The sequence below is a fragment of the Trachemys scripta genome, chromosome 7 (genome assembly GCF_013100865.1).
Source record: "Trachemys scripta elegans isolate TJP31775 chromosome 7, CAS_Tse_1.0, whole genome shotgun sequence".
Lineage (NCBI taxonomy): Eukaryota > Metazoa > Chordata > Testudines > Emydidae > Trachemys > Trachemys scripta.
In genome coordinates this window covers 28,093,397-28,195,985 of record NC_048304.1, presented here as the reverse complement: position 1 = coordinate 28,195,985, position 102,589 = coordinate 28,093,397, and the positions used below count along the sequence as shown (strand labels likewise).

Here is a 102,589-nt window from a genome sequence, read left to right as displayed (position 1 = left end):
CCGGCTCCCGGCCCCACGGCCCAGCGCACCCCCTCGGCGGCCCGACCCCGCGGCCCCGGCCCGGCTCCCGGCCCGGCACTGCGCCCCTGGACCCCGGCCCGGCACCGCGCGCCCGGCCCCGCGACCCTGGCCCAGCCCTCCCTCCCGATTTTCCCGGACATGCCCGGCTTTTGGGGATTTCCCCCCGGACGGGGATTTGAGCCCCCAAAAGCCGGACATGTCCGGGAAAATCCGGACGTATGGTAACCCTAGGCACCAGTTTAATAATCCCGCCTAGGGCACCATAAATCCTAAGGACGGCCCTGGCTGTTGTCTGTGGAACCCCTGCTTCGTTTGGTGCAGATATTGGAAAGTGTGTGCTGCCTACAGCATCCACGATTCCCAGGTGGTCTCCTTTCTAAGTACACCTCTACCCCGATATAACGCTGTCCTCGGGAGCCAAAAAAACTTACCGCGTTATATCGAACTTGTTTTAATCCACCGGAGTGCGCAGCCCCGCCCCCCCAGAGCGCTGCTTTACCACATTATATCCGAATTCGTGTTATATCGGGTCGCGTTATATTGGGGTAGAGGTGTACTCAACAGGCTGGGACTTTTTAGCTTCTGATATCAGGTTTATTCAGTCCGGTATGGCTGTAAGTTTGGAAGTTGTGTGTTATGAGACTGGGACATGCATGTCTAGACCTGCCCAAAACTAAAGGCCCACTCCCTCAACTAAGGGCAGGAACCACTAAGCGCAGGTTGCAATTGAGTAAGTCATTGGAAGTGTGTGAATGAGGCAGAAGATTTCAGGGAAAGAAAGGATGTTCTTATGGGTAGATTGAATGCTGCCCTGGAGAACTAGACTCTATCCCTTCCTCTGTGATACTAGCCCAGAAATGTAAATCTAATTTTTCACAGGTGGCCACTAACTGTGTAATCCTGATTTTCTGGGTGTGTGCCTTGAGACCCCGGGGTCTGTTTTGCAGAAATGCTAAGCACTCACTACTGCAATTGAAGTCAATGGAAGCTGTGCTATGAATATATAAAGTGCCACATAATGGTAAATACTCTGAAAAATCAGGTCCTAGGTGTCTCAAATTGGACACTTAAAATTAGTGGATACTTTTGACTTTAATCTTTCCGTGCCTCATTAAGTGAGCTCCATCCATCCTGTACAATGAATGAGGAAAGGGACATGTGGAAAAATTAGTATGATCATGTCATTAAAGACTATCATAATGCATACGCACAAGAGGGCCAAATTAAGATTGCATGGGCAACCTAACTATGGCATTTCCTAACTTTTGAGTGCTTGACTGTGCGATCTTAATATTTTTAATGTATATTTGTATCATAATATATAATTTCTGTGATTTGCATTTTCACTTGCTAAATATATTATGACATGCTATTTCCTGCCCTTTGCGCCTATAGATGTTTCCCTTCATTCACTAGGGGTTTCAGAAAAAATTCTGATCCAGACGTTCTTTTGTTTGCAGTCTCTATCTGAGGATGGCCGAGATCCACAAAGTCTCAATGTCAAATACTCTCAAACATTCAACAAACCAGGGCTGGCACCCAAAGGGAGCCTTCAAAGAGACATTTTGAAAGCTGGTACCTTCTCAGTATTACCATGGATTCCTAGGGAGTTTTTTAAGAGGAACTGGAGTGCTCACACAAATCAGGGCTCTGTCATTTTAAAAATGGTTACTGCACTGTCCTCAGCTGTATGGAATTTCATTTTACATATTTATACTATACTCTTATTTCCAGTAATTGGGATGTAATTGATAGATTATAATCTGCTGTGCCTCTTGGGAAATAAGCCCTGTTTGCAGAATCAGATGGTTTATAATAGAGCTAACAGGGGATAAGACATAAAAGCTGTAGTTATAACAAGTGTAGCCATTATAGGGTTAATTAAGCAGTAACAACTGAGGTGCAATACACTTCTGGGGATTAATGACCATCTGGGAGGAATCAATGGCCCAAGAAAGCCTGCTGGGCATTAATCTATAGGAGGTGCCCTGTACCAAGGTCATTACTGCTGTTATAACCTACAGATGAACCAGAATAAAACCCCAATGCAAACATGCACCCACCCACCCCCAAATTCTGAGGAAGTTCACATCTTGCTCTGAAGTTTGTGGTTCCAGCCACTGTTATAAACTGATACTGATCAGAAGAGACACAGAGAGGCCCATCAATTTTAAATGACTGATTCAATCTCCCTTGGTGTTTACAGAGATTTTGCCTTTTACTTAAGCAATTGGATAGATCTGAATAATATCTCAACAGTCTGTTCCATTTATAATTGTCAATGTTAATTATTATAATAAATACAAGTTCTCTGTTAAGCCCATAGCTAGGGCATCTGTAGGTTTCATTTCCCATAAAATACCATCAGGCCATTGTGGTCTACCTAATCCAGTATTCGGTCTCCTGTAATAGACAATATAATTCACTTTCCTCTGAAGTATAACAACTATGGAAGAACCTACCCAGAGCAAAAGATTTTCTTTGACCCCCTCACTCGGAGGCATATGACCTGAAGCATGAAGGTTTGTATCTCTGATATAGTTTTAGCAAAGTTAATACAATTGTGGATAAATTCTCATTATTCACATAACTGTCTAATCATTTTGAATCCTGCAAAGCTCTTAGGGTATGTCTACATTGTGATAAAAAAGACCCGCTGCATGGCTGTGGCTGACCCAGGTCAGCTGACTCGGGGTCACGGGGCTTGGGCTGTGGGGCTATAAAACTCCAGTGTAGATGTTCGAGCTCAAACAGGAGCTCAGCCTCGGAGACCCCAGGAGCAGGGAGGGGCTCAGAGCTCCGCCTCCAGCCTGTGCTCTAATGTCTACACTGCAATTTTTAGCCCCGCATCCCAAGCCCCGCAAGCCTGAGTCAGCTGACCCAGGCTCTGAGACTTGGCACTGTGGGGTTTTTTAATCACGGTGTAGAGATACACTTAGAGTCTGATCTCTCACAGCAATGAGTGCCATAGGTTGATAATGTGAGATGTAAAATCAATAAGTTCCTACTGTGAGTTTTAAATTTAGCTTTCAATTTCTTTGACTGTTCCCTTGTTCTTGTTTTCTGAGTAAAGGTAAAGAAAAGCATCTGACAAATTTTATGGTATGCTAGTCAATATTTTATACATTTCTATCATGCTCCCCCTTCTTCATCTCTCCACTAAAGTTAAACTAATTGTGACAATCAGCATCTAGATATCCCAAGGTTTAAATCCCCTAAATGAGCAGTTGAACCAACTCTTTGCATACTGTACTATTGTACTGTAAAAGTATGCTGAGTAAGGTCTTTTATGAAAGCTTGTAATGTTCTGAACTTGATGGACATTATGAGATATGTATACAGATTGTGGTTATGAATCTATGTATATAGAAAACTTCGCTCATAACCTGTACTACAATTTCTACTATACCTCACAGTACAGAGGGATACCTTCCAAGCCAGGTGTTTATACGAAAACCAGCTCTAAGTAATGACCCATTGTCCAGCCAGGAAGAGACAATGGTGGACCATTAGAGTTAATGGAACGATATTGAGACATCCTAGTTCTCAATTTATGAGGGGACTTCCACGTGAGTCACCATGGAGTGAGAGGGAAAAGCCTTTTAAAAGCACATTGGTGTCTGAGGGTTTTTTATCCAGAAATGGAGCCTCTAAGTGAGAGGCTGTCTGTGAAACGCTAGATCCCCACTAAGCTAGGGGATATGCTGGGAAACTGTTCAAAGACAGTAGGTAACCTGTATTAGAAAAGGGATTTTACCTAATATGGAAGTGTAAAGCCCAAGGATACCTCTTTATGTTTATTTTTTATATAACTTGCTCTTCCTTACTATTTTATCTTTGAATCTGGGGCTTTTTTATTAAACAAGCTTTTTATCTATTTTCATTCCAAGCAGATCTCTGTGGTGCAAACTCTGTGGAGTGTGTGTGCCATAGTAAACTGGTGTCTGGGGGGGCAGGTTTCATGCTTTCAGGGGTGATGAACCAGAGGAGAACAGTCAGAGTGTCTGATAGTTCAGGGAGGACTGATTTGGGGAGACTCTGGATTGGAAGAGCTGTTGGTGTCACCCTGGAACGAGTAACTAGGATGGTACAAGCCTGGGTGAGGCATTGTGCTTGTGGTCTAGCTACTGGTGTCAGTGGTCTGAACCAACATTGCACAACATAAAGGCACCCAAGATTACAGGGCATGCAGTGCCAGACCCCTTACTGGTCTGGGTGATCGCCAAAACGTCACACTAATCTTTTCACGTGGAAGTCTTTCTACACCTAAAGTCATTTTCCTCATCTGTGTTTGGATCTCTTCTATTTTTGCTATATTTTTCTTTTGGGGGGATGGGGAGCGGTGACTGGAACAGAGTATTCCAGGCAAGAGCATATTGTCCATTTATATAATTGCATTACAATCTGTTCAGTATTATTTTCTATTCCATTTTTATACATCCCAAAGTCTTGTTTGCTTTTTTGACTGCTGCTGAACATTGAGCAAAGGTTTTCGTTGAGCTGTAAACAATGAATCCCAGGTCTTTTCCTGAGTGGTTAATGCTAATTTATAACTTAGCAACATGTGCAAGTAGTTCATACTATTCCTTCCAATAAGAATTACTGTACTAAATAGTGAAATTCATCAGCCATCATTTCATATATCTTTGGTAAGCCTCTCTAAAGTGCCTCCCTGTCTTCTCTAATTTTGAGTCACCTAAATTTTGGGTCATCTTCAAATTTTGCCAATTCACTGTTTGCTCTCTTTTTCAGTTTATGTCTGGGTATATTATACATTACCTGCTCTAGTATGGAACCGTGGGGCACCCAACTGTTAACCTGTAGCCAGGCTGAAAATAGACCATTTATTTCCACTCTTGGATTTTTTGTATTTTAGACAGACTTTAATCCATGTCAGAACTTTGCCTTTCTCCCCTTGACTCCCTAGTTTTTTCAGTAGCCTCTTGTGAAAGACTTTTGACAAAGGCTTTTTAAAAATCCAAATATGCTCTGCCTATACAGTCTCCTTTATCCACTGTTTTTTCCCCTAGAAGTTTTTCCAAAAGTCCTCCCTGCTGGTTACCTATCATTCAGCAGCCTACTCGGGATTCAAGGCATGTGCTCCGCAGTTCTCCCAGGAAACCCTGTCAGCTGTCAACACTCTAATTCGCACTTGTGTCAGAGGGTGAAATCTAAATGCTTTCTAAATATTCCAGCAACCTTCTGACTTGACTTCCTGTTTCTTTACCTTGGTGAGAGAGACAAGCTCTTGAGCGACACAGAAGCTGTTCCAATAAAAGATATTACCTTAACCACCTTATCTCTCTAATGTCCTGGGACCAACATGGCTACAACAACACTGAATGCAAGTGCTAATGTCAATCACAGGTATGGAAAATTCATGATTTTGACAAGCTTAGAAATTTAACTTACTCATTTCCACCAGAGTTATGAACAGCTGAGAAGCCTCAAATACATTTTTAAAGTCAGTTTGTAGACCGCTGGCAATAGGAGTTTGATATTGTTAATGATCAGACCATGAGAATTTTTTATTTACTACCGAGGAAAAGTGACTGGTTCCTTGAAACTGCCCATAATGACAGATCATAAAACAAGAAATCATCTTCTAAGCAGAGCTGTCCTAAACCAAAAGCACAGTTCCAAAACAGCCCCAAACTTAGAGGAAGTTTGTATCTGTTCATGATCTGATTCATTCCTTGGCTTCCAGGCAAGGCTGGGCTTAAGCCACTGCAACCTATGTAGCCATACAAGGCCTTGTACTACACGCACACCCCAATTCCCTGTCTGTCTTCAGTGCCAACCTGTTATGGCACAGAATGGATTCCTCACTGTGTCCATGATGCTGAGTACATGCTGTACAAAGGTTAGGAAATTGGGATCAGTAACTGTATCCTGTCTACTAACACAGAGTGGGACAATTTCTACTCTTACGCTGGGGTAAATCCAGACTCATTCCATTGTGTGAAGGCATGATGCACCAGAGCAGAATTTGACCCACAGTCTGATGAGCCTACAATACGGTGGGTGGGCTGATTCCTTCCATGACAGCAACTTAAAGGCAGCTAGATTCCGATGATCGGGGAACAGCAAATTTCACTACTCCAGACTGCCCTGCCTGTAAGCCGGCCCTGGCAGCTGGGAGTTCCCTATGCTTCCCTCAGCAAAACGACACTTCATCCTTTTTCTAAACTCCTTCCTTCTGTTCAGATCCTTTCTGCCTCTAATCCACCTCCTGTTCAGCCTCTGCCCGCACCTCCCTTCCTTCATTGTGTGCAGTGCCCTTTCCTGCACACTGAGAATTGACAGTCACTCAAGATGGTAGATGGGAAAAGAAAGCCACCTCTACAGCCAATGCGGCACCCCTGCCATCTCCCAGTGCATTCCCAGGCAGGGCTGTCCGGGGGGGGGCAAGGTCCCCATGAGTTTTTCAGGGGCCCTGGAGCGGGGTCCTTCACTCGCTCCGGGGGCCCCGGAAAACTCTTGTGGGGCCCAGGCCCCTGGAGCTTCTTCCGCTCCGGGTCTTCGGCGGCAATTCGGTGGCAGGGGCCCCAGCTGCCAAAGACCCCAGGCCTCCTGAATCCTCTGGGCGGCCCTGTTCCCAGGAGGGAAATGCTTCTGTGTCCTCATTCCTACGCAGACTCTCTCCCAGCAGGCCTCAGGTACCCCAGCAATGCCCAGTCTTCCTCCACACACATCAGTCCACTGACTTGACTCCTGCCTCCTCCTCCACACTGTCACCATTCTATTAGTCTGAGGAGAACTCGCTCTGTAGCAGGAAGTTGCCAGGTGAGTTCCCTCCCTCATCCTGGTCCCACTTGATAGTGGGGAGCTAGAGCTGTCAGTCACTGCTGCGCGCGCGCACACACACACACACACACACACACACACACGTAGGAGCAGCAAATATTGAGGCTTTGTCTGCACTGCAAAAATGGGACTAGTAACTCAGCACTGATGCAAGTCCACTATGGGTAGCTATGGTGGAAGGTGTAGTGTAGACAGGGTTCAGATGTGTTTATTGCCCTATTGCCTAACTCCACTGGGAGTAAAAACAACTGAGCCCATGTGAACCCTGCTTCCACAGGTGGAACTGCACCCCTGGTGAATTACAGGTCTCATATTTGCCAGTACAGATGCAGCCTAATTCTCAGAGAAAAGAAATGTACAAGTAAGGAAAAACTTTGCTCTTTCAGACTGCCCAGGCTAAAATAAGAAATATTTGTGCTTTTCTATTGTCAGCTCCCCTGCATAAAAGTCAGGCTTATTTTCGTATTTAAAATAGACATTTTAAATCAGTGCTAAGAATTCCCCTCCCCCAGTTGCTCTACTTTCCAAGGAAATCCCAGGGGCCATGCTCTTAGAGAGTTTTTGTTGATGGATAATCCGGGTGTTTGGCATATGTCCATAGGGCCATTTAAGTATTGTCTTCTTGGACACACAATGTATGTCCTAAAACCCTTAAGGGCTTACACAAACCCCTTTGTACTTATGCTTTGTCTCCCTGAGAGGTCATTGAACACAATAGTGTCTATGTCCATTGTCATCACGTATCGTGAATCTGCAATCATAGCAAATTTCTTGTTAATATTCCAAAACCGTCTCCCCCTGCCGCCAATTGTATATTGTCAATTGTGTCAAATTTGGTAAATTCTGCATCAGGTTCATGAAAATCTTTGCAATCTTTTAAATCCTGTGTTTACTTCAAGCCTAATATAGGGAATATATTACAAAGGCAGGAAAGATATTAAAAGAGAATATATAAATGCAGACAATAAATAAGATAAAATTGGAGAAAAATGGAAGCAGGGGAGGAATTGTGGGGGAGATTTCCAAAAGCACCTCAGTGACTTAGGAGCACAAGTCTCCCTGACTTCCAGTAGGACTCATGCTCCTAAGTCACTTAGGTACCTCTGAAAATCCCATCCTGTCTCTCAGTCTTATTGGCTCCTTCTTATGGCCTGCAATATCCATCTTAGCCAGGGCATATTTTCACAAGTATAGCTTTCTGTTACTTTTTTTTTTTGGTTAAATATCTTTGGGGTGGAGGGGGGGAGAAATGCAAGAATGAAATAAAAGAGCAATATAGTGCATATGGAGTGAAATCCTGGCCCCACGTCATTGACTTCAATGGCCGCTATTTCACCCACAGTTTATAAGGGATGAGTCAAACCCTAAAGCTGAAGATAAAGGTAGTTAAAGTAACTGATTAAACATAGGAGACTATAGCAAAGTTGAATGGTGTCTTAAATGATTGATGTGTAGGCTCACACTGGCCCCATCTAGACTAAGGAAATAGGTCTTGTTTAAAAACATGTTAGCTAACCCTGTGGTTCTCAACTAGGGATCTGGGATCCCCTAGGGGGCCTCGAGAAGGTTTCAGGGGGGCCTCTAAGCAGGGCCAGCATTAGACTCGCTGGGGCACAGGTCAGAAAGCCGAAGCCCCACCGCACGGGGCTGAAGCCCAGGTCCCTGAGTCCCGCCACCCGGGGCTGAAGCTGAAGCCTGAGCAATGTAGCTTTTTTGCGGGGGAGGAGCCTGTGGCATGGGGCCCCAGGCAATTGCCCTCCTTATTACCCTCTAATGCCAGCCCCGGCTTTTATATACAGAAAACCAGTTATTGTGTCACACATGGGCCGTGGAGTTTTTATAGCATGTTGGGGTGCCCCAGAAAGAAAAAGGCTGAGAACCTCTGAGCTAACCCATTCTAGCTCAATTTAAATGTTAGTGTAGACATGGTTTAACACCTTTGAGATCATTTCAGCAGGTCACGGTCAATCGGAGGGTCAACCACATCCAGCCAACATGTTTTTCAACATGATTGTATTTGTCTACCCAAGGTACTAAATTGTGCCATTTGTGACAAATGTGGATGCTGCCTGCGAAAGGGATTTGAGCTGCAAAAGCCGTTTCAAACCCTCCCTTTCTCTTTTGTACATTGGTGATACTCAGTAAATAGTAAACGCCTAGGCACTACTGTAACATAAATATTAGTAAATAATCTTTTCCGGCCTTCTGACTCCTTTGTCCCTTGTTCTGTAACCTTGTGTGCTACATCCATCTGAGGGAATAGACATCTAGTATGTATAACACGTTGGACCTGATCCTGCTGTCACTAATCAATAGGCATTTTGCCATTGACTGCAATGGGAGAAGAACTGGGCCGATCATTATAGTGCTATATATAGATCAGGCACATTATTATGTAAGTGCAAGTCAGCTGGTACCATGTAACAAACTATTATTTGGCTTTGTCTATTGGGTTATTTAGTCTGAAAATGTAGGTAAAATGAATAATAAAAGGTCCCTTCAGAACACAACTATGTGGGTGTGGAGGAAGCTTGGATTCCCACTGCTCATGTAGTACCTGTTCTGTTGATTAATAGGACCTTAGTCTCCAGCGCTGTCAGGCCAGCACCTTTCACAACTCTTATATTTATTTCTATTCTAGTAGATCAGGAGTGAGCAAACTACAGCCCACGGGCCGCATCTGGCCCTTCAGAGGTTTTAATCCTGCCCTCGAGCTACCACCGGGGAGCAGGGTCTGGGACTTGCCCTGCTCCAGCACTCCAGCCAGGAAGCAGGGTCAGGGGTTGGCCCCACTTCGCATGGCTCCCGGAAGCAGCAGCATGTCCCGCCTCCAGCTCCTATGCGAAGGGGCAGCCAGGGGTCTCTGCATGCTACTCCCACCCCAAGCACGGCCCCTGCAGCTCCTATTGGCCGGGAACCATGGCCAATGGGAGCTGCAGGGGCGGCGCCTGCGGACGGGAAAATGTGCAGAGCCACCTGGCCATGCCTCTGTGTAGGAGCCAGAGGAGGGACATGCTGCTGCTTCCAGGAGCTGCTTGACATAAGCACTGCCCAGAACCTGCACCCCTGTCCCCCTCCAGGGCCACAACCACCTGCCCCAGCGCTGATCCCTCTCCTGCCGTCCAAACCCCTCGGCCCCAGCCTTGAGCACCTTCCTGCACCCCCAACCTCTCAGCCCCACCCCAGAGCCCACACCCCCAGCTGGAGCCCTCAGCCCCTCCCACACTCCAACCCCCAGTTTCATGAGCATTCATAGCCCACCATACAATTTCCATACCCAGATGTGGCCCTTGGGCCAAAAAGTTTGCCCACCCCTGTAATAGATGGTGGTGGGGACGGGGATGGGGTGTCTTATGAGTAAGGAGTACCTGACCACAAAGGAGCCAAAGAGATCTGCTTTCAGTCTCAGGATGTCAGAGAAGTTACTCTGGATTTACACCAATGCCAGGGAGTCAGAATCTGGCCCAAGCCCTGTAGGTGTGTCACTTTATCTTAGGGCGTAGACTGAAGGTAGGGTTACTTGCATACAAGGTAGAGAAAATGGAATCAGTGCTCTGAAATACTGTATTCAAGTGCATCATTTAATTATGTAACAGCTTGGAACTACACACTTTTCAGCTCAGCTCTTTTCAAGGCCAGACTTCTGTTGGCTCATCAGCTGAAATCTGATCAAGTGATCATTGACCTTTTTCAGCCTTTAAAATGCATTAGTGCACAAAAACATAACGTAAAACCACATAGGCTTAGAAAATACAACAAGGCAATGGATTGTTGGAACACGCAGAACTTCCACATGGAATTTGTGGCAACTTCCAGTCCCACTGTTGTTCAGATCTTCATTGTATTAATTAAAGAAATAAAATGGAAGCCCGTGTCGAAGCAAAGATAGCTTTCCAGAACACCTGCTTGACTTATCATTTTAATAAATAATCTCTGGCTGCTGCATAAAAATCGATAGCTGTGTTCAGTGCTTTGACAGACCAGTGATCCTGAGCTCTGTTCTGAGAGAGTTACTTTAGGTCTCTGGTAACTAGCTGAATCACAAACAGTGGTTTGATTTTACGGTACAGTGCCCACTCATATGATGGCTGCTACACTGGCTGACACCAGTGATCTCTAGTTCTGAAAGCATGAGTCTACACAGCTTGAAAGAGAGAGACAGTAGGGTAGGACGGGAGGTGGGGAAACACTAGAAGTTGTAACCATCTTACAATCTCTGTGCTTGTTTACACTTAAAATGCCACAGCGGCACAGCTGCGCCTGCTTCAGTGCAGACACTACCTACACCGACGGGTTCTCCCATCGGTGTAGGTAATCCCACTCCCCGAGAGGTGGTACCTAGGTCAATGGTACCATTGATCTTGAGCTGTCTACACAGGGACTTAGGGCAGTTTAACAGTGCCACTTAGGGGGGTTGATTTTTCACACCCCTGACCAACACAGTTAAACTGACCCAATTTCTTAGTGTAGAGTAGATCATGCTTTTGTGAACTGGGGACACATAACACACACTGATATGTGGGTTACATCATAACTACACTCGTGCCTTTTGCTTTGTGGATATTAAAGCATCTTGTTCACTAGTTCTTAAAACACACCTGTTAGAAAAGTAAGTACTACTAGACCTATTTTACAAATGAGTAAACAGAGGCATGAAGGATGACACAGCAAGTCAGTGGCAGACAAGCTTTAAAACCCTGAGTTCTGATGGCCGCTCTCCTGCTCTAATGCATTGGATCACACTACCCCTCTCTCATGTATGGAAAAACATATGGCATAGATTAACCACTGCATGCAAGTAAGGGTTGTTTGTTCTCAATGCAAGGTCTCAACAGGAATTCCAGAGGATTCTCACCAAACCTGGTTAAACCGAGATACTTCACACAGAAAATTGATCATGACACAACATTGCCAGGGAAAAAAAATAAAACAACTGATAACATCAGCTGCTCTTGTTTGGTTTCCACAGAATAGGTAATTAGGGCGGGTGCTTGCTGTGATTTAACCTAGCACAGACTAATCAAAGTGACTGGACCTTCAAGATGGTTTGATGAATGGTCGTAAACACACAACACTTTGCAGGTTATTCTGGCAGATTAAATATAATCTGCTGATTCTTCTGCTGCATGTTGATTTCTGTCAGCCCAGAGAGCTGCTTGCAGCAAGACACTACCAAGAGGACCAAAAAAATAAAAAAAGATAATTGATGAGACAAAACTGTGAAAAATGAGCTGTGATGTATACATGGTGAAACCACAGACAACCGGATGAAAATAAGGATCCTATTACCTTGTTCTTTTACTTCAGTGCACTGGGGAACCCATACAATTAGAACCTGGCTCAGGGAAAACTTGGCAAATTACAATCTTTAAATCATGTTAACTTGTCTTCTATGATACATATAGAGCAGGAATGCAGCAGAGAGACCTCCTGTAACAGGCTGTATCAAAGGTTTGCATATCTTGCTAATGAATTCCTGTAAGGGAGGAAATTGCCCAGGAAAAGGATGCTTTATCAAGACTTCTTTGCAGCAAACTTCACCTCTACACAGAAATTAGATTTAAAATCTCAGGATGGTGCAGTGTATCCTATTTCCTACTCAAGGATACCTCCTCATTTCTATGGCAGAAAGATTTGAGATTTGTTGTTACTTGCAATCAGTGATACAAATTTATCATGTATCTGTTTCAAAAGGTAAGGAAATTAAGAAAAATAACTAACAACTTGCTGGAACATCTAACAATGGAAATGGAGGTTCTTGGAGCATCACATTGATTATGAAGACTCTGAGAAGCCTGGCTCACTGAACTGAAGAAAGGACCCTGCACATTTCATGCCAAATACTTAATGCCTTTGCCCTTTTTCCAATTTAGTATGTATTTATATGGCTAAGTTATCTAGAAATAGCTTAAATTAAAATAAACCATAAAGCAGTGGTTTTTCAAACTTTTTGTATTTGTGTCCCCTTTCACACAGCAAGCCTCTGAGTGTGACCTCCCTTATAAATTAAAAATGGAAGAGATTTAGTTTAATGGGGGCTCGGGACAATCAGCCTCACAGAGCTGATAGCTCACAACCCCCAAGTAACTACTTTGCAACCCTCTGAGGGGTCACAACCCCCAATTTGAGAATCCCTACCATAAAGCAATCTTCCTGCTGTGCTATAGATTCAATCTACAGGGACATGTTTGATTCATTATTATTTTTATTTCTACTGAAACGTCTCAAGGGGTAATTAACACATGTGCAACCTGTTGAAAGTGCTGTTGAAATGACTGAACATCAGAACATAAGAACCGCCATACTGGGTTGGACGAAAGATCCATCTAGCTCAGTATTCTGTCTTCCGACAGCGGCCAATGCCAGGTGCCCCAGAGGGAATGAAGAGAACAGGTAATCCTCAAGTGATCCATTCCCTGTTGCCCATTCCCAGCTTCTGGCAAACAGAAGCTAGGGACACCATCCCTGCCCATTCTGGCTAATAGCCATTGGTGGACCTGTCCTCCGTGAATTTATCTATTTCTTTTTGGAACCCTATTATAGTCTTGGCCTTCACAACATCCTCTGGCAAAGAGTTCCACAGCTTAACTGTGCGTTGTGTGAAGAAGTACTTCCTTTGGTTTGTTTTAAACCTGCTGCCTACTAATTTCATTTGGGTGACCCCAAGTTCTTGTGTAATAAGAAGGAGTAAATAACACTTCTTTATTTACTTTCTCCACACCAGTCATGATTTTATAGACCTCAATCATATCCCCCCTTAGTTGTCTCTTTTGTCAAGAAGAAAAGTCCAAGGATTAATAATCTCTCCTCATACGGAAGCCGTTCCATACCCCTAATCATTTTCATAGCCGTGTTCTGAACCTTTTCTAATTGCAATTTTTTTTTGAGATGGGGCGACCACATCTGCATGCAGTATTCAAGATGTGGGTGCACCATGGATTTATATACAGGCAATATGATATTTTCTGTCTTATTATCTATCCCTTTCTTAAGGATTCCCAACATTCTGTTTGCTTTTTGACTGCTGCTGCACATTGAGTGGATGTTTTCAGAGAACTATCCACAATGACTGCAAGATCTCTTTCTTGAGTGGTAACAGCAAATTTAGACCCCATCATTTTATATGTATAGTTGGGATTATGTTTTCCAATGTGCATTACTTTGCATTTATCAACATTGAATTTCATCTGCCATTTTGTTGCCCAATCTCCTAGTTTTGAGAGATCCTTTTGTAGCTCTTCGCAGTCTGCTTGGGACTTAACTATCTTGAGTAGTTTTGACTGAAATAATGTGTGTGTCCAGTCTGAGAATGGTGAGAGACAGAAGTTGTTCAGAAGCCATTTTACAAAGCTTTAAAAATTCTACACTGGCTGCACATGCCTGACTCCCCCTGACTTCAATGAGAGCCATGCATAGGCAGCTAATAACAGAACTGGGCCTTCATTTCTTGGAAAAACAAACACTTTTGTGGATGGGTCTACCAACAACTGCGTCCCACTATTGCTGGTAATTCTCTAAACTGAAGGATTTTGCCCAACTGCCAAATCATAAACCTGCCAGCCAGTCCCATTCCTGACTGAACTAACATTTCAGGAAACAGCACTTGCTGGCCTTGTTTGTCTCTGCTGGGCTTTCCCCGAAAAGCCAACCCTAGTGCTGAAGAACCAGGATGGCTGCACTGGTGCTCAAATCCATGGGAGCTCTAGTGGAGACCAGCTGCTGGCGTTTTAACCAGTGTCGGCTAGCTCTCCTCTGAGCAGGGCTAGATGACGTGGGGATAAATATTCCAGCAGTCAATTACATTTGCTAGCTCTGGTGGAGTTCTCAGAGTACAACAATGCCGGAGAGAGATTTTTCAGAGAAAGCTCAGTGGAGATGTAGATCTTGCAAGAGGAAAAGGAGGTTTTTGCTTCAGGCTGCTCCAGTTCAGTTCTGTGAATGACAGGCTGTGGGGTTGGCAATGGACTAGGGAGCTTTGTAATGCTGAACCGGTGTTCTGAGTAGATGGCTTCATTTTCCAGTGCTGTCAATTCAGGATCTCTTACAAGCACTGCAATTACTTATAGCGTTTAGTGTCCATTTAAGGTACGTCCTACTTTGGGGCTTTTTCACTGCTGCTTTTTGATACATTTTGACACTTGCCTGTTCCAAGCAATAGAAAAAATGTGAAAAAGAAATTTAAGTGACCACAGGAAAGAACAATTTGGCTCAAAACGGGGTCACAGAACGGGCTCACGATTCTATTTATTTCTTATGAGTGTATATGTACGTACATATACACACACACAGACAATTGTGTCTCTCTCCAAGACAGTGATGTCAGATTAGTAGAATAGGGAACTAAGCAGACAAGGCTTTCAAGTTTCCTGTTTTAGATTTCCACTTGACTCAGTGTAAGCACAGCCATCACCAGGCCTTTCTTCATTTGTAAGATATGGACAACTAATACTGACCACCCACCTTACATAAAGTAGGCAATTAATGTGTGGAAAGTGCTTTGTGATCTTCTGTGCCCAGATCACACACACACAACAACCCCCACTGATTTAATTACAAGTCAGGCATGCGAGACAGAACTGAACTCTTACTAATATGCTGGCAAATCTCAGAGATTCTGACTGCCATAAATCTAGCCTTTGAAGTGTTTCCCACTTGAAAAGGCAAAAAGAATATCACCGAAACTAATGGCTTGTTAGTGTCAGGCCTAGAGATCAAGGCTCATCTGATATGACTGTAGCAACATTGTAATGCAGTAGGTCAGCTGCTCACTGCTTGGTAGCATGTGTCAGGTTTCCTTTTCTTCCCCTGTTGAGTTTATTAAAGCTCAACTTCAAAATCTATGACTAGGAATGAGAAAGAATATAAAAATCACAAAAGCATGCCAGATATTTTATAGCTGACCCAGAAAAGGAATGTAAGTACCAGGTCTGTATTTAACGATGACTACAGCAAACAGATCGCAATAACCCACTCATCCTCCTCTTCCCTTGCATACATTAGTGCAGGGGTTTCTCAAACTTAATTGCACCGCGACCCCATTCTGACAACAAAAATTACTACACGGGGGAGGGAGGGGACTGAAACCTGAGCCCGCCCGAGCCCTGTCACCTCGGGTGAGGGTCCAAAGACTGAGGGCAGGAGGACCCAAGGCAAAGCCCAAGGGCTTCAGCCCCAGGCAGGGGCCCTGTAACCTGAGCCCTACTGCCCGGGGCTGAAATCCTCTGGCTTTGGCCCCAGGCCTCAGCAAGTCCAAGCCAGCTCTGGCGACCTCATTAAAACAGTGTCACAACCCACTTTGGGTCCCGACCCACAGTTTGAGAACTGCTGCATTAGTGTAATCTGATCTTCAGTTCAGTCTTGAGAATACAAAATGCAGATCACCCCACCACACTGCCACTCAATAGACCACAGTTAACAATGAATCCATTGCATTTGGGTTTGGTTGGGGATTCCTGAACCTGCTTCAGAAGCATCTGGTCCTGGCCACTGTGATAGATTGGGCAATAGATTAGATCATTGGTTCCCAAACTTGGGGGCGTGCCTCCCTGGGGGGGCATGAAGAAATTCCAAGTGGGGTGCGAGGCTGCCCTTGAGCTCCCAGCTGGGGAGGTTAGCCCCCGGCCCCTCCCCTGCTGTCCTCTCCTTCCGCCTCTCCCCCCCCCCCGCAGCCACGCCACCACAAAGGCAGCGCAGCTTGCACCTGCCCACCTCCCAGGCTTTCCAATAAGCCAGTTCTGCCACTCTGAGCGGCCTGGTAAGGGGGCAGGGAGCAGGGGGAAGGGAAGGGTAGGGACGGTTTTGTGGCCTGCAGCATGCAGGGGGTCAGACCAGATGATCATAATGGTCCCTTCTGACCTTAAAGTCTATGAGTCTATGAGGGGGAGGGGAGGGGAGGTTGGATAAGGGTCAGGAGGTCCCGGGGGGCAGTCAGGGAACAGGGAGCAGTTGGATGGGGTGGAGGTTCTGAGGGGACGGTCAGGAGACAGGGAGCAGGGGGGCTTGGATAGGCGTGGGAGTCCGGGGGGGGCCTGTCAGGGGGCTGGGATGTGGATGGTGGGGGGAGGCAGTCAGGAGACAGGAAGCAGGGGGGATTGGATAGGGGGTGGGGTCCCGGGAGCGGCGGTCAGGAGAAAAGGAGCAGGGGGGGTTGGATAGGGAGTGGGGTCCCAGGGGGGGCGGTTAGGGGTGGGGGGTCCCAGGAGGGGGCAGTCAGGGGACAAGGATTGGGGGGGTTGGATGGGTCGGGGATTCTGAGGGGGGCAGTCAGGGGGCGAGAAGTGGGAGGGGGCGGATGGGGGCGGGGGCCAAGCTGTTTGGGGAGGCACAGCCTTCCCTATCTGGCCCTCCATACCATTTCACAACCCCGATGTGGCCCTCGGGCCAAAAAGTTTGCCCACCCCTGTAATTACCTGACCAGCAGATAATAAATTATACATATTCTGTATACATAATAACTATTCATAAAATTGTCCAATTACATGCCTATATTATTTAACTATCTTCTCATTTTTGATTCTGAATATAAGTAGACAAGAATAAAGGTATAACATAAAGTACAATAATAATAAAAATACAACTATAAAGAAAAGTATATAACTGCAATGTTTTCAAATTTCATACCAATGGATTAGGTGGTCATCCGGGGTCTGATCTGTTATGGCAATTTCTATATTCCTATATAACCAGGAGTAAGTATAGCCATAAAAAGAACAGGTGAGGAGAAGATACTAATCCAAACAACCAAGTCCATAAATGCACATCTCACTCATTAATATTTTTGGACTCGCCCACAATTTATATTAAATAGTTATATAGATGGGCTGAGACCATGAGGTTTTGATTTTGCAAATCCAGAATCAGGTTGGTTCAGCTTGGGTTGCCTCTCATCCAAACCAACAAAGTGCATATATGTGAAGGAAGGTTTGAATTTAAGATAAAATGTCATTTCTAGAATGGGTAGAGATGGGCCCAAATTAAAATCCCACAGTCTATCTCTCTAGGGCCACACTGTCTAGCCTGGCTGAACTGCATTTACCATTAGACTACAGCAGGGCGTGAGTGAGTACAAAGATGACGTCATATTCTCCTGCTTCTGGGGCAGGTAGAGATTGGCCTTCTGACTTTTCCAACTTAAAGCTAGGGCTGGTAGAAAATTCACAAACATTTTCAGGAAAAATGTTGATCTTCCAAGAGGTTTCTATTTTGTAGGGTTTGAAATGGGCCCTATTTGCTTTTTTCATTAACTGTTTTAATTGAAATATTTCATTTCCAGAAAACTGATGACTGAGGCTGTCATTTTACAATATGAAGCATAATATAAACACGCACTCTAAATACCACCACATGGTCTTAGGGATGGGCCAAAACCTGAATTCAATTCAGTCAGTTCATGCACTTTCAAGGACTCTAGTATCCTGAGAATTGCCGTGCTTCTGAAAGGGGATGGTGTGACATTATAGTTCCTGAATCTCCCCAAAACCATACAATAATATAGTGTAACAGGCACTGGAAATCTAGAGACAATCTTCCCTTCTCTCCACGTACTGTATTTAAAAGTTTGTCATCTATTTAGAAGTATTAATCTAGTACCAGAAGTTATCACATTTAATGATACTGTATCTACTATAAAACCAACTTGAATTAATCTGGACTCAATTTGGGGTGATGTGAGCAAAGCAGCTTTAAAATACTTAAGGTTTTCATTGACATCATGGTCTGCTCAGTAGTCATGAATACAGGGAGCACATAAAATACTAAGCCACAAGATGGCAGTAGTTCTTCATAAATTATGATGCTAGTCACTCACACAGCATAAATACGAATAAAGCACTGTCTGGGCACATCTTTCCAATTGCCTCACTTCACGCATCTAGAAGTGGCCCTATACGTTTCTACAGGAACATGAAACAACATTAAAATCCTTCTACTAAGGAGACTTGTATGTATGAGTCCCCTGGTATTTGCCTACCAGTACCAGAGATAATGAAGGACCTCTGACAAAGAAACGCATTGCCAAATTACTCTGCTCTGTAGGACTCCCTTCAGATACTCTTACTCATGGTGAGTATTACCTGACTTTGTGAGTAATCATTTTGCAATGAATGGAACTACTCGAGGATTAAGGTACTTCTAAGCATGAGTAAGCTGTGATGGCTCAAAGCAGCCAGAAACTGGTACTCCCTAGTGTAAGAAGAGTTGTCAGAAGATCAGTGATCCTGCCAGTGTATGGGGAGCATTGGGGGCATTGCTGATGGAAAGGGGTGTGGCCAGAGTGCCGTTGTGGTCTGGTGGTTCATGGTTGCTGGAATGCCCCTTTTGGGAGCTGCTGCAGCAGACACAACTTGCAGCAGTCTTAGCAGCCATCCTGATCCGCAGCTGCCCCAGGACTGTGGAGCTGCAAAAACGGCAAAAAAGTTACCTTGGCCTTCCTTCTTCCCTGAGCTGCATCAGGCACAGCTGAGGATCAGTCCTTATAGGTCTGTATGGTGCCTAGCACGACACTGGGGTGATGAATAAGTAATATAATAGGTATCACATCGTTTACTGACCACAGAATTAAAACACCCTGATGCTGCAAATTTTTCTGTGTGTTTTACTGAGCTCCATAGGCACGTGAGAACTATTTAGCATCACTGCGACACATGCCCAAAAGGATGGAAAATGCGAGACATGACAGCCAACACTGTAGCTGGTGATAACTACAGCAACAACAGTGCTATTGATAATGAAGAACAGAATGGGTAGAAGACAGTGGATATTTCGGGGTCTGTCCTTAGGACAAATCAAATAATTGCAACGGACACTTTAGGTTTTATAATCCCCAAGCAGAGAGTTTCCGATTATGCAACCTCAGAAATAATCTTAGATTTCAATCTTTCACCCAAGCAATAGCCTGTTTATAGCACTATTAGTTGATTTAAAAAACACATGATTACCAAATGGATATTGGAAACATTGCCATTCTTACTACAACGTCTGATCTGCTAGAGCTGGAGGGGATGGATGTCAATCATCAGTAACATGTCAGTAGAGTGCTGAGAGATAACAGACACATAGAGCCAAGCACACTTGAAGTATGTCTACACTGCAGTTAGAAACCCAAGGCTGGCCTGTACCAGTTGACTCAGGCTCACAGGGCTTGGGCTGCGGGGCAGTTTAATTGCAGTGTAAACGTCTGGACTCAGGCTGGGGCCTGGGCTGTAGGTCCCTGTTAGGTGGGATGTCCCAGAGCTCATGCTGCAGCCCGAGCCCCACCACAATTAAACACCCCTGGAAACCAGGGCACAGGAGCCTGAATCAGCGGGGTGTCTAATTGCAGTGTAGACATACCCAGAGAGGCAGACTGCATGGGAAGAAATTTCAGCAGAAATTAACAATGAATTTTGGAAGTGGCTACCCATAGAAGCTGAGTGTGGCTGAACAAAACGATTTTTGACGCCATACTGACAAATAGAACGGCAGCCCTTTCTCTAGGCCAAGCTCTTCCCACACATTCTGAGATCCAACCGATTATTTTTTTAACGTTTGTGAACCTTTTCCTGGAATTGGACTCTGCATGTTAGCGTGTTTATTTTTGCACACTCTGGATCTGAGTTAGTCACATGGTTGAAGCTGCATGATTCTATAGCTACACAGGAGACATACAGCTCTCTGCTGCTGGCTCTACTCAGGACTCGCAGCAATGCCAGATTGTTTGCTTCAGCATGTCTCCTCTGCCTCTTCAGGCAGGGGCGGCTCCAGGCACCAGTGCAGCAAGTGCGTGCCTGGGGCGGCAAGCCGTGGGGGGCGGCCTGCTGGTTGCTGGCAGGACGGCAGTCAGGCAGCCTTCGGCAGCATGCCTGCGGGAGGTCCGCCAGTCCCGCGGTTTCGGCGGCGGGTACACTGAAAGCGTGAAACCGGCGGACCTCCCACAGAAACGCTGCTGAATCCGCGTGACCGCGGACCACCCACAGGTGTGCCACTGAAGGCCGCCTGACTGCCTTCAGGTAGTATCAAGGGCATAGCCGTCCCTGTCTTCAGGTAGTATCAAGGGCATAGCCAAGTTTAGTGTCACCATGCTAGTTTTTGATACAATTCCTCCCAAGGATATTGAATTTAATTATATTATGGTCACTATTACTTAGGGTACTTCTACGCTGCAAAAAAACCCCACAGCAGTGTGTGGCAGATCCCAGGTCAACTGATTCGAGCTCCCGCTTCCAGGCTAAAAATAGCAGCATAGACATTCCCATTTGGGCTGGAGTCTGGGCTCTGAGACACCCCTCTCTCCCCCGCACTGGGTTTCAGAGCCCAGGCTCCAGCCCAAGGAGGAACATCTATACTGCTGTTTTCACAGTGAAAAGACTCACTGCTGCAAGGTTTTTCTGACCATGTAGACATACCTAAGTGACTCAGCTATAGTTACTTCTTGAACCAACCCATGTGTTCCTTAGGACTGAGACAAGAAGATGCTCTCCTCCTGTGTGCTCTAGAACTAGCTTTTACATAAAGCAGTTGTTTAAAGTGTCAAAAAATTGCGTCTCAAAACTTAGCTGGATATGGCGTTATTTTTGTATGACACATCGCTAGAAGAGGTCTTTCTCCAGCCTGAGCGCTCCTCAGCCCCTGCCAGCTTTCTGCCAGTTCCTAGTTTAATCAATCCCCTCCAACCTTATCAATTTTCTGGCCAGCAGCAGTTTGATTTCACTTTGGTTAAGAAGCCTATCCTCTCTGAAGAGCTTCTCTCAAAGGTTTCCTAGTGCCTAATAAGTGTAACCCCCTTCTCTTACACCATATTCACATCCACAGATCTAGAGCCAGATTCTCAGCTGGTGATATCGGTGCAGCTATGCTGATTTACAACAGATAAAGATCTGGCCCCAAGTCTCTGAAAATCCCCCATTTACCTGTGTGTAGAACAAGAAGAATTTCAAGACAAAGCAACCACAGCTACCCTGGACCCAATCATTTTTCCTAATAACTTACATTTATGTGACAATACCAAAATGTACCTCAACATTGCTCCTCTTTGGCACTAGAGTGGCCAGATGCCCAGTTTTTTACCTGAAAGTCTGGTCGAAAAGGGGACCTGACAACATCTGGTCAGATCTACTGACCAGACACATAAAGTCCGGTTACTGTGGACGGGGGAGGTGGGGAGGCACCATCCAGTTTAGGGATATTAAAGAAGGTACTAACAGTGATTCCCCCAAGTGACAGTGACCCCCTCATAATTTGTCCCCCACACTTTAAAATCCAACAGTTTCACCAAGTACAAAAATCTTTTGGGGCTTCTGTTAAAACTTGTAAGCTACTGTCTGTAGAAACCATTGATTGTATCTGTCCTGTGAAAGATACTTTACTACTACATAAAACTTACAAACAAGTTAACTGACTTTGTTCTTGAAGTAATTGATACAATGCAAACAAACACTATAAGCCGCTAAGTGACTTTCACTTCATTCAATGGCTCCTAAGACAGACCCCCACCCTCTGTGATTAAAGGGCCGGGAGTCTCAAATGAATTAGTACACACCCTGAAAGTGGTGGAGTCAGTAAATTAAAATATGGTTAAGATATGGAATGTATGCTGATGAATGCTTGATATATATGAATGGTTAGGGAGGTGCCAGCCTAGAAAAGGAGTATCCATCGGCCGAAGAATGTGTCGAGTAGGACCACCAGACAACCCTCTGAGGGTAAACTGGGACCCACCCCATCACCTGGAAGGATGAGAAACACAAACTTTGGACAGTGTGGAGCCACCAGGAATGTGCCACTTTGGATAGGAATGTGCCATCTGCTGATTGAGTCAGCAACAGCAGGATGAAACAGTTCCCATAGACTAACATAGGAATTAATTCCTATAAGAATGGACTCTAAAGACTGATGACTTTGAGTCTCTGGTTCTGCTGCCAGCCTCCAGGAGCATCAGGTGCACCTGACACAGACTCGGCTCCATCCTCATGACCAAGATACCTGGCCAGTAACTTGGCATGAGCAACTTCTAGGCTGGTAACTGTAACACCTATACAGAACTTGAATGAATGATTGTGTGAATGAATCTCTCTCTCTATATATATATATGTGTGTGTGTGTGTGTGTATAAGAAATAAGTAGTCAAACAACGTTGTTTACTTTTATCTTTTGCTTTATCAGTATATTTACAATAAATGTGGCATCTTTGCCTTATCCCTCTTAATAAGATCCTGCTGGTTTTTATTCTATTGGTATAACATTTTGGTGGAGAATTGCGAAAGGGGGAATATTGGTAAAATGCCTCAGTTATTGTAAACATTGGTGTACACACAGCCGGCTCTATAGAGAGCGGTCCTATTTTTGGTTAACCAAAGCCTACTGACCTCCGGAGCGTAGAGGCTTCATAAAAGAGCTCATAGAAACTTTAAGCTACAATTAATCTTATCCAAAGTGTTCACTGAGAAATCAGGGGTAACAAGAGCCTATAGGGCAAGGTAAAGCTGCTCGCCGAACGAGATCAGGGGTAGCAGGATAAGATAATTTAGGCTGTGTCACTCGCTGCAAGGGTTCAGGGGTGACAAAGGAAACTATACACGTGTTAAAAATGTTTAAGAAAAGACAAGGGAAACAGTCTCAGAGGGAGGAATGGAGTTTGAAGGAGCTCTAACCTCACCTTTTGTAAAAGAAATAACACCCTTTAAACAAATCCTTCAGAGATATGGGCACAGTCCTTGGACTGCACAAGCCCTTGCAGATGCTTGCTCTATTTCAGATCTAGAGGATAGATTGGCCCAATATATCCTCATATGTAAACCCCCAAATGCAGCAAAAAGAGACGCTGCAGGGATCTGGCTGCTGTGGGAGGATTGTAATGACAGCTACCTCCACTTAACAGCCTGTAAAGAGGAAAACTTAGTGTTTCTAGCTCTGATCCCAGGAAAGATTTTTATATTTGGTGGATGAACCCTCGGTGGTAAAAGCCCGAGCAATACAGAGGGAAGCTTAGCATCTCTCCCTCTGGCCCAGAGTGGGTTAAAATCATAAGATACAAATCTTGTTCTGTTAAACCAAACTCTGAAGAATATAGGTGTTTGGGCAGTGTAGTGTGGTTTATGTTTGTTTGTTTGTTTTGCTTTGTTTTGTTTTTTTGTGAGTGATATTGTGGTCATTTCACAATTTTGAAAGAAATGTTTAAGGAAAGGGACCAGGAAGGGTGGGGGCTGGTTGAGAAGCCCACCCGCCTTGCTAAATTGGTAGTGGAACAAAGCTTGTGCCCATGGAAAGGAAAGGTTCATTGGAAAAAGCAGGATCAAGCCCAAGCAAGCAACAGATAGAGAAATTGGAAAATTGGTTGGAAGCCTTAAGGGCATAGTGGCAGGAGTAAGAAAGCAATAAGTGCAGGCATGAATCCCTGGAACAATACTTAAAATGGTAAAATCTAGTTCATAAAGGTGTCATTTTGGGAGATAAACAGTAATTTAAGGAAAGACCCTGAAAAGTTAACTCTACAGAGGCTGGACAGAATTAAGCAGTTAAACTTTGTGAAAATGTTAAAACGTACCATGTTAAAGAGAAAAGGAATTCTTGGTTTCTTTGCAGCCATTCTGAAGGAAAAATGGGCCCTTTTCCAAAGGAATGTCTGTAGATAATCCAGGTATTTTAAATAATTTGGCTATGGACAATTTAGTCAAATTTGTTAAAAACATGAGGGGATTCTATTGGAACTTAACTGACCCAAATGTATGAAGGGAATATAATCTATGTACAGCTATGTAAAAACAGCAATATAGAAGAGATGTTAAGAAAAAGAAAATGTGTATGTATCTATTTGTCTGTGGAAATATGTAAGGGTCTAAGAACCTAAACCAACACATCTGGTTTGTAAAACTCCTGTTTTGTAGGTTTAAGATAAATTAGTTTTGTTTTGTTTTTAATGTGTAACAAAATAGCAGATGAGAGCTATAGTAAAAGAATAAGAAATTAACAGTGCTCTCTAAAGCAACAGCAGGGGTAAGGTGCACAAAACAAAAAGAAGCACTGCTAAAAACATTGAGCCTTAAGATGGCTCTTAATCAGACTGTCACTTTGACGAGGTTACATGAAAACTCTGTAAAAACAAAAGGAAGCAGCTGCAGTTTGGCTTCTATGGAAGACCTGTAACAAGGTATTCCTTCAATTGGCTAAATGCAAAAATTAAAAACTGCACCAAGATTTACAAGCCTCTGCTGCAAAAGCAGAGAAATAAAATGTATGTCCATTAGTACCCAAATCCAGTTAGATGTCCTTAAGGTTGGGTACAGAGAGTTAGAACAGCACTCTCAAATCTTACAGCAGCAGTAACATCAGAAGAAGGAACATTTAAGACCCCAGAAGGGGCAGATTTTTGGGACCCCCCTGGAAATTGGGAAGGGAGATATTTGGGTAAATTCCTCCTTCCAGGGCCAGAATGCCCTTGCAACAGTAACAACAGTGCCTGCTTCTGCCTCAGACCTCCAGGCCATGGCAAAGTGGCTGGGGATTTTAAAATGAAAAAAAAAAAATTTAACTCACAAAGAAATGCACCACTTAATTAGCATTTGTGCAGCCCCAAGTACCAAACACACTGTGGCAGAGACTAAGCAGGTTCTGCCATGGTGGGAGCACTGTGCTAATTTGTTTTCAAGCTTCTATCTTTCAGGCTCTGAACCAGAACATCAGGAGAGCTGGTACCAGCTGAAGAGTTATAAAATACTATGGTTATAATGTCGCGACAAAGTCTGTGTTCAGTGTTCTGTGTTGCATGTTCTGTGTCTGTCTCTAGTGGTGTCCTGTGCTAGCATTGGGTCCAGAGAAAAAGGGGATACTACACTAGACAGGACAAATGTCTTTTCTTCTCTCTACTTCCCCCATATCCATCCAACTTATCAATCACCACTTGTGTCCAAAAGACTTTGGTCCCCAGTGCATCAGGTTTATTTTTTGTTAGGTTCTCTAATAGTCATTTTGTTGTTAATTTTTGTTATTGATACATTTGTATTGTTAGTTACATTTGCTTGTACTGTTAATTCCACACTTTCCTCTATGCACTCTGTATTTTACTTCCCCAAGCCCAGAAGGGTTGTTCTTGGGCCCCCATAACCTGTAAAACCTTAGCCCATGATTGCAGGGCCCCATCTTTCAGGTCCCCAGAAACCTCTTAAGAACAACTGTTAGAAATAAGGGATTCTGAATTAAAAAGGTCCTAACCTCAGTAACTTTTATTGTTTGATGACTATTGCAGCATCAAACTTGGGCCTCATTTTATTTGTCAATGTACCTAATTATTGTAATGGTTTTAGGTTTTATTGTATTCCCAATTATTATAATTAATTGTTTGCATTTCTGTTTATATTATATCTGGTGTTTAGTCAATTGTAATGATTTTAGTTATACTCACCTGCTTATAATTGTTTGATTTGTTTACAACAGATCACCTGTGCTCTACAATGACAACAACTACTGTACTGTAATGATCATAGATCAAGGGGCGGAGTGTTGTAGGAGCAGCAGTGATCTGTATGCAAATGGCTATAGCTATAGGATGCACTGAAATGCAGATACTTGCCCTATCTACTTTGGAACACTAAATGTTTTGGGTAATTTGGGGTAATATATAGGTTTTAATGCATTTGTTAAAACAAAGGAAATGATCTCTGTTTAATACTTACCAATATGACTGGATGCAGTATGTTTCCAGAACTGTGAAATCAGACTTGTTAATTGGGAAAATAATTGTAAAAATAGCACACCAACAGTCTCTGGAGGCAAAGGTGTGGAAGGTTAGCCTACTCCCCATATTACACATGGGATCATTCTGGCTCCCTCGGACCTCAAGCCAGTGGGCTGGGGAGGGAGGAAAACTATTGGACACTAGAGGTTGTACCGAATGGACTCCTCAAAAGTGGCTATGCCTCACCTTATCTGTTGCCCCAGAGCCTTGTAGTAAAGATGTTTCATTGGGATCATGTATGTGGGATGAATTGGACAATGACACCAAAGTATTGTACAATGGACAATGTATATGTATCCACTCGTGGGAGGAAGTATTTTGGGAGGATGGGAGTGTTAGCAACCCCCCAGTAGCTGAATGTAAATGCAATGTCAGTACTGTTTTTTTTTTTTTTTTAATTAAAAATCACACTTACTATTTACTGCGGCCAAAAAGATCCCAGCTAACACTAACAGCTGAGCTGGCTGACTTCTCGCTTGACCTTGGAATTAGATGGCAAGATCTTACTGATAGTCTAATTAAAAGCAAAGAAGTGACCAAATTTTTAGAACAGACAAATGAACAAGTAGGAAATCGGACTATTCATATTATACATGCCAATGGGGACATGTTACGAATTGCCACTGCAGAGAAACAAATTACAATCTACCACTGGTATGATATATTCTCTGGATGGTCCCCGACTACCACTGGCATCCTATCAGTAATGCTACACCCCTTGATAGTAGTCTTGTTATTAAATTGTATTTGTATAATTGGTATGTGTGGCATGTGTTTTCAGATAAAAAGAATGTACGCTAAATTGGAATCACAAACACATGTTGCCTCACAGTACCTTCTCTTAAACAGGTTAAAAAGAAAGTGACACTAACAATTATATAAATATCGTAGTGTCAAAAGGGGGATTATGTAGGGATATTAAAGAAGGTACTAACAGTGATTCCCCCAAGTGACAGTGACCCCCTCATAATTTGTCCCCCACACTTTAAAATCCAACAGTTTCACCAAGTACAAAAATCTTTTGGGGCTTCTGTTAAAACTTGTAAGCTACTGTCTGTAGAAACCATTGATTGTATCTGTCCTGTGAAAGATACTTTACTACTATGTAAAACTTACAAACAAGTTAACTGACTTTGTTCTTGAAGTAATTGATACAATGCAAACAAACACTATAAGCCCCTAAGTGACTTTCACTTCATTCAATGGCTCCTAAGACAGACCCCCACCCTCTGTGATTAAAGGGCCGGGAGTCTCAAATGAATTAGTACACACCCTGAAAGTGGTGGAGACAGTAAATTAAAATATGGTTAAGATATGAAATGTATGCTGATGAATGCTTGATATACATGAATGGTTAGGGAGGTGCCAGCCTAGAAAAGGAGTATGCATCGGCCGAAGAATGTGTCGAGTAGGACCACCAGACAACCCTCTGAGGGTAAACTGGGACCCACCCCATCACCTGGAAGGATGAGAAACACAAACTTTGGACAGTGTGGAGCCACCAGGAATGTGCCACTTTGGACAGGAATGTGCCATCTACTGATTGAGTCAGCAACAGCAGGATGAAACAGTTCCCATAGACTAACATAGGAATTAATTCCTATAAGAATGGACTCTAAAGACTAATGACTTTGAGTCTCTGGTTCTGCTGCCAGCCTCCAGGAGCATCAGGTGCACCTGACACAGACTCGGCTCCATCCTCATGACCAAGATACCTGGCCAGTAACTTGGCATGAGCAACTGCTAGGCTAGTAACTATAACACCTATACAGAACTTGAATGAATGATTGCGTGAATGAATCTCTCTCTCTCTCTCTCTCTCTCTCTCATATATGTGTGTATGTGTGTGTATAAGAAATAAGTAGTCAAACAACGTTGTTTACTTTTATCTTTTGCTTTATCAGTATATTTACAATAAATGTGGCATCTTTGCCTTATCCCTCTTAATAAGATCCTGCTGGTTTTTATTCTATTGGTATAACACCAGCCCCTACTCAGTTAGGGCCACCTCCTACCTGCGTCAGGTGGCTGCAGTTCCCAGCTGCAGCTCTGCAGGAAAGTCCCTCCCTACCCTGGCAGGCAAGAGAGAGCAATAGCAGCGAGTGATGCAGGAAGAGGAGTGAACAGAGGATGGGGCCTTGGGGGGGGAAGAGGAGCAAATGTGGGGGTGGGCCTGGGAGAGAATGGGGAGGGCGAGGTCTCAGGGGTAGAGGGGGCTGGCAGAAGTTCTGGCACTCCTGTTGGAGTGTCCGGTTTTTAAATATTACAAAGTTGGCAACCCTACTTGGCATCACTAGAAGTTTTTCTAGATGCCTCAGGCAGTCTATCACCTCCATACTTATTAGGCAAATCACTGGACATGTGGTACCCAATTATCAGTATTTTAATGATAATTGAGATACCTTCATCCATACTCTATGTATCAGATCTCCTGAAGTGACCTCAGTGCATGAGGAATGATCAGCATCTTCTACCTCTCTCAGAAGGCAAGTCCCAGCTAAGGATATAATAAACACACATTTTAATTAATTATAATTAGTTAGTTAATGCTCACTCAGGGCTTTGAAGATGCAAAGTTCTATATACTGTAAGTGCTAAGTGTTATAACTAGCATTGGCAGAATTCAAATTTTGATTTTTTGATAATTTCGATGGATAATCTCAATGTTTATTTTTAAGCTTTTTTAGATTTTTATCAATTTACATTTTCACAGTTGTGCAAAATTATGGGTTTTAAATATTGTTTTCTATTTTTATCCATTTAAATTTGCAAAGTTATGGGAAATTCCGAGGCATTCAGACAATAATTCTTTAATGACAGTAGATGTTGAGATTTTAAAGGTTTAAGTTTTAGAATTGTTAAAACACAAATTGATAACATCATATGTCAAAATATACAAAGTAAATATCCCTAAATCAATGTCTAATAATTTCTCAAGCAGCATTTCTTTCTTACTATCTGTACATTTCAATTATCCTTGATGGAAACATTTTTGTTTGTGTGTGTACACTGAAATCGATGTTTATCAGCATTTACTGATAAAAATAGACTCCGTCTAAACCTAATTGGAACTAATTAAAATGTGTCCTGCTAGGTAAAATAAGGGATGGGGAATAGGAACAGAGTGGCTAATGCAGTCATCAGTTTAACCCAACCTCTCTGTACATGTAATGTACTCATGGAGAAGTAGGTTCCTTGTCTTCTAAATATAGATCTGGTACTACATGCTCCCCAAGGGCTCAATCCCTTGCATTCAAGTTAATGGGAAAACTCCTATTGACTTCAATGGATGTAGGATAGTGTCTTAAATATTAGTCTTACCTTCTACACAACATTTCTTGCTCACAATAGTGAGCCTCAGCCTAATTGTATCCTAATTGTATCCTGAATAGGGCTGGCTAGAAAAAAGCATTTCTGTTTCATGAGGTTTCATCAAATTTGTTTTCGTGCCACTTTGGAATGAAAATGAAACCTCTAGAATTTTTCCTGAAAAGCCAAAAGAGATCGAGAGAGAGCAATCCACCCCAGAATAGCCAACAGTCTGCTGGTTAGGCCATTTGTCAGGTTTGAGTCCCTGTTCTGGATCCTTCCCCGACCTTGGCCTGCAACCTTCCTGAGGAAATTTTCATCAAAACCAATTTGCTTCTGCAAAACATTAAAGTTTTAACAAGACAGCAATTTTTGATGGAAAGAAGTTTTTGATTAACTCTAATCCTGAACAAAATACTCCAAGCAAGTACACAAATATCTGGCTTGTGACTGGGTTGCTAGACAGAGGTTGATGTGCACACTCTCAGTGCATAGTAAAACCTTATTTCTGACTGGGTCTGAATTTCCATGGTTCAAAGGGGCAAAACACCAACAAGAATGCTTAGCCCTGCAGAGGACACACACAAGCTCACAGATGCCAGGGCTATCTCGTTAGCCTCTTGCCCTCAGTTGCTAATAGCTGGGCATGGAGAAGCAGCACCAACTTGCGTAAATACAAGCAGTCTGCAAGACCCAGAGTGCAGGCAGGAAATGGTTACTTTTCTTGCATAAATCAGAGACATGTTTCAAGATCTGAGTCAAATTTAAATGAGCATTAATGATTTGCATACAGTATTTGTAATCAGAGATTTATCTTAGTGATAAACTAGACCTGACAAAAGATGCTTTATAGCAGGAGGCAGCATCTGGCTAAACAAACTAGAAATTCTTGTTTCTGAGAATGTCTGCAAAACATTGTCTCCATTAAATTAAAATTCCCATATGATACATTTTCACCAAGACTTTAGGTGTACTGTAGATATGATTTTGATCAGATTTTGGTGTGTTACTCCAGAGTACTTATCTGAAAATTAAGTGCTGGTAGATACTTTGTTTAAGATTATACTTAATTAAAACTGTAAATGTTTGGAAACTGAACTTTTCTTCACAATTGCAGCCTTTGATTTCCTTTGTTAGATATTAGTTGTTTTTGTCTTTGGACTGTGTTTTATTGCGGATTCCTTGAAAGTCAGAAGAAATTTCAGTTTGAGAAGGTTTTCAATTTAGTTTACGCCACCTCCCAATTTTTTATTTTCAGCAAGCTGTAGAATTTTGTACTGACAACACAGAACTGCATTACAGAAATTGTCAGATGGAGAAATAATTGTTTGTCTGATTTCCCCACAGCCCCTGGTATTTCCACATGCCTCCTAGGGAACATTTAACCCTGGCAATTCCTCTTTAAGTCTACATGTTTCATTGTGCACAGGCAAATTGTCTTGCAAAGGGCTTCTGTGTTCTTTTTTGTAGTGATAGTATGGTCAAGATAACCCAGTTCTATAATGATTTTAGGAGACCAAGTTATACCCTAGGTCTTGTGCACAAAACAGCATATACTATTTCCTCAAGTATAGAAGTAATGGGTGCACGGGGCATTTAACACATATTGCTAACAGAATAAGAAAACAAGGCTGATGACTAGTCAGTTGACGTATCTCTGTCCAGGGGAGACCACAAGTTGCCAACTTGCATGTACTAAATAAGCACCCCGACTTTCACAATAAGCCCAAAATCAAGCTAATCCCATTTCAAAACAAGGCCAAAACAAGCCAGTCCCTAAGAACCCCAACACTCTATGTGACTAGATCCCCCAGGCCTGCAGTCTGGGGCTGTGGTGGGCCCGCTATGCATCTCTAACTCTCACCCCCACTTGCCCCTGCTTGCCGGGAGCTGATGAAAAAAAGAGAAGCAACAAGTCACAAGCAACAAGCCAAAAAACTAGCCAACAAGCAACTCATAAGCCAATTAAGCCAAAAACAAGCCCAATTTCTGCATTTTTTTCACGGGTTTGGCATGTCTGGCTGAGACACCTCAAAGGGGCCCAATTTTCAGCTATTGCTGAACACCTGTCCTGTAAACATCATGGCTAGGACCCTACCAAATTCACAGAAAAATGCGTCACAGACCATGAAATCTGGTCTCCACCTGTGAAATCTGGTCTTTTGTTTGCTTTTACCCGATACTATACAGATTTAATAGGGGAGACCAGTGTTTCTCAAATTTGGGGTCCTGACCCAAAAGGGAGTTGCAGAGGATCGCAAGGTTATTTTAGCAAAAACAACAAGGAGTCTGGTGGCACCTTAAAAACTAACAGATTTATTTTAGGTTATTTTAGGTGGGTCGCAGTATTTCCACCCTTACTTCTGTGCTGCCTTCAGAGCTGGGGGACTAGAGAGCGGCAGCTGTTGACCGGGCACCCAGCTGTGAAGGCAGCACCCTGCCAACAGCAGCGCAGAAGTAAGGGTAGCAGTACTGCAACCCCTCCCTACAATAACCTTGCGGCTCCCCCACAACTCCCTTTTGGGTCAGGACCCCATCAATTACAACACTGTGAAATTTTCGATTTAAATATCTGAAATAATGAAATTTACAGTTTTTAAAATCCTATGACTGTGCAATTGACCAATCATGGCCAATTAAGGTGTCTGAGGCACTTAAATTTAGGTCTCCTTTTATAGCTGGCTCACATACACATTCTATAACCAGCTCCTCAGCAGCGGCCCAGAACACAGTATGAAGACAACAGATGGAGAAAAGCATTTCTCTGTTCACTACCCAAGCTGCTGAAGCACATGCAGCTCCCCTTCTCTCCTCTGTCCCTGCCCCTTCTCTGTCCTTCCTAGGTATATTTGCCATCTCTCCTGGTGCCCTACCTGTTCTGAGGCAAGAAATGTACCTATTGAGGATCTGAGGAAGGGTGGGCACAAGCCCACCCACATCTAAAGGCTCCTCCCCCAGACTAAGGGGAGGAACCACTGGACCCAGGTCTCAACTGAATTCGGGGCATAATTAATGAAAAACAGGAATGGGAGTGAGAGTTACAGGGTCAAAATCAGGCCTGCGTGAGCAGCAACAGCAAAGGGTGTACCTGCACTGCACACCCTCTCCTCGGGCAGTTATGGTAGGAGATAAACTAACAAGTTCTAATTCTTAATGAATATCTAGGCACTGCCAGACTGCATATATTAGACTGATATACAGCATCTGTTCCATGCATCTCTACTTGATTCAGTTCAACGCACTGTTGTTTACGCAGGCCGAGCTGTACACCCCATGTACATCATAATGGCCAGCCCTCCCCCCCCAACCCTATTGATTTTAGGGAAAATCAGAAAAATGGAGTCTGACTAGAGTTGGCATAAGAGATCCCACTGGGGGGACCAGGCTGGAGTGTGGGGAGGACTGGCCAGACTAGGATGAGGGGCCCACTAACCCTAATCCTGAGATCACTGGCTCACCCCTCTTCTCCTCTCACACAGGCCTCTGTGGGTCACTCCCTCACCCCTATATCCTAAGTGACCAAATGGTGATTTTAATGGAAATCAGGCTTTTCTGGTTTTCTGATTTTCACCAAAATCAACCACAAATGTCTAAAATATTCCTTGGAATTTTGGAATTGATCAGATGAGGTTTTCAAGTGATCACATTAGACAGCCAAACAAAAAAATGCCATTTGAGTGGCATGTAGGGTACCTCACTGGGGTAGGCCAAAACAGGGATACGCATTTGGAAAGAGCAGACGCCCAAACCAGGCTCATAATGCGATTCCCACTGAAGCAGAGCTGTTAGACACAGTATCACACTTTAGTCCAGTAACTAAAGGGTTAATTACCTCAGCACAGGCCCATGAGTGAAGGTGGAGTTTGTGGGAGATGCTGTGCTTCTGTTGGCTAGAAGTGCCTGGATACAGACGAAGACCATACCCGGTTGGAATTAATGTTCCAACTTGCACCTGTGCTTAAATAATTATACTGGGGCCAGCTGTGGTGGGAAGTTCAGAGACAGAAGCTCCTAGAAACTGGTGGTCATACTTTCCATTGATCCCTAGAAAACTTTTCTTTATTTAATACAAGTTAAGCAATAGGGCAAATCTAGTCCCTGCCTCTGAGTTTGTAGAACCAGTCAGTGCAGGGGATGGTTGCCAAGGGGCTGGAGAAGAGCGGCAAACACCTGTGGTGCAGAGTGCAGCTCACTGGGTGCTTCCTGCATAGTAGTATGCAGGGAACAGGTGGAGGTGGGTCCTGACAAGCCAGGACAAGGATGGAAAGGGTGAGGGACATAAAAGGGCCTGCCAAAGCTATTTCAGCCCTGGGGTTAGAATAGCCTCCATGGAGCAGCTCTACAGCTACTCTACAGCCTGGCAAGGAGGCAGAAGTGAACAAGAAAGGATCAGAACAGATCACCTGTGATCCTACTGCAGATGTAGGAAAAACAAAGCTAAACAGAGGGACCATTAATTCAGTGCTATGCTCTTCAGAGAGGCAGTATGGGGTTCAAGGAGACAGTTTGTGTCCCTTGTCTCCTGCTAAAATAGAGAGGAGTAAAAACCCATATGTAGATAAATAAATCCTCACTAATAAACAAAAGCTGAGGAAATATCTCAAATTTCAAAGGATATCCAAGCAGGTAGGATGATAAAGAAAGTGAATTAATAACAGACAGAGAAGCATAGAAACTACAGGACAAGGGACGTATGGTGTCAGTCTCACCAACAGCAGGCTGGACAGCCAAATACAAGACCAGCTTCCTTAGCAGTCACTAACTTACAGCAGATAGCTGCTAGCAAACCAGTGCAGCGTGAGCATCTTCACTACTAACAAAAAAATGTGTTTTTTTTTTTACCTCAGGGTAACCAATGTGTCTGAGTTTTCCTGAGGTAAAAACACAGTGAAGAAAAAGAATGTTAGTTTTACTGTGAGGTAAACTCGAGGAGGTCAGCCCTATACCCCCTTTTGGAGTTGACCTCTGTAAGTTTACCTCATGGTAAAACTAAAGTGACTTGTCTTCACCTTGGAATACCTCATGTGTATTAGTTACCCTGAGGTAAAAAATGCATCCTCTTTAGTAGTAAAGACCAGGCCTAAGTGTGTGATGCCAAGGTGGGAGAACAGCAGACTTTCCTCCTAAAATGAGCCAGTGCTTAATTTGCAGTGAAAGAGATGCCAGGGCTCAAGCAATTAGGTGCTGGGGCTCAAGCCATTTTTTTACTTTCATACCTGATGCAGCAAGCCCAGAGGTGCCAGGGCTATGAACTGTCAAGCCCAGAGGTGCCAGGGCTATGAACTGCCAAGCCCAGAGATGCTGGGGCTATGAACTGCCAAGCTAAAAGTGCCGGGGCTCAGCCCTGGCACAAATTAAGCACTGTCTATACCAGGGGTGGCCAACCTGAGCCTGAGAAGGAGCCAGAATTTACCAGTGTACATTGCCAAAGAGCCACAGTAATATGTCAGCAGCCCCCGATCAGCCCCCCTGCTCCCAGTCCCTCCCACCCACCAGCAGCCCCACCAACCAGCACCTCCCCTTCCCTCCCCATCAGCTGTTTCATGGTGTGCAGGAGGCTCTGGGGGTGAGAGGGGAGGAGTGAGGGCACGGCAGGCTCAGGGGAGGGCTGAGAAGGGGTGGAGTGGGGGCAGGGCCTGTGGCAGAGCCAGGGGTTGAGCAGTGAGCACCCCCCAGCACATTGGAAAGTCGGTGCCTGTAACTCTTGCCCTGGAGTCAGTGCCTATACAAGGAGCCGCATATTAACTTCTGAAGAGCCGCATGTGGCTCTGGAGCCACAGGTTGGCCCCCACTGGTCTATAGCTAAGGACGGGATGACTTAACTTGGTCAGTTAGTGAGACACAGAGAGCATCCTACTAGATGAGTATCTGAGGGACTGTTTTTTGAATTCAGGGACTACAAGGACCTTTTAATTTCTGGAGAGTCCATCTTTAATCCTGATGTTTCTGATGACCAGAACTTGAGGAAGAAGGGGAAATGATGCCAGTTACTAGGCTTATTGAAAAAGGACTGAACTGAAGTGAGGAACAGAGAAACGGAGCCTTCAAGCTTCTTCCATGCCATCCTAATAGCTTAACAAGAGACTACAGGCCAGATTCACTGTTCTGCTCTGACTGCCTTGTCCTGCTCCAGTAATACAAAGCAGCAGGAGTGTGTCAGCAAATTGGACACTTAACCTTAACACACGCTGAGGATTTGCACCCACACACTTAAATTATATGCCTAGCTGGGAAAACTCACCTAATGTAATAAAATCTAACTCCCAGCTAAGAAACCCAGAAAGCATCTACCATGAGTGAAAGTACAGTTTAAAATTTGAGGTACAGTGCAGAGAGAGAGGTGATGTAACCATTTATAGTTGCTAAAATGGCTGCTAGGCTGTTTGGGTAAAAGTGAATTTATAGTAAAATGTTTTTGTTTTTGTCTAAACTGAGTCTGATGCCCTATTTCTTTGCTGCTACTGAGATCCTCTTGGCAGAGCAGAGATGGGGGCTGTCAGGGAGTGAATATGATTCCCATATTCTCTACCTGGCCCCAGGACAGGTTAGATCAGCCTGGGGGCAGTTAGCAATAGCCCTAAGGGACTGTCTGCTACCAGTGAATAACCAGTGTCCTCAGCACAACCTTCCCACCCCTTGTACCAGGGCTGTGTCGGTAGGGTGGCTAAGTTGACTGTATTCCTGCTTGGGACTCTCCTACATTGGGGAAATCCACAGCAGGGAAGATCAGGCGAGAGAATCTGGCCCTGAATATCTCTTTGACTAATGCAGTGGTTCTTCACATGCATCCGACGAAGTGGGCATTAACCCACGAAAGCTTATGCTCCAATACATCTGTTAGTCTTAAAGGTACCACAGGACTCTCTGTTGCTTCTTAACCTTTACTGCAACCTGCATCCCTTTGGTTCTCAAAATCTGTTCTCGCACCCCTTATCAAAAATAATTGAAATAGGTCAGTTCTTTAAACCTAGATATATTTTTGTTTGTATATTACAGTAATTGTTTAAAAATGTATAATGTTAATAAATACGTAGGTTTGATGAAACAAAGTTGTGGTACTTACGTGTCTGTGCTTAATTTGTGTTTTCAATGCTTTACCTTCTAAAAATATCTGGCATGTCTCACACCCCCAGAAAGGGCATCTCGCACCCCTAGGGGGTGCATGCGCCCAAGGTTAAGAACCACTGGACTAATGGATAGGTCTGCTATTATACAATCTAATGCATCACACTGTACTAACAGATCGCTGTTTTCTTGCTTTCTAATCAGAAAAACCTGATATGCTAAGCTTCTATCTGGAAAGAGCACAAATTCTTGAGGGCATCTAGGGCCAGACTGTGTAACTTACAAGCTGTCCCACATAGGATGTTGGGGGTGTGGCGCTGTCTTGCACCAGTGGCAGCTCTGGGAGTGATTTCACCTCCTGATTGTGAGAAATCCTTCAGCTACCTGGACACACAGAGCAAATCTGCCCAGCACATCTGGCCAGCTGCATGGGATGATGCAGCCAGGCAGTGGTCTCATCTATTCAATATCCCCATATGGGAAGGTAGTCTCTGGGCATGTCTGCACTGCAGTCAGAGGGGTGACTGCAGCACATGTAGGTATATCTGAATTAGCTTTCGTCTAGCTAGCTCAAACAGCAACAGCCGGGAAGCTGCCGCAGCATGTGGCTTCCTCCTCCTTGCCCTGCCTCCTCCCACAGTGAAGACAATCCCCTTATAACTGAACTTGCAAAACAAAAGTGGAATGAATTTAGATTTCGTTTCCTCTCTGTCTTTATGAGGCAACCAGAAAACTAAAGCTGTTGCTGCTCCACCTCCACCCAGACTCATCAGGCAAGTTGGTTTGCATTTGTGCCTGGCTGATTCAGGGGCCCGAGGCCCTACCACCTCCTTTCCTTGGAATCAGGAATCTCCCGGACGTGGTGGAAGTTAAAGTTCCAGCCTCACTGCTCGGTGTTTGGCGTAAAACTTTAATGTAAGGAACTCACGGCTTGGAGGAGGAAATGAGTCAGGCAATCTAAGGGAGCAGCACCACATGTAATTGCCATTGGGACTGTGATTTCACAGCCCCTCCGTGCGCCAACTAATCCAGAGCACGTGATTAATACACACAGCCAGACATCTAGTTGTCATCACTCTGCCAGGCCCAGGCTCCTACCACACGCATCCCTCTCTGCCTTTCAGACAGGACGGTTCACCTTTGAAGCAGCAGTGCCAGCAGGAGAGCAGGTAAATGCCAGGCACAGAGAGAACGTGGTTACATCAAAGGGTTTTTGGTTTTGGTCATTTCTTACCTTGTAATGGGCTGTTTCTCTATCTGTGAGATAGAAACGATGGGGTTATTTATTTTCCTCTGGGAACTGAATTGACATGGCAGGAATCTTTGTGGTTTAAAGGACAATGTTAAATAGACTGGGCCTCAAAGCCCCTCACCTAATAAGTTGGTTCTTATTGTCTGCCTCCTTCTGATGTGTTTTTTTAAATTAATGATCATTGTAGTGAAGACACAATGTTTTAAATAAGTGAGACTAGTTCTTTGCCTTAACTTTTCTCAAGTTGTAAATGTGAGCTCTATGGGGCTGTGTTTTTTTTTAACTTCAGTAGATTAAACAAAGTCTTCAGCTTTTTGAAAACAGTACAGCCAAATACTACACAAGGAAATAGATACATAAATGTAGACTGTTAAAGGAGTGTTCTAGATCAGTGGTTCTCAACCTTTCCAGACTACTGTACCCCTTTCAGGTGTCTGATTTGGCTTGCATACCCCCAACTTTCAAACTCATTTAAAAACTACTTGATTATAAAATCAGACATAAAAATACAGAAATGTCAGGGCACACTATTACTGAAAAATGGTTTACTTTCTCATTTTTACCATATAATTATAAAATAAATCGATTGGAATATAGTTATTATACTTGCATTTCAGTGTATAATATATAGAGCAGTATAAACAAGTCCCTTCTATGTGAAATTTTAGTTTGTACTGACTTCGCTAGTGCTTTTTATGTAGCCTGTTGTAAAACTAGGCAAATATCTAGATGAGCTGATGTACTCCCTGGAAGACCTCTGCGTACCCTCAGGGGTACATGTACTTCTGGTTGAGAATCACTGCTCTATATCTTTGAATGTGTAAATGGACAGTTAATAGAGAAGGTGCCAGTAGATGGCACTCAAGAACAGAAAGCATAGTTCTTGGGTTTTGTAGGATCAATGAAACTTCTTGTGAGTTGCAAATGGCTTCCTCTTGCAGTTGTTTACATTATTTCTTAACACAGGCCTGATTATGATTTCACACAAAAAAGTTTTATTCTAGTATAATTCTAAAAAGACTTCAGAGACATTAAGTTCTGATTTACAGCATGGTAAATGAAATCAGGCTTATGACACGTCTCACAATTCCCACTCAACTGTCACACTTGAAATGCCAATATATTATAATTATTTTGTCATTACTGTGTATAATCTACTAAAACAGTTTTCAGAGATTTATAGTTACAGAGGATGTACTTTTCTAAGGAATAATAATAATAAATATTAATAAACAACACATTATTATTATTTATGCATTTAGACTTATTTTCAAAGGAACCCAAGGGGACTTTGTTGCCCAAATCCCATTGACATTAAATGGGAGTTCAGTGCCTGACTCCTTTCTGTTTCTTTGAAAATCCCAGCGTTAAAGCACAAGGATTGATTAGGCCTTATCAGGGGCACATCTGCGGAACCCACAGCATATTTATTCCTCTTTCCAGTCCTTTGCAGAAGGACATATAATGCAGTGGCACAGAGCAGTGTTCTTTTCAAGCTCCAGTATTCCAATAAAATCCTAAGGAATGTTGTAATATACCTGGAATAGGAAGTGGCACCAGAAGTGTATTTTGTCTAATGTACCCAATATATTAGACACAATGAAGACATTAACTCATTAAGGCATATAAATGAGTAAAGTTTTAAGATACATCAATTCTGATGGCTCATGATGTTGACACCGTCAACATCTGCCTTTAACATTCCATCTGTTATTCCATTTGTACACTCTGTGTCAGATTCACTGATGCATGGTGGCTCGCTTGGGCCTCTTTGGTGCTCCTAGAGCGAAAAACCAGGAGTAAGAGCTGATTGGACAAAGCAGTACAGAGCATACTGGCTAAATTCCCCTCCCCATACCCCAAGTTTCATTTCAGGCTGAAACCTGCCTGTAATGTTTTTACAAAATACAAACATTCATTGAATTAGCTGTTTGTGTTATTAAACACCCAAAAACCCGGACTCGCAAGAAGAAGGGAAATAAATTTATTTCAAGTAATTTTATTCCTTTCTCCCTTAGTATTTCATTCAATTTGGAAGAATTCAATACTCTGAATTATACATATATCAGCATAAAAATGCCATTATTTAAAGTGAAAAATATTCTACCCAGAATGGGGGGAGGAATAGCTCAGTGGTTTGAGCATTGGCCTGCTAAACCCAGGGTTGTGAGTTCAATCCTTGAGGGGGCCACTTGGGGATCTGGGGCAAAATCAGTACTTAGTCCTGCTAGTGAAGGCTGGGGGCTGGACTCAATGACCTTTCAAGGTCCCTTCCAGTTCTAGGAGATGGGATATCTCCATTAATTTTTTTTTATTGTTTCATCAAAATATCAATTCTGCCTCTCCTCTTACTAGTTTTAGTCCATTCACTACTGATTTACACTACTGTGAGTTGGAATCAGGCCCATTGTAGTTGAAAATTATTTTAATTCAAGAATTAATGGTTTCATGTGTAAGTATTTAGTTATTTTCTAATCTGTACACAAAGAACTATATTAAAGTAACATTAGGTTGCAAAGTCAAGTGCTTCTAAGTTAGGAAGTACCAGAACTAAGGTTGTCTGTGTAACCTTAATGCTGTCCCCTTGTGTATATACACTCTTAAATGACTTGATCACATACTCTTCCCGCCCCCCCACAAGACCCTTGCCTCATATCCTTCCCTCCCTCCAACTTCCAGTTGCAGACCCCTTACCCAGCCAGTTCCAATTTCTTTCCCCTCTCCATTTGCAGTCTCACTGGACTACTTGCTGCAGTCCATTCCTCTCCAGAAGAGAAGAATGAGGGGGGATTTGATAGCAGCCTTCAACTACCTGAAGGGGGGTTCCAAAGAAGATGGAGCTCAGCTGTTCTCAGTGGTGGCAGATGACAGAATAAGGAGCAATGGTCTCAAGTTGCAGTGGGGGAGGTCCAGGTTGGATATTAGGAAACACTATTTCACTAGGAGGGTGGTGAAGCACTGGAATGCGTTACCTAGGGAGGTGGTGGAGTCTCCTTCCTTGGAGGCTTTTAAGGCCCAGCTTGACAAAGCCCTGGCTGGGATGATTTAGTTGGGAATTGGTCCTGCTATGAGCAGGGGGTTGGACTAGATGACCTCTTGAGGTCCCTTCCAACCCTGATATTCTATGATTGTATGATTCTCTCCCTCCCCTGGGTCCAGCTCTTGTCCATTCCAATCAGACTGCTTCCTCTTCCATGCTGCCTGGTGCCAGTAGGGGGTTCACTAAGCGCACAGAAGGAGACAGGGTTCCTGCTCTGAGTTCCCATGGCCAGCCCCTCCCTAGCCCAGAGCAGCCATTACAGCTTCACCCCTGTCTTGGGCTGGAGCATGCTCGATCACTATGTGGGGATAGTCTGTTCACTACTAGAAGCGGTGAGAGGCTTGAGCATGCTCAGAGTGGATGGAATCAGGGATTTTAGCTGCTAAGAATCTAACGTCTCTAGAGACCATGTGCAAACTATAATTTTTCAAAAATTTCTAATTTGGCCAAATCCTGGTAGCAATTCATAAGCACAGTGAGAGGCATAGCCCTGATACACAGGCCACCCGCCTGCTAAGTTTCAAGTCCCTGCTCCAAATCATTGGGGTAATAGAGCTGTTCAAAGAAAAGATTGCCAGAATTTTTTTAACATAGTTTTGCCCACGTATATTCCCCTAGCTTTGTTCTCAGAAATGGCTAAAGTGTTTTGGCTGCAATTTTCCAAAAAGTTCAACTGGAGGCAGACACCTGGTATGGAAAATTTCAGTTTGGCAAAGTTATAAGCTACTGAAAACTGGATCTTAGCTGGGTTGTGTCAGGCTACCAGTCCCGTCTATAATGAACGGGGCATTACTGAAATCAGTGGGGCATTCTGATTAAAAATTGATGTTACAATGTGACCCAACACTGAAAAGTGTTCACCTGTGTAGCCAGAGTTCAGGGTTCTATATTTTACGTGCACCAATTTCTACTGTTAAATAGAGCAGAGCTGCATTTCTCGAAATCCCTATGCTTCTTTGGAACCTCATAGTATCGTTAAATGGAATAACAACTTGAAAGCACTCCACAGATCAATAACTAATTAGTTTGCGCAGCACACCTGAGAGGTAACTAAGTATTATTTTAGGTTTAGACTTAAAGTGGTTAAGTGACATGCTGAAGGCCACACAGTGAATAAATGGCTAAGCAGGAATTCAAACTGAGGCCTTCACAACTCACAGCACCTTGCTCATTACTCTAGGAAAACACGTAGAACTCTGAATCTGGGGAAAAATCTGGCAAAGGAAAGATATGTTTTATTTCAAGACTTAAGTTCAGTTCACCTCCAAGGCATTAATTTCCTGAATACATTAGCAGAGTTTCCCATATCCTCCCTGATCTATCTATTTCCAGTTTAAGGAATGACAGCTCTCAAGTGAAGCTTGATCGCTCTGTTTAACGAGGAGGCATTATCATTACGTTACTCACTTCTATGGCAAATAATTAAATATTTTTATAATAGCAACAAAAAATTATATGATTGAGTCAGGAGTTCCTATATTTTTACTCATGACGACAATAACTAGTTCTTTCATAATACCCAGGCCATAATCCTGCTGTGCTCACTCAGGTGAACTCCCATTGACTCAAAGGGAGTTTTGCCTAAATGATGGCTGCAGGAATGCAATGCATGCGTGATTTCAGAATTCTAAGTGCTGTAATGATACACTCTGTGTCCGCATGGAAGAACATTGAGGAAAGCACGGAGAAGCTCATGCTCATTTTAAAATTCTGTTTTTACAGACACAGCAATGGACAACTTTAACTTCTCACTTCCAGTTCTCACTAGAAAACAACAAGGTAACGTAAGGGAAACATGGAGGCCAAGGCCTGCGGCAATGTCACACCACAACCTATGTCCTTGCTTTTGTTGTGCTGGCCCCTGAAGCTCAGAACTTGGTCCTTCTGAAAATGTGCCTTGGTCCATCCCCTCCCCACTTGTAAAAGACCTATGGAAACACTCCTAAGGCGCACGCGTCAGACAGCAGATGGGCACCACTTCAGGCTGAGACACTTGCATTTATTCTGGTTTCTCTTATGATTTTTTTTAACTCTTCTATTTGGCATTATCACAGTTGAGAGGACGGGATTCTCCCTCACATCCAGGCCTCTGTGCACTGCAGCAGGATGAACTCCTCGGTCATACACATGGCATTGCACAGGCCCAGAGCCACCTGCAAGCCCCATTGTAGGAGTCATGTTGTGACTCTGGGACATGGAGCTCCTCAGAGACAGTCCCCCCGAGTTGCCTACATTACCCTGGGGGTGTTTTTGGCCCCAGTCAGCCCAGAATCCCCAGAACTCAAAGATGGCTTACAGGGCCGGCTCCAGGGTTTTTGCTGCCCCAAGCAGCGGGAAAAAAAAAAAAAAGCCACGATCACGATTGCAATCGGCAGCAGCTCCACCGCGCTGCTTTCTTCTTCGGCGGCAATTCAGTGGCAGGTCCTTCCCTCCAAGAGGGACAGGGACCCTCTGCCGAATTGCCACCGAAAAGCCTGACGTGCCGCCCCTTCCCCTTGGCCGCCCCAAGCACCTGCTTGCTCAGCTGGTGCCTGGAGCCAGCCCTGATGGCTTAAGGCAGTGGTTCTCAAACTTTTGTACTGGTGACCCCTTTCACATAGCAAGCCCCTGAGTGTTACCCTCCCTAGTAAATTAAAAACACTTTTTTTATATATTTAACACCATTATAAATGCTGGAGGTAAAGTGGGGTTTGGGGCAGAGGCTGACAGCTTGCGACCCCCTGAGGGGTCCCAAACCCCAGTTTGAGAACCCCTGGCTTAAGGCCACCTCTGCCCTCCATTCTGTGGTGCTGTGCTGTGTGTCTTGCGCCACCAAGAGGCACAGCCCAGGAATTCACCCCTTATATTTGCCAACCTACGAAGAGATTAAGGAAGAGAACAAACAATGAAAGAAAAACATGAAACCCCACGGGAGAAATCAAGAGCGTATTGTGTCATCCTGGAAGATCGTCCATCTGGGATCCTCTTGCAGCCATTCCCCCTTACAGATAGGCGGGAACATTCTTACATTTGAGGGTTCAGTATCCGGACATCAGAATCACACCTACTAAATATGCCACAAATGCAGCTCAACAGTCAGGGCCTAGCTTTAATCAGATTTTGCTCCCTTGCTATATTCTGAGCTTGACCCCTCCTACTCTAAGGGTACGTCTACACTGCAATTAAAAGCCTGTGGCTGGCATGCGCCAACTGAATCAGGTTCATGGGGTTCAGGCTGCGGGGCAGTTTAACTGCAGTGTCGATATCCAAGCTCAAGCTGGAGATCGGGTTCTAGGATCCTGGGAGGTGGAAGGATGCCAGAGCTCAGGCTGCAGCCAGTGCTAGAACGTGTACATCACAATTAAACAGCCCTGCAGCCTGACCCTTGCGAGCCCGAGTCAGCTGGCATGGGCCAGCTGAGGGTGTCTAATTGCAGTGTAGACATACCCTAAGTGGGCTGATGCCAGGGTGAAAGTAAGTTAAAAGACTACCAGTATGCCAGAGTCCTGGGCAGGGACGGGGCCTCAACCGGAAGAGGTGGGGCCTTTAAATCACCCCCGGACCTACCAGCTGCCGGCTTACTTTCACCTCTGGTTAGCAGATTCCCACCAGTACCTTTTGGTACCCACTCTGTTTCGGCCACAGCTTCTAGCGTTAAAAATATTTCCCCTTCTTCCTCCAATGAAACAACAATTTCATTGCAACAAAGCATTGCAAAGGTACCAAGACTGTTATCAACTTATGAGATTCTCTTGTTGAGTAGTGGCAGACATGCATTTCTTTATGCCATTGTTGTTTTCATACCAACTGATCAAGTGTTACGCCTCTTCCTAGAAGCCAAACACGCTGCAGGGACCCATGCCCATTACCAGAGCTATGTAAGAGCATGACAGTAACTCCTCATCACAAGTCCGTCCTGTATGCACCTTCTTTAATTGTATAAATATCTTTTTCCTAGACATTTTTCAGAAAGCTTTTGCTGATGATGCTGATTACCTGGAAACATCTGAGAAAATGAATCAGTCCTTCTGGAAATTGTTAATAAAATGTTTAGCCACTGTTAACCCAGCCAGCCTGACCACTGAAGAAACACACAATGTAAGTTATTAAAGAAACCTCATTTTCTTTTGTTCTTTGTAAAATATTAAGTATTTCTTTATTGGCGGCATGGTTTTGCTTGTCCACTGTTCTTTGGGAGAATAAAATGTAGAGCCTGATCCTCGTTTATGCTAAAGTTCCTTTATGCTGGCCACAGCTGCATAAAGGGGCCTTAGTGTTAAAGAGAATCAGGCCCAAAGTTCTGATTTATTTTTATTGCTGCAGATCTGAAGAAATTAATTTTAAAAAATATTAGCTCTCCAATGTATTCCTCTGTATCTATTCACCTGCTTTCTTTGCAGCAAGGACACTAATGCTGAAGTTATAAGATAGCGTTGCAAGCTATTCAAATGATCACATGTCCATTCAAGAACTTTGTACACTATTTCTCCAGTCCTGGGACTCAGCCACAGAGTAGGATGAAAAGTTTAATGCTATTACACCACGCCACAGTGATTGCTTGTGGGATAGTTCAGTGAAAGCAGCATGGGCTAAGGGACTGAGCACTGGACCTCATTTCCCCTTCTGTAAAGTAGGGATATTATTGTGCTTTTCCCAGGTGCATTGTGTGATGCTTATGATAAGTGCTTGTTTTTTTTTAAGTAGGCCTGTTGGATGTGTACTTACCTTTCTTTCAGCTCCTTAACAGAGGCATAAACTCATCTGATGAACGTGCAGCCTCCTTGAAGACCATAGGAGAAAAAGGAGTTAATGCAGTGGTTGTGCTTTACCTGCTGCTAAAGGTGAAAGATCTATCTGCCTACAGAGAGTTGCCCAGCTCCAAGAAAAATGGTGAGTATTAATTGGCTGCACATCTGTCCAGACCAAATCTGGCATGTAGACAAGGAGTAATAGCTCTGTTTTGTTAAAAATGGCTATAGCCAGACTAGGGCTTTAGTTTTATTTCAAAACACTGAAATGTGCTGGGCAGGGAATAGAAGTGAATTACAGTAAAGTAAACAGAGAAAGTGCTTGGAAAGACATATTGCCCAGATGATGATGGGAGCCAGATAGATAGAAGCTGTGATGGGTTGGATCACAGAAACCCCCTTGGGACTGCCAACTGATGTGCTGAGACTACTTTTAACCCATTTTCCCTGCCAGCTTGTGACTTCAGTGCCCTCCCTGGTTTGAGCCAGACATACTTGCCTGCTACAAACCCAGACCCAGGTCTGACCCATGTCCCCCAACAGCTGCAGGCTTAACTGAAAACAGCTTAAGAAGTGTTCCTGTCTCTAACACTCAGATGCCCAGCTCCCAATGGGATCCAAACCCCAAATAAATCCATTTTACCCTGCAGGGTAAATTTACAGGATAAATTCATAAATTGTTCACCCTCTATAACACTGATAGAGAGATATGCACAGCTGTTTGCCCCCCCCCAGGTATTAATAAGTACTCTGAGTTAATTAATAAGTAAAAAGTGATTTTATTAAATACAAAAAGGAGGATTTAAGTGGTTCCAAGTAATAACAGACAGAACAAAGTGAATTACTGAGCAAAATAAAATAAAACACGCAAGTCTAACCGAATACAGTAAGAAACTGAATACAGATAAAAATCTTACCCTCAGAGATGTTTCAATAAGCTTCTATCACAGACTGGACGCCTTCCAGTCTGGGCACAATCCCTTCCTCTGGTACAGCCCTTGTTCCAGCTCAGGTGGTAGCTAGGGGATTTCTCATGATTGCCACCCCTTTGTTCTGTTCCACCCACTGATATATCTTTTGCATAAGGCGGGAATTCTTTGTCCCTCTCTGGGTTCCCACCCCTCCTTCTAAATGGAAAAGCACCAGGTTAAAGATGGATTCCAGTTCAGGTGACACGATCACATGTCACTGTAAGACTCCATTACCCACTTGCCAGCACACACATATACAGGAAGACTTACAAGTAAACAGAGCCATCTGCAGACTATTGTCCTGGTTAATGGGAGCCATCAAGATTCCAAACCACCATTAATGGCTCACACTTTGCATAATTACAATAGGCCCTCAGAGTTATATTTCATATTTCTAGTTTCAGATACAAGAGAGATACATGTATACAAATAGGATGACCACACTCAGTAGATTATAAGTTTTGTAATGATACCTTACAAGAGACCTTTTGCATGAAACATATCCCACTTACATTATATTCACACTCATTTTTAACCATTAGAGGAGTGAAGTTCTGGAACAGCCTTCCAAGGGGAGTAGTGGGGGCAAAAGGCATATCTGGCTTCAAGACTAAGCTTGATAAGTTTATGGAGGGGATGGTATGATGGGATAGCCTAATTTAGGCAATTAATTGATCTTTGATTATTAGCAGGTAAATATGCCCAATGGTCTGTGATGGGGTGGGATCTGAGTTACTCTAGAGAATTCTTTCCTGGGTACTGGCTGGTGAGTCTTGCCCACATGCAGGGCTGGCTCCAGGCACCAGCTTAACAAGCAGGTGCTTGGGGCGGCCAAGGGAGAGGGGTGGCACCTGCGGCAATTCGGGGGTGGCAGGTCCTTTGCTCCCTCTAGGAGCGAAGGACCTGCCGCTGAACTGCCACCGCCGATCGCATTTTTTTTTTTTTTTTTGCGGCAGAAATGCTGGAGCCGGCCCTGCCCATATGCTCAGGGTTTAACTGATCACCATATTGGGGGTCGGGAAGGAATTTTCCTCCAGGGCAGATAGGCAAAAAACCTCCAGGGCCTCTGCCATCCTCTGCAGTGTGGGGCATGGGTCACTTGCTGGAGGATTCTCTGCACCTTGAAGTCTTTAAACCACGATTTGAGGACTTCAATAACTCAGACATAGGTTAGGGTTTATTACAGGAGTGGGTGGGTGAGATTCTGTGGCTTGCGTTGTGCAGGAGGTCAGACTAGATGATCATAATGGTTCCTTCTGAACTTAAAGTCTAGGAGTCATTAACATATTTTCATAAAATCATAGAGTGCAATGTCACAGAAGTTATTTAAACAGATGGAGACTGTACTTGTTCTAGTTTGCAGGGTTTCTCTAGAAAAAGGCATTGACTATTTAGGGTTGAGATCCTCACTCAGTGAGGAAGTCAAAGAAGCTACGCCAGTTTACATCACACAGTCAATTTCCCCCTCTTCTGATTAGACTAATCATAGCAAAAAAATAATTCTCATGTAGAGTGCAGCTGACCTATTGATCAAATCAGCAGTGCACTGAGCTGCCATATTGGGCAGACAGCTGTGCTAATCTGGCGGAAATATTTTAGCAAAATTTGCCATTGTGTGTCAGGTGATTCTGTGAGCCTCATCTGATTTCCCTGGGAAATTTGATAACATGGCTAATTTTGAATAGAAAATGTACAGAATTTGGAGTTTTGATATTTGAATCTGAAAGCCTGGTTTTGCTTGGAATAGGCCCTTTCCCCCATTCAAATAAGCCTATTTCTGAGCCAAAAGCTTACAAAATATGGCAGGTTTGGGGGAGATGTGAGCCCACATTCAAGTCTGTAATGAGTTATGAAAGAACACAAATTGCCAGTAGCTTTGCCTTTTGCTGACCCTATTTCACCACCCTCTGTTAGGAACATGGAGGAGGGACTGTTCATCTTAGGGTCTATTTACACTTGGAGATTGATCAAAATAGCTGTTCCAGAATAATGATGTCCTGATTATTAAGATACATTCATAAAGGCTGACATTCATCCTTGTGTAGAGGGCCTATGTCCCACCCTCCCCCAAATCCTACTTCAGGACAGAATGGCACTCATAGGGCAGGGACTGTCTTTTTGTTCTTTGTTTGTACTGTGCCTAGCAAAATGGGATCCGGGTCCATGACTGGGCCTCCTTGGCATTACTATAATACAAATAAATATTAATAATTGGATACATAGGCCTTGTTCAGGATCTCTGTGCAGCATTACATTTAAATCCAAAAAGAATTACCTAAAATACACCAGTGACTGCCAAGAACCCCCCACTGCTGGGAGTGTCTGGAGATCCCAAGACCACCCACTTCTTTAGAAAGTTTTCTCTGGAAACATTTTTCAAATGTCTGCAACCCAATTCGCAGAGCCCAGAAGAGTTTAGCAAGCACAGCATTTAGAGCTCTCTTATGCCGACAAGAGGATGTTGGTGGTGCAGTGTAATTCGAGAGAGGCAATGAGAGATCAAGACTATAATGGGAAAATAGCAGCCCAGAATTTGGTGAACAATCAAGTCCTCCAACAAAACCATTCCGCTTGTTCAACTTGTGTCTGCTTCTGGGCAATGTGAATTTTCATGGGAGTTGGCAGCATGGACATGGTAAAGCCCATGCCAAGATGTCTTGGGCTCCCACCACAGCAGCATTTTAAACATTTTTTAAAATTGTGGCCTTAAGCATTTGAACACTTGTCTATTTCATGCTTTCACTTGTGTTACTTGCAGTGCTGTATGTGCACTAGCAAGCAAAAACAAGTTAAGACTTGATTTTCCTGGAGGAGCTCCATTGTTAATAATGCATGACTGTAAAGTAGGAAAACCTTAAATACTAGTTTTAAACAGAATATATTTTATGTCTGCATTTTAACAGATGAAAAATTGAAACTACTTCAGGAATTGGAAAAAAGTTTCACATTTTCACCAGAAGAAAGTGAGGTTGAAAGGTCATCTCGGGAGCCTGCAGAGACACAACCACGAGGTACAGAGAGTTTGTCTTGCTTTCACTTGCAATTTAATGGTAAAAAAATTTAAGTTATTGGTAGTCTGTCTAACGGCTCAGATATTTATACAAGAGAATCCTGTGCCAGTTCTGCAGGGATTCAAAATACCTCTGAAATAAGAAACTATGCAAAATGGAGATGTCAAAAGAGCAACATCTGTAGATTTACCAGGTGCAGAAGAGTAGCTATCGGTCTCCAGTGGAGAGGTGGTATTTGGATACTGATAGTCACTATGGACATTGGGAGCAGATCGAAGTCTCTGAACTAGGGATGGGATGATGAAAGGCAGGCAAGCAAGAGAACAGAGGTGGTAAGAAGCTGGTGCTATGATTTTGGAAGGTAGTAGAGGCAAGCCGCTGAGGGAGGGAATAATGAAGGAGGACAGAGAGCACTGCAGACAGGGGGATGGTGGTAGAGGGGAGATGCAAGTAGGAGACACAGCACTGGAGTTAGGAAGAGTGATAGGAAGCAAACAGGCCATAGTAGGACAGAGCCAATACGCACCATACAGATGTCACGTGCCAAAGTCTGGCGTCCAGGTAGCCATTTAAATATTTGTATCTTTTTCCATTTTGGAATGACACAGACACAAATACCAGCAAAATTCCTCTAACCCCTTCTACAGAGAAAACAAACCTGAATCCATTATTCAATTCTCTCTAAAGATTTCTCACTTGAGGAGTGTGATGGGGTCCACTCACCACAGCAGCACCTCTGATTGGCTGTCATGGTGATTAGCTCTGCCAGCCAGTGCACCCTCTCCTGTCATCCTCTCCATTTGGAGACCCACCTCAGTCCAAGTACTCCAGCATCCTCTTCATGACTCAGCCCTCTGTCCGTATCACCCACCCTGTTTCCCCCTTTCAGGGATGGGTACCACTGTTCAATAGTCAAGCCACTTCCACAGCAGCGAATAGGGGGGAATCCAGTCCTGCCCACTGCTCTGGGTCCCAACCCAGGGACTCTGTAGATAGCAGCCTATTGCTGCATCTCCTTAACTTCCTTTGGTGCTGCTTCAATGCCCTGGGCCACTTCCCTATGACCCCAGCACCTTTTTCACCCTCAGGGCATTCAGTCAGCAAGTCCCAGCAGCTAGCCAGAAGCTGCCTCCTGATCCCCCAGTCTCCGCCAGCAACTACTCTGTCTAAGGTGCTACCCTTGCTGCAGCCTGCTAGGAGCATAGTCCTCACTCTTTGGGCTCCCACAGCAACTGCCCTGCTCTGCCCTGCAGCTCCTTTTGTACTAGCCTGCTGGTCTCTGATTGGCTGCTCCGTGCAGCCTCCCTCCAAGTGGCTGCTTCATGCAGAGCCTCCCTAATCTGTCAGGAGGACTCACCTCCGCTGCTCCTTTCTGGGATCAGATGTGGCAGGTCCATGAGGTACTCACCCTTCCACTCTGGTGTGGGGTGAGCACCCCATCACAAGTAGGTTAGAGATTTTAGCAGCTTAAAAGGATATTGTAACGAGAGAGCTTTAATGATGTGTCAATGCACATCCCGTTCATAAAGATACATTTCCGTGCATAACAACATTGACTTTTCCCGGATTTCTTGCCAAGTGACTGCTCATATATGCCTGAACTCTCCAAGGTGTTCATGATGTGTGCTGAAACCTGTGCTAAGGCACCTCATAAAGTAGTTTAAAGAACATACAGAAGTAGCTTCTAATAGCTATAATACTTCATTATCATTTCTTTCCTTATTAGCCACCAGTGCTGGCAAGAAAAAAGTCTCTGTGGCAACAGTAAAACCAATTTCTCACAAAGAAAGTCAGGAAGACCAAGACCATGAAAATGAAGATGGAAGTGGTATGCAAATAATTCTCTCTTTCCCATAGGGGCTCCTATTATCATTAACTTTCTAGCACCCAGGACCAAGTGAATTGTATTTTAAAGGTGAAAAAGAAAAATCACTAGGTGGCTCTTTATACAGTTGTGTGAAAAAACATGAACTCTATTACTACAACTTTCTGGCCAACTGCTGTATTCCAGCAGTTATTGCTGATCTTTCTCCTATCCAGACTTCTCTAAAGACAGCTATGAAACAAAGGTAGTTTATAATGATCACTGTATTTAAAGGGCCCGGACCTCCCAACACATATCCAAATGGTCTTTATTATATTATGGCCAAAACGAAGTTTTTGTGCCATCTTTTCTGATATTGCTGAACTAAGGCATTAAGCCTTATGAGACTAGAACTATTTCTCTACACAAATACTGATCAGGAAGATTCAGAGGCGCAGGACACTGAAGCCTAGCTATTTCAGGTGGGGTGATATAACAATAGTGTTATTTGTTTCGTGGTGGCACCCATAGGCAACAAAAGAGGGATAACACTTCTGGAATTCTTTTGTTTCCACCCAGACAGGACAAGCAGTGTTAATTGTGTGCACATATTCTATCTGGCCACAGCCTCTTCAATCATTCTGTTCCTGACGGAAGCAGGAATCTATGTGGTTACACAGACCACATTGCCTAAACTGCAGGCCCTGGCTTGGAAAACCCCTCCACCTCTCCAGTCACAGAGAAGGTACACCACAGGTTTTGGGGGAGCCAGAAGCAGGACAGAATACTTCCACTCTGATCTCCCTGTGGCTGTGCTCCTTGTGCCACATGCATAAGCACAAACACCAGCCAGCGCTTGGTTGTAGAAAGGGACGATGATGATGATAAAATATTAATAACCATAGCACATATGCTTATCTCTAAACTTTTTGAGATGTTTGCATAGTAAATCATTAATATTAGAGCTGGGCCTGGAATGCAGTACCAGCTCTAAAGCCCTTCCCCTCCAGAAACATGGGAGAGCTCCCATCTGGATCTCAACTTTTTGTTGATTTCAGTTCATACCTAGGGTAACAGTTGGGCAGAGACTGAAATTCATCTAAAGAGTTCAAACACAAATGACAGGCAGCGCTTATAGCGTCCATAGTCAGCCCCCCTGGAACTGATTTGAGGAATATAACTGAAGTCAATGCATTGTTCTCAGGATTTTTCCTCCCCTGTAAAAGAAACCACCAAGCAAAGGCAGTCCAGATACAGGAAATGTGTGTGATATCCACATACAGATAGTAACATCCATCAGCCCGTAGTAGTGGACCGTGAAATGTAAAAAGTTAAAGCTTTTGTCATTTAACTAACCATTCTAAATGTCTCGAGTCTGATTCAATAGCAGCATGTTTAGATTGACATAATGTCACACAGGAGTTTCATAGTACAATAGAACTCCATCATCTAATGCAGGGACTAGGATTTAGGAGCCTCTAAAAATTATTAACTTTCAGTTGCTGAGTATCGTTGTGTATAAATTACTTTCCTTTAGAAGCTAAGCTGCATAACTCACAACCAAGATACTAATTTTAAAGACTAGGGGCTCAATTCTGCCTTTAGCCACACTTGTGCAAGTGTACTGATTTCAGTGGGATTGCATGCATGTGACTGAAGGCAGAATTGGGCCCTCAATGCTTGCTAATTGGATGGATATTAATCTACTGTATATTTGTGAAATATTTTAGGTGCACCGGGAGAGGTTGTCCCCTATAATGAATCAGGTAAATTCTCACAAGTTACCACCATCAGCAACTTCACATGGATGGAAACAGACTTTAGTAATGGAAAGGTTTCTAATAGCTGGCTGACAACCGAGTTATGTAAAAGAATAACTGCATGCTTATAAATGTGCTGTGTCAATGTGCCTGTTTTCCTGGGGTATCTTTAGTCTGGCTTTAGACCTGGATATAGTGTGGAGACTACATTCCTAGCTTTGTTTGAGCTCTTCGCGGTATTTGACAGACGTCAGGTGTCGATGCTGATTTTTATTACATCTTTCAGCTGCCTTTTGTACAGCTAACGAGGTGATAGTGACTCATTGGTTAGAACAGCCGGGAGTGGATAGGATCCATATACAATGGTTTTGTTCCTTCCTTTTAGGTAGGGACCTAGTGATTATGATGGACAGTTGTTCATTCTTCCCCAGGAAGCTCACATGTGCCAGGCTGTTATTTGATCCCTTGTTCAATGTGGCTATGAGACTGTGAGCTGTTTGGAGCTTATTTTCAGTAAGGTGATGATGCTCAGCTCAGGTCTCCTTCTAAGCTCACCCAGATCCTGCAGCATCCATGCATTCCAAAACCTTGGCTGAAATAAGATCCTGGGCGAAAGCCAAATGAAAATCCAGGTAGAGGCATTGCTAGGCAGAGGCAGCTTGGAGCTGATCCCTAAATTCCATTCACCTGCAACGTGGCAGCAAGAGAAACGTCCTGACTAAAGGCCTGTGTGCCCCCTGCTGCCGCACTGGGGATGCTGCACCGGCTGGGCTGATTGCCCTCTTGTGTTCTCTAGTTCATCCCTCCTGCTCCTGGGCAGATCTGTCACATTAGTCAGGAACAAGGTTCTGAGAGCAGAAATGCTGGAGGAGACTTTGCCATTGGGGAGAATGCCTGCTCAACCGCTCCCCTCTACTGCTATAATTGGCAGGGGTTGGGGTGGGGGGATAGGAGTTGCTGTTGCCTTGGAAGTAAGGGAAGGGAGGGTTCTAGGAGGGAGTCCCTAAAGAGTGATCCATTGTTAACAGGACTGGGTAAGATGCCCGGGAGGTCTGGATAGTAAGGAGGAAATAAGCACATCTGAACACGCTCCCTGAATTCCCAGGTGAGGGCAGAGTCTCACGGTGCCTTTTCTACCATACCTTTGGTGGGCCTGGAGATGCCGCCTTTTTTCTCCGCTGTGGACTTCACCACAGTTACCCACATCTTTGTTACTTCCAGACTAGACTACTTCAGTGCAGTCTACTGGGTGGAGGGCTAGCCTGGTGGTCAGAAATATTTGACTAGTACTGAACGCTGCTGCCAACCTCATGTGTAAGTTAGATTGATACATAACACCTATGCTCCATGCTGGGCTGCGCTTGCTTCCAATGGCAATTGTGGGGATTGGGTATGAATTATAAATCCCTAAATCATCTGGGACTCAGCTACCTCAAAGAAAGCAGAAGTCATAGCAACTGTGAACAGCCAAAGTGTTTTTGCTACCTGCTCCTCATGTTGAATTCCTAGGGTGCTGGAGGGCCCTCGTCTCTCACTTGCTCCATCCTCTGGTCTGGTGTCCTTTTTGATGTCTTTTTCCTGTTTTGAATCTCTAGATGGATTGTTATTTGTCCCTGGGTAGCGTTGATAACAGTGGGGAATAATCTCTTGTGTGATCAGCTGTTGACAAAAGGCACATTGTTTCTAATTGTAAATATGCATGTGTGTTGTAATGAAGGGTCTCACATGAATTGATTTTTGTTTTAAACTACAAGAGACTAAGTCCTAATATTTTGTTGCTTTTCAGAGATTGCAAGACGAGAAAATGCAACTGCTGCTGGTAAATATAAAAAAGCGAACAGAGAAGTTCTGTTTTCCCTAAAGTATGGGTGCCTTTTCTTTCATGTATATTGTATTTCAGTAATTAACTTTGGGTATTGGAGAACTATTTGATCTCCAAACCCATGGTGAAATTCAGGATTCATACAAAACCCACATGAACCAAAATTGCTGTGTTTTACACAACTGTTCTGTTATTAATAATTTGTATAACTATGGGTAAAATGAAATTCACCCTGTGCAATCATTTGTATGGTGAATTCAGCTGAACATAGGCAGACACAGCAGAGCTATAGCTTGTGATGATTCAGCCATGAAGATGTGTTTTGAGGGGTTAGCTTTAACCCTTGTCAAATGAACAGTGAATAGGAAAAGAAAAGAAAAATATTTTCTTGTCAAAACTCTTTGGTTTCAAAACTTGGCTGGAAATATGGTAAAATTTCCATCCCTTTCTGATTTCTGTCAGTCCATCCCTAGCACAAGCACAGTATATCTCACAGTGGATTTTGGTAATTCTGTCTTCAGTCCTGGTCAAATTTCTAGTTATATATTCAAAACTTCTTTTAAGTCTCAAGAGATTTGGGTTTTTATTTTATCCAAACAGATTTCCCCCTCCCAGATAGAACTCTTAAGTTTGGGGCTATTATAGAAACACTTTGTCACAGTTCCCACTCCATGATCCAGCATGGACATCCTCTTTTAGGCTTCTAGCTCCCCAGCTGTCACCTCTCATGGGCGGAGAGTCATGTCTCTCTTCCCCCTGACTTGGGTATTTTCAGGCTGCACAGTTCCCTGTCTCCATTGTGAATTCTCTAGTTAGTCAGACTGCCTCAGCAGGCCAACTTTGCCTTCCTTCCTCAGAAGCTACAAACAGCATATTTTTTTTCTGAGAAAGCGCGTTTATTCTGAAGGTGAAAGTATTGCAGAGGAAAACATATTAAAACAATAAAAATCTGCACACATGCTAATAAGCTTACTAGAGATTACCCCAACTCAAACTAGGGTTCTGGCAGGTGAACAGTCCTTCAGATACCACCCAGGGGGTTGCCTATGGTTTCAAGTTCATAACCGGCTTGGCGCAGAACAAGCATTCTTCCCCTCCCCCGCATGAATCTGTGAGTCATTCCTTTATACACCTGGGCCTCAAATTGTGTCCTCATGTAAAAGGTGATCAGCACCCAAAAGGGCCTCTTGGCAAAGCTTCAAAGGGTGAATATCTGCAAAACCAGAGGGGTTACATTTTCCTACACTTCCCTGTAGCAATTTCCTGAGAAACCCACTTATCTTTAAAAGTTCACATGGTTCCAAATAGTCCTTTGAATGACATAACACTTTCCTCCCTAGAGACATTACTTACAATCCCACACTAATGCATAAACATTTGCAGTATTCATACAAGGAACTCTTGAGATACTTGAAGTTAAGTCAGTAAGATTTAACTTAATTCAATAGGGTTTGTCCAGGTTATTGCAGGAAGTTGCCATATCTGTCACACACTTAATCGTCAGATTACAACAGATTCTATCCACATCGTCATAATGATGAGTAATTTTTATTTATTCCATTATAGCAGCTGTGGCCCTAGAAAACAGATTTAAGACCTTAGGGCTCAATCTGAAATGCCTTATTAGACAAAACTCTGGTTTACCTGGGTCTCAGTAGAGTCATGAGATACTCCTACTGCTTCAAGCTTGATAGGCTAGAGAGTTGAGGGCCAGAGAAATGTCTGCTTTTAAGATAATTATGTTTTGCTAATTCATGTGATGTAATAATACAGCTCCTTCTAAATCATCACTATCAGTTAAAAGTTCTGTTTTGGGGTTTTGTTACATCTTTCTACAATCACTAATTTGATCTTTTTTGAAAGGCCCTTGTTAGTCTTTCCTGGGATCAATATTACAATGATTTTCAAAGCAAAATTCATTTCAGATGCTGAAAGTAAAACAACCCCTCAAAACTTCTCTCTTTTAGAGTTATTGTTGCACTAATAGTGGTGTCACTTTCCTCTAGTATGTGAAAACGTTACTTACCTTCAGAGATGTCAGAGACAGTGGATAAGAATACGGAAAAATGGTAAGAAGAATCTTTTATTTAGCTGATCCCAAGCCTAGAGAATCTTGGGCCAAAGAATAACCTGACCTGAGGGCTTTGGCTTCAGTTCAGCAAGGGACTTAAGCAGGTGCATAACTTGAAGCGTGTGATTAATCATTTTGAAGTTAATGGGGCTGCTCATGCTTCAATTTATGCACATGCTTTTCACACTTCAGTCTAGAAGAACTACATAAGTGGAAATAGAAACGATTTATTATGCTAACTGCTGTAGGTGAATATGTATGATCAAGGGCCATGATTTTAGTGATATAATTTCCTTTCTCTCTTATTTCAGATGTGTTCTTTCATTTTGTCATTCTTTGCTTTGGCATTGGAGCTGCACTAATTAGCTATTACCACTACAAAGGTAAGACAGGACTTTAGTGTAAGAATGAATGATTGTATTTTGGAAGACAGAGCAAAACCAAATACTTGTATTTATTTTATTCTCTTTAGACTGGACCATTTCTCTTGGTTTTGGTTTAATCACCTTTGCTTCCCTAGAAACCACCGGAATATATTTTGGTCTTGGTAAGTGTATTTTTTAGTACCTAAGAAAACAAGAGGCTTTATATCAGTACCTGGGAAATGCAGAGTTTATGCGATCACGTAAAAAACACAGATGTAGAAAAATGCTAATGGCTGAGATTACGTAAAATATCACATCACGTAATCCCCCCCCCCCATTCAGAATTACATGCCGCGCTTGGCGACACACTGGCCTCTGACATTTGAAAGAGATGCGGACTCATTTTCCCCTGCTTACCAATCACAAGTTCTCTGAAGATACAGACACACATTCTCCAGCAGTGGTTAAAGAATTTTTTTCACTTGACCAGAGCTCGGAGTAATACTATTCTCCCAACATCTAGCAAGGTGGAAGTACTCAGAGTTTGATTCTGTGAGGTGCTGGACAACCTCAACTCGCATTGAGAGGAAAGACAGTTGAAAATGCTCAGCACACCTTGCAGGATTGGCTCTCCAAGCAGAAAACACTCAAATATTGCTACTTGGAATTAAAAAAAAATCCTCAAGTGATTTCATTGGGGGGAAAAGTGCAGTTAACAGAAACTTAAGGTTTCCTGTTACATCACATAGTAGTAGAAAGCTCTTTTTCTTATTTAATATTAAGACACTTGACAATTTGTGGAACTGTTTTGTTGGCAAGCAATTTTGTTCCGAGTCAGTATTTTGTTAGCAATAGAACTGCAGATGGACCTAGTTTAAACGGTCAAACCAAAACACTTTATATATTTGTTGGTGACAAATATCACTCACCTCTTGCCCTTTGCTATTTCACTTCTTCTATGTTGAAATCTAGCTGGTTCTGAACAACTCCTGTATTTTTGTTTTTAAATAGTGCATCGAATTCACAGTGTCCTTGAGCGTTTCATTCCTCTGATTCAGAGATTCAAAATACCAGGTAACACCACATTATTGTTCAGTCTTATTCTCTGTAGATATATTTCCTAGCTATCTCAGAGCACCCCATTTCTATTAGGGCCAGAGAACTAGCTCTGTTTTTTAAAAAGATTGTACTATAGGCTATCATTCATTCCTTGAGCCTATTTTATTTAGATATTCATTTCCCTCAATTGTGAGTGGCAGAGCATTTTCACATTCTTAATGTACTGTAGAGGACTTTGGTTACTTCTTGGCAATGTTTGAATGAGAAATCTGACTGAGCTGGGACAAATCCCTACTTTTTGGTCTTCATACAAGTATCAGCTAATGTCTAAGAATGAAAATCCAGACATGTGGCATTGGGGGGGAGTTTAATAGTGAACCCAGTGGAGTGAATTTGAACAGAATTCTCCTGACAGTCCTGTTTTTTTGTATCATCATATAGGTATTAGAAAAGTTGACTGAACAGAAGATTCTGAGAGTTCAACAAGTCTCTGGTTTCTGGATTGATTGTACTTATGTGAATAAACCTGTTTTATGGTGCAGTCATAAAATCTAATGGCTATTATAAAATATTGAAGCGTTAACCATAACATTTGTTATTCTCTCCACTGGGGAATAAAAACCGTAGTACAGTATGTCTGTCCTTTCCTTTGATGTTTTGTGGCTCAGTGCAACCAGTAAAATAGGCTGGGTTTAGGTTTATAAATTCATTTTAAGCTATTTGGGTAATACATCATGTTATTTTCCCCACCCATATAATCATGTCGGTCCCACTTGAGAAGTCTGATCCAAAGTCCATTGAAGTCAAGGAATGACGTGCATAGACTTCATTGAGCTCTAGATCAGGCCTTTGATGTTTAAAAAAAAGTCTTTGGAAACCCTTGTGGGGTTCTTTTCCTCCCGCACGTTCCGGGTCAGGTTTACTTTTCATGTTGCACCCACCTATACCTCCCTGCTAGCACCAGTGCTGATTGGAGCTATTCCCCTTTGGCTAGAGCCCTGCATTATGAGTGTTATCTGAGCATGTGGACTAGTCAAGGCTGTTTTTCAAAGCACTTTGTTAGCACCTTTCCTCCAAGAGGCAACCATGGCACTCAGAAGCTCTGCTTTCTTCACACCTTGTGAAACCATGAGCCAGACAAATCTCACCTGCTTGAACACCAACAGTAGAATTACTTCAATTAATTTGGATTAGATTAATTTATTGTAGCAGACCTTGATAAACTGTGCTTAGAATATAATGACTTGCAATGAAAGCCAGGTGAGATGTTACACACAGTGTATAGCAAAATGCGGAAATGTATTAGTGACAGCAAATTTAATTTCTCTTCCTGTGACAGCAGTTTGAGGAAAAATAAATGAGTGGTTCAAAAAAGAATAAATAATGAACTGTAGATTTGGAACACCTGTCATTTTATAGGGTTTTTTTTTTTTTTTGGCAAATTTTTTAGAACTATAAACAGTGGAAAGTGCTGAAGACACAGCAAAAAAAAAAAAAAAAAGTGGTTAAAAAACTAAATGTTATACATTATAATATATGAAGGCATCAAAAATGCCTGGGGAGGGATAAGTAAAAGAGAAAAACTAAAAAAAGACGGATCTTAAGTTACTAACCCAACACAGCCTATTTTAAGGGCAAAGGAACTATATTTTCAGTCTTGCTCAGAAGACTAGAGAAAATAAATTGTAAGCATTTGTTTTTAAGCACTCTTCCCTTTTTTGCTTCATTTAGTTCAATTTGTTTATTGAGGAATAACATTGTGAGGCAGTCTGCATGAACACAGTGGATCATTGAAATATAGCTTATGGAAAATGAGGAATTAATGTATTAAATTAAGAGTATAAATAAATGTATTAAATTAAAGAGTATTAATAGTAGCGTTATTGAAATGCTCATGTTCACAGCTAACTGATTATGTGCATTGTTTCTATGCCTTTGTTGAACAATCCTTTGTCATACATAATGTAACTTCACTTTGAAAACAAAAGTCAAGTTCAGACAAAGTTACAACTGCCCATGCAGAACGGCACGGTGTTGCAATTTTTGTAATAGAATATTATGAACGTTTTCATCCTGCTCTCATAACAAAAGGCTAAGAAACATCTTCCTTTTCTTCTTCTGTAGAATGTGTCTTGTTCTGGAAGGCAGTGACTCAGCTTGGCTAAGCTGGCTTCGGCAGGGTTGGGGAGAAGGGGAACAGTATCTCCTCCCTCTTTGTTGAATATACTGAAATTAACGTTCTGCCAGAGTCCTAACCTGCTGTACTGTGCTTAAGCAAACTCAGGGCAAAAAGGTGAGGTAAACTGGAGACACCGCCCATGGACAAGTTATCTCAGCTCCTGTATGTGGGTCCTTGAATACCACATATGGATAATCTAGCTCTTCAGTAACATGTTTTCCAAAGAACTAGGAGATCCTCACCTCCACTCTAACCCCTTTATGCTGGATAAAATGGATGGGGTGATAAAAAGGAGCCCTAAAAGCTCTAGTTCTGTCTGGGGGAGAATTTCCTTCGCACAGGCAGACACTAGACAGTCAAGAGGATAGGCAGCAGGCTGACTTACAAGGACATCCTTACAAACCCTATCACAGGGGACACGCCAGAGGTAGGAGGGTGTGTTAGAGGCAGGGCCACAGCATCACTGCAGAGATTCTGGGAAGGGCTGTGGCCCAAAGTATATCCCCAGGAGGTTGCCATAACTTAGGTCCCCAGGGCTGTCTAAATTATGCTGGGGACCTCTCCTGTTCCTTGAAAAGCTCAGAATCAGGAGGTCACAAAAGTAACTTAAAGCACCTTAGCCCACCATCTTGCCGAGCTACAAAATCTGTGATGCACCTCTTCAAGGCTGAAGCATAGAATCTCATTCCAAAGTTTTTTAATGGGTGTGACTCAAGGACCTCTTGATGCCAACTGGCAGAGAGCACTGGAGCATACAAGGGTTACAGGGATACCCTGGGTCTGGTATCTACATTCTAGCCTGACAAAGTACATCATGTAAGGTCTCTAGTGAAAACCTGTGTCACATTGGTCATCACAATCACTGTAAGATGTGTGTATGGAAAATGTGAGGAGTTATGAGGGGATATCAGCCAAACTGGTTGAAAATGCTGAGAAAAGGACTTTGGGTAAGCTAAGTTGTAGCAGCAAGGGGAATATCTTGAGTTAAGTTTAGGATCTAGAAAGCATGTTATGATTTTGTTTTATATGTAACCATTTGTTACCAATACTCGTATTTTCTACCACTTGAATCTCTGCTCTTTCATTAATAAACTTATTCTTGTTTTCACTGTGTACCTAAGTGCTGTGTGTTAAGTGATCCCGAGTTGGACCTGGCAAGCCGGTGTGTACTATTCCTTCGGGAATAGTGAAATCAGAGTTCTGTGAGCGTCCAGTGGATTGGGGCTGAGCACTCCGGAGGGATGCTTGGCGTGATCGGCAGTCGGTGTCTGCCTATCACTGTGCAGAGAGAGTGAGGCCTGTGAGGGCCGGGAAGGTAATGCTTCTGGTGCCAGAGACTGGTGGATTAAGGGAGCTGATCCACAACAGGCACAGACAAGACTCCCCCATGCTGAGGTGGTGGTAGCAGGGTGCCTCATAACCCTGGATACTGCTGGGAAGCATCACAATGGTGCAAATATAAAGTCCTGTGAGAAGAACTTAAAGATGGTGTTTCAAATTGGAGTATGCTGGGGAGGGAAAGGGAATTATACAGTGTATACACCTGTTTCAGGGGTACCTTTGAATGGAAGTTCACAATCCAATCAAGCTTCTCCTCTGACTTGATATCTTCCTGCATTTGAGATTTCCCTGCTTCTTATAAAAGATATTGACATAGAGTCACAAATTCAGCATTCAGACCTAAATACAGAATTGAGCAGAGAGAGCTACTGGCCTGAGAGGGAAATAAACCTTGACAAACACAAATACATAATGTAACTAAGAAACATGGCAATTAAAATTGTGAAAAACAGGTGAGAGAAACGGAGGCATGTTCCATGCCCCAAAAGACTGACATTCCAGAAGAGTATGAAGTGACCTAAAAGGCACTAGAATGTTTATATTCAGACACCACCGCACTGCATAAAAGCTCATGTAAGTAATATGATTTAACACACTATTTTGTTTAAATCTTGTATTTTTATTCTCTGCATATATTTTAAGCACCTTCTCCTCCAAGTTACAGTATAGTTCTGAACACTGGTCCGATGTAACACAACATGCGATGCTTCAAACTACTCTGCATTCCTTGATTTGGAAACTGCCACTTTAACAGCTTGCACGATGGCATCTTTATCAATGCCAAACATCTTAAGGAGCTCAGCTGGTTTCCCACTTCTTGGCACATGGGATACAGCCAAGCGAGTGACTGTGATACCAGGCTCTCCAACTACAGCACCTGACACTGCTTCTCCAATGCCACCTAGGAAAAAGACAGTAACATGCATAAAATTCATAGTGTCTAGGCTAACAGGCTATTTCTGCATAAGCAACTTCCTGCAGCTATTAAAATAAAGACAATTTGGAAGATCTAAAGGTTACAAATTTGTTTTGTTCCCATGATAAGGCTGCAGTGTCAGCACTGTCATGTCCTACAGGCTAGACTTAGGCAAATCAGGTTCAAGTCCCCACTTCACCACAGACTGTGTGTGTGACCCAGGCAAGTCACTTCAGGTAAAATTTTCAAAAGACCTTAAGTGATTTATAAGCACTTAGGAGCTTAAGTCTTATTAAAAGACAATGGGACCGAGGCACCCAAGTCAGTTAAATGATTTTGAAAATTTCACCTTTAGTCTTTCTGAGCCTCAGCTCCCCATTTGCAAAATGGGAATAACTTTCCAATCTCACAAGGATATTGTAAGGTGCTCAGATACTATGGTAATGGGGAGCTATATAAATATACCTAAGATAGAGAGACCTCTCAAGAGGCCAGCAGCATCTTTCAGAATCAGGCACTGAGAGCCAGATTTACTGTAACTTTCCATGACAAGACCATCACCTCAGCAGTGTGAAATTAAACCACTGATAAAGTTTAACACCAAATTTACACAGGCCCAGCAGCCACCTACATATGGTGCAACCCAAGAGAATGGTGCAACCCATCCATCCAGACATCTAGTTCAACTTATAAAAGCACCTGAGTTAGGTTCCTAACCCCCACTGAATTCAAGGGGATTTAGGCACCCTGCTTTAGGCATTTTGTAAATCCTACTAGATGTCTATCGGCCTTTAGGTGCCTAAATATCTTTGTAAATCTGAGGCTGAGAGAAGTATGAAGAGGAGCTATCTACCAACAACAGCTGCTGGAGGCTGTCTTGCTGAGGCAGACACAATGGGCTTGATTCTCTTGGGCTACACCATGTGTAGGTGGCTGAGCCGGTGTAACTGTATCAATAAGTGAATTTCACACTGCCAAGACAATTGTTTACTCATGCAAAGTTACAGTAAAAACATCTGTGTAGAGCTGAGAATAGGTGCAAAAATGCATGTGGCTCAATCAAACTACCAGCACTGGTGTTCTGGAACAATGGTGTGTCTAGGCCAGTATTTACAATTATCCTATCTCACTCGTGTTGAAACACTGACCACAAACACCAGTCTAGGACAAACTCACAGTAACAATATCTAATGATGCCGTAACTTTATGTTTGTTCCTCTGATGATGTCCCTTTTAAAGCCTCCCTCCAAGTAGAACAAGACTGACACGTAGATCATGGAAAAGTGTAATGTAAAGGCTTGTCCTCACGGGACACTTTTACACAGGGAAGCCACTGAAGATTTGTGCAGGCAGGAGATATTTGCCATAGGCCCTGTACATGACTTTTTACCCTCCTGGTGCTTTCCAGGTATCCCACAGCAATGATAGGGAATATAATAGGCCTGCAAGCCGCTGCTGCACAGATTATGGAATGAAGAGAGAACAATGGCAACGTACACCAAGCAATCCAGAATGGAGCCCAATGACTCAGGGAATGCCAAGGAAGTGCACATAGCAGTGGCATCTAGTTCATCTTTTAACATAATGATTGCTGTATATGCTCTCCACCTGCCAGTGTGGAGAAGCAATCGCCATAGTCCCACAATCACTCCACCACCTCTGGAGGCTATAGCATTAGCAGGAACAGAAGGATCAAAATTTCACCTGATCCATGTTTAAGGGAGGACCCTAAAATAAATGATGACTATAGGTGGCCTCTAATTAACCCATTACCTTAAGGAAAAACCAGAGACTTTCACCCCTCACGATCAGTTTCCATTGTTAAGGATAAATCTGCAATGAAGATGGCTGAAAACTTTTTTTTTTTTTTTTTTTTAAAGAAATAAAACCATAAGATCAGCCATGATATTTCTGAGTCTCAGAAGTCAAGAGACTGTAGGCTTGACAGGCCAGCTCTGTGGGCTATCACTAAGGCTGCGAGTCTGTCACGCAGGTCACAGAAGTCACGGATTCCGTGACTTTCTGTGACTTCTGCAGTGGCTGGGCCAGCCGGCTGGGCAGTTTGGGTGTGTGGGAGTGGGCTCAGAGCTAGGGATTTGAGGAGTGCAGGGGGAGGGTGCTTACTTGCCCCCTGCAGCTCCTAGGTCTCTGTGCAGTGCTCGGTCAGCACCTGCAGGCCCTGCCCTCACAGCTCCCATTGGCTGTGGTTCCTGGCCAATGGGAGCTCTGGCAGCCGGTACTTGAGGTGGGAGCAGTAGAGGGGCTCCTTCCCTGGCCCCTGCCTCCGCCGCCCAAGAGCTGCAGGGACATGGAGCTGGGTAGGAAGACTTGCCAACCCCCACCCCCATGCCAGCAGGGGTCCCAGGTCACCTTCCCCAGCACCTGTGGCGGCCCCAGACCGCCCCCTGCCCTCCCAAGCACCTCCATCCCCCCACCCAAGTTTTAGTCAGGGCAGGTATTTTTAGTAAACGTCATGGACAGGTCACGGACCCGTGAATTTCTGTTTAGGGCCCGTGACCTGTCCATGACGTTTACTAAAAATACTCGTGACTAAAACATAGCCTTAGCTATCACCAGCTGAAATCAGCTTACCTTCAGGGTAATGGTCTTCCACAGTGATAATTCTGCCTTTGGTTGCTCTTGCATTTTCAAGTATGGTCATCTTATCCAGGGGTTTTATAGTGAATGGATCAATCACTCGGATGTAGATTTTTTCTGTAGAAGTGGAATTGTAAAGTTATTATACAATATGGTATGTGCCTTTGAAGAATGTGAGAGTTAAAAACCTTCTGTGAGAAATCCAGTGTGAAACCCTGAGAGGCTCTTGCATTACTGAAAAAATGGGTCTAATGATTTCCAGAGTATGATTTGCAAATTTTTTATTCTGAACTCATGAGTCATGCATGCTCCCTCCCCATTCCCTCAGTTCCTGGAGATGGCTCCGGCTCCCAGCACAGAGACCTTTACGTCACAATAAGTGCAGTATGGTAGCTGGACCCAGACTGAAGGCTTTTCACACACAGTCTTTATTGCAGGTTGTCTGCTACTTGCAAACTGTTCGAATTTCACAAGCCAGAATTGCTACTTCTCCTCTGGCCAGCAACGCAATCTGAGTTTATTCTACCATCAACTCAGAGTCCGAGGCCCAGGTTGTCTGCTAAGGCACAGCACAACTCAAGGGCACGTACAAAATGGCTTTAAGCTACCTTAGCTTCCCGCTGTTCTTGGGCTGGCTGCATGTTGAGCCAGCTCTCACATATCTCAGAGCAGCATGAGGCCTGGTCTAACTTGTACCAGCTACCAACCACGGCAAGGGGCCAATACAACAGCCAGGGATCGCTTAGGCACAAGGAAACCTCTGCCACGTTATGCTGACAGTCAGGGGATGGCTTAGGCGCTGCTATGTCAGCTCTATGCCATCAGAGGATGCCCCTACAATGGGATGATCCCTCTGTGGTTGGTTATTCTGACTTCAGGGCTTGCGGTGAAGTGCAAAGCAATTACAGTGCAAAGGAGAATCTGGCCCTAAGAATCAAACTTACAAAATGCTGCAAGCAGCTCAAGGTCATGGTAGAACCTCTGTCTACCCTGGCACAGCGTGCAAAGCTGCCCACTAAGCCATCTGAAGCATTAATTGTATTACACTCTGAATATCTTGTAATCTATTCTTGGGCATAGGCTATTGAATTAAGAGGTGGATTTTGTTGGTCACATTCTCCTATTATTCCATTGAAGGATTTTTGTTTACCCTGAGAAATGTCAGTGGATAGAACATTGTCCAAGGATAAGGGCTTCCTGCTTCTATTTGAATTCTGAGGCACTGATCAAAAAAATCAAATTAGCAATGCCTACAGCAAGAAGCACTGTGTACCAAAGTCATATTTCAATGATCTTATTCCTATTATAGCAAATAATTTATGCAGAACATTTCAAATAAACAGGTCAGATTGGTTATTCAGTACGCCTGTTAAGTGAAACAGAGTTAAGTGTGCCGACACAATGAATCACTTCCTTATATAGTGTTTAGCACATTCTGGGCACAATAAAAAAATAAATTAGTACTCAGCCAACTAGTTCAGATATCCTAGAAAAACTTTGGCTTACTGCAGTGTATTAATCCATCTTCAAACAAACAATATACAAGGTATAATCAAAAACTAAGGTGATAAAATAATGCAGGACTTAAAGCAGGGGTTGGCAACCTTCCAGAAGTGGTGTGTTGAGTCCTCCATTTATTCACTCTAATTTAAGGTTTTGTGTGCCAGTAATACATTTTAACGTTTTTAGAAGGTCTCTTTCTATAAGTCTATAATATATAACTAAACTATTGTTGTAGGTAAAGTAAATAAGGTTTTTAAAATGTTTAAGAAGCTTCATTTAAAATTAAATTAAAATGCAGAGCCCCCCGGACCGGTGGCCAGGACCCAGGCAATATGCGTGCCACTGAAAATCAGCTTGCGTGCCGCTTTTTGCATGAGTGCCATAGGTTGCCTACCCCTGACTTAAAGAGTAAGCGTAAATGATAATATTAAAAATATTTCAGAGAAAGGTGGTATTTGTAACCCAAGGCAGATTTTATCATTTTGAGTCCTGGTTGTTGGCGTAGTTCAATGGCAGACAGCCTATGCCACTGTATGCTGTATTAGTATATTCTGACTGGTTAAAGAAAACAGAGAAGCAACAGTTACTCTTGCTAGCAGCCCCACTAAAGTAAACGGGATTACTCACAAGAGTGAAGATTTACATAATGGGATGTATATTGTGTATTTCAATTAACAGGAGATCAGCTGTTCTATAATATGTTTTTAAATGAGTTTCTGATTAGCAGAGTTTACATTTATCTGTACAGAAGTCTCGGCTCTCCAGCAATCAGGTTGACTGGTACTGATTTTTTTAGGTCTAGTTACAAATAAGTAATCTCCATTCACCTTTCTTCAGCTGCTCTGCTGCAGCTAGTGCCTCGTGCAGAGTCACTCCTGCTCCAACAACAGTGACCTGGTCATCCTTACTCTTGAGCACCACCTGAGAGGAAAAGGCAAATAAGAATTATATTTTTTTTAGTTTCCTCTTTATGATAAATATTGTTGATGGTTATTTGACTAAGGTTCCTTTAGTTTTCATTACATATTGACTAGGTGGAGACAGAATACCCTGGAGAAGAAGGGGTTTTTGAGAAGGAACCTGGTATGTTATTTCAGATGGCACAGATCTCTAGACAGTACTTACCTTGGCCTGTCCAATCTGGAAGTCCTCGTTGCTGCTATAGATAACTTCATTTTCAGGACGACTGGTCCTTATGAAACAAACGCCCTGTTTCCAAAAGGAACACAGCCTGAGTTACAAAAATAGCTGTGTCTAAGGCATTCTAATTTTTATATACCTAAAACAAGCTTTCCAGAAATTGATTTTTTTCATTCCACTTAGCTCTGGTTTCATCTCTTCCATATGATCAGTGGTTTTATTGAGCGAACTTTCCCTGCCCAGCAATTCTCCCTAAATCCATCACTAGTGCTTTTCAATTACCACTATTCTCAGTCATCGCTGCACAGTTAACCTCTTTTTCATGGTGCACAAGCAATTTAATATCTTACTTCTCTTCCAAAGGTCATCCAATCTTTGCTCCTGGAAATGAAAATCCTACCTGGCCTAATTAGGATTTAACTACGCTGCTAGAAAAGCTAAAATCTCTAGTCAGTCTAGCAGCTTGAAGATCAAAATAAACTGGGCAAAAGAGGAAAGCCTCAACTAAAAGCAAGGAAGTTCATATTCTCTCTGTTCATGTTCAAATGTTCTTCTAAAGGAAAGTACCAATTCTTTTAACAAACCACTACCTGTATTCTATCCCTCTTTTCCCTTGCTCATGCTCTCCCATTCTATGTTTTGCATCTCTCTTACTATTGGCCATATCTGACACACCAACATCTCCACACTGCTTTGGTTAAGGCAGCATTAGGAGAGGCACAGGAGCAGCAGCTCAGATTATTCAATCTTTGTTTAGGCAAAAACTCTTTTTTAATAAGTCAATAGGAGTTTCACACAAGCAGGGACTGCAGAATCTGACCTTTTGTTGCCAACAATCTTTGGAGACAATGGATTAAATTCAGTCAAAGGCAGCCTGGAGTAAGCAGGAATTTAAATGGATTTATCCTCAAATCCCCATTGTGAGATGGGCAATGAAATCCCAGAGAAGTTAAGGGACTGGCCCAAGGTGACACAGGAAGTCTGTGGCAGCACCACCAACAGAATTTAGATCTCTCATAGCCCAATCTCTTAACCACAAGTGCATCCTCACTAACAGGAGAGTGGAAGAAAATGGGCCAGATCCTCAGGTAGGGTAAGTCAGCATAGGTCCAATGGAGCTTCAGTGACTTACACCAGCTGAGGAACTGCCCCATATGCTTCAATTTTTGTCTATTCCATCCCCAACGTTTCCAAGTCACCCACAGCTGGATGTGATCCCCAAAGAACACCACCCTGGGGTAAGTTACACTTTTTGCCCACCCACTGAATACCAAATCAGAGCTAGGCACACCGTACCATTCCCCCGTTTTTGAACCAGTTTAGACCCAGTCTGTAACCACTGTTCAACCATTTACGGGAACATGCCCTAGAGTACAACACATCTCCCATTTGTGCACTCAGCACCAGTCAGGGCAGAGTTTGTCTATACTGGAGCTCTAACTTCCAGCTCAGGCGGATATATGCATGCTAGCGCTGATTGAGCTAGAGTGCTAAAAACGAAGCGCAGACGCAGAAGTGCGAGCAGCAGGACAGGCCAGCCTCCCCGAGTACAATCCCGTCTGAAATCCTAGGCATGTACTCAGATGACTAACCCATACTGCTGCTTGCACCACTGTGGCTATGCTTCTATTTTTAGTGTATTAGCTCAATCAGACTAGCACAGGTACAGCCACCATGCTGGCAGATCAGATGGCAGCTTAGGTCACGGCCCCAGGCCTCACTGAACACTCACAAATGCATAGCTGGAAACCAGTTTTGCTTGCCCATATGTTAGCATTACCAAAATAGATATTAGATGTTAAGTTGACAAGAACGTGTTTAGACTTTATAAAATGCTTGTAGGATGCTGCATGTACTTATAACCTCTATAGCCCACGGTATAAATTATACTGAGCATTTGCATTTGCATACTAAACCTCTGTAACTGGGTAACTCACCAAACCTGTCCTGCCTACAAGATGACCCACTGAAGGCAAATGGGGTATTGTGTAGCATCAAAGGAGAAAGGCCCTGTTGATTGCATTCCTAACTCCCTCCAGGAAGGAGAGACCTATGCATGAATTCAACCCATCAATTTGGACTCTGGAGTGGAGGGGAAATCTAATTATAGAACATACCATCTGTTTGGGGTGTCTGCCTTGCCTTTTGACAGTCTGACAGTGCCTTTAGACACTCCACACAGCATGACAACATGTATCCAAGCTGGAAATCACACCTACAACTCCAGTATAGACATATCATCAGACTTCTCTAACTGAAGGAAATGTGCTGCCATAATGCCAATGCCTTTGAAACTGAGGCATACAAAAGATGGGGGCTAGTAACAACCAAAATTTCCATCACTTATAAAAAATACATTTAAAACAAACACATATTTTCCAGATCAGAAATGCTATGGCATAAACCTTAGTGTTAGCAGCTATTTCTACTGCTTTTTCAGTGGATACAGCATCGCTAGGATAAAAGACAGTTGAATTGGGAACAGCACGGAACATGCACAGATCTTCCAGCCCCATCTGAGAAGGTCCATCCTCTCCTAAAAGAAGGAAAAAAACAAGCACAAAATGGAATGAATATCTACTCTGAGGACTCATTACAGCAGAGAAGGTCAAAATAATATATATTTATATATCAGGCACACAGAGGACATGCAAGTCTACCTGGCTTCAGAAAAGAATCATCTTCTCTTTAAACTTGAAACCATCTAAATAGTAAATAAGAAGACAGAAGGAAACTAAAAAGAAAGAAAACTAGGGTTATAAAGAAAAGAAACAGAAAAATAAAATGCAACAACAAAACAATGGTAAAGAAAGAAGCAACTAAAACAGGAAGTGTACGGAAGTAAGAAGAGGAGCTATAAGATATCAAAGCACCTTCAGATTTACAGTTCAACACAGAAGTTTTGTGAGCAAAAGTTACGTTCAAGTAAATGGTGTCACTGGATTTAGACTGCTGGAAATGTGAAAGGAGAATCACTTCTATTTCATCAACAGTTAATAGCCCATTTGATATGGTTATTTTCAGATTTTTATGTTTGTTTAAAAGACTAAAGGAGGATCCATATATTGTAGTAAATAGTCTCATGAAAGAGCAGTAAAAAGTACAGATATTATTCATTTAACTCTTCAAGTATCTTTTGGCATAAATTGCAGGTCTATAAAAAGACTCAACACAGAAAAGTGTTCTGTATGCCATGAGTCGCCACAGTTAAAAAAAATCCAACAGAATGCCCTTATGTAATGGGGGTCTGGAGATGGCACTATTCCAGACTAACCCTGCAAAGACTCCTGAATCCAATCATGTCACTGCCTGCAATGGCAAAGGACAATCAGGAGCAAAGCTGTTCTGTACGAGCCCACTAACTGCTACAAAAAAGGTTACAAACGAGTTGACAAGAAGCCCTTTCGTGGCCCCCTCCCCCCCCAAAAAAAACAATAACCCAGAGGAATTTTCAACACTACCAAAAAAAAGAAAACAGTACCAAACCCTGGCTGCTATGTAAGCTCAATGAAAATAATGTCCGAACCAGGGCAAAAGTGAACAAGGGGTCTTAACCTACAGTCATGACATGGGAAAAACCTCCCACTGACATCCATGTACATACAAGCACTTGCACTAAATGGGACTTCAATAGGAGTTTTCCCATCATTAGGTGTGCACAGTGGTTATGCTTCCCACTGAAAGTGGCAAGCAAAAAGGAAGAGACAACAACTAATGGACAAAGCAAAAAACCCTGAAAGTCAATAATATTAACAGACAATTGAATCAAAACCCAAGATAAAGATTCTAGTGTTAGTTCCACTTCCACTTATATTTCAGGCATTTACAATCCATCTTCAATATTATCCATTATTGTTTAGCACCAACAATGTTCAAGGTGCTTTATAGATAAATATTAAGACAGTTCTGCCCAAAAATTACTATTTAAGTAAAAGTCCTGTTAAAGCAGAAATTTGGCATACAAAGGCAACTAAGAATAGAAAATGATTCAAGTTATATATGTAACAACCCCCCCGCCTCCAACAAAACCCAAGAATGTTGGGGTTTTGAACTCCCCCCAAAATGGCTTGAATTACAAAATGTCACGTGATTTGTCAACATGTTATAATCACTAATATTGTACATTAAAACAATCATTAAGACGGCACAGATATTTAAAACAATCATGTACAACATTGTCATTTCGGTTCATACATATTTATACTGTCCACTTATTGGCTTCTATAGCACACTGTAATGGCTCATAAACCGTTATGATCTAATCAGGTAACTAACTAGTTTTTTGTTATTGTTTAAAGTACATATTTACAAATCTGACTCTGACCGTTCATTTATTTTATTGGCCCAATTTTCTAAACCACAGAAGCCCAAGATCACACACAGCTGTGTGCCCAATCTTCACAGTTAATTTCCACCACTGGTCAGTTCAGGTTCTGAACTCACTGAGAGCCATGGGTTTCTATAAAAATAATTTTTTTTTTCAAACAATGTAAACAACAATTCTTTTTGAGCTCTCCTATCTCAAAAGGACTTTTTCAAATTTTTCCCAAATATTCTCCTTTGCAAGACTGTTGGTAGACATACAAAATTTTAGGTGCAAGGAAGTTTTTTCAAACAGGTTAGAAGTGGGGTCAAAATCCAACTTGTAATGGAAATGGTCTTATAACCATAACTATGGAGTCCCCACTGTAGCTCCACAGTAAAACAGTCTAAATGACAAAGGCTGTGAAGCAAATCAGAAATCACTGCTCTCACAAAGGCAGTACAGCTAGTTATTGGAGTCTCATTTTCCCCAGCCAGTGAAGGCTAAAAATAAACACTTATTTCTCTGATGGGGAAGAGGCTCTGGTTCCTTTGGCTTTTGCTGCTGGTTAAACACATTAGCATTAGATTGTGGGAGCTACAGACTATGAAAAGGAGGGAGAACTGGTCTTTACACCAGGGGCGGGCAAACTTTTTGGCCTGAGGGCCGCATCGGGTTTCGGAAATTGTATGGAGGGCCGGTTAGGGGAGGCGGTCGTGGTCCGGCCCCCACCTCCTATCTGCCCCCCCATCCAACCCCTCCTGTTCCCTGACAGATCTTCTGGGACCCCTGTCCCATCCACCCTGCCTCCCCGCTCCCTGTCCCCTGACCGCTCCCGGACCCCCGCTGCCCCATCCAACCCCGCCTCTCATTCCTGATGGCCCCCCATGGGACCCCTACCGCATCCAACCACCCCTTCTCCCTGTCCCCTGACTGCACCCGGAACCCCTGCCCCTGACTGCTCCCTGCCGCCCCATTCAACCCCCCCCTCCTTCCTGACTGCCCCCCCGGCCGGGACCCCTGCCCCCATTCAACCCCCTGTTCCCCTCCTCCCCCAACCCCTATCCACCACTCCGAACTCCCCTGCCCCCTTACTGCATTGCCTGGAGCACCGGTGCCTGGCAGTGCTACAACCACGCTGCTGCCACCACGCAGCTCAGAGCCCCAGGTCAGGCCCTGGCTCTGCAACTGCGCTGCCCCAGGAGCTCACAGCCCTGTCGCCCAGAGCATTGCACCGGCGGCGGGGCGAGCTGAGGCTGCGGGGGAGTGGGGACAGCAGGGGAGGGGCCGGGAACTAGCCTCCCGGGCCAGGAGCTCGGTGGCTGGGTAAGATGGTCCCACGGGCCGGATGTGGCCCGCGGGCCTTAGTTTGCTCACCTCTACTTTACAGGAACAAGGTTTGTAAAGAAAAACTCTTAATGATACACCCAAGCCATAATCCTATATGCTATAGTGGGTGTGGAGACACTCACCTATGGCTACATTACGAGTCCTTTAGCAACACAGCTGTGTTGCTAAGTGGCACGCAGTGTAGCTGCTGTTTGTCAGCAGAAGACAGTGGCTTCGTTGGCAGGACAAAGCGCTGGTCACACCGGTGCTTTTCGTTGGTAAAATTTTTGTTGTTCGGGAGGATGTTTTTTTTAAACACCCCTGAATGACAAAAGTTTTGCCGCCGAAGCGCCAGCATAGACAAACCCTAAGTGTTTGCTATGAAGACATAGCACATGACTGTCCACTGAGCTGGGACAAGGCTCTATCTTCCGGCTTGTCTACAGGAAGTTTTTGTACTGCTTTACATTGGCTTGTGGTAAAGCTAAAGCGGTACAGATCCCTAGTGTGGATGCCATTATACTGTATAATTCAGATATTAGCATAGCTTATTCATGTACATTTACGAATATACACACAATATGAAAATCTGCTCCTCCTTTCATTTTGCAGTACCCCTTCCAGTTTTTGCTTACCTCCACAACTGCCCAATGCATGTCTGTTCATGTTGGGGGATGGAGCAGGCAAAAACTGGAAGGGGTACTGCAAAATCCTTAACTGTGCACCTACTTCACACATCCTAGTTGTCTAAGCTACCTGTAATGTTAGGAAGTTTAGTTTTAATAAGTTTATTAAAAACTACAGTAAGTAAGAAATACTGTGATAAGTCAAAATAATATCAAACGGGTAAGTTTAAATAGCAAGCTCTATCTCCCATAACAATAATAAAAATCTACTAGTATCTAAGACGGACATAGTATCTTTCATTCATAGATCTCAAGGCGCTGGACAAAAGTGGGTATGATTATGCTCCCATTTTAGGGATGGGGAAAATGAGGCAGAGAGAGCAAGCGACTATCAAAGTCACACAGCAAGTCAATAGCAGAGATGGGAATGGTCATCACTGAAGCCACTGAATATTTCTGGTAAATAACCCCACATTGCACTTACCAATAGAAACGCCACAGTGAGAGCCACAGAGATTGATGTTACTCTCAGAAATGGCAGCCATACGGATCTGATCAAAAGCTCTGGTGAAAAAGGTGGCAAAGGCACTCGCAAAAGCAACAGTCCTGTCGCGAGTGGCACAGCCAACTGCAATGCTCACCTGGGAGGAGTAAGAGGAGGGAAGTCAATTAACAGAGAAGGGTACATGATGGTCTGTGGGAGTTTTTACTGTTTCACTTTATCTCTTGTGAGGAGTACCTCAGAAATTCCTACTTAAAATCTCTCTCTTTCACTAACTTCAAATCTTGTTCCTATTAATTGGATCTTCACTTAAGGAAAGCAAAGGCAATTTCTCCCACCCAATCCTTCTGCTCTGGACACCCCAGTAGCGTCCATTCTATTTATTAATTCTTATTGATTGTTTGTGTAGCATCAACACCTTTTCTTCACCTATTTCCAGGCAGCCATTCTGAGGACTCTCAGACTTGACTCCCTCTTATCTTTTCTTTTTCTGTAAATGAAGGCTGTACATTTTCAATCTGGAGATTTTACTACCTCCAATTTGTGGAGAGTGATGATGTTAACAGCTATGGATGGGTTTGTCCACCTTTGCTTTGGACTGATGTCTGCCAAATAGGTGCTTCACCAACGTAGATGAGAGCAGAACACAGAATCACTAGAATCCCTTGATACATTTACACAGTACTTTTTATTTCATTATCACAGAGATATTATTCTGCTCTTGGGGCTGATTTTCTCTCACTGACACTAACGTAAATTAGGAGTAACTTCACGGAAGACACTGGAAGTATGCTGAAACAAAACATGCGAGAGGAGATCCTGTGTTCCTTAGGCTACAAGTTATTGAAAACCAATGGCCAAATTCTGCTCTCACTTACACCCAGGCAGTTTCATTTGCTTCAATGAGGTTGCACAAGTGTCAGACAGAATTTAGCTGAAAGAACATTGTATTATTCTATGATGTAAGATTTTTTAACCCTGTCATTATAAAAACCATGAAGACAATATTGCCTAATTTTCTCCCTCTGTCCTCAAATTTTTACACCCACTCTTGTGCTGCAGATTGTCAAGCTATGCCATTCTATTTCCAGTCAGAAGTGAGAGTTAACAAGTCTCTTGACCTTACTCTCCACAGATCATGTTGTGGGATATGTTGTTGTTACATACACTCTGTTTGCCTCTTTGCAAGTTCTGCTAAGAAGCCAAATGTTGTGATTTTTTTTTAAGTCGTCTGTTGAAGACGCATTTCCATTATGTTATTATTTCTGCCATGCATTTTTTTCTAAGCAGAGGGCAAATCAAATTACAATGCCTGGATAAACACCTAAAATCAAATGCTAAAACATTTATCATCAGGACAAAATTATCTAAAAATCTCATATTCTGCTGTAGGGTACACAGTATTTCATAGAGCAAAGGAAATAATTACCATGTTCTGTTCAGCAATATAGCATTCAATGAAGCGGCTGGGATGTTCTTTCTTAAACATGTCAGAGAAGGTGGAATTCTTTGTGTCTCCATCTAAAGCAATTACTCGGTCATTGGCATGGCCCAATTTTGCAAGTGCGAAGCCATAAGCTTTGCGGGTAGCCATCTTTGAAGAGGAAAATAAAGCAGTGTTGTTATTAGGTTCTGAATGGGATTTTTTTGTTTGTTTGAGATGTTAAAATATTTTATTAAGTGTAAACTCTATCAAGATTTTAAATGTAAACTATCAAGACACATACAAAAAATGTAATAAACCCAACTCAGAAGTCAGAAGAGAAAACAGTAGGGGAATGCAATACAACACAGTGTCAGGTCTATTTAGTCTTCATAGAACACACATATACTTGCTTTTCTTTAAATCCAGACATGATGTCTATAATCTACCATCTGCATAGTCATAAAACTGCCTGTTCAGACATTTAAAAAAAAAAAAATGTAGAACAAAATTCCATATGGTATAAACATTCAACAAAACAACTTTGTTCTTCACTCTGATTTATTTTTGGCTGAGCACTTCAACAAGAAGGTGAAAATATTAACAACTCTACGGAAATTGAATACTTATATTCAGCCACACAAGTGACTTCCACACACTGATGTTCTCAAACATCATTGAAGAGCTGTATAGGTGACTCACCCACAATTCTTTGCCCTTTAAGCTTCTACTTGAATGCAGGATACATGGCAATTTCTTAAACAGTGTGGACAACTAATGACTTAAACTCACACCAATATTAAAGGGTTTGAGGTAATCAGCGAGTCCCTCCCAACTACCACATTGGAAATTCGGAGTCAAACGCTTGTCATCATATTCACGCAGCTAGTCTCTTTTAAATCAATGGTTTCAATTCTGCTCCCATTCGCCCCATCGTGTAACTCCACAGGTGTACATCTCGTCATGTGAATGAGGGGAACATGATTTAGCCCTTTCTACATAAAAACCCTACCCATTTAAACACATTATCTCCCAGCATCAGGCAGGTCACATGGCAGAAGTGCGGGGCAGAGGAGCAGAGTTAAAAAAGGAAATGAACAGGGAGCACTTATGGTAGAAGGTGAAGGGCATCACACAAAAAGAGAACTGTCTTTATTTATACAGGGTCTAGGGTAAGACCTAGAATTCATTGTCACTCATTTGGTAAATAATTCACCCAACAGAATGAAAAGTACAAGGAAGCACTTTCCTGGACAGCATTTTTTCCCTCCCTCTCATCCCTAAAACAGGTACGTGTTAGTAGACAGCGTGGTACCTTTTCTCCTAGTTTGTAATTTGGTGGAGATGACATCTTAATGTTTCTAATATTTACGACTGGTGCATCCTCTTCTGGGAGGGCTGGGGAAAGCTTTTTCTTGCTCTGGATTTTGTCATCAATTTCCTGAATGATTTGTTCAGCCATGTTTTTTGGGAGGGGCTTACCATGCCAGTTATCCTTATCTTCAATACCTGCATTTAAAATAAATATATAATAAAAGGAATTAAAACTCTTAGTCTCAAAGTCCTTACCAAGGTGAAAGTGCTGAAATCAATGGGTGCTCTAACTGAAGGACTTCACTATTATGCCCATCGTGAACAGTAACTACATCATCCATTAGCATCAAGCAAATAAAAAAAATGTTAATGCATAACAGAATAGAAAAGATCAAATCCTAGGTATTCTACGTCTATGGGCCTGGAGCAGCAGCCATTCCATGCTTGAAACTTCCAGTGGTTCCACCTGGAATTGTGCACTGAGCACCTACAAGACTTGGCCCCATAACAGTAACAGAATTTAAATACCAAACACATGCCCTTTATATGAAATTTGTGTATGTCTTCACTGCAATCGGAGGTGTGACTGCAGCTGGGATTGGCATACCTGCACTAGCTGCAATCTAGCATGGCTAAAAATAGCAGTGAAGAGACAGCGCACAGGCTCTAGTGCAGGCTAGCAAGGTAAATATGCACCCAGGGTCCCCGACGGGCTTCTACATCCCATGCTGAAGCCCATGCCGCCATGCCTTCACTGATATTTTTAGCCATGCTAGCTAAATTAAAGCTAGGGCAGTTATGCCAATCCATGCTGCAAATGCACCTCTGACTGCAGTGTAGACATACCTACAGTGTCAGCAAACACCAGTTAAATGTCAAACAGCATTCACTCCTCAAAAACTACACTAACATCCCATCGTTTATTTACCTATTCAATCTAAGCAAGACCTAAAATTTTACAATATGAATTAAATAGTTTCATACAGTTTTAACCTTGTGTGCCTAACAGTACTGGGAGAAGAACATAAGCCTTGGCAAAACTCCACTACTCTTGCTTGCTTCTGTAATGAAAAGATGAGCATTATGCATTCCAACTTCTACTGATCCGTTAGGTGATCAGAAAGAGGAATTCACATCTTCCCACTTAAAATTTGTATTCAAATTCAGCAATGGTAGAGTCCTTAATGCATGCCGGAGTATAGTTGGCATTTTTATTATAGGCACAGTGTCATGTAGCCAGCATGCATTTCTTGCCATGCAAGAACCAATATAAAGCTTTCTGTCAGCCAATAATACCCGAGAATTACAACCAGTTTGGACGGATTTCCTTTTTGTAGTTTACGAGTATTGGGCAGAAATGAGAGGAAACATTAGTTTCCTATACACTGACAAATGTTAGATATGTTCAGTTGTCAGTATCTCAGTGGGAAAAGTACTACTAATGAAGTGTTTAAAATAAGATCTTCAGTGCCACCGTAAATTCCAAGTTAATTCAATAAAGACTCAAGTGGCTGCTAGCCTACTACAACAGCTTCCTAGTATAATGCACCATAATAGGAATTACCGATTATGTAAGATAAAGTATGGTATATGATCAAGTGTTAGTGCACTGAGTACTGCACATCTAACATGGATTTAGTGTCACATTTGTCCACACACTATGGGCCTCTGGCAGGAACACACTGTGCACACTATCACTCCTTCTGAGCCACAGGAGGTCAGCTGCAATGCTACTCCCATCCCCAGCTCAAATGGAGGATTCTCTGTGGATCAGTGTGAGGGCAGGGCAGACCAGGAAGACAGGTAACTGACCTCAGGGGCATGTGTATTGTCCCCATGGGAATTTTAAAGATAGAGTAATATTGCCTGAGATTGATTTTCCATGGCCTTCTTCCATGTGAGGGAAATCCCTTTAAGGAGAGTCTTAAAGGCAATCATTAGTGGGCAAAGTTCTGCTGTGGTGCTGGGGGTGCTCTAAGCACCCAGAGTTCCCACAGAGGCATGAGCACAGATGGCCTAGTGTTATGGATACATCTCAAATAACCACCAGGCAAGTAGGCCAGACCCTCTCTTTCCTCTGCAGGGTGGAAAACCTTCCCAAAGGGAAGAATGCAGGAGGAATTCAATGGCAGAAAAACATCATGGAGTCTCCTCCCCACCAGGTTTCACCATATAGGAGCATGATCAGATCCACAGTTCGTATCAAATTCCCATCTAATCAACCAAGCAAAGATCTGATCGACCTGGGACAGCATCCTCTGTTTTAAGTAGATTAAATAAATATCTAAGATTTAGCTAATAATGTTTTTGTAAACTTAAGTTTTACTCAGAAATTTAAATAGTACTTCGGATAAAGAAAATCAATAGTTTATACAATTCATGAAATTGTTATCTAGGAATTGGGTTTCATATACCAAATGTAGAGATGGAATAAAGAGACGTTTAATTATCTAGATTAGTCTAAGGTCAAGGTTCAGTGCAAGACCAAATTGTGTCTAGAATTCAGGTTCATATTCAACAGCACTGAAATCTCACCAGCTCTTCTCATAAAATTTCAGTCCCAAGTGATAAAGACTCTCAAGAGGTCTGGGCACATTTCAGCCATCTTGCAATTCTGGTCTCATACAACACAGAACTGGAGAAAAGTTTAGAGATGGTTTCAGATTCAAGAAATCCTCTCAAATTCAAAAGGTTGCAGATCCGAGGGTCTGATTTTGGCCTGTTTCTAACCAATCAAATGTTAACTTTACTTACCTTATGTGCTTTTAAATGACCATACCTTTATGAATGCTGTTTGAAACATTCCTCATATGTAAATCATACAGATATGTGCCATTAAATTCCCATGTTATTACCTGATATTCCTTTGCCTTTAAAAGTCCTTGCGATAATAGCAGTTGGTTGATTTTTGGTCTGGCCAAAGGCTTTGCAAAGCTCCTCCACACTGTGCCCGTCCACTATGAGAGCATGCCAGCTAGGAATGCAAACAGACAGATTGTTTCTAAAGGGTTTATACAAATGAATCTCTGCAAGAGTTAGTAATAATTAATACTACTTCATTCTGATACAAGAGGCTCTCAAAGCACTTTAAAAATATTAATTAACATTCATGAAATCAGTAACATAATCACACATTTTTTCAGATGAGTAAAATAAAGCAGAGAGATTAGGTAATTGTCCATGGTCACACAGCGTAACAGTGGTAGGGTAGGGAACAGAACCTAGAACTTCAATCTCTTAGGCCCCTATTCTAACCCACTGTACCACACTTCTTGCCATATAACAGCTACCTTTCATTTAGAAGAGCAAGTGATCCACATTTTTAAAAAATGAATAAGAACGGACATCAAAGACTGATAAAATTGTAAAACAGTGTAATATGGATCAAACTATAATTTGCCTCTGTAGCTTCTATAAGGTCCTGTAAATACTTGTGTGCACACATGTAAAAATTATTATAAATCTTTAAGCTAGCTGATGACCTTCCAGGAAGCAGTACAAATATTAAAACATTTATTTTAACAATAATGTTTTTCATGCCTATAAGAGAAAAAGGACATTTTATCCCTTCTTCCTGCCCCCTGTACACCTGAGGTGCCCACTGTTTCTCAAGAGATATAGTACATATAGCCAGATGCATAATTCTTGCATATTTTTTTAAAACAATGTAAGGTCCCTAAAGTACTTGATAAGCTCCTCTAATAAATCTACAGGAATGGAGAGCTTTATTAAAAAAAAAAAAAAAGGATAAAAAAAGTTGCAGCTTTGTATTGTTCTTACAATACAGAAACAAGGATCTGATCCTGACAAGCGGTGAGAATATCCTGCATGGTGCTGTGAGCCGTTATCTGAATTCAATTTGCTTTAATATGCATATTTGAAAATACCTGGAAAACAGACACAACACATGGTTTCGAGAAGATAGGAAATTGAACTTCTTCCAACCAACCACATACCCAAAGGCTTCGCAGCGTTTCTGGTAGATCTCAACACGATGCTGCAGAGGCGTAGGGTCACTTTGTCCAAGACGGTTAATATCAAGTATAGCAACCAGATTGTCCAGCTTGTAGAACCCAGCAAAGGCCATTGCCTCCCAGACGGAGCCTTCAGATAGTTCCCCATCCCCAAGCAGACAATAGACTCGATAGCTAGAAAAGGGTGTTTTTTTTTTTTTTTAAATTAGTCAATATGTCAAGTTACATAAAAATAAGACACAATATTCAATTAGGATTATACAAAACAAGTACGAATCTCATTAAACAGAACTGACTAAAAATATTATAGGCTCTCTCTGTTATAAGTGTATAATCTTTTTCCTTAGATTTTTTTTCCACATTGGCCAACACAATGTGTCTGATTTAAACTCCCCCATTGGTACAGTGTTGTACACTTGCATAAATGATTGAGGTTTGTAGTATTTGGTACTGAAACTGTTGGAGTGAGAATATTGGAATATATGGACCACTGGGTCTGTTAAATACTCCTGAGGGAATTCTGTGCCACTGCGCAATGTAGAATTTTGCAGAAATTAACGGTGTGTGTGTGCAGAATTTCCTCCCCCACCCAGAAATGGGCTGCAGTGCTGTTGGACACCACTAGGGGCCACTGGACCTGGCAGAGCCCAGTTCACAAATAGAAGACAAGACTGGGGAGAAGGGGAGGGGGAGGGAACTGGAGGGTTCCCAGCACCGCCTGAAGGAAGAAGGTGGCATGCAGGAAACTCCGTGCAAGCCTGGGACCCAGCATCGGCTGTTTCTCCCTCTGGATTCCTGGGCTCTAGGAGGGTAGGGGATGTAAGTGTCTGAGCCGGGGGTGGGCCTGCAGCTGGGTTCTGGGGGGAGGGGTGTGAGTGTCTGGGCACGGCTGGGCTCTGGAGGGGAGGAGGTGTGAGTTTCTGGCTCCCTGGCTGGGCTCTGTGGGGGGTGGAGGCGGGGAGAGGGAGAGGGCAGAGAAACAGGAACTTGGCTGTCATAGGGGTTTCTTTAACTCTCCACTCCTGAGGGAATTTTTGTGCGCGCCTGTATTGTTACAAACATACTTACTGACAGTATTCTAAAATAAATTACCAAAATAATTGAAACTGGTGATTATATAGTGTTATTTTGACAAATAACATTTGCAGAATTTTAAAATACTGTGCGCAGAATTTTAATTTTTTTGGCGCAGAATTCCCTCAGGAGTAATTATTCCAAATTACATCATCTTACATAAGCACTTGTTAGTATGTAGGGAGGGTGGGGGAGAGTGGGTTGGTTGGTAACCACAGTTTAATTGACCTAGTTAGGTCAAACTTTGCTTTTATGGGGAGCGGGAGAGCGACAAAACCAATGACCAATAGAGACATCTTTTTTAAAAATTCCAATGGGAAACAATATTTTTAAGCAAAATGTGGCACCCTGTTAATGTGTGAAAAATCCCAAAGTGAGTGAAAAACAAAATGTAATATACAATAAAAATTGAGAAAAAAAGCAAGTTTCATTTATGTTTTCTGCTTTAATAATCTAAAATGATTTCAATGGATTTCCTTAACTAAATTATTTAGATATGTACATTATCACTTTTAATCCAGCAGCATCACTTTAAAACATGAAAATCAAGGAAAGCCTAGAAAACAGATCCCTTTTTCTCTCTCTCTCTCTCTCGTACAGGGAGGAAGGAAAGAACCACATGGATAAGGAACTGACTACAACATTTATTTTTTGAAATTATTGATCCTTGTTGAATCAAATAACTGTAGCTATTTTATGATGCATTTCCAAAATAGCAACCACAAAGAGAGGTGTCAATTGTATTTATTTTTGTATTTAATTATGTAAAATAAATTAAAAATTGTGATAGGGAATAATTAAACTCCAGAGAAAAAAATATTTCAATATCTTTAAAGACAGCTTTCTCTCATATGTGTAGAAAACCATGTATAGTAAATTATTTTTTTCCCCCAGAATACCATTTATTATATTTCAACATTTGTATTTTTTGTTTGGTTTACATGAAAAAAAGTTTATTCTCAGCATAGGTCTTTGTGAAATTTTACACAGTTTTCAATGAGAGTAAGACTGTGCCCAAATACTATTCTGTATTATGCCACTAGTTATTTAAAATCAAATTCAAAATCTCTTTAATAGTTCACAAGATCTTCCACTATTTTAGTCCAAATACAACTCCAGTTCTAAATGTGCAAACCTCTCAGGTAAGTTTACAAAATACTTGGCAATGTGTGTCCTATTGAGCACGAATAATTAAAAAGAACTGTTAAAAGTGGTGAATATGATGTGAAATATATTGTATTCTTCTTACGTCCCTGGCCTCCAGACCCAAGCCTATTGCGTGATATCTCGATAGGGAGGAAATACTCTATTAATGTCAATTATAATGGTGATAGAATGCAGCAGCAAGCTAAGATACAGGTAACCTGGGGAATGGAGTTTTAACAATGAATCTTTTTATAATTAAAGCTGAAGTGAACATGCCTGTTAAACACAGTCACTGTGACTCGGCAAGATTACTGACAATGCAGGAAACTATTTGAGGATTGCTTTTTACTTCCTCATTTTATTTCCTAATTTCAGCCGTTCTATTTAGTATACTCCTTAGAAAAAACACCTACATTTTTGAAACCATAAGTCAGACTGGGCTAAACTATATAGTAAGAATATGCATGATCATCCATAGCAAATATAAAAGCATTATATAGTTTTGAAGACTATTTCCACAAATACTGAACTCATTCTTTAGGCAAAACTCACAGTGACAGGAGTATTACCTGAGCAGGGACTGCTGGATTCAGACCTTTAAGCTTTATCTTTTGTCACCATTTTTTTTGGATGGCACATAGGACTCCGTGTAAAACGAATACTGCCTGTTGACTATCACAACAGCAATATATTTACCTTCAAATATATAATTTTAAAACAAAACTGAGCAAAAGGCTATTAAAATTAAGTATTATGAGAGCTACTAAACTATTCCGTATTACCACAGTAAATGTCATCTACTTAAACACACTTCACAAGATGCTGGCCTAAACTTGATAATTCACCGAGACGAATTACAATTTCATACATATTGGCTGCTCTCCAGCACTACATGCAGTACCACTATTTGCTGCCAGTAATCACTGCGTACCCTACAACTACCACCTGTTCAACTGTATTAAAATCAGCAAATCATCTTTCAAGGAAATGATTTCAAGCTAATGAAGTGTAGGGTTTAATACTATATTAACTTAGCAAGCTGCATTTGAGTGTGCTAAAGCTGTCGTATAATATACATCAATCTTATTAGATCGCTTTCTTCCTCATACAGATATGTCTTTTGACATCTACTTTCCTTGTCTTCCACCCCGACAAATGGCAAAAATAGTCATTCCTGTTCCACTGAAGTTGTAGCGATTTCAGTTGACATTTTGGACCCCTATTTACGGCCCAGCAGTGTTCCCATTGATTTTAATAGGTGCACAACCAGGTCCTTGTGCTTCATATTTTCTTCACCACCCGTCTTTACCCTGTAACAACAACTATATTCAGCTAGGTACTTCCCTGTGGGCATAACAGCTTTGAAAGAAAAGTAGTTCTCCATATGCTGAAGGCTAGTGGCTACTCCACATAGCATGTCACCTTCCCTCTTCAGGAACAGTAACATCACCCTTGTAACGTTGTCTGGTTATACAGGAACAGCGTGCATCCATTTTTGCCAGTCATTGGATCTGTGCAATTTTATTAGCTAGACCTCTCAACTGGCCACCTTTAATTTCAAAACTGAATTTACAAACACTAAACACTGAAAAGGATTACCTGGCTTTATCAAAGTATTTGCCAGTATAGGCCATACCACAGGCAGCACCAAGTCCCTGACCAAGGGATCCAGTAGCTACATCAGTGAATGGTTGTTTCTGAAAATAAAAAAGCAACAGTTACTTTGCAGTTAAGAATTTCAGTGACTAAATTAACAGGACTAAATCCTGTCTTGATGAGAAAGCCCATTCCCACTCCAGTAGACTCTCACAGCAGCAGGACAGGATTCCAATCTGGCTCTAAGAAGAGATTAAGGAGATGGGCCCAGGCCAAGAGCCATTCTAAATCAAGGTTGTCGATTTCAGCGCATTTGAATGGAGTCAAAGTCCCTAAGCATGCTGCCCTGTCATGCTTCTCCACTGGCAGTATAGCTGGCTTAGCAGCCACAGTGCCACTGGCTAACTGGCCTGCAGCAATAAATTGATCCTGTTAGAGAGAGGGTGGAAGTGGTAGATCAGGAGTTGACATTGAAAAGAACAGCATTAGCTTCCAATAAATAATCTGAGGTGCCTTGCTTGAAAAAACCTTCTTTTACTCTTCTCCCTGGGGTAGTGGTAGTGATAGCAAAGAGCTAATGGCTCTGGATGGGAGGCTCGAGCAGGTGTGGGGGTGAAAAGCCACTGAGGCAATCAGATAAGCTTCCTTTGAAACCAGGAGATGCTATCTCAGAGTTTCCCCACAGGGAAAGAAGATGAGCCATGCTGGAACTCCATAAAAGTGGTTTGTATTGGAACATCGTTGGTGTTTATAACTTTACTAAAATGTTAACATTCATATTCTTGGGCATCCACTTCTATTGGGACATCCAGTTCTCTATTTTTCTAACCACAGGTGCTACCATCTTCTTTAAAAAAAAACAGCTTTTATCTTTACTGAGCAGTAGTTAGTAAATAGAACTTGTTGCATAAGATGCATGTACTTCCTGATTCACATGAAACTCCAATTTTAATAATTATTAAGCTTCTTCCTCAAATACTCACTGGTACAGGGTGTCCTTCCAAAATTGAATCAATTTTCCTCAAGTTTAATAATTCTGCTTCTTGTAGGAAGCCTGCCTCTGCCCAGGCAGCATACAGAATTGGTGCCGCATGGCCCTAGAAGGAAAAACAAATTCTAAACAAAGAGCAACTTTCCACAGTATCTCGATACCAAGACAAAATAAAAATGTGTAAATATGATCAATTAAATTTTTTTTTTTTAATTTAATGGACCAAGTTCTAAAATGCTTGCAAACAAATCACTGCTTCATATTGCCTCTAAGCCCTTTGAGTTCCTTTCAGAGACCTGGGATTTCCAGAGGTTCCTGCTTTTACTCTCTCCATGGTCAAGGCCTGCACTACAATAATTAGACTTCTAGCCAAGAAAGACTGAATGTGACTTCCTTTGTACCTATTTTAAAGCTCTTATAGGAGGTCATACTTGAGTAGGGATAGGTTCTCTCTCCAGTAGGTAGGCCTAATCTCATGGAAGACTTCAAATATCAAGACAGACACCTTAACTTGGACTCTCTATTTGATGAGTAGCCAGTGCACAGAATGAAGTACTGGGTGATATACCCATGGCAACCAGTGTTGCTGAATAGATGGGATGTTGAGTTTTGTTCCACCTGGATCTTTTTGAAAGTGTATGGATTTAAGATTAGATACAGTGAGTAACAACAATCAAGATTAGAGGTCTTGAATCCACAGGTCATTGTGGCCAGGTTTGAATCTGATATGAATGGGTATAATCTTCTGGTCAACTGCAGATGAAGTGGTCATTTTTTTGTAACCATGGCTACTTTGGCACCCAATAGCTCTAGGAATCCAAAAGGAACCCAAAGCTGTGGACCAGTTTAGCAATTCAAGGGCAGAAGCCTTCAACATTGGGGCGGGGGGTGGGTGTATCTAAGCAGAATCAAGTACTTTTAAGTGATTCCCTCTTCCTATCAGCATCATCTCAAAATTTGTCTAGTTTCTTTAGCTAGCTTCTCCTCATCCAGGTACTGAATTCATATAGGCACCAAGAAAGCTGAGAGACAGACATTTCCTCTGTAGGGGGTGACTACCTTTGTAATGTCCCAAACTTCTGCCTGTCAGCCTGGTCATATCAAAACTCAGATTTCCTGTTTGCAGCCCATTCTGCAGTTTCAAACTGTATAACAATATCTGGTACAGAGCTCCACAAGTACTTTTGCCACTTTTACTTAACATCTGATGTCTGAAATGCCACTCATCACAAAGTCTTTCAAAGCTTTGGGATCATTGCATCTGCCACTGAAGATGCTAGCAATACGCCAGCGGTTTAACAGAATTAAACACCACAGAACTGTTCAGAATAGAAAATAGAGGACATCAGACTGACTGTAAACAGCAAGGATGTAATTACCTGAGCTGAAATTTAGCCAGAATTCCAAGCTATCATCCAAGTGCCATGGAAACTTTGATGACATCAAGCAGTCAGGACATTTGTTTTAGGTCTTAGCTGAATACACCTTCAGGAGCACTGTTCTCTTTAATACCTCACTAGTGCATAGGGGAAGAATGTCACCCACTGAATTACCAATGTTACTTCCTACCATGCTCCTTGGAAGGCTCCCAACGAATTACTGAACTCACAAAGCTTAACATCAGAGCTCTGAAAGGATCACAGTAAAGGCAGCATGGCCACAGACAGAAGAGATGTCACAAAAAGTTTAACCGTAACTTATGGGTTAAAAATATACATAATGGCATAATTTCTTGGAACAACGTTAAAAAATAACCTTTGCCTTAAGATGACATTGCTTCTGGATATATTTCACAGACAGTACCAGGAAAGAATATATAATTTGTAATTAAACAACTTAACTGCTTAAATAGGTTGTATGTTACCCCAACACACTGATGCACAGAAATCTGGCAATTCCTTTTAGGCACTATGCTTACCCTTTCCCATGTTCAGCAAGATTTTATTTGGCATTTTCCTCTTTTATTGCACATAATAATCGTAAAACTCTTTTGAAAAGATTTGTATTGTCTTTACTAGAGTTGTGTACTGATAAGGACCCTAAAGAATGACAGTGAACATTAGTCAAGAAAACAGGTATGTTTATTTAATAAACAACTAATCTATGATTTAGATTGAGAAGGTATAGCACAGCTAGTTCTGGTTCTTACCTTTGAGAGTACAAACCGGTCATTGTTGGGGTTTCGGGGATCTTTTGCTTTGTACCTCATGGTATGGAAAAAGAGCACAGACATGATCTCTGCTGCACTGCAACATGATGTCGGGTGGCTACAAGTGAAAGCAAATACAAGATTATCACTGCTGCCCACTGTCAACTTGCATTCATATAATCAGAATACCACCATGCCAGTCCTCTAACCCTCATCATTAAAATATGTAACTCTAAGTGTTTTTGATAACCCCTACCATCTGCTGTTATCCTACTGCCGATTAGCTGTATTTTGAGAGCATCAGATGTCTTGTTATCTAAACCAAAGTGGATGTTAAAATGCAGGTCTTAGTGATAAGGGCACTGACTTATCTGTTTGTGCACTCCATTCCTCTCAATACCAAGGAATGTCATCACAATCAGCAGTTCTAAGGCGTAAGAGAGAATATGCAATACGTGCCTGAAATTTATCAGTAAGAGTGAAATTCATCCTGAAGCAGAGGCCTCCATGCCACTTAGAACTTACATTAAGTGAGCAGGGTTAAGTGTGGTATAGTGTCTTGTGCAGACCCTTTGCACAGGGGAGAATTTCACCCTCGAAATGCTGCATGTTTTATTTTTGCAAAGAGCTCTGGGACATTTAGAACTGTACTACATAAATCCCAATTACATTCTAACATAAAGGGACTTTTATTTAATACTGTCTTATAAGACACATTCTTTCAGAGATACATTCCTCATATTTTATTTTCAAGTCAATAACACAAATATTTAGGTAGTGAAAATTGAAAGGATAATCTTATGATAATCAGTTTATTTGCAGTACATTTAAAAACATGATCAGTTCTGCAACTGAAAAATGCTGATTTGTTTAATCTTTAACTAATAGAAAGATGAGTATTTTCTACATTTACAGTCTGAAATATTGAGCAAGTTAATACATATTTCAGTAGTTGATATATTTTGGGGGCAATCTTGCTTCCATTAATGTCAGGAGCACTTTTGCCATAGACTTCAACGAGAGCACAAAGGAGTACTTCAACCATAATTTGCTACAGAAGCTCAGAGAAGTGTGCACCCCAATTTCAGAAGTAATCATGCCCCACAGAAATGGGTAAGCATGAAAATTGTTGTTTCCAGCTCTGGATTGCAAACTGTTGGGCTGTAGTGTTTCAAATGTCACAGAAAGGTGCTTTTACACCGTTACTTGTGTTCACTACCATAACTTAAATAAATTACCATCTGAAATTACTATCCACCCTTGTATAGTCAGTCTGTGGTATCATTGCCCAACAAATGAACACAAAGAATTGTATACCTGGCTGTGATTTATAAATGTCTCTGAAGATACACATGAAAAAATAGTCTTAACATTAAATGCATTCCTAATAGACAGCATTTTTTAGCCACCTGTAAACAGGGCCTCTGGTTTTCACCATTTATTTGCCAACCACCTAGCAGGTATTTTTTGGATGTTTACTAGACCCCAAAGTAGCAATTTTCAGGCATTTATTGATATGAAACAGGATTATTCTTGATCACAGCAGTCACTATGTGATGACGTAATTTAGGCTGTAGACATCAACACTGGGCTTGGAAGGAAACTCCAGTGTTCAAATTATAGGGTGGTTTTCTTGTCTACAGATATTTACCATTACGTTTTTAATGATATTCATTTAAAACCTGAAGCCCTATTTGTAAAGCAAGAACAGTTTAGTCAAGAATGTCACATAGCAAAACTTTTATTTTCCAATTCTATATTTCCCATGCATGTTAGGATTCATAAGACAGTTTACAGGAGAACTTAAATCAGAATACAAGTCCTTTTGGTAGTGACACTTCTCCCCCGCCCCTGTAATACTCTCTTATTTCAATTTGAAGTAAGTTAGACACATGCAAACACTCTAGCAAAATGCGGAGTAAAGATTAGTGTCCACCCCTTAAGTAAGTACTCACACACAGGGAACCAAAATAATTAGATATAAACCATGATTCAAACATATATTAGTAAATATTTATACATATGAGTTAATCAATAAACTTTACATGCTTGTTTAAAATTTTCATTCTTTTAATTGTATTAACTTTATACTTAACCATATTTCTATGAACTCTCGGTCTTGGGAAAAAAGGTTTTAAGCAACCTAGAATGGTGAGTATGTGAAAAAAATAAAAAAATGTATAAAAATATAAGAAGTGAGCTCCAAAAATATGCTTGTAGAACTATTGATTAATTAAATGCTTTTTTAATTAAAAAATAACCAAAGATGAGATTGATTTCCAGTATCTGATGTACAGTCTCAAACCAGTGCACAGAATTTTGTTTAATCAGATGAAATATGATGGTCTATTGTTGTAGTCATTTTTAATTTTATTAGAATACAGAGAACTCCACTGGTGCTAAATTACATTAAAGACCAAGACATTGTTTATTAGTTCTAAGTCTTTAGAAAAGAAGTTATTTAAATTACTATTAAGAGAAAAATATGGCAAATACACCTCTACCCAGATATAACGCAACCCAATATAAGACGAATTTGGATATAACACGGTAAAGCAGTACTCGGGGGGGGGGGGGGGGGGAGGCTGCGCACTCCAGCAGATCAAAGCAAGTTTGACATAACGCGGTTTCACCTATAACACGTTAAGATTTTTTGGCTCCTAAGGACAGCGTTATATCGGGGTAGAGGTGTAATATATTTACTTTATTCATAATCTTCTATATTCCATTCAGAATGGACATCCAATTTTGAATATTAAAAAGGTAGTGTGGTTTGTAAACTTCATTGCCAGCTGGCTTTTATAGAAGGGCCACCATGCTTTTGAACCTATTTCCATTAAACAAGAGATTACAAGGAATTAGCTTCTGTATCTTCGGCTTTTGGGGTGAAATCCTGGCTCTGTTGATGAGGCCAGGTTTTCAGTCTTGATATATATGTAAATTGCTACACGCTTCAGCTAAAAAGGGCTTAATTAAAAAGAACAATAATGCCAAAAAAGAATGAATGAATGCCAAAACTGAAAAAGGATAATTCTAATGTAGCAAGATCTGTTCATACCCCAAGTTGTGAAATTTAACTGCTTCTAAAGAAATTCTTGCAGCTTCCACTTTTAAGAGTCTTATCAAATCTTATAAGGAAGCCATTGTTTCAAAAACTGCAGAAGTTCACCCTTCAATTTTTTCCTCAAACACCGTATCTCCTAACAGTTAAGATTGTATCAGCTTTGGCCAATCAACTGCTGGCATTAATAAAAAGACCATCTTCTTCTCTATGCAAAACCAATGAAGATGCAGCGCCAAAGATGGCAGCTCAGCCTTCACAATTAGCTAAGCCAAATGCACTAGCTGGAAAAAAAAAATTCCAGAAGCTCACCTGACGAAAAGGAAAAGAAAAGAAAAGAAAAGAAAAGAAAAGAAAAGAAAAGAAAAGAAAAATAAATAAATCATTGTGTGTGATTGGCTTAGAGTCCCATATTAATGCGGCTCAATTTTAAGGAAACTGGCAGGATTCATTTGCAAGCATTGCACTCTTATCACTGTGAAGCAACAAGACTGACATCACTACAGTTGTGCAAGACTACTTATTAAAACAAGCAATAGAAGCACATAATCCCAGACATCTGTAATGATGGACACTCTTGGGTGAATGAACAGGAGCAACAATCTTAATTCTGAATTACCTAAATTTTGTAATTTTGTTAACTGAAATACCGATTTTAAATGTATTAATCTATTTTGATTCTCAAATATAATTGCAGTGGATTAACAGGAGAGTTAAAACAAAACCCCTCTCTGCCCATAAACTGCATTTTTCCACTGGAACAGCCTTAACATCTCTAAATTTCACATACTATCATCTTGCAGGATCTGGCTTCCAGATCCTTTAGTTCTCATTCAGGCAAAGCTCCGGTTGTCTTCAATGAGAGTTTAATATGAGAAAACACTGCAGTAACTAGTTCATATATCTACCACCTCACAACATTGCTTGCAACACAGGTCATAGTTTACAAAGTCATTTCCTTCAAGGAAGTCCACAAGTTCTCTTTTGTTCTTAACTGCTTTAATTTCAAGCATTTCCTGTATTTTTTCTTAATCCTATTGCTCACAAACCATCTCTTTAAACCAAATATTAACCTCCTTAAAAGAGTTAAATGCAAAATGTAACTCAGACATACAGTCTTTCTTTGCAATAAGCCTGTAACCAAAAGTATTTGTATGCAGTGTTGTTGTAGCCTTGTGGGTTCCAGCATATTAGAAAGACAAGGTGGGTGAGGTAGTATCTTTTATTGGACCAACTTCTGTTGGTGAGAGAGAAAGCTTGTGTCTCTCACCAACGGAAGTCGTCCAATAAAAGATATTATCTCAGCCACCTTGTCTTTCAAATGTAGTTGACAATCATGCCGCTAAAGGCCATTCTGTTCTATTTACTTTCTCACCCTGAGAGCCATATCCTTTCTTGCCTTGTTCAAGTAATCAAGATTTGGACAGATGTGTGCAGATACTTGGCTATGTGAGCTTGATTTGACTCCCTAACGCTATCAGAATGTTCTTGAAACTTCACTCTCTTTACTCCTATTAAATGCATTGTTCTGTCACCATCCTGGTAATCAAGTCTCATTGATTATATATAAATAAAGTCTCAAGGAAAGCTTTTTACAGTTTTTCATATATTTTAAAATAAGTAAACTATAGCAAATCATTCCATTCCCACTTCTAAGGATAATAATCAGGTATTGTTTCAAAACCGTGAGTTGCCCTGATCCTGCTGCACTTGAAGTCAATGGGAATTTTACCACTGAATTGAAGGGGAGCAGAAGAGAGAACTAAGTTTGTGCTAAATTCCTTGCGGTATTATATACCTACAAATAACACAGAAATAATTACATCTGTGGGAAAGTGATGACACTTATTATGGGACCAACATGAAATACAGAATGAAACTCCTTATATTTAGTGGGTCTTCTGCCACTTTTGCTACACATACTTTTGTGTAATTGTCTAACAAATCCCAAATGTTGTAGCTTTAAAAACAAATTAATAATTAAGAAGAGGAACTGGTGAGCATTTTGCACTCAAAACTCACTACCCAGACTGGACCAAACCAAGCATCTGAAATTAAGGTTCTATTCCAGTGACAGACTGAGCGTCCTCAACTTCCATTGACTTAGCAGCTACAAGGAAAAGGCCAAAAAGTATCTTCTCGGTGTGTATATGGAGTGACATAAAGCAACCCTGCACTTTCAATTTTCAATACAACACTCTCAGAAACAAAAGGTAAAAAACTGCTTATGTCAGAAACACAGTGAAAGATGTTAGCAAATTGAGAGACAGCTTTAAAATATTTTGTAGTAGACTATCCTATCCCACTAAGGCCTTAGTAGCCAAGTGATTATTTGTCCAATTCTTCTTTTTGAAAAGATGCATTTGCAGTCACATTTCAAAGGAGTAAACAAAATGTAAATTGCAAAAAGATGGAATACCAAAAGGCGGTGTTCCATAAGGAAAAGCTTAAGTGTGATGATCAGCCAAAACTCTGGCTTTAATTTTATATAAATAAATACAGATAGTATTTTTTCCATACCGTACGATCAAAGCAAGGCCAACTCTGGAACCGGCAAACTTCAGAGCCTAAACTAAATCCTGTCCAGAGGCCTGAGTAAACTGCCCATTTCAGACTGCAGGCATTTTGCAGATAATCCCTTTTGGGCTAACTTGAAATTCTGTAGAGAATTAGTTCCAACTGATGGGCACAAAATGAAAAAGAAAAGATTTGGCTCTAGGCATAAATTCTTTGGTTTTCAGTTCTGCATTAACTTAGCATTCCTGGTCTTTCTTTCCAGTCATAGTATATTTACTAGTACAGTGAACCTATACACACTTTGTTAACAATCAGATGTCCCCCAAAGGGTCATAATTAAACTGTCAAACTGTTAAGTGCATGCTTTCTCAATGTGAATCCTGTCCAATCTTGCATCATCAAAGCTGAATCCATGACTAAAAGAGGCAACACTCCAGAGAAAGTGTAAATCCTTCCCTCCACCAACACTACATCCACTCTCACCCCATGAACATATAGCCATATCCACACAAGTAGCACATTCAGAAGCAAGGGAACATATATCCCTGATATTTAAGTTATCTACCTTGATCTTTAAACTGGCTAGTTTTTGAAGCAACATCCCCAACATGGAAGGTTTTTTATCACTATCTTCATCACACATGTGCATTCCCTATATACCTGTGTCCCATCAACATCCATTCCCCCACACAGCTTGCTTCTAAACCTTTGCATACACCCCAATACAGTATAAACCTCCACCCAAAACTGCGCACCCCCAACTCTGCATGAATTTCTAATCCACATGTAAACACAGTGATTAATTTGGAATGAAGGATGTGCTGGGGCCCAAGCAATTTATTTACATTCATAACTGATGCAGTAAGCCCAGAGGTGCCAGGGCTATGAACTGCCAAGCCTGGATTGCCAGGGCTCAGCCCTGGCACAAATTAAAGCACTGTGTAAACATATATCCCCACCCACACATAATACTACCCCAAATCCCTCAGAACTTAATACAAGCGAAAGAACTAGAGTGAATTAGGTTTTGCACTGGGTCTTTTGATATGTGCTAAAAATGGTTCCAATGCTACATTTTGCACCTACAGAAAGGGCTTCACTGAGCTGAACCATGAGTTCACTTAACACTCACAGAGATTCTAATATAACAAGCTTTGCTCATAGCAAGCTTATGAAATGCAACTGCTTCAAAACTCCAGATCTCCTAATGATGAAAATTCTCTCAGGTCTGCCCACCCCATATTGTGCATTTGCTCCCAGGACAGGAGCATGCTGCTCTCAGAAATATCATGCAGCACCACAAACAGACTCCTTACACATGGCTCAGCAGTCACCGGCTGCAGCTTTTGTAATTCAGTCAGGCGGCAAATCAAGGGGCAAATTCTGCTTTCAGCTACCCCAGTGAGACAGTACTGGACTCAAATCTAGAGACTGTAATGGACGGTGCACAGATATACCAGAGGACAGAATCTGGCCCGCTTCATTTCACTGGCCAGGTGACCTGCAGATTGGAAAATGGGAGGATAGAAGAAGGGAAAAGCGAGGTGCTAAGGATGACTGACACAAGGGGTAGAAGGAGGGGGCCTGGGAAGAATTACACGCAAGGCCTGAGACTGGGGGCAGTGATAGACGATGAGTAGGGGGCAGTCTGCACAAAGAGGTCGGCAGGGGACAGTGCGGGGGGGGGGGGGAAGAAGGAATTGGCACGAGGGGGCAGGGCGGGGGGGGGCCAGAAGGGGGCAGTTTGCACGAGGGGACGGAGTTGGGGGGGTCGGCAGGGGGCAGGCTGCACGAGGGAACAGAGCTGGGTGAGTCGGGACGGGGCACTTTGCACGAGAGGGCAGCGATGGGGGCGGACGGAGTAGGGTGCGCGGGAATCTGTGGGGCGGCTCCCAGGCCCCACGAGGCGGCAGGTGCCGGAGCCAGGCCCCAGTCCGGGACTCACCCGGAGCCGGCGGCGGTGGTTGCCCGGATGGAGCTGATGCGCAGCCGGTTTGCCGCGTCCTTCAGGGCCTGCAGCGCCTGTTGGTCGGGCTTGTGATAAGCGTCCATGGAGCAGCGGGAGTGCGCGGCGGATCGGGCGGGCGGAGAGGGCAGCGGCCGGGCCTGGGCTCGGAGCAGAGTGAGGGACAAGCCGCGCCGCCTGCCGACTCGGAGCGAGACACACCCAGCCCGCCGCGGGGCCACCCACAGGAGGGGCCAGCGCGCCGGAACTGCCCCCGCCAGCCGCGGGGATTAGCGGGTCGGCGACGGGGCGGGTGGTTGCCACGGGGATTAGGGGGCTGGGGAGAGTGCAGAGGGGGCAGGGTCCTGTTCCAGGAACTCCCAGGCTAAGAGCCCCTGCAAAGGATCCCACCCCACTTAGCGTCCCCCTTTCTGTGAGAAGTGGCTGCTTTCTGCCAGTGCAGCGTGACACAGCTTCTTTCCACGGTGCCTGTGCATCGCCTCGGTGGCTGCATTTCAGCTCTCTGGGCCAGGTTATAACTCAAGCACATGCGAGACACGCTCGTTATGGCGCGTGTTGGGATGGCGGCGCTGATCCTGCAGCCTCTCCTCCGGGGAGGAGCCCTTGGGGGAGGCAGGGCTGGAGAATCCGCCCGGTCCCTACTAGGAAGGGCCCAGATTCGATCTCCTCTTACAAATAGATAAAATAAAAGTGATCTATAATCCGCTCTGTGAATACAAAAGCATCCTTGGGGATCTTAGATCTAACAAAGGGACTGGGCCCAAGCTCCCACACTGTTTTTTGAAGATTAAAAAAGGATTGAAGAATTTATTTTTATCTTTTAGATAAAAGATTAGCTGAATTAAATTCCTTTCTGCATAGTAACTTCAAAATGATTATTTATTAGGCTTAGCCAAGGGATACATATTTTTACAGACACCTATATACACACATGCTCTGATGAATTGGGTATTCACACACCAGAGCTTATGCTCCAATACATCTGTTAGTCTTAAAGGTGCCTCAGGACTCTCTTGCTTTTTACAGATCCAGACTAACACGGCTACCCCTCTGATACTACACACACACACACACATACACACACACACAGACAGCGCTGCTGCCTATCACATGGCATTGCAATTTGTCATACACCACGGTTGCCAACTTTCACATGGTAAATAAGCACCCTGACTTTCACAATAAACCAAAAATCAAGCTAATCCCATTTCAAAACAAGCCAATCCCTAAGAACCCCAACACTCTATATGACTAGATCCCCCAGCCTGCAGTCTGGGACTGTGGTGGGCCTGCTATGCACCCCTGACTCTCCCTCCCCCTCTTGCCCCTGCTTGCTGGGAGCTGATCAAAAAAAAGAAGCAACAAGTTACATGCCCAAAACTAGCCAACAAGCAACTCACAAGCCAAATTTCTGCAGGTTTTTTGCGGCTTGGCATGTCTGGTCATACACTTCACTATCCCACCTGCGCTCCACCCACCAGTGCATTTCAACAGACTTCCCAAATTGCTGACCAGCCAGTGGCAGGTTTAAGATTTGAGATAAGAGAGAGATGTTTTAGGTACCTACATCACTACATGTATTTCACAGGAATGCAGCCTGCAGATATCTCTAGAAGGTAGAGATGGGCCTGAGTCGCAAAGTTTTCAGACCTGAGTCCAAATTTCTCCCAAGTTTTGTGGGTTGATTTTCTGGTTGCTAATGTTGTGGCTGGTCTGTATCTCAAACATCCAACGTTCCACAACTATTTGGTTAGAAGGAGTTGACTTAGGCCTCAATATAGTAGAAGGACAAGTTATCTTGGTATTAACATGTATCTTTGGTATTTACAATATATAGGCTTCATTACCACAGCATCTGGGTATATCAGTTTTTCATATATTTATTCTCCACAACACCCCTGTGATGCTGGGCAGTGATATCCCCATTTGACAGATGAGAGGAATGGAGGCACAGAGAAATTAAGTGACTTGCTCAAGGTCACAAAGGTAATCAGTGGTGGAGGAGGGAATTGAACTCTGGTCATGTGACAGATTAGCACTCTAACCATTGGGCCATCCTTCCTCTCAAGGGAAATTAAAATCTATTTTCATTTGCTTAACTGATAAATTAAAAAAAAAATCAAACAGACACTGAATAAATCCTCTGCATAATTTCAACTGATATTGCCTCATTCCTGAATTTGGTTTAGACATGGATATATAGGAATTTCAGAATACAACTAGAGTGGGAAAAATATTGAGGGGCAGTTCTTCAGCTTGTATAAATTGTCATATTTCCATTGAAGTGCCTGTAAGTTTACTTTAAAACTACATTGTAACCAAAACATCTTTTGTTAGTTTATATTAGGATCAAATTCTTTCACTGGTTTTCTTGGGCCATACTAATACTTCTGGCTTCTTAGCTTTAGCTTATTCTTTTGTAGTCTCTGTACTCATTGCAAAAGTTAACCATCCTACTACAAAACTAAACACCTCCCAATAATAGTTTTGCAGCTCTAGAAGGCCCACCCCAACACCAGCACGAAATAAAGCTATTGTAGGATTTTTCTGACTCCAGACTATTCAAATTACATCCCCTAGAATTTAAAAAGCTACCATAAGTTCTTTACTAAATAGATTTTCTCTAAGAAGCAAGGATGAGGGGAATGTTTGCAGTGTTCTTGTGGCTGTGTTGGTCCCAGGATATTAGAGACACAACATGAGTGAGGTAATATCTTTTAATGGACCAACTTCTATTGGTGAAAGAGACAAGCTTTTGAGCTACAAAGTGCTCTTCTTCTGGTCACGGGAAGTCTCATAAATGTATCAAAACTATGGACTTTGTTGAACAGTGCCATAACTGTATTTAATCAATGATAAAGCAAACCATAGAAAAATAGAGAGAACACAGAAAAATATATAGAAGAAAAATGCATTCTTCTGGGGATGGGAAGTTTACTGGAAGTTAAGGTCAGAGAAGAGAGTTTAGAATTAAGATGGACAGAATTTAACCAGCTTCTCACTTACAAATAAGTCAATAGTTACCACGGTCACAGTTCTGGGCAAACTGCACCTGTATTCCTGCTCTTTGGTTCAGCAGGGGCACCCACTTTTAGGCTCATGGCTCCCCCGCCATCCTCTCTCTCTTGGTCACAGACCCGTGTCTCTCTCCCTCGTGACTGGGGTTTTTTCAGGCTGCACAGTTCCCTGCCTACACCGAATTCCCCAGCAATTCAGACTGCCTACTCAGCCCTGCTTTGCTTTCCCCTCAGAAACTGTAAACAGCATAAAGAAGAACAGGAGTACTTGTGGCACCTTAGAGACTAACAAATTTGTTAGTCTCTAAGGTGCCACAAGTACTCCTGTTCTTCTTTTTGCGGATACAGACTAACACGGCTGTTACTCTGAAACCTGTAAACAGCATAAACGTCCACAGTTATAAGGTACCACACAGCTTTTCCAAAGTAGGCAGATTTATTCTTAAGGTGAAAGCATTGCACAAAAAAAGTATTAAAACAATAAAGGAGCCTACTTGCATGCTAATAAGCTTATCAGAAATCACCCCACCTCCAAAAAAAGCTGTGGTAAGAGTCAGTCTGTCAATCCCCATACAGGTGTTTTGCTATGGTTACAAGTTCATTATATCTTTTGCTTAGAACAAGAACACCTATGCATAGGTTAGTCTTTCCTTTACCCAGCCTGGGTCTTTGATATGCAGAGACTGTGAATAGCTAATCAGCCAGATAATGGCTCTCTCTTCAGGACGTAGCTTCAAAAGTGTGAGTCCAAAAGGTGGGAATTTGCATTCCCCCTCCCCTTTTTCCTAGGAAACTCACTTAACTTCGTTAGTCCTGAAAATGCCTTCTTGTCTGGCACCTTGTTTAAAATTCCTTGAAGCTCATAACGCATCAGGTTATGCAAGAACTCAGCCTTTTGAGGCATTGCCCTGAAGAAGGGACCTTTGATCTGGCTGATTACCTACTCACAGTCCTTTCAAAGACCTAGACTGGATAAAGGAGTAACTAACAGCTTTCCCGCAGAACAAGCACTCTTATGAATCTGTTATGAACTTGTGACCACAGAAAATCCCCTGGTTGTGGCTTGGAGGAATGGTTCCCAGCCAGAGCCTTTGTTAGAGTTAGGGGGTGATCTCTGATAAGTTTATTAGCATGCATGTAGATTCTTTTTTGTTTTTAATATGTTTTCTCTGTAATGCTTTTACCTTAAGAATAAATGTGTTTAGAAAGAGTGATGTAGTAACTTAACTGTGTAGCAGGCAATTATGTCTTTACTATCCTTGAGGAAAAAAGCAAAGCTGGCCTGCTTAGACATTCTGACTTGCTGGGGGATTCACAATGTAGGCAGGGAAATGTGTAGTGTGGAAATACTCCATTCAGGAGGGGGAGAGATGCAGGTCTCTACTCAGGAGAGGTGAGAGCTGAAGGAGCCTGTAGCCTCTAGTACAGAGGTGGGAAAACTATGGCCCGCGGGCCACATCTGGCCTGCGGGACCGTCCTGTCCGGCCCCCGAGCTCCTGGCCCAAGAGGCTCACCCCCGACCCCTCCCCCACAGCCTCAGCTCGCTCGCTCCACCGCTGGCCTGACGCCCCGGTGCTCTGAGCTGCGTGGTGGCAGTGTCGGCATGGCCCGGCTCCAACCAGGCAGCATGGCTGTAGGGCCGCCAGCCACTGGTGCTCCAGGCAGCGCGGTAAGGGGGCACGGAGCAGGGGGGGTTGGATAGAGGGCAGGGGAGTTTGGTGTGGTGGTCAGGGGGTAGGGGTGTGGATAGGGGTTGCGGTGGGTGGGGGGAACGGGATTAAATGGGGGCAGAGGTCCCGGGGGGGGGGCAGTCAGGAAGGAGAGGAGGGGCTGGATGGGGCAAGGGTCCCAGGCGGGGACACATCAGAAATGAGAGGAGGGGTTGGATTGGGCAGCGGGGGTCTGGGGGTGGTCAGGGGACAGGGAGCGGGGGTGTGTGGATGGGGCAGCGGTCCCAGGGGGGCCGTCAGGGAACAGGGGGGTTGGATGGGGCAGGAGTCCTGGAGGGGGCAGATGGTGGGGCAGGCCACGACCCCCTCCCCTAACCAGTCCTCCATACAATTTACAAAACCCGATGTGGCCCTCAGGCCAAAAAGTTTGCCTGCCCCTGCTCTAGTAGGTGCCCTTGCTGGACCACAGAGGTGAACTACAGGTGCAGTTACCCTGAACTGTGACAATTGCTGTATAGTTTAGATTATAGAGCACAACCCAATCCACTGAAATTGTTGCATTCAGTGTTAAACAGCATCTTTTCTGAAGTGTGCCCATTTGCTACATCTTATTGCTTAATTGTGAGATATGGGAAACTTTTACTGACTCACAATTGACCAAGAGTTACATGACAAGTTTCAAATTGTGCCCAAGAGTCATAATAGTACTATCAAAGGAGGTGAAAAGAAGAAATTGCCTATATGCCAATGCTAAGAGACAGGTAAATAAATGAGCAATTCCAATTCCTCTTAAGACATAAATTAGACCTATTTGATATTACTGAAACCTAGTGGGAAGATTTGCATGGTCAGAATATTAAAATCAATGGATATAACCTATTTAGGAAGGACTGAGCAGACAAAAATGTAGCAAGAGTGGCACTCTAAGTCAAAAATGACATTACCTGTTTCCAAGTCACTGACAACTCAGAAGCAAGTGATCTTGAATGCTAATGGATCAATGTCCAAACAGGGAAATTCAAGATGGGGTACTAGCTAGTGTCTGCTACACGCCACCAAACCACTAGAGAACAGGATGAACAGTTCCTGAAGCACCTGTCTATAAGGTGTATGGAAAAACAACAACCCTACGTTATCATGGGATACGTCTATCTGCATACACTAGAGGTCTCATGTTGCAAGTACTAAAAGGTCATTGGACTTTCTGAAAATTGTAGATAATTTCCTAACTCAAAAAGTGTTGCATCCAACATGGTTGAAGTCTATATTAGAACTTGTTTTGACAGATGATCACATAACTAAAAATTAGTGGTTACTTAGGTGCAAGTGATCATGATTTACATTTGTTATGTGCTAATATAATAAAGTCCAACCCAGTAATACACACACACACACACACACACACACATACATATAGGTTTCAGAGTAGCAGCCGTGTGTGTGTGTGTGTGTGTGTGTATTACTG

General features: G+C 42.6%; 2 protein-coding genes across 3 annotated transcripts; one reads left to right on the top strand and one right to left on the bottom strand.

The window, feature by feature from the left end:
- Nucleotides 1–37,633: 37,633 nt before the first annotated feature.
- TMEM40 (transmembrane protein 40) lies at nt 37,634–60,279 on the top strand. Its single transcript, XM_034775724.1, has 13 exons — nt 37,634–38,076; nt 42,922–42,978; nt 45,137–45,276; nt 45,915–46,068; nt 49,801–49,908; nt 51,635–51,736; nt 53,443–53,478; nt 55,259–55,291; nt 57,301–57,363; nt 57,677–57,748; nt 57,838–57,912; nt 58,742–58,804; nt 59,231–60,279. The coding sequence occupies exons 2-13, from the start codon at nt 42,930–42,932 to the stop codon at nt 59,248–59,250; spliced, it is 915 nt and encodes a 304-aa protein (XP_034631615.1). The 5' UTR covers nt 37,634–38,076; nt 42,922–42,929; the 3' UTR covers nt 59,251–60,279.
- A 2,628-nt stretch (nt 60,280–62,907) lies between these two features.
- Nucleotides 62,908–96,658, bottom strand: TKT (transketolase). Of its 2 annotated transcripts, XM_034775722.1 has the most exons (15): nt 96,417–96,550; nt 90,990–91,036; nt 88,894–89,011; nt 86,737–86,850; nt 85,757–85,854; nt 81,920–82,111; nt 80,819–80,937; nt 77,965–78,158; nt 76,656–76,820; nt 75,209–75,365; nt 70,872–71,002; nt 68,452–68,535; nt 68,154–68,247; nt 65,818–65,940; nt 62,908–63,210 (listed from the first exon to the last, which is right to left on the bottom strand). In XM_034775722.1, the coding sequence occupies exons 3-15, from the start codon at nt 88,975–88,977 to the stop codon at nt 63,023–63,025; spliced, it is 1,743 nt and encodes a 580-aa protein (XP_034631613.1). In that variant the 5' UTR covers nt 88,978–89,011; nt 90,990–91,036; nt 96,417–96,550; the 3' UTR covers nt 62,908–63,022. The 2 variants fall into 2 exon arrangements, with proteins under 2 accessions (XP_034631613.1, XP_034631614.1); XM_034775723.1 differs by lacking the exon at nt 90,990–91,036 and having other exon boundaries at nt 96,417–96,658.
- Nucleotides 96,659–102,589: the final 5,931 nt, after the last annotated feature.

Bases quoted from the DNA above. Each gene is read 5' to 3' on its own strand.
- TMEM40 (XM_034775724.1), top strand. From the start codon at position 42,930: ATGGACAACTTTAACTTCTCACTTCCAGTTCTCACTAGAAAACAACAA. The intron at 45,277-45,914 runs GTAAGTTATTAA...CCTTTCTTTCAG, and splicing joins CCACTGAAGAAACACACAAT to CTCCTTAACAGAGGCATAAA. The intron at 53,479-55,258 runs GTAAATTCTCAC...GTTGCTTTTCAG, and splicing joins TGTCCCCTATAATGAATCAG to AGATTGCAAGACGAGAAAAT.
- TKT (XM_034775723.1), bottom strand. From the start codon at position 96,523: ATGGACGCTTATCACAAGCCCGACCAACAGGCGCTGCAGGCCCTGAAG. The intron at 85,855-86,736 runs GTGAGTATTTGA...TTTTATTTTCAG, and splicing joins TGGAAGGACACCCTGTACCA to AAACAACCATTCACTGATGT. The intron at 82,112-85,756 runs GTAATCCTTTTC...ACCCTTTTCTAG, and splicing joins AAATACTTTGATAAAGCCAG to CTATCGAGTCTATTGTCTGC.